At 42.7% G+C, this 139,888-nt stretch overlaps 1 protein-coding gene across 2 annotated transcripts; it reads right to left on the bottom strand.

Moving 5' to 3' along the window:
• Positions 1-6,596: 6,596 nt before the first annotated feature.
• MPPED1 (metallophosphoesterase domain containing 1) lies at positions 6,597-109,419 on the bottom strand. 2 transcript variants are annotated; one of them, XM_048501849.1, is made up of 8 exons: positions 109,227-109,419; positions 107,381-107,463; positions 82,529-82,811; positions 73,313-73,494; positions 58,927-59,152; positions 20,983-21,098; positions 15,202-15,315; positions 6,597-8,867 (listed from the first exon to the last, which is right to left on the bottom strand). In XM_048501849.1, the coding sequence occupies exons 3-8, from the start codon at positions 82,678-82,680 to the stop codon at positions 8,749-8,751; spliced, it is 909 nt and encodes a 302-aa protein (XP_048357806.1). In that variant the 5' UTR covers positions 82,681-82,811; positions 107,381-107,463; positions 109,227-109,419; the 3' UTR covers positions 6,597-8,748. The 2 variants fall into 2 exon arrangements, with proteins under 2 accessions (XP_048357806.1, XP_048357805.1); XM_048501848.1 differs by lacking the exon at positions 107,381-107,463.
• Between the last annotated feature and the right edge of the window lie 30,469 nt (positions 109,420-139,888).

Genomic DNA, 139,888 nt, shown 5'->3' on the forward strand with positions numbered 1-139,888 from the left:
GTATTTATAACAGGGTATAAAAACCTTATAACAGGGTATAAAAACAGGGTATAAAAACCTTTGACCATGCTGGCAGGGGCTGATGGGAATTGTAGTCCATAACATCTGGAGTGTCAAAGGTTCGCCACCACGGTCCTAAGATGACTGGCTAGCTTCATTTTGGTATTAAATAATGTCTCAATTTTAAAAATTATATTCAACCACCTTCCAATTTGGATTTTTTTTAGCATATGCTTAAAAATATTAATGTCACTTGTGAGGAAAAAATAACTTGCATTGGGAAGGTAGACTCACTGAATTTCCAGTAATAGCATTTTGGAATATCCTAGCTAAATCTACTATCTACAAACATGAATTGAATTGATTTCGTTAATGCAAAATTGTGCTTAGAACCTGTGCAAGCACACCTCAGAAATCACTATTTTCTAGCTAGTTAAATGGTAATATTTGCACAGGCTGCAATTGTTACTTGGCTAATTTTTTTCCTGTGCACCATCAGATCACCAAGTTTCGATTGAAAAACTGCTAGAACACTGGGCACGATCATTGCAGGTATTTTTGAGCTTTCAAAAGGTAGTAAAACTTTTTGAACTTGATTAGCATTACTTAGAAGTTTGCCTGATCTCAAATCTACATGTCCAGGTTTGTTTCCTTGAAACCTTCTTAAAAGTTGTGAAGCAAGTGGTTTATATCTCCACAAAGCTTCTCTGAGCTCATAGGCTGTCAAACACACTTTGTGTGCTTGCAGCACCAGTTGATAAGACGGCTTCATTCTCCAATTACACAATTGTGTAATTTATTTATTTATTTATTTATTGTATTTGTATACCGCCCTCCCCGATGGCTCAGGGCGGTTTCCAACAAAATAAAAAGTTAAAACATCATATATATAAATTAATTGGAGTCCTGTTTAAGACTGCTGCACCAAGCAGTAGCCTGTGAGACTAATGAGGACGGAAATTGCAGAATTTATTTTGGCCCCTTCCACACACGCAAAATAATGCGTTTTCAAAACACTTTCACAACTGTTTGCAAGTGGATTTTGCCATTCCGCACAGCTTCAAAGAGCATTGAAAGCAGTTTGAAAATGCATTATTCTGCATGTGCGGAATGAGCCCTTGTTTTCGGATAAACTAGATACCATTCTAATTAAATCCTTCAATTCTAAGTGCAAACAATCTGAGATCTCTGCAAATAAAGTTCACTGTTTCTGCTGTTAATGAAAAAAGGGTCTGTTGACAAGGTTAAGGGACAAGGTTAAAAAACACATTTTTAAAGCATGATGAACATTCTTTTAGACAAGCACTGGGAAAGTTTTTAGCCTGAATTCATAAGTAGAAACAAAAGTCTTGGCACCTCCAGCACTAACAAATGTACGGAAGTGCATGGGCTAAAGTCCACCCATCTAATGCCTATAATGAAGTGAAATCTAGCTTCAATGAATGTATTAGTCGTTAAGGTTTCTTGGGAATTTTTTGTTTTTATTTGCTCAGGACTAACACAGTTTCTCTGCAGGAAATTATAATTCATAACCAGAACATTTTGTGAACCACAAAGAAGTCTTCTTTCCAATTGCCCCCTGCAGAGAATGCTGTCACCCTCTGGGAAAACCAGCCACTATCTTGCCCTCCTTTTCCTTCTTGCTGACACCACCCCAGGTAAATTACAGGGGTTCCCCCTGTCATGGGATTGCCTGAGGCCAATGACACAGGGAAGTATCACTTTAGTATGCTGAGGAGGCAACTCAGGTGCTGCGCCAGTTCTGTGCTTGGGTTCACCTGCACAGAATTCCTCAACACAACCTCAGACCACCAACAACCATGTAGAAACTACTGTCACCATATGGGGAAGACCAGCCACTGTCTTGAGCTCTTTTTGCTTCTCATTACCACCATCCTGATAAATTTCAGCTCCTCTCTCTCTTGTGGGATTGCCTAAAGCTGATATCACAGGGGAACATCAGTTTAGCATGCAGCCTTGTCAAGGCAGGCGGGTAAGGAGACATGCAGACCCTTAATTAAACAATTTTATTTTTACAAGACACAAATTCAAGGCACCATGACAGTTTTAGGTGCACTAAGGCATTTTTCCCATGGCCAAAACATCCTGGGGGAAAACCGGGATCATAGATACCGGGATGTTTCCATGTCGGTTCCTCCCTCCATACGGCAGCCCATCAGCGCATTCAGGTGGGGAGAAGAACTCCAGGTGATTACGCATGGCCCCCGGTTTACTTTCATTTTCCTCGCCAATGATGCCACACATGCACGAACTGTCCCGTTTTCCACCATTCTGATTGGCTGCAGTCAGCGAGGCGGGAAAAATAAACTGGCCCGTCTCCCGTGGTGTTTGCATGGGAGTGAAAGCGGCACTTTTTAAAAAAGAACCACCAATTTTATTGTTTTTTGAAAGGCGCGGGATAAGGGAACTCTTGCACAGTGGGGATAAGTTAGACCCAGAAGCCATGCGGAAGTCATGGCCGAACCGGGATAGTTCACTTCCTTATCCCAGGATATATCAGCCATGGGGAAAACGCCCAAGAAAAACAAAAGTTACTAACTAGGTAGTTATAATACATGGCATACCTGGTCTCTGCTGATTGCATGATACACCTCTCCCCAGGTGCATCTCCAAGCATCTTTAGCATCACTCCTCTGTGTCATCCTTCACTGCAAATGCATGCTTGAAAGCCAGCCCAGCAGGACTGACAAACAGTTCCCCCAGTGAACCCTCAAGCAAAGAAACAGCTCCCCTCTTTGGACCCTCCCTACCCATGTGGAATCCTTTGGTCTTAACCAATCTGAATGCCAGATTCAGGTGCTCAAGTCCTACAGGTACAAACCCTCCACTCAAGATGTGTTAAAACATCATGTTTTCCGTGTCAGTTGTTAAGAATGCTCTCTATCTGGCAAAGGGCACCTTTCCCACATTCCCCCAGGCACAAAGATACCAGTGTGCCCTTGCATCGCTAAATGAGTCACCTTTGCCCTATTCTTGATAAAGGGGCATTAGTCAGGATTTGGTCAACAGCTGCAAATAAAAATTGGTATGAGAATGCCTTGTAATTCACGGTTCTGTACTTTGTTGGTAAATTTATATTGTAATTGTAACAATAACAAGGTTGTTAATACCTTGTTATTGACAATATAATTTTTCTTTTGATATTTACTTGGATAATAGTTTTTCAAGACATAGTCAACTGATATTTTGTGTCTTCAATATCATTAATGGCCATTTACTTCAGAGCACTGGATTTAATTCAGGTGGGATTTTAAAAAGAGTCATGTATTTCTGAAGAACAATCAAAATGGAATACCATCATGCAGCCTTGTATGTTGCTTTGGAATTTTGGTGTCTGAATGTTTGGGGATCTGTATTTTAATTTCTTTTCAGTTTTTATGTATTAATTTATGTATGTTTCTCTTATGCACCTTATACTATTTAATGCACTGTTAAAATAGTAATATTGACATTGTTGATTTCTATTGCATATATTATTTGAATATATTTATCATTTTCAATCAGTTCAAGTTGGTTTTACTATCTATCTTTTTCACCCATATGATATGCCCTTTTGTCTTTTCGTTTTGACAATTTATCGGTACTCACCTCTGAGGTAAATTGTGATGGAATTTCTCAGGCATTCCCTTCGTCTTTCCTTGGCCAAAACCCAGAGTTAACCTCCTTGTCCATACTAGATTTACTGTGGGGCAAAAAAAAGAGATTTTTACACCAATAAACGGGATTCTTTTTCTGGGAAGGGAAAGTAAACTGTGGATGTTTAAGGTCAACTTTATACTATCTTTGTGTAAGTTAAGCTTTATGCAAATTAACATTGACTGAAATATGGATATACTGTTTCTTTACAGATTATATATATAGTTTCAGAAACTTCAAAGTTACCACCTGCTTATCCAGCATCCCCAGATGATAGACCTGTTCCTTCAAGGGGAGTGCAACCCTATCCAGAGGCGTTCCTCCCATTGGGCAAAGTGGGCAGTTGCCCTGGGCGCAGCCTTGTGGGGGGGCATAGGTTCGTTTGTGGGATTTTTTTTGTATTTTCAGTGTTTTTTACATTTGTGGCCTGCAGGGGGCGCAGTTTTTAGGCTAGCAGCACCAAAATTTCAGGGATTCTTCAGAAGACTCTCCTGATGATATCACCCAGGTTTGGTGAGGTTTGGTCTAGGGAGTCCAAAGTTATGGACTCCCAAAGGGAGTGCCCCCCATCCTCCATTGTTTCCAATGGGAGCTAATAGGAGATGAGGGGCTACACTCTTTTGAGGGGTCCATAACGTTGGACCCCCTGAACCAAACTTCACCAAACCTGGGTGGTATCATCAGTAGGGTTTCACAAAGATACTCTGAAATTTTGGTGCTGCTATCTTAATAATTGCACCCCCCGACAGCAGTCACCCCTTTTCATTTCCCTCGGCATTCTCCTTTTAAAAAATCCACCCCCTTCCTGCGCAATGCTTGTTTTTTCTTTCTTTCTTTTTATTCTCTCAATGCCTAATAAAGGTTATTATTATTTATTATTAAAATCCCATCCCCTTGGCATAGATTTAAAGAGGGGAGAATCGTCAGGGTCCCCGGGTTAGAAACATTTTGAAAGTGATGCTGTTTCAGGGTGGGGGAGAATCCACCCCAAAAAGAGCATCACTTTCAATGTTGTGCCTTAACTGACTGATGGACCCAAGATTTCACTACGCTTTTAAGATTGGATTCAAAAGGAGGAAGTTCTTGGCTCCCTAGTTTAAACACCATTGAAAATAATGCTGTTTGGGGGTGGATTCCAGCATCACTTGTTTAAACTAGGGGGGAGCCCAGATTCTCCTTTTAAATCCACCTTAAAGGGAGAATCTGGGGTTTCCTGTTTAAATAACATTGAAAGTGATGCTGTTTTCCACAGTGGATTGGTTACAACACCATACAATGTTTTCATTGAAAGTAATAAAACATTTCGAAAGCATTTTGAAAATGTTTTCAAAAAATATTTCTGCTGTGTTCAGATTTGTGAGTTGGGGCATGTTCTATAATGTGATGGTGACTTTGAAACAACCTGGTGGAAAAAATCATTGTTTGGTTACCATGGGAGAGGTTGGCCACCTGTGGGGGGGGGGGGGCATCAAACTCAGGTTTTGCCCAGGGCTCCAGTTTGCCTAGGTACGCCCCTGACCCTATCCAAACTTTTTGATATTGTAAATCCTCATCACTAGCACTTCCATCTTGTCAGGATTTAGCTTCAGTTTATTAGCTTGCATGCACTCCAAAACTGCCTCCAGGTACTGTACGAGCCAAGCCCTCTATTCTGGTGTTCGTGCAGTCTTGCAAACCAGACAGCGAACAGCCCACAAGCTTCTCTAGAAGGCTTTCTCTCTCTGGGCCTTTCCCCACTTACCTTAAGCCCCATGCTACTCTCCTCAAGTAGCGCGGGATCCCCAGGCACTCCCCACGACAGGGGCGGCAACAGCGCAGCCGCCCCGACTCTGCCACTGTCGCACCCCCTCAGCGCACGGCATCCCTGGCGCTGGAGAAAACGGCGCCTTTTGATGACCCCGTGCAGAGCGTGGGGTCGTGGGGACGCCAGGGCGCGCGCCATGCTCTCAGCGCGCCAGGGATGCCCGGGCCGCATGCTGAGAGCATGGGGGGATCATGGAGAGTTGGGAAACACCCTCTCTCTCTCCTATCCCAAAGCAGCCTTCTCCGTGAAACACTTTCACTTTCAGGGAGGAGGAAGAAAGCAAAACAAATCCAACTGCTGGCAATGTCACAGTCTGACCATTTTTATTCACAGCAGTTAAAAACAGGAACAGTAAAAAACAATCTTGCTGGTAGTTGCACTACTGGTTAGAAACCATTTCAGTACTGACTAAAACAATGGCTATATGCCTTAACTACCACCCTTCTTGCACAAAGGACAAAAGAGCTGTCTGCCTTTTCCCTTCCTCCCCTGTGCTTATCTACCCTTTCCTGTATCAGCACCAGCTGTTCCCTTTTAGGGTGATAATGATTATGTCTTGCTGGCAGTAATCCAACTGGTGGTGCTGTTCTAACTTAAAATGCAACCCTTGCAAACAGGTACTTGTAGGAGTTTCTACAGCCTCCATGGGATCAGCTGGAAGTGTGAGTTAGAGCTCAGTGTCATCCACATATTGGTGACAACCCAGCCCATACTTCCAGATGACCTCACCCAGTGTTTTCATGTAGATGTTAAAGAGCATAGGAGGCAAGATGGAACTTCGAGGGATCCCTCAGTCCAAGTGTGCAGTCACAGTATGCTGCACTAAGTGGATTCAAAGATACAGATGACTGCACTGGAAAATAATTAATTAATTAAATTAATTAAAGAATGGGTCTCCAGAAACTCTCACTATTGGGTGGGAGGAGGAGCATTTGCAAGCATTCAGGATGCCTGGATGGGCAGAACTAGCACATAAATTGTTTTTCTAGTTCTTGAAAGTTCTGAATTACACCCCGGGCCTGCTTGAGTTCCAACCAGTGTGATGTACAGAGACTGTGAAAAAGAATTGCTCAGTCAGATATTTATAAAAAATATAATTCTGGCTTGTTTCCCATCAAAAATCACACAATAAAACAAGATTTTAAAATATTTTTATTTGTCTAACATGCTTGACAGAATTACAACATCCATTAGTGCCAAAATTATTCAACTTTCATAACCTCAGCTGCTTCTTAATTGTTGTTACCCTTTTAAAGGTAACAACTGCTTTCATACCATTGTCAGATAAAAGCACTGTATCTTGAAGAAGGTACCTCAGGGGGAAAAATATTTAGAGAATACTTCCTGAACAGCAGAGAAAATTTGTTGAGGCAAAGAAAAAGGCCTCTTGTGACAGAAAATTCTGAGGCAAAGAAAAAGGCCTCTTGTGACAGAAAATTCTGAGGCAAAGAAAAAGGCCTCTTGTGACAGAAAATGCTGTCTCCTTTTAAAAAATGTTTCTTAAGTGCTATGCTAACAACGTTTAGCCATTTGAAGTAGCAATTTTGGGGTGGGGGGGGGGAGTTCACTACAAAACCTAATCTCACCTGCCTTTTAAAATTAGCCACAATAAGACAGTTCACAATGTCAAATTTCTCCACCTGATTGCCTGACCACCTGCAGAAATGCCAGGGGGTATGTGAGGGAAGGTGGCAGCTGCCTCTAGTTGAGTATTTACACTTTCCCCTGCAGCTGTGATTAGCGGTTCATGCCACCTTCCAGCACAGACAGCCTGTTTCACACTAACCCTTCTGTATACAGTCATAAATATACATACCTGATTGTGCAAAGACATATGTGGACCACGAATGATATAGAGTTGTCATAAAAACGATAAGGCTGGTTTTATGTTCCTTGTTTCAGGGCTGGCAACAAATTATTGAATTGTGTGTGTTTATCCTGAGATTACCAGTTTAACAACATGGAACAAGTCTATAATTCTTTACACCTCTTAGATTTTACTCTGAGCCCCATACTTCTGAAGTTATGTGTGCAAAAACACAATAAAAACAGGCAGATACTATTGTCAAAATGCATATTTATGTTTCCAACAGAGTGCTCTTGTGGACTGCTCCTCACTTTGGAAATATGTATTTGCACATTGTGGATGCGTGCATAAAATTTGCTCTGGTAAATTCTGACTTGGCCTGGGAGCTCTTCCTTTTATGTGCAAAGACTGTTTTACTCAAAAAGAGATCTTGCTAGTCTAATATATTCTTCAGACAGTATCCTTTATTGAACAGAACAGCTGCTTAGAGTTCTTTCATACTCTGTTGGCACTTTAAAGTGAATATCAATGCATGATTTGACAAAGTGCTGTATCTGATGGGCTAGAAAGTGGATTTTTTTTCTATCAAGAGTAGTGCCAACATCATACTCCAGTACCTTTCAATTAGATCAGAGCAGTTGCGGATTTCACTTGATTCTAGTGTTCCTGTCCACAAACAATCAAAATGGAGCATTATCGTGGGCGACTGAGACCTATTTTACTGGAGCTTCTGAACATTGATACAAAGATTATCCTCAAACTGAAAGTGGATTTACAGCAATAAAATTACTTTGCTTGGTTTGTTTTGTTTTGTGGAGAAAGGAGCAAATTTTGAAGTCCTGAGTTTACCTCTAATTTTGAGCCACCTCTCTCCCTTTTTGAATTTTCTGATATTTACAACACTTGAACAATCTGCTCATACCACTTTAGATTTTGTGCCAGATAAAACAAGACAAAAGTTTTAAATGCCCTAATTTTAAGAGACTGGAAGATTGTACATTTGGAAAGAATGCAAAATAACCTTTTAAACACAAGAGTATACCATGTTATACCTGCTGTGATCATTTTAAAAAATGTAATACAATAACCCCCTGCCCCCCCAGCATGTTCATTCAAGACAGATTTGAAGAAATAAATGTCTGTATTTAACACATTAAAACTGTAAACATTCATAACAAATCCTTTCGTTGAGGAATCAATTTCCTTTTAGTAAGCTTAATTTGATATATAATACATACAAAAAGTACTGATGTCTCTCTGTATAATGAAGATTGTACTAAAAAAGTTCTTTTAAAATGTAAAATGCTGGATTCTTTAAAGCACTTCTAGAAGACCATCATCCCAAATTGCTTTTGCCCTCCATCCATTCGCACTTCTCCAGATTGTCCATAAAAAGGTATTTGTGTAATTTCTCATATGCTTTGCTAGTGGCACAAAGCTACAAATGTGCTGCAGACTCAAGATCTATGTCATGAAACAATCAAGTGTTCCTTGGAGTAGGCAAATCAATAACTATAGGAGGATTGAGTGGCTGATAATTCACTGTGCACACAGATGCGTTAACATACGTTGTAGTTCCATCGGCCATAACTCCGTATCCTAAACACACAAAAATTATAGCTGTTAATAATAATTTATTTCTAACGCTGCAAGACAGAAATTTGAGCATTCAAAAACAGTGAATAGCTAGGGATATTTTTTTAGACAAAAAAAGTACAGAAAATTTGAGGCCCTGTTCATGCAGTCATTTTGGCCTATTAGTTCAGCTGGAAAAGAGCTCCAGTGCCATTGGGCAATCTTTTCCTATTTATTTTTAATCCACCTTTCTCACTGACACTAAAGGCAAGTTACACAGTGCAAAGTCAATACAATCAGCATAGGATTATAGTAATCTGGAAAAAAGCATAAAGAGTAATCTGGAAAAAGGCATAAAGTATTAAACATGATACGATTAAACATGGCAGAAAATGGTATTAAAAAGAAACAGTGAGAGTATGAAAATACACTTAGCAACACGATGCACATACTACACATAATGGTATAATTCACAGTCCCCCTCCGGTTATAAAAAGAAGCTGAAACATTTTGTTATATTATAACTTTATTAGGGAAAGATAGTCCCCTATGCAAGCACCCCCAGGGTGACGTGACATCATGACGTTTACTAGGCAGACTATGTTTATGGAGTGGTTTGCCATTTACTTCCCCAGTTCTCTACCACAAGAGCCAGTTGATTTCAGTCATGAAAGCCTTTGACAATGAACTAAATTTATTATTACCATTGTGAAAAGGCCTGAATGAAATAAGCAAAAAGAAAATAGTGCCCTAAATTGCCAGAAGATTATGTAACACTGATACATAAAGAAAATAATGATCCAATATTACCACAATCTTACAGACTTATGTCATTATTGAATGTGGACTATAAACTTTTTAACCTTAACAATGTCAGAGAGACAAAGAAAGTGTACAATAAAACTAATTCATATAGATCAGACTGGCTTTGTAGAACATATGGAGACAGAATAAATTCTCAAGAAGATATCAAGTCTTGGCAAAAGATGAAGCATGAAGGCAAAAAGTACAATTACTACTACTACCAGTATATTTTCAATTAGTCTCAAGATTAAAAAAGAACATCTACACAGCAAGATGTATAATAAAGGAGTTGATTAAATTTCAAAGGATGATACCACAGCAAAAAGGCCATTTATTAGGATGAATTTATAAGCTGTTACTTCAGTTCGACACAGAAACAGAACAAGTTAAAACATGTATGCTTAGATGAATGCAAAATTTAAAGGAAGAAATCTCTCTCCGAAACCTTACGAACAAAAGATATAAAATTTACAGCCATGCAAACATTAAGAGAAAATTGTTGCAAAATGTTTTTGCTCCAAAGGATATTGAGAAGATGGCTAAGAACTATAAAGGGAAATGCTGGCAATGTAAGAAAGAGGACAGTACTTTTTATCATACATGGTGGACGTGCAAAAGGACAAAAGAATTTGGAAAGAAATATGTGCTGAAATTTGAGGTCTACACCATTTGGATGGGGAATTTTTTGAGTCTGGCTTTAAAAAACCCAGAAATGTTCAAAAGAGCTCAGTTGGAACCCCCGGCTGCTTTTTTGCAAATTTTCAGGCAAACCCTTTTAAAGGCAAACCCAAAAAACTTCCAGCTGCAAAACTGAATGCAGGGATCAGCTCAGCCAACCTCTACCCACAGCTCTGCTGGCTGTCCTGCCACCTCTGATGCCTGCTTGGGGTTTAAAGGCAGAGAGGAAGGGCTGCGTGTAGGGATCCGGTGACCTTATCCCCAGTGGTGGGATCCCAAAATTTTAATAACAGGTTCCGATGGTGGTGGGATTCAAACAGTGGCGCCGCCGCACACATACACCTCCAGTCCCTATTGGGCAGGGAGGTTGCTTTAGTTATCCCTTCTCGGCACTCAGAAAAAAATTAGTAACCACTTCTATAATGGTTTGAGGTTGTTTGTGTTCTGAAACCTGGCTAAGACGGTAGTGGGGATTCGACCGGGGAGGTCGTCCCTCAAACCTGGTTAGTTTGTGTTCTGAAACCTGGCTAAGATGGTAGTGGGAATTCGACCCTAGAGCAGTGGTGAGAACTGGTTGGATTCCACCTCTGCTTATCCCTTCACACAGCTCTACTGGCTGCTCTGCTGCCTCTAAAGACAGCTTCAGCTTAAGAGGCAGTGGATAGCCAGTTTTTTCTGCTGAGCTGAAAAAAACCCCTCTGGAAATACCAGAAGAGTGTTCACGCCAAGAGGATTGGGAAAACAAACTGGCTGAATATACAGTAATGCCAAAACTGACAAACTATTTGAACAAAAGACTTATTAAACCATTTCAAGATCAATGGAAAGCACACATTATTCCTAAAAATTGGGAGGAGAAAAGGACAGATATGAAAATTATTGTTCCACATGTTATATCATATTGAAAAGGTGCCAGAGGGGAGGGAAAACACTTAAATATACTTTGGAAAATAATAATGATGAGAATTTTATTTTCAAATTGGGAGGTATTTTCAGAAATTTAAAATAGTAAGCAACACCACAAGCCTTTTTAAAAATTAATTCTATGTCATTATGATTCATCTTATAATATTGTTTAACATCTTTATCAGGTTTATCAAATACTCAGTAGGGCATATTATGATTTGTGTAATGATTATTATGAGAATCACTCCTTAATGCTCATCATTACACTACTACTAACAACGATCATGTATATGCTTTTTTCTTTAACTTTTGATGCAATTGTAATTGTTTTTTCAATATGATTTTTAAATTTTTTTCCTTTCTATTCTGTTGATATCTATAAAAAAACTTTTAAAAAGTTATTCTATGGATTGTGTTAAATCCTAGTAGGTTTTTAAAATATTCAGAACTACAGACAATCTTTCTTGGCATTGTGGGAAAGTGCCTGATTCTTCTATCCATATATATGTTGAAGGTCCATATGTTGGAGGTCTATGTATGTTGGAGGTCTACAATTGGCCATGCTGGCAGGGGCTGATGGGATTTGTAGTCCATGGACATCTGGAGAGCCGCAGGTTGCAGACCCCTGATCTAGTCAAAATAGGTTATAAGGTTGCTAGTACCATCTGGTGCACCAAGCCAAACTTCAAGTGATTGTCCATCCTGTTGGGGTTCATGTACTTGAAAAAGCTCAGGGGAAACAAGGGGTCCTAGGGTTGCTGCTTCGTACGCTCAAATTTAGCGCAATGTTAAACAACTACAAATGCTTCTAAAATGGTGCCAGTTAACAGTATGTTACACTAAGTATAAACAGAGTAACCCACTTCCAACAATGTAACTGTAAGTTTACTCCAGTATTCTAATTACTTGACTACACAAAATGCTTCATGAGGAAAAATCATAGGCTTTTATTCATTAATATGGTTAAGGTAACCATAATTTTAGTTGCAATTTTTCAGTGGTGTAGTGGTGAAGAGCACGTGGATTCTAATCTGGAGAACCAGGTTTGATTCCCCACTCCTCCACCTGAGTGGCGGAGGCTTATCTGGTGAACCAGATGTGTTTCCGCACTGCTACATTCCTTCTGGGTGACCTTGGGCTAGCCATAGTTCTTCGGAACTCTCTCAGCCTCACCTACCTCACAAGGTGTCTGTTGTGGGGAGAGGAAAGGAAAGGAGCTTGTAAGATACCTTGAGGCTTCTCACAGGAGAGAAAGGTGGGGTATAAATCCAAACTCTCTCAGAAAGGAGATATTTTGGCTCCAACTCAGGCCTGTAATATTTTGGAATATTGCTATCCAAAGCAGAGTTAGCAATGGTCTTAGAAGGGTATAACTGTTTAGGATGGAACTGCATGTTGATGTATAAATTATAAACAGGTCTGGTAAGCAGTTAATCTAGAAGACGTTGGACTAGGACATCTGGTGCTCTCTCTTTCTACAGCACAAATGTCTTTGCTGACTCCCACATGAAACTCCCCTGTTAGCAAGGAAAGATGCATGAACATCAGCTGGTTCAGACCATGCCAGTGATGATCAAACAGCCAAGACTCGATCAGTTCAGCTGAGCACAACTAGTTGGCGACTGTTCGAGACATACTGTACTACTTCCCAACACAGCACAATTGACATTCATGCCTGTGCTTCGTCACACAGCTGAAGCAGTGTTTTTCCATCTCCTTAGAAACTGCTGCGTACCGTTCTTCTCGACAGCCAAAACACAGAGTTATATCAGTCATCAAGCATATAGCATGCTGGCAAATCAATGCTGGGTTGTTGCTGTTTTTAAATCTTACCATTAGCTGCCCCTTACCTGGATGGCCCAGGCTAGCCTGACCACATCAGATCTCAGAAGCTGTACAGAACTGGCCCTGGTTAGTACAGGGTCAATATGGTGAGGCAGAAAATGGCAAACCCTCTCTATTCATCTCTGTGCTTGAAAACATAATGAGGTTGCCATAACTTGGCTGCAACGAGATGGCATTGTCGCCACCACCATTTGCTGTTCCCTTTGGCATTTCTAAGCCATGGTAATAACTGCTGATCTGTTTGAATTGAGTGGGTTTTGATATGTTTGTGAGTATAGTTTCCCACCACAGCCCCTTTGTTTTTTATCCCAATCACATGCAAAACTCCCCTGTTAGGAACGCCTGGTCAAACACTCAGGAAATTCCTAGATCTCAAGTATACTAATCCTGTGCTATTCCACACTACTATGAGTTTTTATACACTCATTCCTATTTTAATCTAGATGACTGATTTTGACAGCAGGGCTAGTGGAAAATTTCAAACGCTCTATGATATGAACACTGTTACTCTGAGGTAGGAGAAATGCTGCACCATCTGTCAGGTATTCTCTTCCTTCTCAGTTGCTTCAGATTGCTTGTTGGTGGCCAAAAGCTCATGTTTTCCCTATTGCCTGGTTTCCTCTTGAGAGGATTCAAAACCCCTCACTCCTGTCTGTGCCTACCCCCACTCTATTTATCTGTCAAAAAAGGCTACTTTTCAGAATATTATGCCACCTGTATCTGAACACTTATGTATGAGGGGCCCTGGAGTTTCCTCTGTTAAGTGAAAGCAGTAGCAACTGGGTAATCATGCTTCCTTTCCTGTGTATCCACCTGTCAAAAAAAAAAAAGGTATGCATTTGTTAAGAGGGGAATTGAAGCCACCCTCTGTGCAAACTCCACAGGCTTTCTCTGGGCATCCCCCAGTATAGGGCACTTTCGCACATGCAGAATAATGCACTTTCAATCCACTTTCACTGTAGTTTGCAGCTGGACTTTACTGTGCAAAATAGCAAAACCCACTTGCAAACAATTGTGAAAGTGGACTGAAAGTGCATTATTCTGCATGTGCAAAAGTGCCCATCACACAGCAGAACAAAGGCTGTTTGGCCTTTGTTCTTTCCATTGTTCTTTGGGTGGACGGCAGGGCTGGATTAAGACCTTTAGACACTCTAAACACTGAAAAGATTGCTTGTTTTGTACATGGGTACCCAGTAACAGTGGCAACCATTACTGCATCAGGCCTAATCCAAATATACAAACATATAAATCCAATATATATATATATATATATATATATATATATATATATATATATATATATATATATATCGTATATATATATATATATATATATATATATATATATATATATATATATATATATATATATGAGAATAAATATCATTATTTGTATCAAAAAACCATCTATTATTCCATTACAATCTTCCCTTGAAGATACATACCATTTTAACTTGCACAAATCGAAGATGCAAAATAACATTTGCGGTAATGTATAATGTAATTTATACTACAAAAAGTTTTCTCCTGCATTTTTTAATGGCAAAGTCTTTGATCATATCCTCAAAACTAATCTGACATAACAAATCTGCTTCAATGCTTAGCAGAGATAAGGAGAAAGAAACCTCTGTGGGGCCCTCTTTACTTGAGACCCTAAACACGAGCTTGTTTTGCTTAACGGTTAATCTAGGGCTGGCGGATGAGCACAGGGGGATGCTAGAATCACAATCCTTTGGGTGGCTGCTTCTTCACCTGACTGACTTGGGGACATCATTGGCAGGATTCATCATGATTGGTGGGTGTGAACACTGTCACTATGAACCCCAGTGCAGCTACGGCACTCTCGGCTCCTTGATCTTCCACTCTCTGTAATACTACTAGGATCTGCTGTTTGCTGCCATGCCAGCGGGCGGGGGGGTGGGGGGGAGGGGATGGGGAAGGATTTTAGGATTACACTGCCTGAGTCAAGAAGGTGATTAAAAAAACTTAAATCAGTTGACAGCTGTAGTCTGCACTACAGAGTCACCATTCTAAGTGCCTGATTTTAACAGGGCACCCTTGAAAAACACTGGCCAAACTAATTATTGCCTAGCCTGGGATTTCGTACACAAATAAGATTTCTGACCTTCGTGGATGTGTCCAAAAACATGAAGACGGGGTTGTATTCGCCTCTGGACTGTATTCAGCAGCTCAACGCACCCCACTCTTTGCATTTTCTTGGGAACCCAATCTAGGAAACCTTCACAATAAAGAAAAAGAAAAGAAATTAACTGTAAAAATGTATACTTTGAATTTTATCCACATAGTGGAAAGCCTCTTAATTTTTAAGAGAATGCCTGCAGAATTATCTTTGAAAGGACATATATTCATTGGTTAATATGAAGAAAAGAATAATTGAATAAAAGAATAATAAACTATGCAAAGAAAAAGGATTAGAGTTAATCTTGTCACTAACAGCTGTTGAAGGAAAATCTCTCTCCCTCAGTAAATTGAGGTGCAAGGGATTCTAAATAAGCACTAATTAAGTAGTTTTTGCTAATGATTTTAAGGGTGTATCTCATTATCCCAGCTGTAGTTTAATAAGCCATCCTATATCCACCTCAGTCCTACTTAAGTTGATGGGATGACAGAGTAGCATTAGCCATCATGTTCAAAGCCTGGCGCCTTCACCAACTTCTCATGCACCCAATGAAGGAATAACTGATAAAAACAAATCATATCTATGTTGATGTATTATGTATGATGTTAATAAAGTTATTTCCATTTAAATCTCTATATTTTTACACTAATTAAAATAATTTACATACTGAGCAGAAAAAAAAGAATAAAATAGTCTCCACAAAAAATTATAGTTATTTTTTTTCTCCTCAGAATAAAAGCACTACGTAACGTATACAATCACTTAGGCTTATACTTTCAATTGAATGTTCAGAGCCCAAAGGGTTCATTTAGAACTCCGCATGACTGGTTGTGAGAGCTGCACAACATTATGAAGCCTGAGTACAGGGAGTTCTGGAAAAAAAAGAAAGTTCTTTTGTGAGAGCCAGAGTGAACGGTAGCTCTGAGGTAGCTCAGGAAGGGCAGAGTTCAGTAAAGGAATCTGTACCAGAGTTCCTGGAGTTAAACATAGAACATAGAATTGATTAATTACTAATGGCTGGGTTATTTTTTTGCCTGAGGAGAACCCCACTCAGGCCCCATCCACACAGCAAGTGTATAATGGGTTGCAGTCGGGATAAAGGAACCTGTTTTCCTGTTCTCGCATTCACATGCATGTGTGCAGGCAGCGATTGGAGCCCTCGGAAACAAGCTGGGTTTCTGTTCTACCTTTACATGGAGACACATCTATTTTTTAAATTTACTTCCCACCAATGTGTAGCAACACAGGCATGCACAAATGAACCCCCCACAGCTATGCTGATGTCTCACGATACGACCATCTGCACCTGCGTAGCTACGTAGATGTAAGCCACGAAATAAAAAAAGAAAAAGAAAAGGGAGATGAATAAAGCTCCTCTTGCCCGACCATTTGCTCATGACTGGCTGCAACCCAGAATTATTTAAATGACTTGCTACTTTAGCGATTTTTTAAAAACCCAGTTTGGGGGAAATAAGACCAGGCAGACTCATCTTGGGGGCGGGATCTGTGCAAAGTTCCCTCCCAATGGGTTTTTCAGCATCCTACAACTGTATTTATTGGCCCTTGTGGAATAGACCTCAGATATAAAGAAGTGACGCTTCTCAGAGAAGGGGAGTTATTTAGAGAGGATTGGAGCTTCCTGAAGCAGGGTGGCCATCCTTCTACAATAATAAGCATCGTAATGCGTTGAGAGGAAAGACATTCCTAAGAGAATTTTGGTCTTAGTGTGTCACGAGGGTGGTCCAAAAGAACTCGTGTGTTATTAGTGTAGTGCTTATTTGGGGGTAAAAAGTAAGATTTTTTTAAAAGAGCTAAATAGCCAACAGAACTCTGCACCAAACCATATTGAAGTAACAGATTTATTTTGTCTACTGTCAAAGTGACAGTATCATCTGGAAGGTACCCTAACCCTAACCCTGTTGGTAATTTGAATCAACTGAAAAAGTTACTAAACAAAATCTTGTACATAGTAGCCTCTCTAAAACCAGCTTCCTTTGTACATACATACATGTACATACATACATGTTCTTCCACGTGAATGTAAGAATACAACTGTCTGAGAACCTATATTCGTCTAACCTATATAGAAGGAGAACCTATATTCTTCTTAATCCTTTGCTAGTTTAGCTCTTTTAAAACTTTAGCTTTAACTCTTTTAACTTTAGCTAGTTTATCCCTTTTAAACTTGTTCTTGTAAATAAAATATTTCAATTTCTGGTTTCAACTTTACAAGCCTCTGGTGCCTTTTCTTCATTTACTTCGTAACAGAAAGACAACAGGTTATTTTAGCTGCCCTGTCTAACAGACAAGTGCACTGGAAAAGCAGCTTAAGACTATTTAGATGGCTTCTTAGAAAAAATATATGTAGGGAAACTGGAAGAGAAATGTGAACTCTCAAACATCCTCTCCATGTTATTAAATTTTTGTTCTTACAATAAAAAGTTGCTCGTCAAAGATGTTCTATCAGTTAGAGATTTTGAAAGGAAAAATTTCCCTTAGTTCACAGGCAGTTGGCCAATGCTTGCATGTGTGAGACATCCTCTCTCTCACTTGCTGATGACACTAGGGGGTGCCTCTACACTACAACGTACCTGTTAAAATTCCTTATTCATGGGGTAGCTTGCCACTGCCTTCTACAGTCCTTTACACTTTACACTTTACTCTCAGTCCTTTACACTTTACACTTTACTCTCAGCAAGTTGGTTACTCACTGATACTCAAGTTTGAAGGATGGAATGGCTGAGTCAACTCAAAATACCTGAAAATGGCTTCCAAAGGGATCGAACTCAGGTTGTGAGCAGTTCTGCAGCATATGACTCTGCCTCACAGGGTTCCCTGATTTGAATCTTAGTAGAATCATATTTGACATATTGTAGTCTGATATGACATGGATTTAATAAGTAACAGCAGGGAAAAAACCCTTCCTGCAGGGGCATAAAAATGTACAATGGTGGCTGGTACATGGTGCCCATCACACAATTGCAACCCTCTCAAACTTCACATGGAATTTGGGGCAGGAGCACAGTTCAATGCAGGTTAGTGATGCCCTACCCTCCAGCTCCAATTAGAGATGGGAGTGGGGTCGGCCACGGTCATCCTGCCTCCAAACTCCATGTGGAGTTTGGGAGCAGCATGGGCCATTTAATGTTGGCCCTCAGCTCACCAAGGTCTAGCTTTCAGCCTGCAGTTTAAAGCTTGATCCAAGGCTCACTGAAGTCAGTATCAAACTGAACAGCTGCGGCTGAGCAGCGTAAGCTTTATATTACTGACTCCGCCCCCCCAAACTCCACCTGACCAGATGCCAGCCTCAGCAAGTCTTGCGTTTACAGAAAAACTAAGGGGGTGGGGCGGCTGAGATCCTGGCACTAAATGCCCAGATGAGGAACTACCCAACCCCCACCCTATCTGCTTCTGAGTGTTTTCTCTGAAGTAAATCCTATACTTCAATGGATCTTACAAGGCACTCCTTTGTCCACTTACCTGAGGGCAAGCTCTATTAAATATAGAGACTTACTTCTGAGTAGATAAGCCTATGATTATTCATAACTTGCAATCAGACAGTTGTATTTTTACATTCATGTGGAAGAACTTGGACCAACTATAAGTACAATAACTATTTCTTAATAGGTGCAGTAAGTAAATTTTTACTTGGGTAACTGAAGTAATGGTTACAAAGTTGGCATTCTTGCAGTTAAAATGTATGAAAATGACGGCCATCAAAAACCTTGGTTCAAAATTCATCTGACAATAAATCAGTGGGGTCACCTTGCCAAATAAATTTGAACTTGTGCGTCTCTGTACAGAAAAGGTTTGGAACCAATGACGTACAAGAAACAGAGGGCTCTACTATCCCAGTGGTTGGAAAGAGTTAATTGCAAGTAAGTCCTGTACACAAAGACAAAAAGCATTTCCACTTCAAAAACTTTGCTAACTAAAATCCATGAAATTAACTTCTTCATTAAATTAAGCATTATTTATGTTGGACATGTTTTTGTTTGTATGCAATATCAGCCTTCTGAAGCTTTCCCATATGTTTGCAGCTTATTATGTACACCTGACTACACAAGCTAAGAATAATTGATTACAGCTAGCTAACAATTAGAGATTGCCTTAGATTTTTTTTTAAGTTTGCTTATTTGAATATGAATCTGCAACTGGCTGGAAGAATAAATCTTTGTTACCACCAATCAAGCGGACTGCTACTGATAAAGACTTAAAGAAAAAAATGAAGGTTTTCAAAAAAAAATCAGGACTAAAAGTTTTCTTTGGAAAAAACAAAGAATGCTGCATTAGATTTGTTTAGATTTTTTATACTCTGACTCTAAAGTCTTGGGATGGTTATCATTACAATTAGGGTTGACAGGTCCTTCCTGGTAACTGGTGGAAGCTTTTGTGAAGTAGTTAGATAGATAAACCTTTATTAGGCATAGATTGTGAAGTAGTTATAGGGGACGGTGATCAGCATCCCTGTGTGATAGAATCACTTCTGGAGGGAAACAGAAGCATTAGCATGGAACTGGAGTGCCACTCTAGCACTTGCCCCAAAACTCTATAGTTTCCATAGAGTGGAGAGAATGGTACAGCATCCCCCTGGTACACTTCCACAATGTACCAGAAGTGACATCATTGTATGAGGAGGCAGATTTCTCTCCCCCATTCTGACAGCCCAGTTTCACCTGCTCACCAAGTGAACATCAGTGGGCAGAGGCAGGAATCAACAGGTGACTGATCTGGTGCTCCACCTACAGCCAGTTCAGCTGGTGGAGCACTGGTTGGATGTGTGCCCACCATGGGGTCCCTCTCAGGACCCTCACTGATGCATTCTGGACCAACTGGAGTTTCCAGACCTTACCCAAGGATAGCCCAAGGGTTATATCACTTCCGAAACCTTTCAACAAACTTGTAATGATGGCCAGTCAAGCCATCATCTCCATATTGCAAATGGAAGTCTGAAAGTGAGGTGAAGTGGCTTCTGTGAAGGCATATAGAAAAATAAAGGAATAAAAAGGAATAAAAAGGACCTCCTTCCAAAATGACTGCTAACACAAGCAGTGAGCATGTTCATGGTCAGATCATCCATTACAAACTGTTGAGGGAGACTGAGCATCAGTGGCACAAAAATCTGAAGGTGGGAGAGAGATTGGCCTGATCAATTCTCTAACTGGTGAAACTACAGTGATCAGTTCACCTGAGCTCACTAACGAAGACAATAAATGTATTTATGCTGTATTTTAATTAATATAATGATTTGGTTTTCTTGTTTTTATTTTGTAAATTGTCTCAAGCAGGTACCTGAAAAGGCAGAACAAAAATTTTGCAGGATGTATTGTCTTAGGCATGCATCTGTATATAGTACCTTCCTTAATCCCCACCTGCCCTCATGTAGCTTTAAGTAGAGTGCGAAGATTAGGGTTACAGTAAATGCCCTTCCTCTACTCCTAAGAAATCTCATTATCCCAAGAAGGAAACTACACTTTGTACTGCTGTCCCTGGAATTTCTCATCACTCAGGAAAGTGGGGGCCAGAAAAGTATATTGGACCTGTTTTCATTCTTAGCATTACGTCAGTAATTAAAGGGTTAACTGATTGTATGACTATGCTATGACACAGCGTCAGAATATAATTTGATGTCATTCAGAATCACGTCATTTTTTAATCCTACAGACTGTTAAAAGAGCAGAGACTAGAAGACATTTTCTATCCACAGGACGCACAGATAAATTATGATGAACTGAAACAGGCAACTAGTTTTCAGCATTTTCTTACCAAGAGGTGGTCCATGAGTTATAAGAATATCGATTCCATCTGGAATGAGATTCCATTTCTCTAAGAGTGCTTGACCTCGTGGAAGATTGAAACCCCAGCCATAAAACCAAGGTTGCCTGCCAAAAGAAGAGGAAGATGGTCATCAGTGCTACACACACATCTTGGGTCGTTTTTGCATGGCAAAATTATATCTGCATACCACCGTTTTTTTAATCTGCATGGCTGCCCGTTTTTTTGAAGGAATCCAGTGAAGACCAGGAGCAAATACTCCAGCTTGTTTCGCATGAACCTGGGACTTCTGTATTTATTTTGGAAGCATATCTGAGCATGCCTGGTGTTCTGTGTTCTGATTGGCTGTTGTTTTTGAGTGGCAGCTTGAATGAACATCAGGCAGGGAGATCAGGCAGCTGGGTGGGAAAAATAAACTGGTCCTGCTCCCGATTGGTGTTCGCACGGTAGCAGACTCTCCCCAGGTTTTTTAAAAGAACCTCCAATATGGTGGTTTTTGAATACCCCGGGATGAGGGAAATATCATGGGGCAGACCCATTTTAAGACCGGGAACCGAGCAGAATTCTTGGCTGCACAGGAATATTTTCTTGCTCAACTCAGAATATTTTGACCATGCAGAAACGACCTTGGTGAGTTAACTATGATCAACCATTTGAGGATTTTTGTGTGTGTAAAACAGCACTGTGGAAACTTGTGTAAAACAATGCCACACAAAGAATACAATATAGCATATATAACAACAGCGTCACAATGTAGCACAGTATAAAAACCATCAGTGGTTATCAATTTCAATTCATTTTATAAAGCACAAATATTCTCCCTGGGACTGCTTATGGACGCATGAGCAGTACTTGGGAAATGAAGGCACAGGCACAGATCTAGATTTTCTGAAAAACACAGGAGCAATTGGTGCAATTACTGTATGGTTTGGAAGGTCTTCCTCCAATAATAGATTGAGGGTGCAATCTTAAAACCATCAGGAAAATGCTTAGGATGGTAACCAAGCCCTAAACTAGATTAGATGGATGGCCCATCATTTACAAGAGTCATTTCCATTATTTTAATGTGCTCCCTGCCCCATGCCTGAGCTTCCTGGCAGGGGTGCGGCAATATCTCCTACTCTGTCCACTTGTTGCTCCCCCACTAAGTCTCCTGACTCAACATACTTGGGTCTGTCCTATAGTTCTATCAAAGAGTGTAGGCTAAACTTTGTCCATTTTCTGATAGTTTACCTAACCCCACCCCACCCCAGTCAAAGTGATGAGCGTGAGGATGAGGGACAGTCACCGCAGTCACATGTTCCTCCCTGTAACCTGGAAAGTGTGCATGTAATTGGATCCAGCCAGTTTACTATATTTTGCAGGTGCTGCAGGCATTCACAAGGAGCAAAAGGTAGCAAAAACATGTGACACCTTCTCTGCAGGAGATTCAAACTAGCCATCTGCCAGTGAGAGGGTTGCTGACCACCTTCTCTGAGATAGCTGCTGAGCTGACATGGGACACTCACCATGGCAGCATCCCCTGATTAATGTGTCACTCTTGCCAAGCAAAAAGTGGTGTAGGAGGTTAAGAGCTCATGTATCTAATCTGGAGGAACTGGGTTTGATTCCCAGCTCTGCCACCTGAGCTGTGGAGGCTTATCTGGGGAATTCAGATTAGCCTGTACACTCCCACACATGCCAGCTGGGTGACCTCGGGCTAGTCACAGCTTCTCGGAGCTCTCTCAGCCCCACCCTCCTCACAGGGTGTTTGTTGTGAGGGGGGAAGGGCAAGGAGATCATAAGCCCCTTTGAGTCTCCTGCAGGAGAGAAAGGGGGGATATAAATCCAAAACTCTTCTTCTCTCTTCTTATTCATACCAACCTCTGAGTAATGTGTCCTTTCCATGAAGGGGTGTGCACTTTACTTACTGATGCCTTTGCTGGGTGAGCTGGGGGACCTGAGTGTTTGGGATGAGTACTTCCTTCCTTCCCTTGGGTAGCCGTCACAGGTGGAGGCTTCTGGGGTACAATGGCTAGCCTTATGCCACTCCTCAGTTGACTACAGCACTAGACACGCTATGCATGTATGTATAGCTCTCTCACTGTTTGCGAGTTCATCAAATTTGTGCTCATGCTGAGCTTGGGTCATATTGCATAGACATATCCAGTACACCACACTGTGGAAGAGCTGTTGTGGGTAAATTTGAGGACTCGCACACCTCTGCTCGCTGTACAGCAGTTGTGCCACCTGCGACCTTCTGCGTAAAGGGGCCAGGTGCTCTTCTCCCCCTTGCCTTCTGATGCTCCTTATATGAGCATTCAGCAGCCTCAATGACCCAACTCTGTCCTTGGTGGCATTGTTCTGGCCTCTGGAGCAATAGCTTTGCTGCCTGTACTTTTTATTTATAGGATTTATAATTTTATTTATTTATTTAAAATCACTTTCTGGCAACACTGCATGTAATACAGTCTGCAGTTGATTTTTTGGAATATTTTGCAATGCTGTATATTTTCTGGATTGGCTGATGACAGGGATATTTCCTGTATCTCCTACAGAAAGAACAGTGAATGGGTAGCTGTAACCTAATAATAGTTCATGATAATTGCAGCCTTAATACTTATAAATATAGGAACATCAACCATATTTCTTTCTCAGATGTTTCTTCAGGGAGAACTTTATATTACTCCCTCACAGTATCAACAAGAAATTGTTGGGATTCTTTAATGAAACCCTCTGAATTATTTTTTTGTATTTCTCTTTGAATCCTATATGGCAAAGACAAAAGGGAATGTTCATGAAGCTTTGATTCATCTTCTTCGGCAACGGATGCATTATGGTACATTCTGAAATTAATGTGTTGCTCACAATCTGCTACTCTTTCTTTTTTCCTTTTGAAACTCTATGAAGATATACATATATTCAGAATATCAAAAAGAAACCCCATGTTAATCAGACACTATTATGAATGCAAACTAGCTTGCACACAGAATAAATTTTGCATAAAACTTACTTTTCTGGAAGATACTTGTGGTATAAATGCCCTCTAATTTTTTAGATCTTTCTATTTCTGTAACTATACACAAAAATTAGAAGAGATCTACTGGATCAGCCCCGTCCAATGTTCTTTTCCCTACAGAGACCCACAGGAAGTGACACAGGGACTAAAATTTCATCCTGTTCTTGCTTTTCTAGCATCTGGTATTCATAGGTATACCAACTGTAAACATGAAGGTTACATTTAGTCATTATGACTAATAGCTGTTGAGAGAACTATATTCCAGCTAATACTTGTATCTAATACCTGATATTAGGAACCATCTCATCATCCTGTGACAGTAAATCCACAAGTTCATTCTAGGTTATGTTAAGAATTACTGCCTTATGCCACCCCTCATCAATTTCATTGGCATGATAAAAGAGAGACAAAAAGTTCACTTCCTCTACCTCATGTATAAATTTATACGCCTTTATCATGTTACCACTCATTCATCTTTTTTTCTAAACTGAAAAGTCCAAACTCTCTATCCTTTTCTCATAGGAAAAGTTATCCCAACCCATTATCAATTTGATGTCCTTTCTGCAGCTTTCCCAACATTATAGTATTCTTTTAGAGCAGCGGCGATAGAATTATACAAAGTATTCCAAAATATGTGACTGCATCAGAGATCTACATAAGTTCTATGAAAATGACTATTTTCAGTCCATTTCACAAAAGCCCCTCCTACAGAAGGGAAATAAATCTCAATTAGTATAAATTTTCATTCTCAGTGTTGCTGGGTGGGGCAGACTTTACTCATAGGAAATGCTTCCTTTTGGTAACAGATGGATCTTGAGTCACCAAGGGCAGGAAGCTTCCCATATGATTCTCCAGACCCAGCCTGGAGCCCAGAACAGTCCCCCTCCACTTAAAAACCTAATAAGAAACAAAACCATTGTCCCAACTTTGGTGAAAAGGCGAAAATTGCAACCACAGCAATTTGGTGAAAATTGCAACCACAATTGCAAAATTTGGTGAAAATTGCAACCACAGCAATTTTAAATTTAAAGAAAAGAAGAAGAGTTTGGATTTATACCCTCTTTCTCTCCTGTATGGAGACTCAAAGGAGCTTACAAACTCCTTTTCCCATCCTCTCCCCACAACGGACATCTTGTGAGGTAGGTGAGGCTGAGATAGTTCTGAAGAATTGTGACTAGCCCTAGGTCACCCAGCAGGAATGTAGGAGTGTGGAAACACATCTGGTTCAACAGATCAGAGGCTGTCGCTCTGGTGGAGGAGTTGGGAATCAAATCCGATTCTCTACTTCAGGCCTCTTCCGCACGGAGGCGGAAGGGGTTGGGTCGGCATAATCTACGCCGACCCGACGACGCTGGGACCGTCCGCATGGACGGTCCCAGAACCGGCTGGGACGTCAGCGCCACGGAGTGCCATCGCCCTGCCGACCCGCCTCTTCCCCGTCCCTCTCCCGTCACCTCCGTCGCCCTGCTGGCCTCCGTAGACCCGCCCACGCTGCCCTCCGACCTCCAGGGGTCGGAGGACAGCGAGGGAGGGCCTTCGGAGGCCAGCAGGGCGATGGAGGCGACGAGGTGAGTGGGACGGAGGAGGTTTTTGGAGGCGGCCTGAGGCCGCCCTGGGGGAGGGGGAAGGGAGCCAGGTCGGCGCTGCTGTGTTTTGGCAGCACCACCGGTGCGAACGGCTCCCTGGGGACGGTGTTTTTGCCGTCCCCAGGGCATCGTTATTGGCCCATGCGGAAAGGGCCTCTGAGTCTACCTGCTCTTAACCATTACACCACAGAGGAGATTCTCAATGGACTAAAATAAGGCTTGAGAGTACAACCACTCAGGTTGTTATCAAGGCCATTATGAAAACTCTAATGATGAGTTTACTCTAGCTTTAGTGGTGTTAACTTTCATATCCCTAAATATATCCCCATCAATACATTGCAGAGAATCAATAAGTCTTCCAGAAAATGGAAAACAGCAGTCCAGTAACCACAGGTGAGTCAGATGTCTACCAGCATTTCATGAACACTGAAAGGCCAAAGGAGAGATGAGTGTAAGTCTCTACATAAACACACTTCAGAATTTCCAATTGTAGGGCCTGATGGGAATGTCGAACAAAGCCTCAAACACATCAACAGATGATAGGTGGTACCCTTTCTGGATAGATTTATCTATTAAAAATATTTCTATGCCACCTCTCCATCCAGTTCTGGACCCTCAAAGTGGTGAACATTTTAAACATTGAAACATTCCAAACATTAAAAACATTTAAATACAAACATATTAAATATTTTAAATGATTAAATAAAACATAAACATACAAACAGGGAGGAGGGCTAATATAATGAGGGAATGTGAAACAAAGCAGGAAAAAAATTTCAGCTACTGAAGAAGAAAGTGATAACTCTGTTGAGTTTCAAAATTTTGGCACCATGATGGAAAAGCACCCTTTTCAAGTTGCCACCTATTTAGATTCAAAAGGTGGGGAGGACTCAAAGGAGGTCCTTTTAAAAATTACACTGGGAGCAGAAGTATGTCAGAGCCAAAAAAATCTTGTCCTGACATGCTTCCTCTTGCCTCACCTGTGCTTCTCACTTTCCCCGCGGAAAGCAAGAGCATTTCTGGCATGACTTTTGTGCCAGAGCAGGGCAAGGGCATGGCAGAGTTGGTCATGGGTAATTGGAGTACCTAAAATGTTACGTTGGAATTCTTAGGAGTTTAAAAGTATGAGAGCCTAAAAACCTATAAATCACTCTGGTTATTTGTTTTATGGAGGAGGTTTCTCTTTATATTCTCACCAATGAACAAATAGGTGTGTTCTTTTTTCGTCTCTTAATTTCAAATTTTCATATATCACTTTCCCCTTAATTATCTTTTCCTCTAGTTACAATACATTTTTCAGTTATTTCCAGAAATTATAATCTCTGGATTTCTAATAAATAATAATCTGTTGATTTCCTTTGTCACTTTTGAATATAATTGCATATCTGTTGATGATAACACCATTGTAGTCTTCCAGTTGGAATGTAACAGTAAGACAAAGGTTTGTGACCTTTTTGTCAAGATCAGATCATAGAGATTTGTACATGTTTGCAACCTTCTGCATACAATGTCAACACAAAGGATGTATACTCCATATGCACCCAAATGCTTGCTGGCTGGATTCACTTCTTATGCAAATAGAGACATGAACAAATAGGAACATCAGTGCTGTACTCTGCAGTTAGACAACATTTCATGCATACAAATGTGAAATAAATCATAATTCCTTTTAGAACCTCAACGTATCAAAAAAAGCGCTTCAACTCAATTGAACATGAATGGCATCTACTACATTGGTATATGTACAAACTAACCTATGTGAGATCAGGTAGCATTGCTTTAGCAACCTTCCCAAAATTCTCTTTCAGGTTTACTGAGATTAAATTACATACAACATAAATCCAGATCCATGACAGTTCATTCAAGTCAACCACAGCTTTAATGTCTTTATTCGAACATATACGCAAATCATTATTATAGTTCTGCATGGTTATTTAGCAATTACACTATTCTTTTTGTATATAAAATAAAACATTACTCCAAACAAGTGGACCAGATGACCTTGTTACTTATAACACAGAAAGGAAGCAATTTGGAAGTGGTCTGTTGGTAGCTTGACATCTCAGTCAAGGTTTTGTCTTCATCCTTTGGCACATACTAAAGGCTTGATATGTCTAGAACAGTGGTTCTCAACCTGTGGGTCAGGACCCCTTTGGGGGTCGAACGACCCTTTCACAGGGGTCGCCTAAGACTCTCTGCATCAGTGTTAGGGTTGGGGGTCACCACAACATGAGGAACTGTATTAAAGGGTCACGGCATTAGGAAGGTTGAGAACCACTGGTCTAGAAGCACCAGATGCAGGGATTTGGGCCTTGGACTTGCAGCCCATAACCTTCAGCGACTGTCCCAGTGGATCAAATAATAGTCCAGGACGTTGTTTAGTGTTTTTATTTCCCCTGTTTATTTAAATTGTATTCTGTTTATTTAAATCGAGTGGTATTTTTGTAAGCAGGCAAGAAATGCCATCATAACTAAAACCTATAGGTATCTTTAAATATAATGAAGGAATAAAAATAATCTCATTCGAAAACTGCAGTCTGTACATGCCACTGAAATAGAAAGATCAAAGGATCAACAAATGATGTTGCTATGTTCTCTTGGCTGCCACAAGCCACGAAGAAGGCTGGGAAACCAGTCCTATGAAATTGCAGATATACATAAAAATTCCCACTGTTACATTCATAACCCACATTTTTTTATCCTCTCGGAAAACTTCTTTTCCTTTGTGAATACAAATCATCAGCTTATTAGGGGAAGACACCCCCCTCATTTTTCCTCTCATACTTTGTAGCTGCATTATATACACTTTTAAGAGCTGCCAAGAAATGCCTGCTTCAACTGTTCTTTTATGCAAAGGCAACGTCATTACCCTGTCTTTCTTGTGACAACCCCAAGACTATCAGGAAACTAACTAAAATATGAAGTCCTGGAAAAGATTTGGTGAATAAACCTAGAGCTGATTTCACAGGGCCCAACCACAAAATTTAAGCCATTATTAGGAATATGGTATTCAAGTGCCTTCTTGTAAAGCCTTACTAACCAAACTTTTTAAAAAGTTATGCATGAAAAGGGAAAGGGGGCACCATCATTCACACATTATGAAATCTTTGAGACCAATCACCAGTCTAATATTCAGAGCAGTGATTCCCAAAGTGGGCAGTACTGCCCTTTAGGGGAGGTGGATTTACCTGGGGAGGGGTGCTAAGAGTCAAAACAGGTGGATATACCTGGGGAGGGGTGCTAAGAGTCAAAACAGGCACTGAAGGTGAGCTCCTTCAATCACATTGAACCACTGAAGGTGGGCCCCTTCAATAACATTGTTCATTTATTTATGATTTAAGATTCAACCATGATAATCACCTATTTACAATTGACTACAGCCTAGATGCTGGCAAATGACACTCCAAGGCCGTTTCCGCACGACCCAAATACGTCCCTAAGGCGCCGTTCGCACAGGCAGCACTGCTGAAATGTAGCAGTGCCGACCTGGCTTCCCTCCACCTCTCCCAGAGCGGCGTCAGGCCACCCCCAGAAACCTCCCTCCTGGAGGAAGGTTTTTTAAAAACAGTGTGGTCCCGCCAGCGCGGTGCGAACGGCACCACCGGGAACACGCTGTTTTCCCCATCCCCCCCCTCACCTCTTCGTCCTGTGTCGCTCTACCGGACTGCTGAGACCCTCCCTCGCTGTCCTCCGACCCCTGAAAGTTGGAGGGCAGCGTGGGCAGGTCTTAGTAGTCCAGCAGGGCGACGCAGGACGACGAGGTGAGTGTGGGGGGACGGGGAAGAGGCGGCTCTGCCACGCCAGCGTCTGTGGGGACCGCTCGCACGCTCCCGTGCGAATGGCCCCCACCCCTCCACCGGCAGGATTCCTGCCGGTGCAGGGGCACCCCTTCTGCAGTGCGGAAAGGGCCCAAGTTTCTGCCTCTGCATAAGTGCAACCCTGTAGGTTTGGCCCCCTATTGAAGTATTGGAGTTGTAGGAGAGTTCTGAGGGGAAAGAGCGGGTTCTGAGGAGAAAAAAAGGAGACAGAAGCCATCTGAGGGCAGAGAACAGAGAGACCTGAGAAGGAGTGATCTGCTACAACACAAGAAGCCTGAAGAGCAGCAGGACTACTGCATGAGACACAGGCTGATTATGCATGCAGCGCTTACCCCGGGGCTCTTTTCCTTGCAGTGGGTTTTTTTCCACAGTTGTCTGTTTAACTGGGGATTATCCTGCTGTGAGGTGTTCCCAGGTGAGTCAGTTGTTTCCTATGTTGCCTGCTGCCTTTTGGGGGGCGGGGCAGTGGTGGGATTCAAAAATTTTAGTAACAGGTTCCGATGGTGCTGGGATTCAAACAGTGGCATAGCGCCAATGGGGCTGGGCGGGGCACAATGGGGGCGTGGCCAGGCATTCTGGGGGCCGGGCATTCCTGGGTGGGGCTGTGGCAAGGATGCAGTGCACACGTGCCCCAGGTGCAGTTCCCCTTCGCCCCACCTCTAGATTCAAATAATGACTGTTTAAAGTATTAAAAAAGCAATATACTGAAAGGTAGTGTATTATTTCTTTTTTATATAATTATATTGATTGTCTATCTCTCTCAACCCCCCCAACTAAAACATCCTATATTGCCTCCCTTCTTCCCATATTTCCCTCCCTCCCTACTTTCTACTTCCCATTTAGATTCCTATAACTACTTTATCTATTCCACTTGAAAAAAAACTAACAGAGGGAGAGATCCAAAATCCTTACTCTAAGAGAATAGTTTAAACTCCTCTCTTTCCAATATAAATTTCAAGGGAAAAAAATAAAATGAAAAATCTTTACCTATAATACTTTCCCAATGTTTATACCAATGAACAAAAAAATAGAATTACTATATATTGTATTATTTCATACAGTTCATACACACGTGGGGGGTGCCATGGGGGGCAGGAGGCTGTAGGGGGCCCTGGGGGGCAATTTTGCATCCCCCACTTGATGAGATTTGTTGTACCCAGGGACAGAGATTACCCCTTTGTCTGTAGTGAATAGTTAAAAACCAGTTCTCCAAACTGAGAAAATTTTAGTAACCGGTTCTACCGAATAGGTGCGAATAGGCTGCATCCCACCTCTGGGTGGGGGGTTGTTTTTGGCCATACTTTTTTTTTAAGAAAGAAAGCCTTTGGACCACTCTGCTGGCCCAAAAAGTGATAGGAACTGCTATCAGCTAGGTGGGAGAAGGCAGGCAGGATTTTTGGTGAAAAGAAAATTTAGTCAAACTTTTAAAAAGAGTTGCAGTAATAAGATGAAAGAATACAATAACAACATTAAAATTGTTTTTATTCCTTCAAGGTCAGGCCATCATTTTTCTTAATTTTTTGGTTTTCCAGGAACTTTTACTTCCCCCAAAGTAATTTTATTGACCCTTGGAAAAATATCTTTGGTTTTATACATCCATGGTGTGTGCATGCACTTTTTCCCTTCTGCAAAATGTTCATAACTGCATATTACTTCATAAAAGTTCCATAAAGATCCATATTGCAATGTCAGTATATTTCTTTACCATGTTTTTGATTTTAATCCTACAAAGGTACCAAAACCTATCAATGTTTCATCTCTTTTAACAGCATCATTTATCTTCAGTATGCAATAAAGACATATTATTGCTATAAACTGAATTAAAGTCCGACATTGTATGGAATAATAATCAGGAGTATTGTAAAATATCTTATTTTCTGTCACATTGTCATGAAAATGATTTAGGAATTATTTAAAAATGTTTATCAGAGTCATTGCTTCTCATAAGTCATATTCTTTTAATTCCTGTTGAAGATTTCCAAATAATTATTAGATGACAGTGAAAAGGCACTATATCGCTCATGCCACTCAAAGTTTTAACCGAAGTAATTATTCTTTATAAATACAAAAACTTATCAAAATCTTCAAAATTCTCCCATTTAACTATCAGTTTATTACATAGCAATTCAAGCATTCATTTAATAGCTGAAAGCTGTATAAATTTTATGTCTTCATAAAAAAGCGATCTTCCAGATGTAATTATCTTGATTTTAGCGTGAATATTTATTTAACTTGTGGTTATAGTACTGATGCATGTGCACTTATTTTGACATTATTTCATTAATGTTTAATCAATACATTCTTTGTTTCAGAACTGGAATGGCAGAAGCAGAAAAATCAAAGAAGAAATGTAGACTATATAGTTTGGAATATCTGAAGTACAGATTTATACTAGTACCAACATACCATCAGCTTGCCTAATATGTAAAAAGGTATTTTCTAATGAAGCAATGAAGGCTTCTAGTATGACTGAAAATTTGAGGAAAGGACATCCTGAGAAGATAGATGAAAATTTAACTTTTATTTCCCAGCTACTTCATGACAAATGTGAAAAGTAGACAACACTATCAAGCATGTTTTGCAAACAAATATCAGCCATTGAATCACCGGTGGCAGCCATTGCGGCAGGGGTGAGCAGCCAAAAGGCAAAGAAAGGGAGCTTGCAGCTCAGAAGGCGGCAAATTGCAGGGAGCTGCAATGATTGGCCCAAGCTGGAAAGGCGGGAGGAGCAAAAGCATAAAAGCGCCACACCCCGAGCCTCGGCCTTCTTGCTTGCCGAGGCTCAAGAGAGGCGTGACCCACCCACCCTCCCTAATTTCAATGGTTACTAGTTGGCCTGTTATAATGTTATTGCATGACTGTACTTTGTCGCAGCCCGGTGGGTTGGCAACGGGAATCGCAACATCTGGGGGGAGAAGCTGAGCCGGGCGGCCGGTCTTCTCCATGGTTGTGCCCTTAGAAAAGGGCCGGGGGGGGGGTGGGGCGGGCCGGTAGGCAAGTCTGTAGGCTTAGCCGGTGCCCGCTACCCCCAGCAGGAAAGGTTGAAGCCCTGGGGCTCCCAGCTTCCTGCACAATGCCCCAATGGAGATTGGGGACAGCATGATGTTGCGACCCGTTTGTCTGCCCAGCTTCTTAAATATTTAATGTTGTTTACCAGTTAATAAATTGGGCTGCGGCCCAATCCATTTCCAAACTCTGGTTTGGTGTGTTTATTTGCCAAGGAAGGGTCTACACCATCTGCACGCAATGATAGTTTGAATGCATCATACAACATTTCATTGTTGACTGCTAAGTCTGGAAAGCCACACACAATTGGTGAAGATTACCAAAACCAGGTATTGTTTTGCATAAGTCACCACATGCTATAATTGAGATGATTCCTTTCAGCAACAATTCAGTGCAAGGACTCATAGATGAAATGGCTGAAAATATGGAAGACACATTGTTCAACATACTAAGAATTTGCATTACAGCTGGGGGAGGCTACTTTGCCACATAATGAATCTTCACTTCTTGCACATGTGCGCTTTGTAAAAGATGAAAGTTTGGCTATCATGTCTTCTTCATTAAACTAAACAGTGACTGCTGATCAGCATGTTTGAAGGCACTTTTTCAGCAACTGAAGAGCATCAAAGTAAAAACAAAACAGACAAAAGTACTCTTAGTTTCTGTACAGAGAAGGATGAAGATTTTGAATGTTTGCTGCTTCATACAGAAGTTTGTTGGCTGTCAAAAGTAAACTGTGAGATGCTTTCATGACTTTTTTTGACACTGTTGTGGGGGTTTTTGAAGTCACAAATGCTTTGTTCAATGATGAACTCAAAGGGATCAGGCAAGACATTGCTTATTTATCAGAACTATTTGTAAAATTCAATGAAATGAATTTGCAGTTGCAAAGAAATGAGGTCAGTTTTATTAAGGTCAAATCTGTCATAGCTACATTTATTTCAAAGTGAACTTTATTCAAACACAGTATAGGCCATCCTGAGTTATACCATTTTCTGACCCTGTCTGAACTAGAAAAGAAAGGTGGGATATAATATGATGATCTGCAAGTTTTTTGTGGCCATTTGGACATGCTGCATGAAGATATATTTGACTGTAGAATCTTCTTTTGGTGGAAATTCCAGATTGGGTGCAAAAAACCATTTTGGGTGCAAAAAACCATTTTCAAATATTGAGGAAGTTGGGGCAGTGGAAGAACTAACTGAGCTACAAAATGAAATTGAGCAAAAGCCACAGACATTTCCACACAAGTAGTTTTCCTTGGTTCATATCATCAAATAAATTGGGGGGGGGGGGTTGCACATGTTTTCTTCTACTTGGTTCTGCTTTATTTATTTTTTTCATTATTTTTTTTCTGACCACTTCTGCACAATTTTTTTCCAGCAGTTTCGGAGCTGGTTTTCACTGCACATATGAAACTGCAAAGTTTAAGAAATCATCCTAAGAGTTTTGGTTGCTGAAGAAAATTTCTGCTCGTCATCCAGCACTAGGGACAATGGTCAAGAAGTGTCTTGTGTTTCTAACATCATATTTGACAGAAAGTAGTTTTAGTGCAGTCATCCAACATCTTTCCAAGCAAAGCAGTCAATTCCAGATTACTGAACATGGTGATTTCAAAGTGGCTTTAAAGCAGACATTGAGAAAGTGTTATCTCCTCATCAGGACATCCATCACATTAAGAATTAACTGAGAACAGTGAAGTAGTTACTAAATGTGGCATCGAAGATTTTTGCTAGTTAACCATCAGACCTTCAGACGCTGGAATCACTCGATCAAGGGAATCAGCTTTGTTTAATAAACTACAAAGTTTTTAATTAAATTTTGAACAAATGTGCAATTAATTGTCACCATTTCGAATTGTATTGCTTTTTATCATCCTTAGTGGTTTGTGCAAATTGCTATTTTGAATAATGCTTTTTATAGAATAGGTCAGGGTAGAGGACACTTGGGATGAGTTTTTGGAACCAACACTGAGGTGTCCCCAAAACTTCTGGGCCCCCCGCAGTTTCAGATTTAATACTTGAAGCTGAGGTTCTAACCTTGATTTGTTGGATTTTTGTCCCCAGGAGAGACTTGACTTTTTGGTGACAACTAGTTTGTGTGTCTTTTTATTTTATTTTCACTCATTTATGAAAAATAATTAACATTTCAGCACATGTCAAAGAAATGAGCTCATCTCCCCGCATGAAATTTATATAGAATAGAATAGAATAGAATCTTTATTGGCAAAGTGTGATTGGACACACAAGGAATTTGTCTCCGGTGCATATGCTCTCAGTGTACATAAAAGAAAAACACATTTGTCAAGAATCATAAGGTACAGCACTTAATGATTGTCATATAGGTCTAGTAAGCAATCAGGAAACAATCAATAGTAATGAAAACATAAAATGTAAAATCTTAAAATAAAATAAAATGTCAGCACAGGCTATAGTCATACAGTCATAAGTGGGAGGAGATGGGTAATAGGAATGATGAAAAAAGTAGTGCAGTAATTATATAATAAATAGTTTGACATTATCGAGGGAATTATTTGTTTAACAGAGTGATGGCATTCGGGAAAAAACTGTTCTTATGTCTAGTTGTCTTGGTGTGCAGTGCTCTGTAGCGACGTTTAGAGGGTAAGAGTTGAAACAGTTTATGTCCAGGATGCGAGGGGTCAGTAAATATTTTCACAGCCCTTTTTTTGACCCGTGCAGTATACAGGTCCTCAATGGAAGTGCAGTATACAGGTCCTCAATGGAACCCGTGCAGTATACAGGTCCTCAATGGAATATCTCACCAATCTTAGAGCCCACCTATGTTCATGACAAATAACTGGTTTAATTTCCTTTCCAAAAGCAAAAAAAATTTTTTTTCTCACTGCACCATTTTGTATACAACAAATAAATAAATGATGTTGTTGCTACAACAGAAAAGGTGTGGCTATGTACAAGACTCTAGGAAAAAACTGGATGGCAAGAAAACGATGAGCAACTTTTACAGGTCAAAGACAAAAGGACTGTATTTCTACTAACTCTTGGATCCTGCTTTATGTACCAAATTTCTGCCTTTCTGTTGCAAAGTAACCATTGGAACAATTTTCTTACAGAATGGTAGTTACTATGACAACCATAGCAAATCTTCCTGTTCTGAAACAGATGTCTCATTTAGTTGAAAATTAGTATGTGAAAAACCCATGGGAAAAATTAATTCAAAATCTAATAGAACACTGGCTACAGTGTAATCTCTTATGGGTTAACCCCTTAACATCTCTTTATACTCTAATGTAACCTTCAAATGAATTCTAATTAAACCAATTTAACCTCCTATGAATGACCTCTTTAGCTATAATTAGTAGTCCCATTTTCTATGACGTGTTCATTTCTGTGATTCCCTCAAAAGTAGTTAGGCGTAATTCCGTGTTTAACTATTCACTTGAATACATTTATTTCAGTTCCACTTTTTAAAAAGAAGGAACACTGTAGTTCAAATGTTTGCCTTCTTTTATTTAAATGCAGATTTATCTTGCAATTTAGTTTACAGTGCAGTAGGGCATATGGAGATTTGACTTCAATTTAAACAAAAACTGAAGATTTATGCCTCTCAAACAGCTCAGCTATTGCTGAACTGATGGATGGAAATGTGTGACTGAATGGGACCTCTTATACCATCTGACTGGCAATAAGGTTTTCAGAAAAATACCAGAGGATATATATTTTGGTGCTAGAAGTTGGTGTAAGCATATACAGCTTTTTCTAGTTTTAATGTAGATTTGTAATGAAGGACCTATTTATGCATTCTTCATTTAATAAACCATAACAAGTAGTGTCTGTTGATCATGAATACACCTTTTCAGAAATTGGAGAACACCACAGTAAAAACAAAACAGATAAAAATACTCTTAGCTTCTTATTTCTATCCCCTGTAGAATTTCTAGAATTTTAGAGACCCATTTGAGCAAGTAGAACACACAGAATTTATAGAGTAGAAAAATTATGCAGCAACTGCCTGAAAATAAAGAAATCACCCATATAACACCAAGGTTAGTTGCCAAGATTTATAACTCATGTTCAGGAATTTGCTAGCTCTGTAATAATCAGCTGATTTTATCCAGATGTAATGGTTCTGCTCTACAGCTAAAGTATATTGGAAGAAGATAGCTGCTTTATTGAGTGGGTTTGGAAGAACGGTTGAAAATATTCCAGAATGGTTGTGGTGGGTTTTCCGAGCTGTGAGGCTGTGGTCTGGTAGATCTTGTTCCTAACATTTTGCCTGCATCTGTGGCTGGCATCTTCAGAGGTGTATCACAGAGAAAAGTCTGTTTCAGTGTGAAACTTTTCTCTGTGATACACCTCTGAAGATGCCAGCCACAGATACAGGCGAAACGTTAGGAACAAGATCTACCAGACCACGGCCACACAGGCCAGAAAACCCACCACAACCAGTTGAATCAGGCCGTGAAAGCCTTCGACAATACATACTCCAGAATGTTTGCTGTTAAGTTATGTTCCAGTAATGCCAAACAAACTAGGTGTAATTGTGTTGAATTTGATTACACATTTAACCTTTGCACACCATTAGAAATCAAAGTAGATGCCTGAAATACATGAACGGTTAGATAAAATAAAGGAGGTCTATCTTATGTTGAAACTAACTTCCTAACAAATAAATGAAAATGTTTTCTTCTTTATAGTCTGTGTGGGAAATAGTAGTTGATTGTATACAGATGAATTTAGATAATATTATGTGAATAATTTTGTATTTATTTCGTATAACGTGGTAACATTAATGTCCTACAGAGTTAAAAAAAAAACTGGCAGATTGACTGAATTTAAGAGGATTTAATAAGCTTTTTGAGGATACATTATAATCACTGAGTTTTGTTGTTGTTAGCATATTATAGTTTATTTCATTATATTTTGTCAAACATTATGCTACTCTAATGGCTTCTGACAGAACAGTGAGTTGCTTGTTAAATTAAGATTTTGGAGACAAGTTCTTTAAATCACCAATTCATCACAGTTCTGAAATTCATACTGCATCCTAAACCGAATTGTACCCTTCTATATCATCTGAAATCAACTGGATTACCAAAGTGTAACTCTGATTAGGATTCCACTCTGCGTCATTCTTCTCCTGAGCACTTTGTCTGTCCCTTATTCCCAAGGATCAAGTTCTAAAACCTAGTAATCACAACTCTCTAGAAGGTTTTCCTGCATAAGCCACTTAAAATGAATATGAGCTGTGCAAGTATCATTAGTTTTAATGGGAATTCTACAGAAGAACTTCCTGGAGGATTGTACACTATGCAACATCTTAAATGAAGAAATGGTACACAGCTAGGTCCAATCACTACAGAATAATGATGGAGTGCACAATACTATTATCTGTACTGTAACAGTCAGTGAGCAATATCTCAAGTAGCCAATAATTGCATCAAGAATCATTTAAGAATGTAGGGGAAAATCACATTCATGTATATAGTTATTCTTTCTGTTATGAAGATATGTGAATGAACTTTATTTTCTATTCAAGAAAGCACATGCTTGTGTGGAATGACAATTTCAAAGGAGAATGTGTGCATGCGCACATAAATATACTACAATTAATTCCTGTAAATTTGTTTGCATATACTTAAACTCTAAAGGAAAAGGAGCTATGAAGAATCTGTGTTCATGCAATGAATGTGATTTGTGAACACTCTCTTCAGATATCCATTCACAGATTAGTATACCAGTTTTATCTTGTATATTCACTGGTACCAATAGAACAGTCAGTGTAGATATTTATACATCTATTTCTCAAGTGTGGACAAATCTGCAGATAGTTAAATCTATGGATCCAGCCCACGCTGGGGAGGGGGGGGACTGATTTTCTCCAAAACTTGGGGAATCACTCAAGGTTCACAGAAAAATCTTAAAACTTCAAAAATTACAGGGGGAAGGGTTAAATCTCACCATTACAAAAATGCTGACTTACCAGACAATGCTGCCCCAGATGACCAAATCACCATTGCCAGGGTCCTGGGGGTCCTCTGACCAGTGCAACAGGTCCCAACAACAAGGCCACTTCCTGCCATCTAGCCGGTTAGAAGCCAGTGAGGAAAAGGACAGCTGAGCCAGTAACTACAGAGGTGGGTGAGGAGGTTCCTTTTCGCCCCCATCTCTCTGGCTGCCAGCTCAGCTGCCCTTTTAAAACTTTCCTGCCAGTTTCTAACTGACCAGACTACAGGAAAAACAGCAAGGGGGGGGGGACGGTTCCTCGGCTTCTGTATTGTTGTGCGAAAGTTCACTCTTGCTGAGTGGAACTGAGCTGCCAGTGAGAGCTCCCCCTGCACTGAGAGCCCAACCTGCACAGAACCAGTATAGTGCCTTCAAGGCTGCACAGTTTACAGGGAACACGGGCGGCTGGGGGGGGGGGCAATCTTTGTTCCCACTCACCAGTTAGAAGACAACAGAAAAGATTAAAGAAGGCAGCTGAGACAGTGATTATAATGCAGGGTGTGAGAAGGTTCTTCTAAGGCAGTGGTGGCGAACCTATGGCACGGGTGCCAGAGGTGGCACTCAGAGCCCTCTCTGTTGGCACGCACACACAGAGTTTGTCATGTGGGGGAGAAATTGCCCACACACACACACATCTAGGCTGGCCTGGGCCACTGGACTTGATGTGCATGCAGCTCAGTGAGCAGGGAGGACTTGGCTGACAGGCCTGATGCCTGTGCTCCAGGTGGCTGCTGCCCGGGGGGCGGGCAGAGGTGGCAGAGTTGCTAGAGAGGTGCAGAGCGGCGCATGTGGGACTTGCTGGTGGCTACAGCAGGCTGGCCCCTGCTCAAGGGGGTTATTCAGGTTAAATTGCTGCGTTGACACTTTGCAATAAATAAGTGGGTTTTGGGTTGCAATTTGGGCACTCGGTCTTGAAAAGGTTTGCCATCACTGTTCTAAGGCTTTTGAGACTGTAGTGAGAAGGGACCTCCCCTCCACACCTCCAAAGCCACAATATGTTGTTGCAGGTCTCCATTTGTAGCCAATATATTATTGCTATTGTGGTCTCGGGTGATCCTTATTGGCTCTGTGATCCAGACCTGTCTGCCAGCTGTGCAGGTCATGTATTACTTCTGGTGAGGGAAGTTCTGGGCAGTTTTTCCAGTGGAATGAAGGTGAGCAGTGAGGTCCCAAAAGGATTAGTGTTCTGGCCAGTGCTATTTAATGGCCCATAATGCATGGAATGCTTACCTTGGGACTCTTCTCTGCATGGTAAGCTTGCAAAGGGCTCTCCTAATTTTTCTCTGTTTACATGTGAGGAGTCACTCCCTCCTTTCCCTGGAGTTTTTCTGCAGAGAGTATTCCAGATCTGGTTCTTTTAACTCTGCCCATCAAGTGGCACAGATCTTATTACACCCAGTAGTCAGGGCTGCCAGGATAGTCCTTTAAGCTGTACTTATGTCAATATTACTGTTCAAAAGTAATCCCCCCCACACACACACACAATGAAAGAGGCAACGCAATTCCCTGGACTACAGACTGCTAAAGAAGAGGACTGTCCCAGAGCAGATACTCTTTTCCCTCCTGCTGCCAGAAGACAGAGGCTTGTTATTTCCAAACTCTCTTTATATCAAAATCTTGAAATATCAAGAAAATTAAAGGTTGATGCTGTGTGAATTAGCTTTTTTCTGTTACTTGAAGCAGCCAGCAACCAAGTGGTCTTGCTTGCCATGGTGAGAATGAAAAGTGAAAATGGGGCTTGAGGTCTGTACAAGAAACCTTGCAGTGATGGACATTTGCCCCCATCACACAGCAAGCACATTGTGCATAATGTGTTCATGAAAGATTTGGAATTGGGGGGGGGGGGGGGGGGGGGAGAGAGCAGTAGAGTAGCCAGATTTGCAGACAAATTATTCGGGTTCCAGAAAACCCAGGCAGATTGAAAAGAGCAATAGGAGGATCTCCCCAAATTGGGTGAGTGGGAAACAGCATAGTAAATGCAATTTAAGGTGATGCTTTTTGGAACAAAAAACCCTAATTTCTAAATGTATGCCAATGGGGTCTGAGCTGGCTGAGACAAGGGCTGAATGAGATGTTGGGTTGAAGTGGTAGGCTCAGTGAAATCTCAACCTAGCAGCAGCAATGCTAGTATTACTACCTTCACAATGACATTTTTACTACAGTAATCATTTTTATGCCCTTGCAATAACTCAAACAAAAAACTCTCTTTACATGAATATATGTATACACTATACAAAGGGCTAGCTAACCCCCAGGTTAGGTTATGCCTCGTGAACACCTTCTATGGCCCTATCTGAAAAAAATATAAGCATAAGATATCCTAACGAGAAATCACATTATCTGTTATAAAATAATAAATGACTATTGGACATATATTATTATACTCACAAACATTAAGACCTTGTAATAATATTTATTACAAGGTCTTAATGTTTGTGAGTACGATAATACATACTTATCTTATATTCATGTAAAGAGAGGTGTTTTTGTTTGAGTTATATCATTGCAAGGGCATAAAAATTATTGCTGTAGTAAAAATGTCATTGTGAAGGTAGTAATACCTATGTGTTTGTTAAGCATTATTTAAGGAAAATGTGTTTCACAGTACTTGAGTCTTAAAGATACAGAATATTCTTTTTGATAACTTACAGGTCAGGCAGAAGCAAAACCAAGACATTTAGGAAAAGCTACCAATACTGATATTTAGGGAAACAGATACAGGACAGTAACCACTGTTCAATTCAATATCTCACAAAGGTTTTCATTTCTTTCCCTTTCAAATTAAAAAAATGCAATGAGACCATATGGAGTAGCTGTCTGTCAACTTCTTTCCCATATTCAAAACTGGCAAGAATTAAAGTACCGTATATACTCATGTATAAGTCGACCTGCATATAAGTCGAGGCACCTAATTTTACCACAAAAAACTGGGAAAACTTATTGACTCGCGTATAAGTTGAGGGTGGGAAATGCAGCAGCTACTGGTAAATTTCAAAAATAAAAATAGATACCAATAAAATTACATTAATTGAGGCATCAGTAGGTTAAATGTTTTTGAATATTTATTTCAAAGAAAAACAGTAAACTAGCTCTGTAAGTGGAAAGGAGGGTCAACAAAAACAATATGATCTCAACAATAACTTTAAAAGTACAAAAACCTTACGCAGATTGAAAAGACTCTCAAAATGTAGCCCCATCTACTATTAGCTGTCATTGGAAACAATGGGGATGGGGCACCCCCTTTGGGGGTCCATAACTTTGGACCCCCTGAACCAAGCTTTACCAAACTTGGATGGTATCATCAGAAGAGTCTCTTGAAAAATCCCTGAAATTTTGGTGCCCCTAGCCTAAAAACTGCACTCCCTGGGGGCAGACAAAGTAAAAACCCTAAAATATTTTTAAAAATACACCTCACTCGTGTATAAGTCGAGGGGGGCTTTTTCAGCACAAAATGTGTTGAAAAAGTCGACTTATATGCAAATATATACGGTAGCAAAAACTAAACTGAAACAATTCAAATACATATATAAGTTTGTGTGTGTATGCACATAAAAGCACATACTCACATACTAATAACACATAATTTAGTAACAGCTGAAGTCATCTCTGACAACAAAGAGGACTTTTTTCTTTAGCTAAATTTGTTTCCATGTCTGCCTGAAGTTAACTGCAAACAATGGCCATTAATAATTCTCTTGTATGTTAATAGGAAAATCTCTGTCATGCATCAAGGCTACAGCTGTACAATTTATGATCAACGATGATGAATGCAGCTCTTCAGCCATGTTATGGATGAAGGTCTGTTAAAATTCAAGGAGTTGCTGTCTGGGACTTCAAGAACAAGATTGCCAGAAAGGCTCTGTCAGACCTTCAATGCTTGGGTGATGAGTTGATTTGGCTTCATGGGCTATGTGTTGTGGAGGCTTGCTAGAGGAGTCATAAATGTTGCCAGCATTTCTTCAGGAGCATCTGTAAAAGATATCCCTGCCTTGTTGGAGTTCACAGCCCAAAAAATGAATGTTAAAAAAAATCTTATTCAAGAATTTTGCTCCCTTTAAAAAATAAGAACAGACTTCTGATAGGCTAAGCTGATTCACTAAATACCACTCAAAGATTTTGGCACATTCTCTTACACAGCCTATACACAAAATATGTAATTTGGTGTACGAGATGGTAAAAAGCCATTAAATTATCACAAAGATTGCTTACAGCGTCTGGAAATGAATCTTCTTTCACCCAGAATGCTTGTGCTACTTTATGGTGTGTAAAGGTCTGCAAACATCATTGGTAAACAATCCTTCTTGCCGAAATTATGTCCCTTGGACTACTGTCCTTATAGCTTATAGCTTAGCTTTGGATAGATTGTGTCACTTATTATGTCCCTTTTATATTGTATAAAATACAATTTACTAGACTGTGTAATCCTATGCAGATTCCCCCCTTTTTATTTTTATGTATATATTTCATTGATTTCAGTGGGCTCAGACTACAGTTACTACATAGGATTACACTGTATATTATGTTAAATATAATCATGTTAAAAATGTTAATTAAAAACATTCACAGCATTCTCTGGTCAAGTGCTCAAGGATATAGTAAACCTGAGTCTGAAATGTAGTATATTAAGATTCAACACAGAACACCTTTTCATATTTAAAAAAAACTAAACAAACAATACTAGAACCACGGGGCATCCATTGAAAATGCTGGGGGGAAGAATTAGGACTAATAAAAGGAAACATTTCTTCACGCAGCACTTGATTAGTGTTTGGAATATGCAACCACAGGAGGTGGTGATGGCCACTAACCTGGATAGCTTTAAAAGGGGCTTGGACAGATTTATGGAGGAGAAGTCACTCTATGGCTACCAATCTGGATCCTCCTTGATCTGAGATTGCAAATGCCTTAGCAGACCAGGTGCTCAGGAGCAGCAGCAGCAGCAGCAGCAGGAGGCCATTGCTTTCACCTTCTGCATATGAGCTCCCAAAGGCAGAGTGCTGGACTAGATGAACTCTGGTCTGATTCAGCAGGATCTTTCTTATGGTCTTATGTAGGTACCCAAGTCCATGTTTTCTTACTTTGCTTTCAACTGCAAGCAGAATTCTACCACTTTCAAAGCTTGATTCCAGAGGCCTTTAAAGATACATTTGGAGAACCCCAAGACTTGCTGCAATATCAATATCACCTGGTGTTAGAGGCAAATGGACCGTTACAGCTGTTTAGGCCACAGCATTTTCCATGTGCATACCTATGCAAGTTACTTCAACCTAAGAGATTTGTTTCAGTGGGGGTAGACTAATGTAACTCTACTTAAGATTGAACTTCTCCAGTTATTCAATATAAGCAAATACTTATGTATACGAATGTAATATGAACCATCTAAAGTACAGGTGTCAAACTCGTGGCCCTCCAGATGTTATGGACTACAGTTCCCATCATCCCCTGCCAGCATGATGCTGTAGTTCATAACATCAGGCATGGGGCAGGGAACATCTGGAGGACTGCGAGTTTGACACCTATGATCTAAAACATTTCTGAAAGGAGAATCGTTCTGTTCACATTACATATGATTAAAGTAAACTGCACTGTTAAGTTTTGAAGACTTTGAAAGTAAAATGTTACTTCAAAAATGGAGAAGCATCTCTGATAATTACAAAACTTGCAATAACCAACTCAGGATTTCCAATAAGTGAAGAGTTTCTTCTATGCCAAAATAATGATTTTCTTTAAAAAAATCCTTGTTATTAAGCACCTGTCACATTTATCTTTCACTTACTGAACACCTGAGATGAAATATCTTCCCTAACGTCCAAAGAATACGGCAGCTTCAAACAATATGTCAGTATCAAAGCATAAACACATGTGATACACCTACATTTCAAATAAACAAGTGAACATATTATTCACATTCAGATTTCCATTTTTTCTCAAGAACCACACTAGTTTGCCTGAAGCACTTATTACAACTCTGAAACACACAATACAGGTTCAGCTCCTTTCCAAACAAGGATTTTCCACCAACAAAAGTTAAAAACATCAATTTTTTAAAAAACTAGCCTATAAAAATTTGATGCAGACAGATTCCAAGTATACAATGCCATATAAGTCTACCTGTTTACGAAACTAATTTAATATTCCCACATTTTGAGACACAATGGCGCAGAGGCGTAGCTACAAGGGGACCGGGGGTGCACATTGCACTGGGCGTGCGCCTGGGGAGGGCAGTAAAAATTTCAGGTTTGTTTTTTGTATTTTTTAGTGTTTTTCAGTTTTTGACCTGCAGGGGGCGCGGTTTTTAGGCTAGCACTGGGGTCTGCAACCTACTGCTCTCCAGATGTTCATGGACTGCAAATCCCATCAGCCCCTGCCAGCATGGCCAATTGGCCATGTTGGCAGGGGCTGATGGGAATTGAAGTCCATGAACATCTGGAGAGCCGCAGGTTGCAGACCCCTGGGCTAGCAGCACCAACATTTCAGGGAGTCTTCGGGGGACTCTCCTGATGATACCACCCAAGTTAGGTGAGGTTTGGTTCTGGGGGTCCAAAGTGCCCCCATCTCCCATTGTTTCCAATGGGAGCTAGTAGGAGATGGGGGCTACACGTTTGAGAGTCCATAACTTTTGACCCCCTGAACCAAACTTCACCAAACCTGGCTGGTATCATCAGGATAGTCTCCTAAAGACACCCTGAATGTTTGGTGCTGCTAGCCTAAAAACCGTGCCCCCTGCAGGATGAAAAAAAACTAAAAATACAAAAAGCATAAATGAACATGGGGGGGGGGAGCAAAACTCAGATTTTGCACTGGGCACTATTTTCCCTAGCTACGCTTCTGCAGTGGAGTTCTTCTTTGTTTAAACACAACCTATTCAAAATAATCCTATTGTGATAAATCCAGATGTTAAAGCAACATCTATCATGAGATTACAAATTGTTAACAGTCTTTATACTAGCATACATGAAACAGGAAACCCCAGCTATAAAGGTTACTAAGCAATTTGTTAATCTTAATGTACAAATCAGCATTACAATTGAGCCGAATACTTTCCAATGAATATTTTCCATATGAAAAAGTCCTTCAGATAACTCAGAAAGTTTGCAGAGAGAAATACAAAAACTTCCCCTATTTATATCTTTTTTCTGCTTTTGTACACCCTGTTCAGAAATCATTTGCTTTACTCTGAATTAGCTTAACTGGTCCCTAATAATGTCATCACATAGCCAAATCTAATTGGTTTCATGATGATATCACTGGAAGAAAGAACACCTGAGCAAAGTTTTTCCAGGTATTGTTTAAAAGCCAAGATTTATATGAGGCACAAGCCTTGTATAAGCCAGAGGGATCTTAGCCTGTGGCCCCTCTCTTCTGCTGCCCCAGATGAAGATGATTTTATTTGATTTATACCTCACCCCGTCCCAGCAGGACTGGGCTCAGGGCAGCTTACAACCCAGTCAAATAGTAAATACACAAATATAAAGTTTTAAAATATATTTTGGGTGCTGTGAGGGAGACTGTATGAAGCCGTGTGTTCTAGACGAAGCATTCTCTCCGGACCCCGTTTCGCCTGCATCTGTACTGGCATCTTCAGAAGATGCCAGCCACAGATGCAGGCGAAACGTCAGGAGAGAATGCTGCTAGAACACGGCCATACAGCCCGGAAACCACACAGCACCCAAGTGATTCCGGCCGTGAAAGCCTTCGACAATACTTTTAAAATATAATTTAAAAACCATAGTTCCTGATCTCATCACACATGATAGCATTTTAACCTGCGCATCTATTTATATAGGTAGAGCTGCCATTTCATTTAGAAGGTAAAGTTTGTCCAAAAGATGGTAATGGGACCAACAACCAACAGAGAAATCACTGGTCCAAGAAAAAGCAAAATACAAGGAAGGGAAGGCAGGGAAAGGAAAAGGAAACAGGAAGGGAAAAGGAAAGGGGAAGAGAAAAGAAAAGATTTACATTTACATTACTGACCTCAACCATATGTTTGACAAAATGTCTCTGTCTTACAGGTCCTGTGGAACTGAGTCAAAGAACAGGATCCAAAAACTGATTTAATGATAGGAAATATTGATTGTCACAGCTATAACCAATGCATCAAATTATCTTGAAGAAACAGAGGTTCTATATCAGTGGTTCTCAACCTTCCTAATGCCACGACCCTTTAATACAGTTCCTCATGTGACCCCAACCCTAACATTTATCCATTTTACAGATGGAGAACACTGATGCAAAGAGTCTTAGGCGACCCCTGTGAAAGGATCGTTCGACCCCCAAAGGGGGTGCGACCCACAGGTTGAGAACCACTGTCCTATTTACTTTGTACCTGAAGAGTTTGTTATTTGAGGGACTCTTTCATTGTTGGATACTTCTTTACTTAAAAAAAAACTTTTTATTGCATGAGGAAGAACAGTAGTTATAGAGAACCAGTGTGGTGTAGTGGTTAAAGTGCAGGGCCCAGGTTTAAATCCCTACTGTGCCTTGGAAGCTTTCTGGGTTACCCTGAACAGATCACACACTCTCACTCTAATCTACCTCACAGATAGGGATGCCAGCATCCAGACGGGACCTGAGGATCCCCTGGAATTACATCTCTAGACTAAAGAGATATTCTCCTAAGGAAAATGGATCCTGAGATCCCTCTCTTCCACAAGCCAGTTTGGCTCCCCTCATTTGGACTGGACCATTAAAGACAAATCTAGTTTATATAAGTCAGTGGTGGCGAACCTATGGCACTCCAGATGTTCATAGACTACAACTCCCATCAGCCTCTGCCAGCATGGCCAATTGACCATGAGGGCAGGGGCTGATGGGAATTGTAGTCCATGAACATCTGGAGTGCCATAGGTTCGCCACTACTGATATAAGTGGATATGAGGGATATGTTAATTGCAAGTACATTTATCCCTTCCACATCACTGGAGTTAGGAGTGTGGCACCCTCCATGAACTGGATTTTTTGGTCCTCCCTTCGTACTAGAGAAGAAGTCTGAATTTTTTCTTTTAACTTTAAAAAATAAATTGTGTATATTTACGGTAATACAAGATAAAATATGTGGATATTACACATATATTTAAGGCATTTCTGAGTTTTTAAACTTTTTTGTATCATCTGTGGCTTCTGAAAAACTCCCAAAATATCCTTATTTAATTTTTTATTCTAACCCATGATATATCAAAACTGCAGAGGGGAAAGTCACAATATGGAAGGGATAATCATATAAGGCATATTAAAAAAAAATAATAGAAGTAATGGCCCCTCAACAAAAAAAATGGATGAAAAAAAAAGATACAGCTCTAAATGTAAAATGGTTTGTTCTCTATTAGGGATCTATGGAAACATGACAATAATATGCATGTGGAATTTTACAGTAATATTATACATTTTGGATGCACTCTCCAAGGAATTCTCGACCTCGAAAATGGTTAATGCATTAAGAGGATATACATCTTTATTTACTAGGTTTATTGAAGAATATATACGCAGAAGTAATTTCGTAAGGTGTTCAACATCTATAATAAAATCAATTTGTTAGGAGTGGGAGCCAGATATACAGAAATTTATCAGCCACATGTTGGAGATGTGGCTGGAAGCATGCAGTTTTGATAACATGTTTTGGACATGTTGAAAACATTCGATTTTAGGGGAAAGTGATTCAGTTCATCAAAGATGCACTACTACACAGTAATACACCAGCTGACCTTAAGAGAATTCTACTAGGATCCTAAAAGGATTGATAGCTGTTTCAGATATTTAGTCTCTACTCTGTTGACAGTTGATTATTGTGACAAATGGGGGGGGGGGAACAGAACCCCCCTTTTACAAGAGATTCTACAAAAATCCAGCCCTGTGAACTAAATTAACATACTACCAAAGGATGCAAAGAAATAATTCACAACATACTGATAAGATTTGTGAACACTGGGCAATGTTTATTATGTACTGAAGTAGGAAACAGATAAGACATCCATTCACAAGCTCAGAACAATGGACCCCCTCCCACCAGAGCTGAATAGAGACATAGGATTCTTATCTCACTACAAATGCTAATTTGCATTTATTTATTTATTTATTTATTTATTGGTTCCACTTTTATACCGCCCTCCCCCAAAGGGCTCAGGGCGGTTTACATCACAATAAAAGCGGATAACAGGATAAAATACTAAAAATTCATAACAGTTAAAAGCAGCGTTCCTAATTCATACTCAGTTAAAACAGATGGCGTTCAGCCATTAACTCCTCAGCTCCCTTAAGAGGGGAACGGATCTTATTATTAATGGGCACTCTATCAGCAGTCGGGCCTCCCAAAAGCTCCATGAATAACTCAGTCTTACAGGCTCCCTATGAACTCATGGTCCCAGGGTCCGACAGTTTGAGGGAGAGCATTCCACCAGGCAGGCCAGGGTCAGAAATTTGGCCCTGGTGGGAGGCCAGCCAAGATCATAGAGGGGCAGGGATCTCCAGTAATTGGCCTCTGCCTACCAAGCATTTCTCCTCTGCTCTATTCAGCTGATCACAATATGCACTACACCTTCATATCCTTTGCAGACATTCTTTATAACACCCCTCCCATCTTCTGACTGGGATTAAAATACTCAGAGCTCCATTCCTACTCAAACTACTGTCTTGTGGTACTGTACTCAAATCTAACTGTTTTACTGCGCACCGCTACTCTCTGAAACATACCCTTTTGTTTTTTATGAATTGTAAACACCATCCTTCTCTTTTTTCTTTTCTTTGCACCAATTTATTACATAGTGTACTGTATGCAATAATTTCCATAAAAATTGAAAAAGAGAAAAGAATGTAAACCCAATGAAGCAACACCACTAAGACACGTTAGAGATGATTCTGATACAAAGTAATCTTTCAAAAATATATAAATATGACAGTTCTGAATCAAAAACTAGCTTCCTCACTAACGCAGCCCCCCGAATGGTGTATCTGCACAGTAAACAATATAACAAACCTCTAATAATCTCATATTTTCTCAATTGTCTAAATGCTAGTCTGTGTTGAAGGTATTATATAGATTTGTTAATAAAAATGGAAACAAATAGTCTTTAATAATAATATTGTTGTAACATCCTTGAGAAAGCTTATAATCACTAATCAGGTACCGTACATTTTCTCACAGAAGATTAATAAATCAGGCATTGGAAGTTAAAGAGAAGTCTATGGCTCCTTCCCTGCAAACCACTGTCTTCGTTACCTTGAGTATTATTTCTTTGTTCCATGTGGAATAAAATGCTGAATGTGGACGCAGGTATTTTGAAACCTTATCATGATAATTTCCAGAGTTGAAGAACTTTGTTAATCTATTATAAGTACTCAATGTAATTAAAAACTTATCTGAAGGGTGGTTTGACCATGAATAAGCCAGGAAATGAAAGGGAAAAAAAGGAAGCCAGGAAAAAGTTAACAAAATAGTTCCCTACCACGCATCATAATAGGATAGGAATGCTTGCTAATTGTTTGCTATATTTGTAGTAATCTTTTAAGGTGATTTTGAAAAAACACAAAGACCAAGGTTGCCAAATAACAAGAGCTGGGTTAGAGTTCACTGAACCTGATTTGCATTCCCTGTAACCACACAATAGCTACAGAGAAAAAAATTCTGCTCGGGATTGTGATATGAGGGAGGAGTGAACTTTCATGGCAGAGCAGGAATTCAAATTTCAGCCTACCAGATTCTAGCCTGGCACTTTAACCCCTACGCTATGCTAACTAGAGGGGCAAATTATTTTAAGTTCTAAATTTTCTCAGTAGTTCAAGCTTCATAACAGGGACCACAGCATAACATTCTATTTGATGAATGTAACATCCTCTAAACTCCCATTAGCTTTTATCAGCTATTTATTTTCAGACCATGACAACTGCCCTGCTGCTCAGTTGATACTGTGATCCAGCAACTGTAGAGAGAATCTTCTATGTCAGAGTCCTCAGTCTTTTTAAGCCTGTGGGCTCCTTTTAAATTGCAAGAAAAAGTGGTGGACACAATAACAAAATGGCTGTGTCACAGCAATCTACAAAAAGAGGCGGAGTATGCCACAAGAGGCAGAACAAACCACAAATTATTAGGGAATGAGTTTATGCATAAATTGAATAGTAACTTTTTGAAATGTCAGGCAAAAGCTCTACCGAACAAAACGCCATTTGAAATAAACATACTGTTTTGAAATACTCTTGCAAACATACAGCTTACCTTCAGTAATGCAATGAAGATCCCTGTGATACGGCAGTTGATATGAATATGCTAAGCTTATAATGTTTTAAGCCATTGTATTTAATCATATAAGTTATATGAGTGTAATTCATGGGGCACCAAGCACTTCAAAAACTTACTTTCTTTGGAAGAAACGAACCTCATAGAGCAGCCTGACACTGAGCTTTGATTTGGGAAAACAGGGCCCCCCAGTAGAGATAAGAAGATAGCAGTAGCTCACAAATACAGATAAAGATGAAGTAGAATCTTAGTTGGTATAGAAACCAGTAGTTGGTATAGAAACCTTTTACGTAAGGTGTTTTTGATTTAAGTTTCACTAAAAATGGGAGTGGGCAAAAGTGTGGTAAGAGGTGGGATGAAATGACCAGGTCTGTACGCCTTCTTGATTCAAACCAATGAGCAAAAGACAAGGAGGTATGTTTTTACAGCTATAAATTATGTTACACAGACGGCAGCACTCCTAACCTCCTCTCTGTCCTGCTTGACAAAGGAGTTCCCTCTTCTGCGCAGAATTGAAAGAAAACAATAAATTTCTGAACACTGAAGAAGCTTTGGGATGGTTATTCACAACCAGCTATTGCCTTGAAGGCAGGGCTTTGCCCTGTGCCTAACACAGTTGCCGCCGAAACACTGCTTTGTTTGATTCCACACTTCCGATCTGATCTCCAATGGCTGATCAGAAGCTCTGCTAAGTGAAAGTCCCATCTGACCCTGCTCAAGTTCTAAAAACACTTGGCCAGTGTCACAGTGCCTGTGGGTCCCACACTAGGGACCCCCCCCAGCTGCACTTTCCCCTCTATCACAGACTGTCACAAACTTCCTTCCATCATCACAATTCACATAAATTCAAACTATACTGTGGAAAAACCTCAGCCTATTTACCATCATACACAGGCACGCCATGCATACTCACTAGCCAGCCTATTACATTTTTTTTTCTTCCTTAGGTTTTGCTCAGGTATCTAGCTGCAAGACCAGCAAACAAAATCTTAGGTAGTTTTGGAACGAATCGTCATCAATATATGGATGATCTCAGCTTTATATCACCTTGTTTAAATAACCAAAAGCTGCCATCTTTGAGATACTGTTCAAGTATCTGAATACAAGATGAGAAAAAAATTAACTGACATTGAAACCAAATAAAATGGATATGATGTTGCTTGGAAGAATGCTGAACTGAATGTGATAGCTCTTTTCATCATTGGGAGTCCTATTTGACCCATTCTGCCATATCACCACATCTGTACACTCAGCCTATGTGCAAAACACATGCTCCTTGAACCACGGCACACCTCACCTCTGTCGCCACTGGCCCTCACAGCTCACAGCTATGGAAAAGGACTTGCCATCACTGACTTCCACCTCCTCCTGGCTCTGATCCTTGAGACTCGCTGTGGGGCTGCACCTCACCCAACACATTCCACAAGGAACAATCAGAAGGCCTGAATGGTTTCCAGTGTCACTCTAGGCCATGGGATAGCCCCCATGTCTTGTCAGGCACCTAATGTGCCAAGCCTGACACTCAGCTGGTCTCCAACAGGGGCAATGCAGGAACCAGTCACAGGTCGAGGGAGGGAGTGTAACATTGCCAGACTGTAGGATGTGCAGTATAGCCACAAGACCACATATGTGTTAGAGAGGACCTTGATGCCAGTGGTTAGGATCAGTGAATATAGTAGTCAAGAGCAGTAGACTCTAGTCTGGACAACCGGCTCTAGTCTGATTTCCCAATCCTCCACATGAGCACCAGGCTCTTATCTGGTGAACTGGATTTTTCCCCCCGCTACTCCACAAGAAGCCTGCTGGGTGACCTTGGGTCTATCACAGTTCTCTCCGGACTCTCTCAGCCCCACCTACTTCACAAGATGTCTGTTGTGGGGAGAGGAAACGGAAGGAGTTTGTAAGCCACTTTGAGGAGAGAAAGACAGGAGAGAAAGGCAGCGTATAAATCCAAACTTTTCTGTTCTTCTTCTTGATGCTGCTCTTGTACCACCACAATGGGTGGGATGAAAACCTGCAGCTCAGCCTGGGTGACAGACAGACCCTGCAACATTGCCTGGTCATATGTTACACCCCCATGCCATGAGTGCATGTACATGCTTCCAGGAGAGGCTGAAAGAATCATCTCACCGTGACATGCTTCTGGAGATGCCAGCTATGGTAAGGTGACCAGATTGTCACCTTTTTAAACCGGGACGGGGTGCGCACGTGCACGCATGCACATAGGCGCGCGGCCGCAGGAGCGCACTGTCTTTTGGGGCACTCCCCGGTTTCCCACCCTTTGATAGGGCAGGAAACTGGGGAGCGCTCCAAAAGGCAGTGCACTCCTGCGGCCGCGTGTGCGGGAGGCTGCCGCACTGCCTTCTGGGGCGCTCCCCTGTTTCCCGCCCTGTGACAGGGAAGGAACCGAGAGTGCCCCAGAAGGCAGTGCGGCAGCACGGAAGGCTGCCGCACTGCCTTCTGGGGTGCTTCCCTGTTTCCCGCCGAAAAGGGGAGCGCCCCAGAAGACAAAATCGGGACAGTTAAAAAACCCCGCGGAACGCGGGACAGGTTGATTTAAGGCGGGACTGTCCCGCCAAAAGCGGGACGTCTGGTCACCTTAAGCTATGGATGTGGGTGAAACATTAGGAACAAAAACTACCAGACCACGGTCGAATCGCTCAGAAAACTCACAATAGTCAATCATTTTGCACTAGAGTGGACACCTCTATCTGTGCAGTATGCCACACGGCAAAGACTTGCTGCTCCCATATGCCAGAAGGCACGTACGTTAAAGCAAACATTAAAAAAAACTACGTGAACAACAGCAACAATAAGGACTCTCACTAAGCATGAGCTTCTGAAATTGCCACAATAAACCAGTTTAAAAAGAGAAGAGACTGCTATTGTCTTGATCAGCAGACTGTTCCTCCTAATTCCACCAGCAGAATTCCACTACCTTACTAGTGGTAGTGTGAAGACCTGCTTCCTAGGAGTGTAAAGGGGAAGACTGAAAATGCTGGGGGGAAGATTGAAAATGCTGGGGGGAAGAATTAGGACTAATAAAAGGAAACATTTCTTCACGCAACGTGTGATTGGTGTTTGGAATATGCTGACACAGGAGGTGGTGATGGCCACTAACCTGGATAGCTTTAAAAGGGGCTTGGACAGATTTATGGCGGAGAAGTCGATTTATGGCTACCAATCTTGATCCTCTTTGATCTGAGATTGCAAATGCCTTAACAGACCAGGTGCTTGGGAGCAACAGCAGCAGGAGGCAATTGCTTTCACATCCTGCATGTGAGCTCCCAAAGGCACCTGGTGGGCCACTGCGAGTAGCAGAGAGCTGGATGGACTCTGGTCTGATCCAGCTGGCTTGTTCTTATGTTCTTAAGATGCTACCACCCAAACTGAAGCTTGCCACCTTTCTTGCTTTTTGTCTCTTGAAGTATCTTTTGTTACTACAGCACTTTCCCCCAGTGCTGAGACCTGTAATAGGAATATGAACAGCTAATTTTTTTATGTGTATTAGGATTTCAGTTATAACACTCTTTTTCTTAGATTACCTATGACTTTAATGTTCATAAATCGCTTCGAGTCCTATGTTCCATGAGAAAATTTGTTTTAACTGTATTTTATGTTGTACACCGCCCAGAGCCCCTCGGGGATGGGGCGGTATAAAAATCTAAATAATAAATAAATAAATAAATAAATAAAAAAAAAAGCAATATATACCTATGCAACATGAACATAAATAAAAGTGGTTGCTTCTTCCACTATCTAGCATTCAGAGTGAGAATTAGATACAGCCCCCCCCCACCCTTGTCTACGACAAAGTAGATGATCAGTTCTGAGATCAGTTTTTGAACAGGAAATTTGGAATAGGAAATGGAACCACATCTGCATATGTCTTTGGCCATTTCCGCACGGCCACAAAGGGGGTTGGGTCGGCGTACATGACACCGACCCAACCCCCCGGGACCGTTCGCATGAACGGTCCCGGTTGCGGTGGGGAAGACGGTGCCGTGGAACGCCATCGTCCAATCGACCTACCTGCTCTGCGACTGTCCGGTGCGTCACCGAGGCCAGGGGACACGCCCCCCGCCCTGCGTGACCACTTCGACATCGCAGGGCAAGGGGCGTGTCTCCAGGCCTCAGTGATGTGCCAGACAGTCGAAGCAGGTAGGTCGACCGGGCACAGGGGGGAGGGAAGGCGCCTTCCAGCCGCTGCCGTTCGCACGGCAGCGGCTGGAAACCGCCGTTTTCCATAAACCTTGCTCAGGAAGCGAGGTGGGAAAATGGCGGCTTCACGCCGCTCGGGAGGAGTGAGGGCCCCCCATGCAAACGGCTCCCTGGGGACGGCGTTTTTGCCGTCCCCAGGGCGCTGTATTAAGCCCATGCGGAAAAGGCCTTTGAGTGAGATCCATGCAAATACATTTGAACTGGTCCTTGGTTTATTTTGACCAATCCAAACTGGTGTGAAAAAGAGGGAAGCTGTACGGGCATAATTACACATCACACCTTTTCCTCATAAAGCAGCTTATTCAGCTAATCGCCTGAAAAGAATTTCAATCATGTGAATAATGAGTCAGAAAATAAGCCTTGGCTATTCAGGAAAGAGCAGTTACTGCCAGAGCAAGCATATTTTTGCTTCGCCCATATCCAGTTGAAAGTTTCTGCGGTGAATTATCATCCTACAGTTTTGGCAATGTAGAATATTCTGTTTTAAAAGGTAGCTTCCCATATCTAGTTGTTTATTATGGCAACTGTACTTTAGTTCCTTTCCATTTTTACATTAGATTTTCAAATTAGTCATAGGTGGTTATGTCACCAAAAACTATTATTGGGAATACGACAAATTCCCTTAATAGTTTGGAAACTAAACTTTGCATTAGTTAGACGTGTAACAGATACAAAATTAAATGGGCACTTGAAAATGAATCACAGCAGGTAGATATGCCGAATGTGCAGAGCAATTTTGAATATCTGAAAGAAATAGGTGTACTTCAGGTGCGATGCGGTTTTAAATTTAGATAAATGCACAATAACCAGCTGGTGGAGGGATTAGAAGGCAGCATAAGCACCATGGGTGAATGCCAATTTTATGTATAAGAACACTTTAATAGACTTTACGGTTTATTCATACTGTGAGAATTCACACAGAGGTACGTGCATTAGGTCTAACAAATTATTTCTTGCAACCCAGCCTGACTTGACGTATTAAAATAAAAGAACCATAAAAACTTCAGTTTTAAAAGTTTAATGCATTTTACACATAAACACACTGTTATCCAGCACTGTATTTTCTAATATAGTTATCAAAATTTGCAGAAAGTCATATTTTTGGAACTTGTGTAAATTATGCTGATTAAGCACATCAGCTATTTCATTTACTTCATACAGCTCTGAAGTCAAAACCAGAACGATTCAATACCAAAAATAACACAACACATTGTGCAAAGGTTTTCATTTCTCTAGAAGTCTTCATCAGGACAGGTGTTAAAAAGCAAGAAAGGTGGGGTGATATTTAGGTAATCTTCAGTTAAGTTTGTAAGTCAACCCCAGGCAGGTTGTTCAATCAGAAAGTCGTCCAGCTGTCCTCAAACAGGACTAGAGCCTTTTCGACTCTGCCCCAGCCTGGTGAAACACTCTGGTCAAATATGCACAAGGCATCTGCTGTGCAATAAGGGAAAATTTGCGCTGCCGCAAGATTTCCTCAAGCCCCACTTTCACTTTCTATTCTCCCTGTGGCAAGTGAGACCACTTCTAGCCTGAATTTAATTTTGCTTTACAGCCAGAGCGGCTAGATTTGCCAATGAGAACAACTTTACCTTGGACCTCTGCCCTCTGCCCACAGGCAACCCACCTAGTCTCATCCCCCCCATTCCCTCACGCTGCGTTGCATGCTTCCCCCTCGCCATCCTCCTTGTTGCCAACTCCTTCCTGCGACTCTAAATGCTTGTATTGATACATCAATATAAAACAGCACAAGCAGGGTCTCTTTCTGGCTCCACCCCACCTGTCCCACTCTGCTTCTGCCCTCCCCGATGATTGGAAGGGCATTTTTAAAACTTTATTTCAGACAAGATTCTATTTTAAAAACAAGCCTCTCTCTCTCTTGCAGCAGCAAGAGAGTGAGTGTGAGTGTGAGTGAGTGAGTGAGTGAATGAGAGTGTGTGTGTGTGTGTGTGTGTGTGTGTGTGTGTGTGTGTGTGTGTGTGTGTGTGTGTGTGTGTGTGTGTGTGTGTGTGTGTGTGGTTACAGCCAGAACTGGCATAGCATGACCAGGAAAGGATCTTGGGATTTTGGTATACAGCTTGATGAACACATTGACACAGGGTGGGGCAGCAGTGAAAAACATGAATTCTATGTCAGGAAAGGGACTGAAAACAATCGATGACTAAATGGAACTTACATATTTTGAGGTCTTAACCCTTCCTAACCCTCTAAATATTTGTATTTAAGGACATGTATTGAAAGTTATTAAAAGAGGGAGGCTTTAGCTGTTATGTCCTGCTTGTACGCCTTCTGGGGACACCCACTCGGCCAGACCTTGCTGCCATCCCCTCACTAGGAAAAAACTGCACCAGTCTGGAGGGGTGGTGAACTGCTACCACTGATTCATTCCCCATTTTTCATCAGCGACCACACCGCTGCTGAATTACATCTTGAAGCACACCGCTGCTGAATGACCTGAAGCACATTTCAGTGCAACCAACAAGCCAACAGTCTTACAGCAATCCCCCATCCTTGCTTACCCAGACTGGCCACTTTTCTAATCAAGACTGAAGAACTGCACTGGAAAGACTCAAAGCTGCTACATCCCAAGCACGTTTTACTGAGACCAGCATATCAGAACTATGCCAGATCAGAAAATGAATAGCTCCTTGCTAAGGGTGCTTTTGAGAGATGGCATCACTATCTTGAAGGGGCATGACACCCTATCACTGTCCATTCTGAGCATCAGGACCAAGAGTTAACAACAACAACAACAACAACAACAACAACAACAACAACAACAACAACAACCTTTATTAGGCATATAAAATAGGTTCTAGAGTGTGACCAACCAAGAGTTTCTCCAGACTGTGAGGAGACCTCATCAGAGGCATTACAGTGGCCTCTTGGTTTAACTTATTTTGATTTCTCTGTCATGAACGCATGAAGCTGCCTCATACCATTGGTCCACCAGGATCAGCATTGTCTACTCTGAATGGTAGTGACTCTCTGAGATCTCAGGCTGAGGTCTTTTGTATCACCAATCACCTGATCCTTTTAGAAGGAGATGCCAGAGACTGAACCCGGGATCTGCTGCATACAATGCAGATGCTCCTTCCCAACGCTAACGTCCTATGAACTCAGAGCTGTCATGCAAGTACACAACAAAAACCCGGAGGAGGCTCCCGACCTGCCTCAGAATGACACCAGCTTCTCCAGTTGCCTATCCAGCTGATTCTCATCACTAGTGCAAGTTTCAGGGGAAAAGAATTCAGGTTCCATGTACTTTTATTACCAAGGCTGTTAAGATTCATTTGGTGGATCCAAGCTACCACTCCATCTTCCATTCCATCTGCCTGCTCTGAAGAGGGAACCAGGGGAAGGGCCATCATTCTGACAGTTCTGGTGAAACTAAACCAATCAATAGTGCAGAAACAGAGCAGGGAGAAGGTGAGATGGAATGCCCAGAGGCTGTGGCTCTTGCTTCTTTAACTGCCTTTTTATGCCATGCTTTCATTGCCTTTGCCTGAGTTATCTGGCTCACCCTAACAAGTTCGACCTCACACTCAGAAACCTACTGAACAACCTGCTCTTCTTAGGCAAAGGGGTGCTTATTGCACCAGTTCAACAGTCCATACAAGTTTTGTTGTTGACAAGTCACAGCAGACTTATGGTGACCCCTGGTGGGATTTTCATGGAAAGAGACATTCAGAGGTGGTTTGGCACTGCCTTTCTCTGCATAGCAAACCTTGACTTCTCTGGTAGTATTCCCTCCAAATACTACCCAGGGTCCGGACTGAGAGTATGTGACTGGCCGAAGATCATCAGGCAAGCTTCCACCAGTGAGTGCGGATTTGAACCTGGGTTTCCTAGATCCTCGCCAGATACCTTCACCTCTATACCACGCTGGCTCTCTCACACAAGTATAAAGGGCTATACAACATTCTTGAACGACCCCTTTTGTTTTGTGGTTACTATAACTCTCCCTTCCTCCACTTGCTAGAATCACGTAGCATTTTAAAGTACATTGAAGCTAACGTTACACTCTTTTCATGTAATCATTGAGACACGAACAAGAAATTCATCTGTCAGGACTCTTAGGTCTTGAAATGCTTACCAAGGGGAGCCATATATCCTGAAGCCTCTCACTGTCACCTCTGAATCTTGCAGGTAAATGCAATTTGTTAAGAGGGCCTGTACATTTTCATAGTTCTCTGGCTTCAGCTTGGACACAGAGGGGAAATAGTAAAAGTCCTGCTTGATTAAGTCTGCCATGAACTCTTGGTCAAATGTCAATTCATGATTGCCTGCTATCACAATCTTGTATTCATATGGTAGGCTGCCTAAAACAGAAGGAGAAAAATACAGAGTAAAGCCATTTATTTTTATGACTGAAAAAAAACACACACCCTCAAATAAACTGTGCATGATTATTTAAATTACTCAGAAAATGCAGCTGGCTATTGTAAAGGAATTCTCAAGATGAAAATAAGAGCACATACAAGAGGTCTTGTCAAGGAGTTACAAAGATATTTAAAGAAATGTAACTGAATGACACCAATGGTGTCACAGCAATTCCCTTTACATTTATTTCAGAAGAATTATCACCAAATTGCCTCCATTAGCATCTAAGTAGCTCCGCTGAGCGGAGCAAAGTGGCAGTAAATGTGATACTGCATAAAATTCAGTGCATGCACGTCCAAAACTTGACAAATCAGATCAAATTCCTATGTATTTATCCATCTAGATCAGCTACTATTGTTTGTTAGACAATACTGCTTTGGAAGGGGATTCAATGCCTTTTGTGGCATCCTCATTACGCATCCTCCACCCATGTTATTAGTTATTTGAGTCTGGCTCTCTGAGCTATAAACAGCTCAGTGTCTTTGGGGGTTAAAACTAGTCAATGTATCTAACTCCAAAATGATTGGCATCCATGTGGACAGTGAAATCCGTGCAACAAGATAAGGCACAATTACCAATGAGATCTCTGCAAAACCTTGGGAAACTGTAGAAAAATCCAACTGTGGCTAATTCCCAACACACTTCAAAACTTAATAGTAACATCTACACATCCACAGATGCTTTGCGAAGGGGGGAAGAAACCCGCTGATGTTTAAGGACTACTTTGGTTGCTGTAGCAACCAAATAAGATACAGATGCTTGATCTGAAATTCTGTTCCAGCAGGAGAGGGAAGCAGCAGCAATCAGCAGGACATGGTAGCATCCAAAAATACACTACAATGGTGAGCCAAAAGAAAAGTGGAGATTATGACGGTGACACAAAGTGTGAGAAGCAACGCAGGTGTGACACACTTATCAAAACCAGAGGTCTCAGCCACAGACAAGGGAAGTGATAATTATCAGTATTATGTCACCCCCAGGTGAAAGGTCAAGTTTTCCCCCTTTCTGTGAGGTAACTCATTCAACATAATTAAATTGCTTGTGACATAAATCACTTCTCTGCACTCCCCCCATTTCTTCTTCCACTAGTCGAAAGCAGCTCCTCTCTCCTTCCTCACTGACTACTCCTCACCTTCCCTGATTACCATGGGACTTTTCCCCCAGTGCTTTATGGGTTGGCCTAACATGGTGAAAATTTCAGAAAGGGAGCTATGCAGTGGCATAGCTACCATGGGGTGGGGACAAATGCCCCAGGCGGGGCCCCGTTTGATCATGTGGGGGCAGAAAATCACCCCCACACCCCTCCCCCTTTCCCTCTCAGCTGGCCCCAGCCCTGCCAGGCTGCAGGGTGCTCCTCGGCCCGGAATCATCAGGCCCGGTGGAGGCCGCAGCCAGAAACTCATCTGTCCCACCAGGTTGCCTGGAACCGCCACCGGCTCAAGTAAGTGGGACGCAGGGGCATAGCTACCATGGGGCACAGGGGGCGTGGGGGCTGCCATTTTGCCCCACTACGCCTCTGAAGCTATGTAAGTCTATAGCAACAAAATTAAACAGGAATCCAGTGGCACCTCAACAAAATTTATTTCAACATAAACTTCCTTGATTTAAAGTTCCTTTCACAACATACGCAATGTGTACAAATAACTAATCACATCAAACTGAACTCTCTAAAAAGTCCTTGGTTCAGACTTCTACAAAATCAGAGGGGACATGGGGCTACTACATTGCTGCTAAAATCCTGTTTAAAGGCACAGGAATCCTATCCTTCCACTGTACCTGGCTATCCTAGACGGGAATGTTAATTATTTATAGGTTTAGCAGATTGTATATGCCAAGCACTGACCTTGCAAATCCTATGAGCTTATAGGTACCTTTGAAACAAACTGACTGGAACAAGATAGCAAATAAGAGCATTCTCTCTCTCTCTCCTTTCCTTTTGCATATAGGAAGAAAATGAGTGCGATTCCTCCTGGCCTTGCCATAACTGTGAAGAGGATCCTTCAACATAGCAGCAGCTTCTTTGTGCAATGGGGGAAGCTCAGCCCTCGTCTCCCCTTTATCACTTTATTTATTTTATTTATTACTTAAACTTTTAAACCATCCCATCCCCGAAGGGCTCCGGGCGGTGTACAACACAAAAATATAAATACAGTTAAATAAATTACTAAAACCATTAAAACAGCGATAGCAGTAAAAGAGGCGTCCGCCAACCCCAATTTTAAGATTCTCCCCGGGAAAAGAGGGGGGGAGGGGGCGAGCCATGTTAGATGGTAGGCCCAGGTGTAAAGCCAGCTAGGGGCCAAACTGGGGGGGCACCATTCAGCGGCTGGACCCTCCGAAGGCCCGGCGGAACAACTCTGTTTTACAGGCCCTGCGGAACTCGTTAAGGTCCCGCAGGGCCCGAACAGCCGGCCCGAACTTGTGCTGCAAACAGGAGTTTAAGCTGAATGTCTGAACAGTTCAAGCTTGGACAGAGCTGCAAAATGTTTAGAATTGGGATATAAGGGGAAAAAACAGGCTTTTATGCCCAGGTGAGCACCAAAGGATATACTTCATATGCGATCCGATGTCTGCTCAATGCCCATGAGCTGGTATAAGACCTACTTCAGGGTGCATTATTTGTGGCAGTCAGAGGCGTCTGGGGGGGAATGGTGCCCAGAGACAACTCCTTCTCCATGGTCATGCCCCCGAGCCATGCCCCCACCTCCGTACAGGAAAGCTGGCTTTTGAAAGCTGGCTTTCCTGCACAGAGGCCAGGGGGCTCAGGGGGCAGGACCATGCCCCCAAACCATACCACCAGGCTTAGGTAGGCGGGGGCCACACTCCAAGCCCCACTTCCCGGCCTCCATGCAGGCCAGCTTTCAAAAGCTTTCGAAAACCGTCACGGAGGCTGTGGGCTCAGTAGGTGGGGCCGTGCCCCCTGAACCAAGCCCCCAGGTGTGGGGGAAGATGGGGACATACCCCCAAGCCCTGCCCCCTGCCTCTGTGCAGGAAAGCTGACTTTTGAAAGCTTTTGAAAGCTGACCTGCGCAGAGGTGGAGGGGGGGCGGGGTTCGGTAGTGGCGGGCAGCCCAGGTGGGCACCAGAGCTGCCCACCGCCAAGCCCTGCCCTCCACCTTTTTGCAAACCTCCTAGGGGTGGGGCTTGGCAGCATGTGGCTGGGGCACAAGCTGTTTGGTCACATGGGGGTGTCCAACGCCCCCACGTGATTGAAAAGCATGCACCCAGGGACATGGGTATCCCCATGTCCCTAGGGTGGCACACCTCTGGTGACAGTTGATCGCCAACACACCAGGAGATCTGCTTTGACAATTCCTCCCTGTATCATATGAAGATTGGATAAACCATGAATTTGAATTTGTGGCATTGTTAATATCCAGACTACTATGGACTCGTGTTCACACAGTTTGAGTCTGGATCACCACTGGTTTGTTTATATAAGGTGCACTTGGTGGACCTCTCTGAACCGCACTCAGTTTTACCCAGTTCGGGTTTGGGATGCAGTGATCCTGTTACTATTATTACTATATTGCTACTTTGTTTCTTGTTTCTACTGCACTTTCACTTTCTTATTATATTAAAGTACTATGCATGTAGTTGATTCTTCATAGTGCTATTTCAGACTATTTCCACTGTACTCCCCGCCTTTCCCCCCTCTTTTCCCTGCTGTGGTTTTCTTACCAGCTTTTGTGAGGGGCAGGAATTTACATAAGTAGTCAACAAATTTGTTTTGTAATGAGCACAGAAATAACATCTCTTGTTTTTGTTAATCCTTTAAAAATACTTGACCATTATTGTTATTATTTGATATTATTTAAAAATTGGTCCACTGACCAATCTGGTGAAATACTAAACACTACTTGGACTGTTCCTTTGGATCTGACTCTTGCCTGGCATTGAACTTGGAGTATTGTTTCTTCCTTGAAGCTAAATACTTGTGCCCCAACAACCTTTCCTAGCTTCTATGGGGGCTTACAGTGCAATCCTTCTACGCCAATTGAACTCACTGAGTGCTGCCTAGAATTACACTGTTTGTCCCTGTGGCTGAAGTTAAATCTTACATGACCCACTAGCTTTAGAATGAGGCCTATCGGTTGACTTTATTTGTCTAAATATCTTTTTGTACTTTTCTTTAGTTCACTGAACTCAAAAAATACTAGAAAACATGCTAACTTTAGTGAGAATTATATAAACTCCTGACAGCAACTGAGCTTTTCTTTTTTAGATATCTCATTCTATAGATTTTAGTATTCAGTAATAGCAGTGGCAATCATGTAAGTGCCCACTTAACCATTTTTCTTTCACATTCCATCCTTTTAGAATATTACACTGAGTGATATAGTAAAGATAGGATAACTATCTCAGATTACATTTTTAGCATCTCATTGACAGTTTAGTGTTCAAATGCTTGGCGGATGTCTTGAAAATTTACAGTAATGTTGAAAATGAATACAACTTCTTCAGTAATCTATAAAGTGTCATATCTAAGCACCATACAAATGTAAAAGCTAGCAATTAAGAAAAACATTAAAATATCAAATAAATACTCTACACATCAGTACCAACATTAACAGAATGTAAAAAAGGAAGCAACTCACATTCCCTTTACTCAAAAATATGCTTCCATTCTAGAACTAAATCAATTTACCTGAAAGATGTTCCCACTTTTTTGAAATGGTTTGTTTGGGATAACAGCTTTGCAGACATGAAATTACTTTTATAGTAGTTAGATTAGCACTTTGCAGTGAAAGCTGAATGCAGTCTTCCAAGAACATGAAAATGGACACATTCTACTTCATTTCATCAACATGATGGTGACCTATTCTGAAAAATAGCCTGAGAGAACAAATCAAAACCTCTGCACCATGGGGCCATGTTCAGAAAAGGGGGATTTTTCCTACTAACTTGAGATAGATGCAAGCACTAACTCGGGTTTGTACTAAAATCCAAAAATGAAAAAGGTAAGGAAAAATTAAATTAAAAACTTTAACTTAAAAGGAGGAGGAATATTTAGACCTTACAACACTATGCCATAAGATCTTGGCCACCATTAGGAGGGTTCCTTAACACCCCTGGTGAAGGCAGCAGCAATGATAGGGAGAAACTGCTGGAAAGGAACCAGGAACAGTCCCCATGGCACCACTGATGATGAATGAAGCAAGGATGGAAGACAAGCACACACAGCCAATTGCTACAGGGATGAACAGTAGTTCCCCATAAACATTTTCTGAAAATAGACAGCCAAGTAACAGTGGAACCAGTGAAAACAGAACCCGCTATTCCCATCCTTTGCAGAAGAGTCATCAGCAGCTGTGCTGCAAATTTGGTGCCTCTACTTTGAAAAACAGCCACTGGAGAAAAACATTTTCCCAGCCCCACCCCCCAAAATCAATAATGGGAATTTCCCCCATAGATGCTAGGACAGTGGTGGCGAACCTATGGCACAGGTGCCAGAGGTGGCACTCAGAGCCCTTTCTGTGTGCATGCACAGAGTTGCCCCTCCCCCACACACATCTAGGCTGGCCTGGGCCACTGGGCTCGATTATTAGCATTAAACCTAAGACCTAGTTTTGGAGAAGCAGTGTAAGTAACCCTGTTAAGTGCTGTTAAACCCCACTGATTTTCATGCGAAGAACTAAAGCACGATCCTTTACCTGGGAGTAAGCTCGGTTGCTGGCAATGGGGCTTGCTTCTGAGTAAACCCTCCTAGGGTCGTGACTCACCCATTGGAAGAGTTGCACGGTTGCTTCAAAGAAAAGCCACCAACTACCACCAAGCTTACTCCCAAGTAACGCACGCCTCGGAGCCAACCATTTTTGCTAAACTAAAACATCAGTATTCAGGTTAAATTGCCGTATTGGCACTGCAATAAATAAGTGGGTTTTGGGTTGCAATTTGGACACTCGCTCTCAAAAAGGTTCGCCATCACTGTGCTAGGATATTCCATTGGCCCACTGAAGTCTTCAGAAAAGTTTTGTGAGGCTATGAGGGTTATTTTTCAAGGTAGGGGTACCAAATTAGCAGCTGCAGGTGACTCTCCTTAGAAAAACCCACAAATTTAGTGAAGTTTGGGTCAGGGGATCCAATTTTATGCAACCTCACAGTGGGTACTCCCATCTTCAATCGGAAATAATTGGAAACTCCATTGGATAGAGGGCAATCCCTTTGGGAGCCCATAAAATTGGACTTTGTGATCCAAACTTCACCAAACTTGTACATTCTTCGAAAGACAGTCATCTGCAGCTGTGCACAAATTTGGTGCCTCTAATTTAAAAAAAAAATAGCCCCCTTAGAGTTGCCCCCCAAATTTCCCATAGACTTTAATGGAGCCAAACATTTTCAAGTATCAAAAAAAACCCAAAAAAAGCTCTGAAAAAACCCTGTACCAATCTGGCTATTTGCCTTTTCTGTCAATTTTCAGGTACAATAAACCTGAATCCAAAAAATATTGAAAAAAGTGATGCACGACCCTATGCTCTGATGCTCTGAGACACCACACTGGGGATCATTACAGTAATTAAAGCCTATTAATCAGTACTGATGAAAAAGCACTCTATATCATATACACCAATAAGTCAATAACAGTTTATGGTATCATAATATGGACAACTCAGTTTTCTCATTCAGTCAAGGTGATCTTGCAAAAGCTATTTAATTGTACTTAGCAAAGTACTTTTCCCTACAGTAGAACATCAATTCTGAGCTGTATAAATTTCTGCCTTGAATTTCAGCAAGGAAGGTGGGTGATAATAAATAAATAAATAATTTAAGGCAAGCTTTTAGTAACTCAGTAAGCAGAGAAATTATCAAAAGCTGTAGAATCTTACATACGGATCTTCATAGCATTCTGTTGACATACACATTTTGCAAATATATTTATTGTTTAAATGTGACTAATTTTGTCCATAACTATTTTTCTGTTTTGCATAAAGTAATTCACAACTATTTTTCTGTTTTGCATAAAGTAATTCACTACTACTACTACTATTATTATTATTATTATTATTATTATTATTATTATTATTATTATTATTATTATTATTATTAATTTATTTATTTAGTTATTTATTTATTTATTTATTTATTTAATTTGGTATACCGCCCAATCCCCAGAGGGCTCTGGGCGGTGTACAACATAAAAACACATAAAAACATCAAAGGCATCCATAAATTATAATAAAACCAGCAGTTATATCTAGATGGCGTCCCTCCTAAACCTGATCCCTTTAGCAAGAGGGGGAGAGGTCCCGATGGTATGAGGAGCCCATAGATCTTAATAATGGATCCCATTAATATTGGGATTCCAGCCTGGGGGGGGGGGGCATACCTCAGGGCTGGAGTTCTCTCCAAAGCCCGGGTGGAAATGTAATCTCCGGTCTTACAGGCCCCATGGAAATCCCCAAGGTCCCGCAGGGCCCGGACAGTTGGAGGAAGAGTGTTCCACCAGGCAGGGGCCAGAGCCGTAAAGGCCCTGGCCCGAGTGGAGGCCAGCCGCATCATTGAATAGTTTGGTGTTATCACTGTTATAAAATTGATACACAGGTCATACATATTGTGATTATATACCAATATTCCTGTCAAAATAACATTTTCTTTCTGCTTACTGTTTCAATTTATTTTTTTACCTCTCAGAACTAAAGTACACATGCTGTACCTGTCTTTCTGTAGTAGTGGAACACTAGGGGAATGATTTTATATTTACATAGTTTTTACATATGCCGAAAACTATTTTTTTATTTAACTAAACTATAAACTGATCTTAACAGTCCTTGGCTGCTTGGGGGACAATGTTCATGCTCAGTCCTTGTTGGAGTGTGTTATTGAGGAGGGACATCTTTATCATTTAAAAAACGAGTATTTTTTCTGCATACCTATGAAATTACTAAGGGTACTTTCACACATGCAGAATAATGCACTTTCAATCCACTTTCACAATTGTTTGCAAGTGGATTTTGTCATTTTGCACAGTAAAATCCAGCTGCAAAGTGCACTGGAAGTGGAGTGAAAGTGCATTATTCTGCATGTGTGAAAGTGCCCTAAGTTATGCAGAAGCCTGCCTATTGCCTGTGGGCAGCCACATTTCATTACCCTACTAAAAGGCACTGGACTATCATGCTTAGTGATATAATAATGTTTTCAAGTGAAACATTTAAGTTCATATAAAATACATGGAGAACAATTCTATTCATCAAACTGTTTCAGCTCCAGTCCATTTTTCAGTGAATTGTTTTCATGTTTGTGCCTCTTTACAGTAAGGACCACAACAGACATATCCAGTGGTGGGATCCAAAAATTTTAGTAACAGGTTCCCATGGTGGTGGGATTCAAACTGTGGCGTAGTGCCAATGGGGCTGGACTGAGAATGACGGGGGTGTGGCTGGGCATTCTGGGGGCGGGGCATTCCTGGGCGGGGCTGTGGCAAGGACGCAGCCGCTGTGCCAGTCCTTGGGCGGGAAACAAATGTATGCAGGCTACAGGGCTGCCTCACTGATCGCCTTGGTGCACCTCCTGCTAGGACTGTTTGGGCCAAGTTCTGCAATGCTACTGCTGAGAGGAGGGCTTTGAACTAAGGCAAAAAATCATCGGGCCCAGAGGTGAGATCAGCAGCAGGTTCTCAAGCAGGTTCCCCAAAAGAGTAGGTTCACGACATTATTTGTGTGTGCCGAGAGGGGGTTACTAATTGGTGATTTTGCCACGTGATTTTTGCCTTAGTTACGCCCCTCCTCTCAGCAGTAGCGGGCAGAACTTGAAGCAGTCTAGCAGGAGGTGCACCGGTGTGCATGGCAGCCTGCGCCTGCGTGCATTCGTTTCCCGCCCAAGGACCAGTGCTGTGGCTGCGTCCTTGCCACAGCCCTGCCCAGGAATGCCCCACCCCTGGAATGTCTGGCCACACCCCCGTTGTGCCCCGTCCAGCCCCATTGGCGCTATGCCACAGTTTGGATCCCACCACTGCTCACAGGGTGTTTGTTGTGAGGGGGGAAAGGGAAGGAGTTTGTAAGCCCCTTTCAGTCTCCTATGGGAGAGAAAGGGGGGATATAAATCCAACTCTTCTTCTTCTTTCCCCCTTTCGGTGTGTTCGCATGCCTCCATGCAGGCAGCAAACGGAGCCCACGGAAGCAATGCGGATTGCTGTCACCTCCGCTGCGGGTTGCTATGCACCTCTGCTGCATAGCTACACTGGCAAGCAGGCATGGATCCCCACAACCATGCTGACATCCCTGTGACTATGCAGCTGCGAGGTGGGGACTTTTAAAAAATGGAAACACAGTCAAGTAAAGCGCTTCCTGGGCAGCTGTTTGCTCACAAGCATCTGCAACCTGCATTAAAACAAGATAATCGCGGATAGCGCAATTCTCAAGAAACCCGTTTTGGGGGAATTAACATGGGGCAGCGTCATCTTAGGGGCGGGAATTGTGTGAAGCTCCCCCCCCCCCCCAAAATGGGTTTCTCCCCATCCCCATCCCAGGTTTATTGGCCCATGTGGAAGGGGCCTGAATGCTGCATTTCTCACACAGGGCAAATCTGGCTGCTCCCATCTTATAGATTTCCAGGTGCTGCTTTCAGGCTCTTGTCGTGTACCTTCTCTTCAAACTTAAAAAAGGCACTATGCTTATCTATTCATCCTCCAACCCTTTCTTCCTCCAACCCTTTCTTTGGTCTAAGGAGGAAAAAACTGCTTCAGCAAAGGGGGAATGTAGGTTTGTGGCATCACAATTCTAGCCCATCAATGATATACAATCAGCTTATGTTTCAGGTATGCAGATCAATTCCCCTGGCCAAGATGGCATCTTTGAACAAAAAGCACTTTGGCTCTGCAGCTCAAATTATATACATTTGTGCACATCCAGACAAAAGCAGCTGACAGGATTTTGGTATATATATATCTGTGTAACATGCAGTTAGCATTAGACCAGAGTGCATTTCACAAATTGCCTTTAAATCTCTTGTATGAGTGACATGTGATTGCTGTTCAGGAGAAAGAGAGAACAGAGGCAGGATATCTGCAATAGGTGCTAATATTTTAGAGAACGTAACTTTTATGTTCTCAATACGAAGTGACAGAAGCAATAGCTGCTTGAAGCCACGTATAAGAAAACATCATCTATGTCTTAGATATTAGGTTCACAGAGTCAAATATCTAATTCATAGAGTCAAAAGAGGCGGTCCAAAATTCTACATAGTAAAATTTTATTTATTTATTATATTATATTCATACCCCACCCAATTCCCAACTGAAGGGTGGCTTACAAGTATAGATTAAAATAATACAGCTATAAAAATCACAGGTAAAATACCACAATAAATACAAATCTAACAATTATATATTACTGCTTAAAACCAATATAGATGGCACCAATTAACATTCCCAAGCCTACTAGTACTCTCTATCCACTTTCCATTATTAATTTACCAAGGAGGGGGGAAAGGAAACTGATGGGGAGGCAGATGCTAATGGTATGGGGCCAGTGGTAGGATTCCAATAATTTAACAACTGGTTCCAGTGGGATTCAAATAATTTAACAACCAGTTCCAGTGGCGTACCACCCATTGGGCAAACTGGGCAGCTGCCCAAGGCACAGGAATTGAAAGTCACGTGGGAGCGGCCTGATTTCTAGCCCTGCCCATTATCTACGGTGGCCCACAAGCAAGCCGGGACAAGCAAGGAGTTTCCCACTATCGTGGAGGATGATCCGCCCCACCCTAGAGCCCAGAGCAACCCAATCCTCAAAAGGCAGAGCAACTCCCAGCCAGGCAGGCAGGCTACCGCCGCCCATTGGCGGGGCGCATCTTACCCAGGTTTTGCCCAGGGAGCCAGTTTCCCTAGGTACGCCACTGACCAGTTCTGCTGAAGTGGTGCGAACCTGCTGAATCCCACCACTGTATGGGGCTGATGATAATGAGCTAGCACCAGATTTAAGTATAGGTATGGCAGGCCAGCTACTACAGATGGCATACTCAATTCACGACATGGCCTCAACCAAGGCCCAGTGGAACATCTCTTGTCTTATAGGCCTTGTGGAATTAATTAAGGTCCCACAGGGCCCTTGTGTCAACTGACAGAAAGTTCCACCAGACTGGAGCCAGGACTGAGAAAAGCTGTGCTCTGGATGAGGCCAAAAAGATTTCCTTCAGGCTGGGGACCACTAGCAAATTGCACCCTTGTGAGTGATACAGGGAGATGCAGTATTGAAGATATGAGGGTCCCAAACTACTCAAGGCCTTAAAGGTTAAAAACAACACTTTAAATATGATCTGGAACTCGGCTGGCAGCTAGTGCAGCTGACACAAGACTGGTGTAATATGCTACTTCACCAGTGTCCCAGCAAGGAATCTCCTACAGGAGAAAAACAAGCATCAACCGGTATTTAATCCTGTGTATCCACGCACAAGCTTCCAGAGATTAAATCTGCTTCTAGATGCAAAACTGTGTTAGGAACACCATGAGGGACAGCAACTATGGCCCTCAAAACTTTGGTCTGCACAATTTCAAGAGAATTTTAATTAACATACATGCATGCCTGGGAACCATACAACTGTGAGATAACCTTGGCCAGAAAGACATGTACAGCTGAACGAACATGTCCTCCTGTAGTATAAAATATTTTTTTTTCAGAGCAGAGACACTTCTCTGGATATTCCTAACCATGTTCTTGCTTTGAGTGTAAAAAACTATGCCTAAACATTTAAAGCATATCACCTGCTCAATAACATCCCCATTAATTGACTATCTGTGTTTAGATCTTCTATTAAAAACAGCTATTTTGGATTTATCGTAGTTAACTGTCGGAGGTTCGTTATCACAATAAGAACTCACACAATTATCACAGCAAGAACTCTCAACATACACCTTCTTAAACCTATACAAGAACGAGACAGAAAGACTGCCAAGGCAATAAAAAATGGCCAGTTCCAGCAACTTCCTCCATATCTCAATGACTGGACAGGAAGATTCTAGCCCTTCCGCAATCACGGAAAGGACGCGACCCTATCTAACATCCAAATCTCCTCAAGGAAATACATTAGAGTAGACACTCTCCATGTAAAAGCAAAACACTCCCCTCTACAGTGTAAAGAAAGGGTTTCTTTCCAGGCTAGTACATCCTTGAAAGACTGCATTTTTAATTGCCCTCACATTCAATCACCTACACCCTTCCCCTCCTTATGCCAGGCAAAAGAGTGTAGAAATTTATCCCTCAGCAGCAACTTTTGTAGCCAGTTTTGGACCTATCCTGTTACCCCAGCCTTGTGGTTGGCTCCTCTTCTCTTCTCTTCTCTTCTCTTCTCTTCTCTTCTCTTCTCTTCTCTTCTCTTCTCTTCTCTTCTCTTCTCTACGATCTCTATTCTCTATTCCATGAATCTGCCACTGTGCTTCCTTTCCCTGCCTGTTTAATTTCAGTCCCCACAACAGCTTCTTTGCCACCAAAGACAACACTCCCTCTTCCCCGGTTTCTCTTCAGAACTGACTCATATGTCTCCTTTTCTTTTATAGGTTTATCTTCTTTCAGGCAGGCGGTTTTCTATGGGAAGTATTGTCGAAGGCTTTCACAGCCGGATTCAACTGGCTGTTGTGGGTTTTCCGGGCTTTGTGGCCGTGGTATGGTAGATCTTGTTCCTAAGTTAGTTGCAACTTGACACTACATATATTCATGACCATCACTGCATTCACTAGCAGTGAATTCTACAATTTACTCAATTGTTGACTGAAGAAATACATTCTGTTGTCTATCCTGAATCGATTGCTCATCAAATTCAAATTGTGCCCCGGTCATATCTTTTCTCAGTTAAAATACCCAGTCTTTAGCCTTTCATTATAGGAAAGGTTCTTGAATCCCTCAATAGTCCTACTTGTACTTTTCTGCACCTTTTCCAGCTCAGTGATACCTTTTGAGATGCAATGACCAGAACTGTATACTATATTCCATCAGAAGCACACCATAGATCTATCCAGGAGCATTGTAATATTGGCTGGTTTGTTTTCAATCCCTTTCCTAATAATGCCTAGTATACGGTTTGCCTTTTTCTCTGTTGCTGTACATTAACTTGCTATTTTCATCAAGCTGTCCACTACAACTTGAAGGCCTCTTCCTCAGTCATTTGAGAGTTGATCAGCATACATTTAAAATCAGGATTTTTTTTGCTTCCAATTTGCATTGCTGTATGCGGCTTCATTGAACTTTATTTGCCATGTTGTTGTCCTTTCTCTCAGTTGAGAAAGGTTCTACTGGAGCTCTTTGCTGTCCCTCTTATTTTCATTAAATAATTGGTAAAAGAGATTGAAAACAAACCAGCCAATATTACCATGTTCCTGGATAGATCTATGGTGTGCTTCTGATGGAATACAGTATACAGTTCTGGTCACTGAATCTCAAAAGGTATCACTGAGCTGGAAAAGGTGCAGAAAAGTACAATGGGACTATTAAGGGATTCAAGAACCTTTCCTATAATGAAAGGCTAAAGACTGGGTATTTTAACTGAGAAAAGATATGACAGGGGCACAATTTGAATTTGATGACCAATTGTTTCAGGATAGACAACAGAAAATGTTTTTTCAGTCAACAACTGAGTAAATTGTAGAATTCACTGCTAGTGAATGCAGTGATGGTCATGAATATATGGAGTGTCAAGTCGCAACTAACTTATGGCAACTTCAACAAAGGGCTTTCAAGACAAGTGAGAAGTAGAGGTAGTTTGTCATTGCCTTCTTTTACAGAGTCTTTCTTAGTGATTCACATACAAGTACTGATCCTGATTAGCTTCTGAGATCTGATGAGATCTAGCTATATTCCACATCCTGAATCATGACCATTAGCTTTAACAGAGATTTAGAAGGATTCATGGAAATTGTTATTAGCCACAGGCAAATTCCGCATGTAGAGACAGCAAATCTCTGAGTACCAGCATTAGGAGCCAACACCAGAAGGACTACGTTGTTAGTTCCTCCAGAGCTTAGGAAACATTAACATTGTCGGTTCATTCAGCAGAATGGTAGCTTTATACATTCACTAAGCAAAATTGATTTCCATATTTATTTGTAATATGATACTCACCAAACCACTCATTGTAATATGATACTCACATATTTGTAATATGATACTCACCTAACCACTCATTGAATTTTTTAACTTCACTAGGAAGTCCCAGTTCAGTGAAATCACCAGCATGTATTAAGACATCTCCATATGGCATTTGGATTGGATCTGTTCTAGAATGTGTATCAGATATACAGACAAATCGTGTGTATCCTGGAGGCTTGGGAGCATCGTGTGGTACTGGATCCACTCTACATGAAAAGATCAGAAAGCCATGATTACAAAACAAAAATCAAATGTGTCATATTATGTACATTTTTGTTTGCAATTCTAATATACGGTATTGTTCACTATGTATGATATAGAAATGTAGAAATCTAAAGAAGATGACAAGCGATAGCTTCGAATTTCCATGTTTCTCAATAGGCATTGCACAGAATGTCCGTTCAAAAGGCATTTATCTCCCTCCAATTACCTAGTGCTTTATTTATTTAAAGCACTTCCAGCCCATCTTTCTCTCAAGGGACACAAGTGGGTTATGATATTCCAAGTGGGACTTTATCTTTGCTGTTGCAGTTCAGTGAATGTGTCATTTACGGTACTTAACAGCGTGCATTCTTTAAAAAAAAAAATTCAAATTGGATCATTTAGCCTTGAGACTTACCGTATATACCGGCGTATAAGACGACTGGGAGTATAAGACGACCCCCCCACTTTTCCAGTTAAAATATAGAGTTTGGGATATACTCGCCATATAAGAGTACCCGGCATATAAGACGACCCCACACTTTACAGATGATTTCCCAGGGTTCAAAAGTAGTCTTATACGCCAGTATATACAGTACACACTAAGATAAATTCAGAGTGAGAAAAGTTTACCGTATTTCCCAACCCTCCCGTTTCAGCCAAGATACTCCTGCTACTTTTAATTGTACATATTTTAAAGCAGCAGCTTTTTTCTATTCTTCCATGCTCTATATTTGCCAAAATATTCTTCCCAAACAGTATCCATTATTCTGAATTTTAGAGGCATGTTAATCAAGAGGATCCCTATAAGAATGCAGGGAGGTCCGAGTCTGCGGTTCTTCCACGATACGTCAAAATTTTCCAAGATGGAGGCTGCTGAAAGGGGAGGGAAAGTTGTAAACAGGAGGGAAAATAATGATAGGTTAGCTGTTGAGTGGGAAGGAGAGAAGAAAGCAGAAAAAGGGGAGAGACTGTGAGGGCATTCAGGGGACAAAAGAGGAAATAGCAGGGGAAGGGTTCCCACTTATTATTTTTAATGGTTATTTCTGCTTCAGAATTCTGTGTCATGGATATACTAACTAATGCTGGGCAAGTACCTAACTGTAGTGCTTCAGTGTTTCTTGGGACCCATAAAATGGGTCCAATGTCCTTTAGACAGTATGTATGCTATATAGCAACTCTGTGCATGCTGGATGTATTTAGCATATATACCCTGAACCCAGCTTATGTTGGGGAGGTCAAGATATGGAATCAAATCAAATCAAAATAAATAAAATAAAGCATGCTGAGTTTCTTCTGTCATCTGGAGCCATCTACTTGCATGCAGTTTCGGTTGTGTTGGCCCCACCATACCATGCTACCAGGCTGCACTCACAGCCACCCAGTTCAATGTAAGTCCAACAGAAGCTGGGATGATTCGCTTGTGCAAGACTCCTACCATCGATGTGTGCTGATCTACTAAAAAAACACCACCAGCAATGACCAGAAGGCTGCTGTGTAGCTGGGGCCAGTTCCATCAGTGCCATGCAAAGATACACCTGATGACTAGGAAAGCTCAAAGAGTAAACTTGCTTGGCTTTTGCCAGTAGTGATCAGACAGCCAATTACCGGAATCAATGGGCTTTTCTGCTGTTTGCAACCTGTTCATGTTCATTTGCAGGAATACTTGCAACCACCAGAAGCTGAAACTCAGCTGAAAGGGATCAGTTGGGACTCAGCTTCTGATTTCTTGCTGGGGGAAATTTTGATGTGGACTCAGCAATTTGGGGGGGGGGGGGATCAGTAGCTGATTCACTGCTAATCAACTGAAAGTCCAGTTCTTCTGCTCCCCCATTCTAGAATCATTGCTGCCTGACTGAGATGAAGTAAAACTAGGGGTGAGGCTGGTAGGGGTCAGAAGACCAGCTGATTCCCCATCCCTACTCACCATCCTAAGCTTTCTTTCCTATACGTTCTGCAATGCAGAAGAAAGGTGGGGGAGCTTTTTTCTTGTCCCTTTTGCAACTTCACAACATTGTTATTTTGTTGAGAGTGTGACGTCAGAACCACATTAGTGTTATACAGGCTAAGTCTTAGTGCTGAACAGGTTGGCTGAGAAATTTGTGGCAAAGCTACTGATGACTAATAGATCCCACTAATCTAATCGGCCAGTAGACATATTGGGAGTTGCGAAACAGCCAGCTGCTGTATACTTGCTTGGTGCATCTTTGCTGTCTCTACAGAATGGAGCTAGTTGGAAGCGACTCACAACAATAACAGGACAAAATAGAACCAGAAAACCATTATAGCAAATAAACCAACTAAATTACAGTAAAATCATAAAACCACCAAAAACAGCAGCAACAACACAAAACAACCTAGACGAGCGTAAAAACAGGACGAAACAATTCAGCAACCATCTTTTTTTTAAAAAAAAGACATAACCAAAATCAACAGAGACCATAATATCAGTCAAATGAACAATCCTAAAACAGTAACAGACATAAAACAGATGGTAAACAATAAAGTAAAAGGAGCCCAGTGGCACAGAGTGGCAAGACTCAGTACTGCAGTCAAAGCTCTGCTCACAACCTAGTTTGATCCCAATGGAAGCTGATTTCAGGTAGCAGGTCAAGGTTTACTCAGCCTCCAGCCTTCCAAGGTCACTAAAATGAGTACCCAGTTTGCTGGGGGAAGACTGGGGAAAACAATGGAAAACCACCCCATAAACAAAGTCTGCCTAGTAAATGTTGTGATATGACATCACCCCATGGGCCAGTAATTACCTGGTGCTTGCATAGGGGACTATCTTTATCTTTTTACAACTGTAAAATGGTCAAACAAGAAGGAATTAAAGGGAGATCTATAAGAATCATTCAAGTTAAAGCTTTGGGCAATAAAAAGATCCACAGCCTATAACTCAAAAGAGAAGTAGGAGTGCCCCCCCCCCCAATTAACCCACAGTAGCAAGTCCTGTCAGCAAATCAATACACTTCTTAGCACTGGTGCCTGATATGCACAGGTTGCAAACAAGCCTCTTCCCCAACCCTCCCTCCTAGAAGGCTCTGAAGACTTTGACAATTGCCTATCTTTCCTGCTTTCCCCCTCTTCCTAGTACTCATTCCCAGCCCCAGGTAAGTTGATTCCTAGGGTTATGGGACCTGTGTGCAGTAATAGGCTGCAGCAAGAAGGGTGAAGGGGCAGGATTCCTCAACTTACAAAAAAGACAGGAGGAAGTGATTTTGCCCCTTTCCCCTCCTTCTTGCTGCCCACCCAGCTGCATGGTTATTATGCCACACAGGTCCCATGACCCCAGGAATCAACTTTCTCAGGGCTGGAAATGGCTGTCGGAGGGAGGAGACACAGGAGAAATCTGCAATCATTGCATGAGTAGATATCTGGACTCTGCCACAGCTCACAACTTTTAGAGACTGTTATTGTGGTCAGCCCAATCCGCCACTGGAGGCAGCACAGGCTTAGGCCGGCAGATTTGCCTTCTCTGGGGCCCATGGGGCCGATGGAGGGGCAAATTCATCAGTGCCAGGCCACTGCGGAGCCCTGGGACACCTGGCTGTGCCACCCAGCTCTGCACTGATGCTTCCATGTTGCAATCAGCTGCATCAATGTGGTGGGGGCATTCAGGGGGCATTCCAGGAGTGGGGCCAACCTTAGTCAGCTTCCAGAGCCCACTTGACCCCCATGCGCTGGTAGAATAACTGGCAGAGATACGCCATGATTTTCATGGCCTATCTCTAAGCTGTCCTAAGCTGGGTTCAGATGTGAGTTTTGTTTTTTGCTTTTTGGGGCTTTCTGTGATGCGGGAAAGTCCTGTGGAACATCCCCACCCACCTGACAGTTCTGTATTGAGCTGTAACGCTCACTGACCAGAATAGCTGTTGTAGCTTGGTTATGTTATTAGTTCAACACTGTCAACTGAAAGATGTACTTCTTTATTATATTATTGGTGGAATTCGCTACTGGCAGACATTAGAGCTCTGCGGAATATCAACCAATTCTGCAGAGCCTGTAAAACTGAGTTGTTTTGCCAAGAGCACAACTACAGACGCTATAGTTTATATTGTGTTATGCTGGTCCCTAAGACTGTACCCGCTCCTCTCCTGCCCACATAGAATTTCATAAACTTGGGGCGAGAATGGGGTTTAATATTTGGAACAATGTGTGAAATCAAAATCACCATCTGGGATACTAAATTTTAGAATGCTGTAATCATGAAATTATTGATTTGTGGTATTATGGCTGTGATTGGAACAATGTGTTTTGGTTTTAAGACTGTGATCATAATCGTGTGTGATCATAATCATGTGTTAGACGTCTTAAGCCCAGACTTGGTTGGGGAAGGGGGGTATTAAACGAACAAATAGACAATATCTTCCTTCCTGAAGAGCTTTAAAAATCAAACACCGTACGTACCACCAGATTTCAGTCTAACTGTAGCTGACTTAAAACAGGTTTAACCCTTCTTTGACTGGCCTACGAGGGGGACTTTGACCTGATCGCATATGATTGATACATTGCTTATACATGTCACATTTTCTATCCCCCCTCCAAAATAAAGTTCTGTTTCAGAGACCAGGAGTAGACATAGTAAAATAGGGTTTAGGAAGCAGGAGTAGGATTTGGGATTGCCTATACATATCTTCTCTTTTCCACATTCAGTTTCACTTTGGAACTACTGCTATGGGCAATTCACACACTACAAAGTCCTTGTGCAACCATGAGGCATTCCTACGTTTGTATGTGGCATGATTTGTAACTGTAGCTCATGAGGACAATGGGCTTCAGCTGTCTACACCCTACATGCCATTTTCCCAACCTAAAGCATCCCTGGGGAGCTACTATGTGGTCCATTAGGAAACTGATATGTAGCCATAAGTTTCCTAGCAGAGCAAATAGCAGCTCCCCTCAGCTGTTTCAGGTTAGGAAGAACAGGGCAAAAAGAAAGCCTCTGCCCATTCTCAATGTGTATCACAGTCCTGGTCAAAATCCAGCCACCGTGCACCTAGAAAATATGGAACTTAGAACTGAAATACTAGGGTCCACTTCATCAGGGGTAGGGAACCTGGCCTTGAGTTCTCCAGATGTTGGAACTACAATTCCCATGAGGCTGGCGGTGGGAATGCTGACGAGTTCCTAGAACATCTGGAGAGCCGCAGGTTCCCTACCCCTGTTCTAGGGCATATCTGATCTGAAGTCCTTGTGGAAACCACAATGACTTTGTATTGTGGGAATCAGCCATAAGTTTAAAAGTTCCCAAGATATGCTCTAAAACCCACTTGGATAACCAGGTTTTAAATCAGTTTTGTATGTTACCCTGTAGTGATAGAACAAAGTTCAAGTCTAGTTGCACTTTAAAGACAATAGTTTTCATGAGTCAAACTGACTTCATCTGGGTATCTGACAAAGTAAGATTATTGCCAGAGGACCCATTTTTCCTACAATTAGGACCCCTCCCCCATCCCATGGCAAATTGCACTTGGATTTCCTCCTTGCACCTGCGAGAAATGCTGGCCATTTTTCTCGCTCTCTCCTTGGACCTCTTCACTCCTGGAACAGTAAATATCACCCTCCCAATACCCTTTTCTATTCCTGGTATCAAGCATCTCTTTATCTCCTAGATTCCTTAAAAGTTTGTGTGTGTTTGTGAGGTTGTGAGTGTATTTTTATTATTTTAAACCCTTAATAAAATTGTAATCCTCTCTGGTTCAATTCTGATTTTGAGTGGATTTCTTGAGAAATGAACCTCTGTATAAACAGGTAAAGAGCCCCTACGAACCCCTCACACCAGTGGCATTCCTGCCTAGGGACAGGGGGTACCCTATGTCCCCAGGCGCCCCCATTTGGTCACGTGGGGGGTGCCAACATTTCAGGGTCGTTTGTGGTTTTTTAAAATTTTTAAGTGTTTTTTCATGTTCCGGCCTGCAGGGGGCACATTTTTAAGGCTAACGGCACCGAAATTTCAGGGTACCATCCAGAGACCGTCCTGATGATACGCAAATTTGGTGATGTTTGGTTCAGGGGCAGCAAAGTTATAGACCCCCAAAGGTGCCCCTATCCCCATTGGGAGTTAACCTGAGATGGGGGCCACCCATTTAAGGGACCATAACTTTGGTCCCCCTGAACATAACTTCACCAAACTTGGGTGGAATCATAAGAATAGTTACCAGATGATACCCTGAAATTTTGGTTAGCTTTAAAAATACACCTCTTCCAGGCACCCCAAGAAATGTGCCCAAGATTCTTTGTTTTGCATTTGTAGCCAATGGGGAATTTCTGAGTGTGTAGGCAGGCTGCACATTTTTGAAGATAGAGGCACCAGACTTTCAGGGTGGCTCCAGGAGGGCCTCCTGGTAATAGCATCCAGGTTTGGACACCTTTGCTTCTGGGGGTTCAATTTTATGGGCCCCCAAAAGGCTTATTTTGTTTCCCCGCTCCTGAACATGAAAGCCTGTGGGCTGAGTTCTCTCAGAACTCTCTCAACTCTCCCCCCCCCCCCATTCCAGAAGCAAAGCTCACCAAGCTAGGATGCTATTACCAGGAGACTCTCTTGGAGCCACCTTGAAAGTCTGGTGCCTCTATCTTCAAAAATGTGAAGCCTGCCTCAGAAATTCCTCATTAGCTACAATGGAGCAAAGTCACTGCAAAACAAAGAATCTTGGCCAAATTTCTTGGGGTGCCTGGAAGGGGTGTATTTTTAAAGCTAGTGACACCAAAATTTCAGGGTATCATCTGTTAACTATTCTTATGATGCTACCCAGGTTTGGTGAAGTTATGTTCAGGGGGACCAAAGTTATGGTCTCTCAAATGGGTAGCCCCCATCTCAGGTTAGCTCCCATTGAAAACAATGGGGATGGGGGCATTCCATTTCGGCGTCCATAACTTTGCTGCCCCTGAACCAAACATCGCCAAATTCAAGTGGTATCATCAGAGCAGTCTCTGGATGATGCCCTGAAATCATGGTGCCGCTAGCTTTAAAAAAAAATGTGCTCCCCTGCAGTATTTAGAAAAAACACTACAAAAAATACCCCCCCCCCAAAACCCAAATACCTTGCATTCTGCAGATTTTGTTCATATTTGGGCCAGGACATAATCAGACAATGTTTGTCCCATCGTGGCCTTAAATTTTGGTGCCCAGATTCCAGCCGAATCTGCTATTTGTTTCATCTGAATCTCCAATCCTCAAAAGTGATGCTGTTTCAGGGTGGGGGAGAATCTACCCCCAAACAGCATCACTTTCAATTTTGTTTTAACCGGGGACCCCAGATTCTCCCTTTAAGCTAGGTTTAAAAGAAGAATCTGAGCTCCCTAGTTTAAACACCATTGAAAGTGATGCTGTTTGGGGGTGGATTCCACTGGAGGTGTTTTGTGAGAGATGATGCTGACTTTTGTTTGATAAATGTTTTGCTGGGGGTGATTTGTGAGAGATTTACATGCTTAATACCCACTTGCACTGGCTTGGAGTTGTTTCTCAGGCTAACAACCTACCTCATAGGGTTGTTGTGATTAGGAAATTATGAAAAGAGTTGGTGGGGAGAGAGCCATGTATGTTTTGCTGGGAGTGGGAGGTGTTTTGTGAGCTGGTACAAAACATCATTGTTTGGTCATGGTGGGGGAGGGTGGCAGCCCATACTCCGGGCGGGGAGGGGGGCGCCAAACTCAGGTTTTGTCCCCGGGCGCCAGTTTGCCTAGGTACGCCCCTGCCGCACACTGAAAGTTTGTTTCCAGCTAATTCCTCTAACTATTACAGGAACAGAACAGACCAATTTGGGTAACAAAGTCAAATTATGGTTTTAGATCAGGTTTCTCAAAATAAGTACAAAAGTATCTGCAGACTCCTTTTAAAGAATGTTGGTGCCAAACACACGAAAGACCAAAATCCAAATACAGAATACTCTTTCAGATATTTGAGAGACAGAGGAGCAGAAGACAACAAGATGTGCACACTGATAATCTTTAAATCACAATTAATTATACATCTTCACTAGTCAATATGTATGTATGTATGTATGTATGTATGTATGTATGTATGTATGTATGTATGTATGTATGTATGTATGTATGTATGTACATATGAATGAATGAATGAATGAATGAATGAATGAATGAATGAATGAATGAATGAATGAATGAATGAATGAATGAATGAATGAATGAATGAATGAATGAATGAATGAATGAATGAATGAATGAGCCTTTATTGACATAAAGACTGGTCAATGTGTATAGCTGGCCTGCAAACTACCACTCAAATGACATCTGATGTATTTGGGTTTGGTCATTTTAATGTTCTCTAATATCAGAAAGAAGGAGTAAATGCCAACACATTAAACATACCTTGGTTTTATTACCCAAGTACTTTACAGTAGATCTTCACTGCAATCCTATGCAGAGTTACTCCAGTCTAAGCCCACTGAAGTGAATGTGATTCGATTGGAGTAACTCTCCTTACAATCACACTGTAAAATACTTAAGATGGCTTACTTTTTTCCTTTCTGCTTCTAAACTTTATTAGCACGTTTTATTTTGCAGTAATGATCTCCATCTTTACACTAAAAGTAAATCACCCTTCAGAGCAATTAACTTTACAGATGTTTTCATTAGGCACGAAAAGTAAAAAACCAAACACATTAATTTAATTACTGTCAAAGAACCCTGGGCCTTTCACACACTGTCAGTACTGAAGCAGCATTTGTCGGGTGGCTACCCACTCCATTTCATTTGTTGCTGCTGTTCTCTTGTCAGTTAGAAGCTCTTGGATTTCTGGCCAAATAGTGAAAATATTTTGGTTCTAAATCCAAGCTTCATATTAACAGCGATGCTATGTGATTGCTCATTAGTGATATAATTAATCAGTGAAAAACAAGAACTTCTGCAATTACTTCTTGCTCTTTTACAAATGCCATGAACAATCCCCTTGCATCCATTAACAAAGACACCTACCTCCCCTAAACTCTTGTTTTTTTGACTGGCGCAGCAAGCACTACACTGACACAGCCATAACCATTTAGCAGTCTGCGCTACAGCGATAACAGTAATACTCACATTTGCACATGTGGGGGCTGGAAACGTCCCTGATTAATGTTGTAGAACGTGAACGCCTGTGTTGGATTTGTGCTGTACTCATCCACTTCGATTATGAGTCTACTGTGCTGATGCCTTCGAGCCATCATGATGTGCGACTGGGCAAACGCCATGCTTGCTCTGTGGGGTAACAACTAATTTTTCAGGGAATCGTCTCCACTATCAGTCCACGGTAGATGAAAACGTCCACATGCTTCTGGAACGTCATTATGCATATGTACCCATTCTGCGAACCTATAACATGCTGAAAAAGTATAAAGGTTCACAACTAATTTACTTGTGTCACACTTCATTATCAAATACGTTTGGAAGAGGAAGATGAACGCTAACAGCTCCAGCATCTTATTATGAATCTCCCCAACTCAACAATTTGATAAAATGTGGGTATGTTGGTTAGCATGATGAAAGAAGAAAAACAACGTTTTAAGAGAACATGTTCTAATTGTTAGGAATTTTACAGAGGAATTAAACAGAGTTATTCCCTTAATCACAGATTCATTAAACAATGCTTTACTGTGTAGAAATTATAGGTTACATGTTAAAGTTTTGCAAAAACAATTACTTGGCTCCAGCTCTCCCCCTAAATTTAACCTGAATGTTTATATTGTTGCTTCAATAGAGTTCATGACTGTGCATGTACAGATGTATGTTTCAAAGAAATTAGTACATCTTCTCCTAGGTCTCAAAGTCATTCCTAAAATTAAGGATTACCCAGGCAAATGTTCTAACATTTGCAACAATAAATGCATTGTTGAATTCAGAAAAAGCTGTCACAAACGTGCATTCTTTTCATGATTTTTCCACAATATTTTTTTAAAATAAAGCAACTACATTATTCAACCTGGGTCTACCACATGTAAATTATGACAGTTGTCCAAAAATAATGTGCACTTTTCCCGCATGCTTTCATATTCAAACTCTTTTTCCACAAATATAAAAAAGTCAGTTCTTGCTTGTACAACTGCCCTTCCTCCCTGGAATGTTCAATTAATCCTACGTTTGTAACCAAGAGGGAACATTCCACACCACACCTTAGTAGTGGAAATTTTTGCATACCGGTACATCAAAAGACTCAACAAGATAATTCACAGTCCATGTACAAATTGCATCTCTTAGATAATTCAACCTCTTAAACACTTTGTATCCACTCAAGTTATCAGCACATTCAATAACTTTCAAATACCCCCATAATGTCTACATTACAAACGATGCACCCATCATGTCTTACAAGAATGACAGCAATAGAGAAAATAATGACTTTCAGGTTTGTGCAAGTAAATTTATTGCATTCTGTTTTTAAATATCCCCAGTTGGCTACCAAAATAATCAATTTCACACTTTTTAAACTGATCATCCACTTTTCTCATATAGTCTGAGATTTAGCAGGTGGGGAGGGAGCAGGCATGCAATCTGAGGTCATGTCTAAGTTTCTTCCACCAAAATTATAAATGCTACCTCTTTCCAGCTGTCCAGAGATTTGATTCAGGGGGAAATGGTGTTTTTGTACACTCACTCTTTTTTCCTTTGAAAAAAATCAAAAACCCCAAATTGCTCTTTAAACTGAGTAGAACTGAAAGAGAAATCCAGATGCCCTGAAAAGAAGCACCTTTTGACAGCTCACCTTACGAGAAATTATACATGAGTGTATGAAATTCATTTCCCTATGAATTCTTTCTTGTAATCCTGACATTTTCCCTGATATTCAACTGACTTTTCAACTGGGTTTTCTCAACTGACTTCCACATTTCCTGTCATAGTTTTATATTAAGCCTTAGCACTGCCAAGCCTAGCAATTAAAAGCAGTGAAGAACTTCATAAGTAGCACTTAATGGATTCTCAGTTGTTCAGTTCTATTTTCTGTAAAAGAATGAAGAATGAAAACTCAGTTTGCAAACCACCAAGGGTATCATGAGTGTATGCTCACATCATGAAATCTGTATCATTTGAAAGACAAACGTGCACAGAATTTATATAACCTGATTATAATTATTGTACGTAAAATAACACTGATCTAGTACAGGGAAATATTAACCGACACATACATTTGAAAGAAAAAATACAGCAAACCAAGCGTCCTAGGGTGTTTCATTATTTTTTTGTACTCTACTGTAAATGAACTGGAAATGGATAGATTGCCAGCAACCCTGGAAATACCATAATTTGGAAAGCAACACTATTTTTCCTACAAGGCTAAATTTTCCATCTTCATGACCTAAAGCGGCAGACAGCTGTTTCTCAAGGGGGGGGGGGGACGACAACAGCGACCTATATTTTTACAGCCCCAAGCTGGGAAATTCAGACCCATCAGGAAATCGCCACATAGCTGCCAACTAACTTTTCAATAATCCAGTAAAAGTTTAGCCCTCTAAAGGCTGTTTCATTTCAGTACAACAGATATATATGTAAATGTCTGACTGAAAACAACACAAGCTAAAATTAAGCAATTTCAGCTTGTGAGATATGAAAACCAACCCTGCATTTCAGAACCATTTCCCTCCTATATTGAAGACATTTTGTAGACTACAGTTATGTCTTCGATTGTCCAGAGTGCAACCATCTTTAAAAAACATCCAAGTCAATCTGTATTTTGGAGAAACAAGAGATTGCTTGTCTCTCTCAGAAATGAGTGTATTTTGTTGTCAGCAAGAGACATCCAGTGGACTAGCTAATTACCCCTGAAGATCAGTTGTTTTCTACAAAGAAGGAGACCACCAAAGGTCTGCCCTGAGAACACATACAGTTACTAAGTCCAGATAAGACCCTAAAAGGATCTGTCCTGTCCTATCCACTAGAAACACCTGCAATATGTTCAGGACATGCAGGACATGCAGTTCAGGACATGCAGGACATGCAGGCTCCGTGTGACCAGGGGGATGTAATGCAGGCAACAAAGGACTGTTTGTTTGAACACCCTGTAAAAAGGAGGTCTTTAGGGCAGGAGTCGACCCTCATCTGGTGAAAGGAGCAGCTGCCAGACTATCATCAGAATGAAGAGAACAGTAGCATGTCAGCAAGACAAGTGTACCTTACCTCTGTGTGAGTGACAGTCTGTAATTGACACTCTCCTGTCTCAGGAGGTGGAAGGGAGCCAAACTCTGGGAAAGTGTCAGTCTCTCGCCTCAGAGAAAGACAGTTGTCAAGACCGCGTGGGGTGTAGACAAATTTACCAGTGGATACGTTACACAGGAGTAGATCCACACAGCAGTATGCAAACCAGGAACAGCACACAGACACACATTCAATTTCCAAGAGGTTCCTTTATTGTTGTGATACTAAATAACAAAGTGATCCACCAGGCAGCAGCTGTCCCAAGGCACACTCTGCTTTCTTTACTACATAGATACATTTACCTATCAGGTGCAGGTGTCTTATCAGTTGCACACGGCACAATCAGTTGCACACAGCACATTCAGTTGCACACGGCACTGTCCAAGGTCGGACATAACTGTCATGTAGATTTTGCGCATCTAGACTGACACTTTGACAGCATCTGACAACAGTCCCCTGTCTTTCTATCACTGAATAAACTGTGCTTAACTGATCTTGCTTTTGTAATTCACTGGATGTAAGGGAATAGTGGGAATCTCCTAACTGCATGATCTTGCTACTCTCTGCAAGGGATCTCAACAGCCTGTTTGTGAGATTGTTTCTCCTCAATACAAAGGCCGTTTCCGCACGGCCCCCCAGGAGCCTCCACGCCGGCAAGAATTCTGCTGGCGTGGAGGCGGAGGCCGTTCGCATCCTGTGGGCCTCCTAAGGCCCATCTTGTGGGCCTCCTAAGCCCCGCCCACGCTGCCCTCCGACCTCCAGGGGTCGGAGGACAGCGAGGGAGGGACTTAGGAGGCCAGCAGGACGGCGACACGAGAGGTAAATGGGAAAGGGAAGGGGAAACAGCGTGTTCCCGGCGGTGCTGTTCGCACCGCGCCGCCGGGAACATGCTGTTGAGGGAAAAACAACCCTTTAAAGGGTTGTTTTTCAGGGCGGCCTGACGCCGCCCTGGGGGAGAGGGAGCGGAGTCAGATCGGCACTGCTGCGTTGCAGCAGCGCCGCCTGTGCGAATGGCTCCCTGGGGGCGGCGTATTTCCCGTCCCCAGGGCGCCATTAAAGGGCCGTGCAGAAACGGCCAGAGATATATTTATAACTTGAATTTTCTCCCTAATAGGGACCACAGTTTGCGAAACACTTTATAATAAGGAGTGTTTCCAGCAACAGCTGAGGAAGACAAGATACTCAACTCCATCTTCCTTTGTGGCTGAGGTAACAGATGAACCTTTTCCTAGGGAAAGGACGGTGACCTACTAGCAAACTGATAACACGATTTTATTGTCGTTTGTATTGGGTTGTGCTACTGTTGGCTGAGGGTTTTTAAATTTTATCTTCTTTAGTAAGCTGCCTTGGGTTCTGCTTAGCGAGAGGACAGCAAATAAATTTTATTTTAAAGCAAATAAATACAGCTTGTTTAGCACACTTCTGGTATGTATTTTTAGCTCAATGCCATTTCCTGAAAAGCTCTAAATTGGGTCATACAAGATTCTATATTGTTAGAAATATAAGTAAGGCTTTGCATAGAGATTATGATGATATACAAAAAGCCTCTGTCCACCACACATCTTTTAAAATATTTTTCATTATATACATGGCCGGTTGCCAAATGTGGTTAACATTTTTAAAGTCATACTTCAAGCATTTTAACTGTGCCAAGTTCACATGGGAATTTAGTTACACAGTGAAGATTATCACACTTTCCTATTAAGTTTTCAGGTGTCATCACTATCGAAATTTGTAAGCCCCTTTGAGTCTCCTGCAGGAGAGAAAGGGGGGATATAAATCCAAACTCTTCTTCTTCTTCTTTATGTTGGAATATTAACTTAAAATGCTGGTGGGCAGGACATATCATTCTTCAAGACTGCTATCCAACTAAATAAGAAGATTGTCTCTCGTTGTTTAATGAAGTGGACATAGTTAGCTGAGAATGAAGAAGTAAGATAATGACAGTTTCCTTTCATTTTACTAGCATGTGGGTGACATTCTAAATGTCAAATTAAATCATTGTTCAAGTGCGACTCTAAAAAAAAATTAAGGATATGGTTGTTTACAGCATTTAATTACACACTCACAAATGCCACTGTTCACAAGCTTGTTGTATATTATTCTAGCACATTCCCAAATCATAAATCAAAAGGCCATCAATGCACATTCAGACAATCTTTAGTATTATATGATAAATGGACACTTTATTTATGGTCAGTGACCAGTCATAACAAATAATAGTGACAATTGGCCTAAATAGGATAAAATACAAATAATCATACCTGTCATTATAAAATTAATAAAAATGAATGAAAAAACTGATTAAAATCTTAAAATCACAAAATTTACAAAGAATTTTCTCAGCAATCTTACTACCTTGAATCAATTCTGCTTGATGCTGCACAATTTGTACGCTATTTCAAAAAACTTGGCCATCAGATTTGTGGTTTGTGGAAATTCATCAGGAAAGAGAATATTAATCCTAGTTGACTCAAACTCTTGTTCAATAAGAGTTCCAAAATCTTGGTTCAAGCATCGCCATAAAAACTGCACCCCGAAAAGGACATGTTCTATAGTTTCCATTTCTCCACCCCACATGGAGATGAGAAATCTTCCCAAATTCCACTGCTAAAAGGGAAGAAGGCAAAGGTGAACAAGGTGTTAAACTAAAGGCCCTTCAGTAAATATTTATTTCCCAAGTCATGAAATACAAAGATGGACAAAGGATGTATTTCATAATAATTGCAATAGTTGTGTGATGAAGCAACAGTGCAATAAAAATAGAAAAAGAAGGAATTTTCAAGGATTTAATGAATTGAAAATGTAACAGGTTACCACATGAGATAAAATATCTGTATTGAAAAGCTACAAGGAAATTTACTTTGTGTCATACCATCGTCATGTTTGCAAATAATTTCTAAATAGAGATCATATTTTGAATTAAGCAAATTGAAGGTCAAGCAACACAAGCTCTGTATCCTGCTCCTCAGAGTAAGTGACCAAGTTTCTTGCTTGGTATCTCACCCGCTTGCTAAGGCAAACAATCCCACAGCGGAGGTCTACACTGAAGTAAAGCAGTCAGCTTTTAGATCAGCAACCTGAAGTAAGGCACACGAATGCCGAGATTCTCTTCCAAAGAAGGGCTTTTGTTTCACTGTTCAGACTGACAAAATGCTATGCAGAAGACAAGTGTCCCTAGCACATAGTTCCAATTGCACTTTGTCTATCTATATACATATTTACAACCAATCAGCTCATAGTTTCTTATCAGTTCAGGTGCACACCATGATGGGATGAGAAATGCTGTCTCAGCAGTTCAACTGTCAGATAGATTTTGTTCATCTGGAGTTGACTACTCCTGACACTGCTTACTAACAAATGGGAATGTGTGATATAATACTTAAGATGTCTGACTAGATTCTTGGAAAACCAGGTTCAAAGCTCCACTCTGCCATAAAAACTTGGTAGGTAACCTTGGGCCAGTCACACGCTGTCAGCCTCAACCCTAGTAAGTCTATGCATGGGAGATCTCCAAGAAATACCAGGGTTGTGACATGAAGGCAGGCAATGGCAAACCACCTCTGAATGGCCTCTTACCTTGAAAACCTACGAAGTCACCATGACAGCTGTGACTTAGGCGGATTCCGCATGGGCCAAAAACAGCGGTGTGAAAACGGTGTAAAATGGTTTACAATGGTAATGGTAAAAGGGTTTACACTGTTTTCACATTATTGTTTTTGGCCAATGCGGAATCTGACTAAATGGCACTTTCCACCATCAGCAAGCTGGAAGACATGGGGAGGGGATCCTTTTGTTGATTAAGAAAGTTTAAACGACCATCATACTAGCAATGATGCACATGAGGGAAACAAACCTTCAGAGGCTATAACAAAGGCCAGTCAAGCCAACCAAAAGAAGAGGGAGAGTTTGGATTTATCCTCCACCTTTCTCTCCTGTAAATAATAATTGCTTTATGCGAAGTTTCCCCACCAGGTTTCGCGTGCCTCCACCAGTCACGAACACGGGGCCGGGGGGGGCGGTGTGGCAATGTTCATCCGAGATTCCATCCCCTTTAGGGCCATCCCGGTCCCGGAGATCACCGGTATGGAGTGTGTCGGCCTAGAGTGGTTGGCGACGGAGAGGTTGGCTGTCCTCCTGGTGTACCGGTCGCCTAGCGCACCGGGGGACGGTCTGCTGCGGCTGCTGGAGGTGGTGTCTGACTGGGCATTGAGGTTTCCCAGACTTATTGTCTTGGGGGATTTCAATGTCCATGTCGACGCCACCTCATGTGCAGTAGCTGCGGACCTGGTGTCATCCATGGCGACGCTGGGCCTCTCCTTGGTAAATTCTGGCCCCACTCATGAGGCGGGTCACACGTTGGATTTGGTCTTCGGGTCGGGAATCAATATGGTCGTATCCTCTATTGATAGAGTGCCATGGTCCGACCATTATGCCCTGAAGGTTCGGATGGACTTGCCATGCCTCCCCCGTCTAGGCGACGGACTGATTTATGTCCGCCCGCGGAGACTTATGGATCCACTTGGTTTCCTGAATGCTCTGCGGGATCCTGAACCTGCCGGCACACTCGATGAGCAGGTGGAAGATTGGAATGCCCGGCTTTCCGATGCCATTGAGGTTGTTGCCCCCCGGCGTCCTCTGCGTCCCCGTTCACGGCTGGCTCCGTGGTATACCGAGGAGCTACGCCATATGAAACGGGAACTCAGACGACTAGAGCGAGTGTGGAGGAAATTTCGTGACGAAGCTACGCGAACATCCTATAGGACGTTTATGAAGGCCTATGAGATGGCGACGAAAGAGGCGAAGAGAGCCTTCCTCTCCTCTTCTCTCGCATCTGCTAGCTCCCGCCCGGCACAACTGTTTCGTTTAATTCGGACTTTGACCTCATTACCTGCAGGTTCTACAAATTCTCAATTGGCTATTAGCTGTGAGGCATTTATGAGCTTCTTTGCAGACAAAGTCGCGTCGCTCCGCCAGGACCTTCCTTCTGTGTTGAATACAATTAGTGAACTAGAGGCTCCCTTGCCATCTTCCGGCCCTTGTTTGGCCCAGTTTTCCCTGCTCTCTGAAGCCAGTGTCGACAGGGTTCTGGCTGCTATTAGACCTACTACTTGTCCTCTGGATCCGTGCCCCTCCTGGCTTATTAAAGCTTGCCAGGGGGAGCTACGACCCCACCTGTTGAAGATCATCAATGGCTCCCTTGAGCAAGGAGTCTTTCCGGGTGGGTTGAAGGAGGCAGTGGTCCGCCCACTCTTAAAAAGACCATCGTTAGATCCAGGAGATCTGGCCAATTACCGCCCCGTCTCGAATCTTTCGTTTCTGGGGAAGGTAATTGAAAGAGTGGTGTTGGAGCAGCTTCAGGGCTTCCTGGAGGACGCACAGGCTTTTGATCCCTTCCAGTCCGGCTTCCGTGCTGGGCATGGGACGGAGACTGTTCTCGTCGCCATCACGGACACGCTCCGCATACAACTTGACCAAGGCGGATCGGCGCTGCTGGTATTATTAGACCTTACCGCAGCGTTTGATATGGTCGACCACGACCTTTTGGCCCACCGCCTGGCCGCTTCCGGGGTGCGGGGCACTGTCCTTCAGTGGATTGTCTCGTTCCTCCGGGGGCGGAGTCAGCAAGTGTGGTGTGGGGACCAAGCCTCCCAGAGGTGCCCACTTCAGTGTGGTGTGCCTCAGGGGGCATTGCTCTCCCCGCTATTGTTTAACATCTATATGCGACCACTTGCTCAGTTGGTGCGGAGCTTTGGGCTGATCTGTCACCAGTATGCTGATGACACTCAGCTCATTCTGTTGATGGAGGGGGGGACATTTGCTGCCCCTGCAGCTCTACAGCATTGTTTGGAGGCGGTTGCTGGATGGTTACAACAGAGCAGGTTAAAACTGAATCCATCGAAGACGGAGATCCTTTGGCTGGGCCGCCGAGGGGAGGCGGGGGATTTCCAGCTGCGGGAGTGGGAAGGGGCTACATTGGCACCAGCCTCCTCCGTCCGCAGCCTGGGGGTCCACCTGGATTCGTCTCTTTCAATGGAGACCCAGGTGGCCCATATAACCCGGGTTGCATTTTTTCATCTTCGACAGGCCGGCGGTTGGCCCCCTTCCTCTCCCAGGCAGACCTCGCCACTGTGATCCATGCAACAGTCACCTCTAGGTTAGACTATTGTAACTCGCTCTACGCGGGCCTTCCCTTACGTCTGATCCGGAAGTTGAAACTGGTACAACATGCAGTGGCGCATGTGCTCACAGGTGGTGCCTTTAGAGAACATATTCAACCTGTATTGCGTCGCTTGCATTGGCTTCCGGTTGAGTTCCGAATCATTCATAAGGTGTGGGTACTCACCTTTAAGGCCTTACGCGGTCTGGGACCTTCGTACCTTCGGGACCGTCTTACCCCATATGTCCCTCTGCGGCCTCTGCGTTCGACAGAGGCCTACTTGCTGGTTGTCCCTAGCCCCTTGATGATGCGGTTGGCCTCTACCCGGGCCAGGGCCTTTACAGCCCTGGCCCCTGCCTGGTGGAACACTTTACCACCAGCTATCCGGGCCCTGCGGGATCTTGGAGAGTTCCGCAGGGCCTGTAAGACCGAATTGTTCCACCGGGCGTTTGGAGGGGCTGACCGCTGAAGTGCGCCCTCCCCCTCCTCCCCTCCTTTTTATGCTCTGGGCCCTTAATTTTATGGGGCCCTCAGCTTTTTGGGTCTGTTTCCAGGGTGGGTGTATTACGTTTTATGAAGTTTTGTTGGATGCCGCTGTAATTTTATTTAATTCGCTGTTTTAACTGGGATTTTAATGTTATTGTTGTTATGATTGTGTTGTTTACCGCCCAGAGCCCTTCGGGGGAGGGGCGGTATATAAATTTGATTATAAATAAATAAATAAATAAATAAATAGACTCAAGGTGGCTGACAAACTCCTTTACCTTCCTCTCTCTACAACAGACACCCTGTAAGGTAGGTGGGGCTGAAAGAGTTCTGAACAAACTTTGACTAACCCAAGGTCACCCAGCAGGAATGTAGGAGTGAGGATAAGATAAGAGTTTGCTGCTCATCTGGAGGACCTGGTTCTCCAGATTAGAGTCCACCTGCTCTTAACCACTACACCATGCTGGCTCTCAAACAGAAAGCAAGCCTGGAGAAATTATAAACAACATGATACAGCTGACAATACTACATTTAGTGATTTAAAGAGCATATTCTTTAAACATACAGGACAGGTAAAACCTAAAATGTATGGAGTAGAGGGGAATAGAGTAGAGCCCTGTCTGTACCTGCACCTCAGCTCCTGCAAAAGGGAGGGAGGAGGGACAATAAGGATCAGCTTCAACCCCCCAGCTGGCCACTGCTGGCACTGAACATCAACAGAAGAAGGTGGAATCAAGCTTAAATGCCCTTTTTCAAATACCAGAGAAGGCAGAAGATCCATCCAGGCTTCCCTCCACCACACTCTGACACCATTCTACCTGATCTCCCACTCCCATGGGTGAAACTAAATATCTTACTAGTCTCTACCCCACCCCTCACTTCCACCCTGCCCTCAGGGTGACCAGAGGAAAGATTGAAAAGGGGAGGAAAGTTTGGACAGGGTATGAGTGCATTGCTTCCCCCTTAAAGCTATCTCATTGGGCAGCAGCGGATGGAGAGATCATGCTTACTGAAAAGGCAAAGCGCCACAGTCCTTGTTACCCTTGTCAATCCGATGTAGTGGTTAAGAGTAGGTGGACTCTAAACTGGAGAATCACGTTTGATTCCCCACTCCTCCACATGAATGGCAGAGGCTTATCTGGTGAACCAGATGTGTTTCCGCATTCCTACATTCCTGCTGGGTGACCCTGGGCTAGTCCATTCAGAACTCTCTCAGCACCACCGCACTCACAAGGTATCTGTTGCGGGGAGAAGAAGGGAAGGGAGCTTGTAAGTCCATTTTGAGTCTCCTTACAGGAGAGAAAAAGAGGTATAAATCCAAACTCTTCTTCATTTTCATCAAGGTTACGCTATGAAATGACAAACACCTTGCACAACGTCTCTTCTGCCCTGCTTCCTCTTCACTCAGCCCAATAAAGCCCAGTAAAGCATTGAGGTCTGGGCTGCTAACCTGGGAGGTGGTCACACCTTTCAGCTGAAAGGGACAGTCAGCCCCTGCCCTGTTTCCCAGTTAGACATGGGCAGCAGCCCCTCACCCAGCCAGGGGCTGCTGCAGCTGGGTTCAGGTACGGGGTACCAGATCAGCTTAACATAACACCACCAATTAAAATACCTCCAATTAATAGCATGCCTCTGCGAATGAGATCTGAGGCAAATGCTGAATGGACCTTCTGTCATCATCTCTAGTGGGCTACAACTATAGTGTCACGTGCTGAACTGCAACAAGAGTTTTAATGAGGTAAAAAATAGGGAAGCCTCCGCAAAGAAGTGACGAGAAATAATAAATGGGTTTCCAGGCTGACTCTTTAACTAGCGCTTTGGTGCATGCCTATTAAGGAGTGCACCGGTTGCAAGCCTCCTAACACAATCTGCATTAATCTTTGCATTAAGCAGGAGTCTTACAGCAGGAATTCAATAAGTTCTTTGCTCCAACTTCTGCTGTCCCTGCGGGTGCCCTTTCAGCTCTCACAGCGTCTGGCTACATTTCTCTCTTGACTCGTTTTCCTCCCCTTTTCATGATGTCTTTATTAATATAATTTCCGAGCCTCTGTCCGTTATTTTTTGAGTATTGTTGGAGAACAGGGGACGTGCCAGAAGATTAGAAGTGGCAAATGTTGTTCCCATCTTCAACGAGAAAAAGGAGGATACTGACCCATCAGCTTGGCGTCTATACCTAGAAAAGTTTTAGAACAAATCATCAGCCAGTCCTTGAGCATTCAGAAAAGATGGCTATGATTACTAAAAGCTAGTACAGGTTTCTCAAGAACAAGTCATGTCAGACAAAGGCCCCTTCCGCACATGCAGAATAATGCACTTTCAATCCACTTTCACAATTGTTTGCTATTCCGCACAGTAAAATTCGGCTGCAAAGTGCATTGAAAGTGGATAAAAAGTGCATTATTCTGCATGTGCGGAAGGGGCCTAACCTTATCTCTTTCTTCGAGAGAGTTACTACTTTGTTGGATCAAGGGAATGCTGTGGACATAGCTATCTTGATTTCAGCAAGACTTTTAACAAGTTTCCATGTGATATTCTTGTTGACAAGATGGTAACATGTAGTTTAGACCCTTTTAGGTGCGTTTGTGACTGTTGACAGATTGCATCCAAAGAGTGATAGTTAATGATTCCTTTTTCTCTTGGAGAAGAGCGACAATGCCTCAGGGATATGGCCTGTGCCCTGCATTGTTCAACACCTTTATAAATTATTTTGATGAAGGAATAAAGGGAATATGTATTAATTTGCAAACGATACTAAATTGGGAGGGGTAGCAAATATGGTAGAAGACAGAGTCGGTATACAGAATGATCCTGATAGGCTGAAAAACTGGGCTAAAACTAATAAAATGAATTTCAACAAAGGTAAATGTAAAGTCCTGAGTTTAGGTAGGCAAAATCAAAAGCGCAATTATATGATGTGGGAGACTCGTCTTGGCAGCAGCAAGTGTGAAAAATATCTAGTAGTCTTAGTAGACAATACACTGAACATATGTCAGCAGTGTGCTGCAGTAGCTACAAGACAAATATGATTTTGGGCTGTATCAACAGGAGTATAGAGTTCAGATCATGCATAGAGACAACAGCAGTGTGGCTGAGTATTAGGGGACATTTTAAGCTGCACTCTATGGTTTTGGAGGATTGCTCCATTCTGTTCCCACTTAGATAAGATCCTCAAAGTCCTCTTACAAGCCATCATTCGAAAGCTACAAATCTGACACCTTTCTAGTGGTAAATGTGTTTGAAATGTTTTCATACCAGCAAGAGTGTACATGCCATTCTGAGCTCCTTGGAGGAAAAGTAGAATAGAAATGTACCAGACAGGAACTGGATGCATCTCTCCAGTTAAGAGTCCTTGAGAAATTTCTGATATACAGGACAGATTGATACCTGCCAGTAGGCTTTAGCCAAGTGCTACAAAATCACCAGGTTTAAGAGCCTTCACCACACATTTTACAGGTTCCATCCTGAATTTCCATCACAAAAATAAAGACATACTTCAGGTCCAGTATTTTTTTTTAATATAAAGATTTCATTTTATTGAATAGCTGCAGCAGGAAGCCTTTGTTGGCATAGACAACAGTACAACAATAGTAAAAAACTGATTAAAAAACATATGCAATACAGGAAATAAATGTTAAGTGGAAGGAAAACTACTGGCATTTAATAATTTCCAGGACAAAGTCTGCCACTATCATACAAAGAGACGGATCAGGATTGTCCAATAAGTAGTGTAATCTAAATAAATCGGGGAGATCGGGTAAATGTAAAGGAGTAAGATTCACATACTTGGATCTGATTTCCTTGAATCTGAAACAGCGTAGTAATTGGTGGGCCAGAGATTCAACTGAGCCATCATTACACGGGCACAATCTTTTAGCCTTTTCGTGCTTGTTAAATCTGCCATGTAACAAGGCAGAAGGCATAACATTAAACCTGGCGAGCATTATGGCTCTCCTTTGAGCAGGGTTTATTAAGCAATACAGGTAGTGTGCCAAATGGCCCTGTTCAAATGGGAGAGAAAAGTAGAGGGGGGAACACGTTTTTTTGGCTGCAGTGATTAGGGTAGAGAACTCTCTATCCAATAGTTGACCTTTTAAGGTCCAGTATTGCTCTCTAGATCCTATTCTTCTTGAGAACTGTAAAGAACTTGGAGAACATGGTGGATAATCTTTCCTGCAATAGTATTGGTTCGATTGCCTAGATGGCAAACAAATGAAAACTGTCCAACTGTGTGTTGTGTTGTGTAGGGGATACAAGGAACCTGTTTTAATGAAGTTAGATTAATTCTATTGTGTATCTTTTAGTTACTATTTCCATCACCCAACAGTCTGCTGGTGCATCTAGCCAGCCCAACTGAACTCACCTTTCTCACCACCACACGCCCCTTTCTCACCACACACACATCTAGAAAAACTTATTATTGTTGTTGTTGTTGTAGATTTCACAGCTGCCAGATCTTTAGCTGGTTGTTGGCCTTCATTACAATTCGAGCCTCACCCAGAGGCCTAGGAAGTTGTAATGTATCGGCGTAGTATTCGTGCGGATCCCAGCAGGGCTGTCTTCTGAATTTGACAGATGTTAATTTTGTGCTGCCCTAGTGTTTTTGGGATGGCGCCCAGCATGCCGATTACCATGGGACGACCTCAGCTGGTTTGTGCCATAGACGCTGAAGCTCGATTTTCAAATCACGGTTTCTAGTGACCTTCTCGTGATCTTTTTCAATGACCCTGCTGTCACCGGGGACTGCTATGTTGATGATGCTCACTTTCTTGTCCTCGATCACAGTGATGTCTGATGTGTTTCAACACTTTGTCCATTTGGATTCGCAAGTCCCACAGAATCTTGACCTTCTCATTTTCCATTATTTTCTCTGGACAATGTTCCCACCAGTTCTTAGCAGTTCTTATGTTGTAATTCTTGCATAAATTCCAGTGGATCATCTTGGCCACTGAGTTGTGTCTCTGTTTGTACTCAGTCGGGCAATCTTTTTGCAGCAGCTGAGGACATGATCTACAGTTTTATCAGCTTCTTTGCACAATCTGCATTTTGCATTATCTGAGGATTTTTCGATTTTGGTCTTGATCGAATTTGTTCTAATGGCTTGCTCTTGGGCGGCTTAAATCAGGGATTCAGTTTCCTTTTTCAGAGTTCCAGTTGTTAACCACAGCCAGGTCTTTTCGTTATCCACCTTGTCTTTGATTTTCTCCAGAAATTGGCCATGCAGTGCTTTGTTGTGCCAGCTTTCAGTCCTCATTTTAATCACAGTTTTTCTGTATTGTTTGGTTTTCTGGGTTTGCAGCAAATGTCTGTTCTTCACTTCAGTTGTAGTTGTTGTTGTTGTTGTTGTAGATTTCACAGCTGCCAGATCTTTAGCTGGTTGTTGGCCTTCATTACAATTCAAATCTCACCCAGAAGCCTAGGAAGTTGTAATGTATCAGCATAGTATTCGTGCGGATCCCAGAAGGATGCCTTCTGAATTTGACAGATGTTAATTTTGTCAATTCGACATGATGATGATGATGATGATGATGATGATGATGATGATGATGATGATGATGATGATGATTTCTATTTATTCCTCACCCTTTACAATAGTCTTCTATTGTGGTTGATTGCTTCGTCTTAAGTCATTCTGAAACTTGGGAAATGCCTTGTGGGAAAGAAAGTTTGGGGGTGGGTTCAGTGGTGGGATTAAAATAATTTAACAACTGGTTCCGGTGGTGGGATTAAAATAATTTAACTGGTTGTTTACAAGCACCATTTTAACAACCAGTTCTGCCGATGTGGTGCGAACAGGCTGAATCCCAACACTGGGTGGGTTGTCAACAATATGCAGATGACACCAGCTCTACCTGTTGGTAGATGAACAACAGGGATCAGCAGCAAAGGACTTGACTGGGTGTTTGGAGGTTGTGGTGAGATGATTGAGTTTGAGCTGGATGGAAGTTAATCCATCTAATCCATCATGTGGCTGAGTTGGACTGAATTTGGGGAAAGGACTATAACTCCCAGTCCTTGATGGAATGCAATTACATCTTTTGTTTTTATCAGGAATTTGGGTGTTGCTCTAGAAAGCTTCAGTAACAATGGAAAAGCTGGTCTTGACTGTTGCTAAGACAGCATTTTACCACCTTCGCAATGCCCAACAACTAGTTCCATAACTGTCTCATTCCAACTTACCGCAGTGACTCATGCAACAACTACCCCAACTTTATTAGTGTAACTCATGCTATGCAGGGTTGCTATTGAGATTGCTCTAGAAGGTTCAATTAATACAGAATGCAGCTGCACAGGCCATAACTAGGTCCCCTTGGAGAGCTTCTATTCAACCTGCACTGGCTACTGATTGACTTCCAGATTAGGTTCAAGGGGCTGCTTTTAACCTTTAAAGCCCTGGACAGTATGGGAGCCTGTCCTCTACCTCTCAAAATCTACTGGAGGTCCCTAGCTGAAGAGCAGTCCATTTGCCTTGACCAGAGCCCAAGCCTGGGATTTCAGAGGAATAGAATCTCCAACCTGTGGCTCTCAGGATAGCCCATGGAGTTCATAAATCCCATCAACCCTGCCAGCATGGCCAATTGGCAGGGGCTGATGGGAATTGTAGTCCATGAACATCTGGAGAGCCGCAGGTTGCAGACCCCTGCCTGAGAGGAAACAAGTTGGAGTAGGAAGGTACTTCCCAGAATGCATCCATGAAGTTAGAAATTAGTGCTTGTTACCTAACTCCAAGGGAAGGAACAACCCATTCAAAACAGGCACTGCCACAAACTGAAATCATTGTTAGTGAACTCCCCATGTTTAAAGTCCCTACTTTTCTGCTAGCCTTGGGAAATAATTTCATCATAGTAGCTGTACCTTCACTATCTTTATCTCAGCTCCCATTCCTGAACTCTAATGGTGCACTTATGTAGTTCTGTTTTTTCACTTTACCTCTCACTCGTTTTCCTGACTTGGTTTAGCTTTCCATCTTCAGCTCTCAGAAATATCCATTTTAACTCAAACATACATGAACAGATGTGCCTGAACATAACATTTTCTTACCCACCCACAGTGAAATCCCTTTCTAAGATTCCCACAGAGCTTTTAGGGTGGGAATCTGTCTTCTTTTGTAGCTGGGGAGGAAAGGCAGCATTGTATAGCCCAGGGGTAGGGAACCTGCGGCTCTCCAGATGTTCAGGAACTACAATTCCCATCAGCCCCTACCAGCATGGCCAACTGCTGGCCAATTGGCCATGCTGACAGAGGCTGATGGGAATTGTAGTTCCTGAACATCTGGAGAGCCGCAGGTTCCCTACCCCTGGTATAGCCTGATCTCATCAGATCTCGTCACCTAAGCAGGTCAATACTTGGATGGAAGACCAGCAAGAAAGACTCTGAAGATGAAAGCAGTGACAAACCACCTCTGCTTCTTACATGCCTTTAAAGCCTCTTGCTGGCATTGCCATAAGTCAGTTGCAACTCAACAGCACATAAGTAGGTAAAAAGAGGGGGATTCCAAATCTAATTAAGTCAATAAATAAATTATTTTAGGCAGATATGCAGATAATTGAGAAATCATTATAGATCATAGGCTAATTCCATTAACACGTAATGAGAAAATAAAGAACCTGTTCATTTACAGAGAAGTTAGCACTGGCAGTGTTCTCTACCAAAATGATTCTTGTGTTATTTTGAACAAATGTATAATATAGCAAAAATAGTCCTTCTCCGGTACAGCCAAATGCAATTCACTTGATAGACCTAATACTGAAGCTGATTTTGAAAATCAGACCTTTCTGCTTGCTATTACTTTACAATTACCTGACATTACTCACGCTCACACAAAAAATATTGTTCCAATAATTTTATATTATGAAGTTATTCATAAAAAAGAATTATGAACATAAAGAAACTTTTGTTGCTCTTAAAACCATGCCCCTAGCTAATGTACCTGAAATTGAAACAAACACAGCAGCATACCAATAACAAAAAAAAAATCCTGATGGTTTGCAGGCACAAATGCCAGAGGGGTAGCTTTTTAGTGTAGAGGTAGTATTAACAGAATTCATGCCACATCCAACAACATGGATTCTGCCAGAAAATCACAACAAAAGCCATCAAAGAACATGAAAACAAGAAAAGAGGTGAACGTTATGAACAACCAGCAATAAAAATGTTCCTTTAAAAACCTGAAAGCATGGTAACATGATAAAACAGAAATCACAGCTCTTAAGCAAAGTTATGATTCCAACTGGAAATCTTTTATCAAGTTCCAGTTTGAATCATAACTTTGCTTAAGAGCTGTGATTTCTGCTTCATCGCTTTACCATGCTTTAAGGTTTTTAAAGGGTTGAAAGTTCCAACCCTATTCCCAAATCAAATGAAAGGTACTCCTTTAATTTCAAAATAATATTATATGTCTCTTTCAGCTCCATCCAAAATGGGGACAAATTCATTGCTAGAGTTGCACCAGTGGGTTTGCCGTGGTGGAGTTGCACCAAAATGGGGACAAATTCATTGCTGGAGTTGCACCACTGGGTTTGCCCTGGTGGAGTTGCACCAGTGGGCACTTGCCCTGGTGGAGGAGCAGATTTACCGGCAGGTGGCTGCCACAGCTCTCCTGACGTAGTGGGGGTGGTCCATAGGTGTAGCCAGGGGAGGAGCCAATGCTAGACAACTTCCACCTGGCCATTGCCTCAACAACAGTGGTGCCCGGAGCTTTGGAATTACGCCCCCTTTTTGGTGATGTAAGTCCATTAAGCCAGTGGGTAGCCCAGTGGGGAGGCTTTTTTGTGTTTTTTGCCTCCCCACACCATCAAAAAGCCCTCCTGGGAATGGTGGGTAGCGTGGCCATGGTGCCCAGCCCTTTGCATTGGGGCTGTTAGTTTCCTCTCTTCACTAGGAATATCCTGCATTTCATGGTATGCAGTGACTATTCAGTATATACAAGTAAAAATACTGAATAATTTTTTTCATAAGTAACACTGAGAAAAGTGAATAATTTTGAGGCATGATAATTGTTTCAGCCCTGTAATGAGGTTTTCCCCAATTATCTGTAGTTATACCTGATGTGATCTAGTTTCTTGCAGCATAATTAGTTCCTTCTTGAAGAACATATTTATTTATTTGTTTGTTTGTTTGTTTGTTAGAATTTATACTTCTCCCTATATGGAGACCTCAAGGCGGTCCACAAAATTTTTAGCTGGGGGGGGGGTGACAAACCTATATAATTATCTGTGATTAGTAAAGTTAATAGATAATTGACCTGATTAGTGACTAGATGGGAGAACACTCAGCCCCATGGAAACCCCTGAGCTCTAAAAAAAAAGAAAAGGAAATTTAACAGAAGGCAAGCAATCTCAAGCAAATTCTGAATAGCACAGGGTATGTGGGGAAAGTGCTGAATAAGCCCCTTAATTTTTAAAATGGAAATCCTTGAATTCATAGTTAATGTATTGGTCTGCAGTATTCAAGTTCAGTAACACTTAAAGAGACAGACAAGACTTTTGATTTTGAATTCATAGAACACCAGCTTGATACAGTGAGGAAGACCAAAAACAGGTATCTATTTATAATCTATCCTCTGACAATTGTGTGCATCGAGGAATGCTGCTGTAAATTTCGTTGTGCGTGCACAATGACAATAAAATGCTTATGCTTATGCTTATGTCATCTAAGTTTGAGTGTCGACCCACATTCCTTCCATAATTAATGTTGCAAAAACTAAAAGCACGAACCTTCTGTTAGAAAGTGAATTCCTCATGCATTGTAACTACAACAGATGAGGGTTCCCATTTAAAGCTTTGATTTTCCTTCCAAAAACTATTTTAAAGCCTCTTGGACAGGAATTATGACATTTATCTTTTATGTACACTCTCTAGTTTAATGAATTCTGTTATGATTGACCGTAGACAAATTCTAGAATACAGTAGCTTTATTGTTCATCGGGTGACTTTTAACATTTAAAATATTAAGCCAAAAATTACCTATGAGTGAATTTCCAATAAAGTCAGTTGCTCACACAATAGAAGAACTCTTGTTTTCAGCCAAAACAAGGATCCAAACACTGTGTAAACTAGTCCCTAATTTCAAAATGTGTCTCTTTTAGTATGTTTTTCTCACCCCCTTTGTAAATCTTTTGTGTTGCTCCAACACTGCCACTCATGGGTTCCAACCCAACATCCTCACACAAAAACAACAAATCCCAGAGCTGTGCTCTATATGTTTGCAGGTACTAGGACCTCACCCTAGTACCTGCAAAGAAAGAAATCTTATCTTTCTTGCTAGTTTCACAATTCCTGATCCTATGCAACCGTATCATCTCCTTATACTGAGTTAGTTTCACTGACTCTACCATTTGATGCCCAAAACAGAAACAAAGAAACAAAATCAGAGGATCAAAACTTTCTTTAATCCAAGAACCCGCCATTCTGGAAAACACACCTGAAACATCACTGATACGTACCTACCCCATCCTTTCAAGGTGTTATGTATACCACCTATACACAACGTATGCAATAAACAATAAAACAATAAAATAAATAAAATTACTGAACCATTCCTTCAGTTAAAAAGTTATTTTCAACATTTACTCTAAATCTGTTTCCCTTTATCCTAAAACCATTAGCCTATCCTCTGTCAGCATTGCTGTCAAGCATGCCAACACAACCCTTCCTCTTTGTCACATTCCCAGTGTGACAGATATGTGGCTGCATAGAAATGCTTCTCCCCTGTATCTTTCACATATCTTCTGCCAAGCGCTTGAACATCGCTGGTCTATTCATCTCACGGGTAGTGAACAATCCTGTCTTCCAGCTCATCGCTATATTCACATATTCTGACCAAATCAGGATTGCTTCCTCTATTATGGAGGCTGCCAGAGAGAAGACAACTGAATGAGATATTCCTATGCCCATGCTAGTCAGTACATAAGGTACTTGATATACGTGGTTCAACTGGTTCTGTTAACGAGTACAATACGGCTACAGCATTAGACCCTTCTATTCAGAAATATATTGGAGGGGCCTTATGGGAAGGCTTTATATATCAAGTTATCCTAGAGTACATAATTTGCAAACGTTTGTTTTGGTTTATGGGATTTGTATACCACCCTCCCCAGAAGGGCTCAGGGTGGTGAACAACAGCTGCCATAACAATACAATAATCATAATGATGGGCAACAAACATCAAAGAAGGCACTATCAACATGTAAACATCAAAGAATATACTATTAACATGACACAAACTGAGAAATATACAGCTGCTATTAGTAAGAGGACCCCTGAAAAGTTAACCTTTTAATCCACTGCAACAGGTGGCATCTATGGATATAAAATAGGCTTTGTTTTCAGTGTCCAAATGCCTGGCATATACAGAGGTGAGGGTGGCAAAGCAGTAATTCCTGTTCTTCCTTGCCCACTAATGGCAGGGCCTCTCGTTGCTTCTTGGCAGTTGGCTGGTGCAGCAGCTGCTCCTATACCTCCTCATCCTGTCTGGCTCACGTATTGGCAGTTCCTGCTCCCTCTGGCTCCCCCTTTGGCCACCCAGTGGCAGCTTGGGTTCCCTCCTCTGCCCACTACCAGCCTACTGGAATGCTCTTCTCTTTCCAAGGATTGACCCTCCTCCTTTTTTAGATCTCATTTCTACTTGTGAGACTCGTGTCCTCTTGCTCTTTTGCCTCCCCACTGCTGGGATACTCTCTTGCAGGCCAGTCAGCTTAACAGCCTGCCAACCTACCACCTCCAACAGCTGCCTAGCTCATGCTGTGGGGAAGGGGGAGTAGCTCCTGCTCCTCCCCTCCTTCCACCACAGCACCATTACTTCTACCTGCCTGGCACATGCAGTGACAGCTTAGAGCAGCATATGCAGCAGTGGCTTTACTTCCCACCTCCCGCATGGCTTATGTGGCAACAGCTCCTGCTGTCTACTCCATGACGATTCTTTGGGAAGAATTTAACACTCCCGCCACCTGGGAAACTTTTTTCACTTTTTTGAAATCTTGGGGTCTTCAGATGAGTATTCCTTTTCTGAACCTGACCCCATTCTCTAGATCTATCAGTTCACACTGGGGCAGGTTCAGCATCAGATACAAGATGTACTTTCAGCTCAGTGAAAAAGACAGACCATAACGGAGGCAAATAAACCAGCTCTAGATTTTCATTTCAGATTCATAGCATGTTTAAAAGCAACATGCTGGTCAGTCCCTGCCATGCACTGTAATTATAGTGTTGCCATTCAAACTATTAAATTTCTGCTATGTTAGCACACTAGTTTGCCAGTGCAGCCATTCCACCACCTGTCTTAATTAACTGATAAGCATCTATAAATTAGGGGTTTATAATCAGTTATATCCTTTTTACTCAATTTTTTTCTCACCCCTATTTACTATAACAATAAAAAAAGATATAGGAACCAAAATTATCTGTGGCCTTTTCCACATGCACAGTTTACCATAGATTTATCCAGTGGTCAAACCTTGTGTCTTGGAAATGTTTTTGGTGAAATTATTCCACACACCTCCGTTCCCCTCCCCCATTCATTTCTCCCTTGTATTTTCAGTTACATTTACTCCACATGCCACAACTGAAAATGTATTATTTCTAATGGTGGTGGTGACACAGAAGAACAACCCTTCCCTTCAGGCATTTTCTCCTCCCACTTGGCCTCCATTTTTGAAAGGAATTTTTAAAACTTCTCTATGGTATTAGTCATGTAACATAAGGGCACAGGCACAAGTAGGGTGGATAGTGCTTTACTTTCAGGTCTGTAAAGCACATAGGAAGGGGGAAACAATCCTTGAGACCATTTCCTTGCCTGCCTCTGAGAAAACTAGTGGGAAGGTCAAAACACGCCAACTGACTCTGTAATTGATTTTATAAAATCACCACCTGCTCTCCCTCTCCAACATCCTGGGGTTGTGAATTTATACACCATGAAACTATTTCCCAGCCCCCCAGCTGAGTTTTCTTTTGGGAGATGGGGGGGGGGTCAGTTTGTGCAGGGAAAACATTGAGGGCTGGAGGTAGAGAACCAAATCAAGAATGAAAGACAGGTTGCTCTGCAAAGAAGTGAGTTGTTGATCCCCTGAAATGGAGTCCTGGAGATACAAACTACTGGGGAAAGAGAGGGGTTTTTAGGAGGGTGGATGGGAGAAAAAGTGAATAAGAAAGATTAAAAGGGGCAAAATGAGAGAGAGAAAAGAGGAGAGAGAAAAGGGGAGGGGTCAAAAGAAATATCAAAGGAAAGGAAGAAAGGTGTGAGAGAAGGGGAGAAAGAAAAGGTGCACAATTGGACAAAGGGGAGAAGGGGAGAGAACTGCTGTCTACTCCCACTTGCTCTCTGATCCTTTTCCTTCTTCTTGGCCAGGTTCATCAAATCACCCTTCCCTGGTGGACATCAGGGTCTTCGGAGCATCCAGCTGCTTTGCCAAGGACAACAAAACCAAGGGAGTTGAACACCACAGGCTGGCAGCAAGAGTCTGCACTCCCTGATCATTCTGGGCAAGGGAAATGATGCAGCATTTCTCTGGGACACACATCTTTCCCCTGCCTCTCTTTTGGGATTATTTACTTGTTTATTTGTTTTCCACTTGAAGTGGGGAGGGCATACTCGGAACCAAGCAGAAAGTTATTTTCCGTGGCTAGCAAGCAGTTTGTATTGGAGGGTGAAGACCTTAGACCAGAGAAATGGGGGTATCCCAGCATATTTATCCTCCATTGGCCTGGTTTCTGTCTGTGCCTTTATGTTACATCACTAATGTGATAAAATAAAAAAAGAATTCCTTCTGAAGAAGAGGTGGAGGAGAAAATGGCTGAAGGGGAGGTTGCGCAACTACATTCGGGTGTAGATAAGGGCCACATGTTTGGTGGGGTGGAGAAAAAAAAGACGAAATCAATATGATCACATGCTCATGGATCAGGAAAAAAATCACAGTAAACATGTTCAGGAAAAGAACAGAGGCAAAGTAAAGTAGGAATGTTTCTGTGACCAAATGGAGGAGAAAAATGCAGCATTCAAAGAAAAAAACTGTAGCACTTAACAGTAGGAAACATTTTAAACCAATAGCATGGAAAAGACCTCTATTAAGTTAACCCCTTCCATGTACACTATCTGTACATTATGATTCGTCTAAATGAAAGGGGATCTCATTTAATCTGACAGTCATTTCTGTCAAAATGTGACCTGCAATAATTGCTTTTGGCACCCCTGATTTTATATACTGTGTTTTCATTAGACGGAACAATTTCTGCATATGTTATTAATTAGATTACATAAAGTAAAATTCATGCCTCTGTCCAAGCATCCTACAGTGTAAACAAGGTGAGTCCTTGTTAAATGTATTCTGCATCACCAACTTTCTCCTTTGTACAGCAACCCCATTAAATACCTGTTGATAACTCTTCTACTAGACACAGTTAAGTGGGTTATTATGACTAAAGCACCATTAAACAAACAATAATGTGCAACCTTTGAACTGGATAGTGTCTGGAACAAACAAATGCCCACAACAAACATAATGACTACAAATGTATTGCAATCCCAACTGTTTGCTCCAAACCCATGATGTTAAAAACTATACTTTTAACAAGGGAGAAAGCCTGACGCATTTTAAAATGATATCACTGACCCTATTCACAGGGAGGCTGATGACTGTTTTATTGAATGTTCAAAGATAAAAGTCAATTCTGTAATTTATATCTGAAAATTGAATTCCTGGTCATGAAAGGCTGCTAACAGAATCAGTACCAACTCTTTTGAGCCAATGTTGTAAAAAGTATATCTTGCTGGCAAATTCTTCAGCAGGAATGCATTTGTTAAACCTTGGGAGGCGAAGAAAGTGTATGCGTATGTAACCTCTACAAACATGCAGTACTATTACATATAGACATAAAAAAGCCATTCTCTGCAGGTAGCAATTTCAAACAGAACTGTGTGTAATAACATAATAAACCAACTGAAGGAGAACAGCTTAAAACTGTCAATAGCTAAATTAAAATTTTGCATATGCTATCTTCTTACCCTATTTAACAGCACATACAGCACCATACTAAATAAAATAGGCGGAAGGGGGGAGATTTATTGAAACAAAGCCAGTTCTCAGCAACATTATCTATTATATGGCGAGAATAAAAACTACAACAAACTTCTTTGTTGTTCACCACATTCTTCTGTGTGTTGCAGGTTATCAGGTTTCTGTAGACCTCCTCAGGTAGCTGTCTCCAAACATCTGTCACACACACACACACACAAAGCCTTTATTGGCATCATACAGTAAAACAATTTGTACCAAACATCTGTCAATTTCCTGCTAGTTCACCTCCTTCAATTTTCATATTATTGAAAGAAGCATTTTTTAAAAAAGAAGACCCCATTTTCAAACAATTCTTTGTGCTCTTGAGGAGAAGACGCTAACTGGACTGTTCCCAGAACTGCAAGAATTACATGCTCCTGTGCCACAGGTTCACTGCTATAATTAATCTCTCCTGAAATAGTTCTGCACCAAAAGTGTATCTAAGGAGTAAAGCAATAAAACAACTGCCGATGCCAGATACAGACCACAGGGCTTGCAGTTATATACAGTGGTGAGCCGCACACACACACCTCCAATCCCTATTGGGCAGGGAAGTTGCTTTAGTAACCCCTTCTCAGCACTCAGAAAAAAATTAGTAACCACTTCTAGAGAAGTGGTGAGAACTGGTTGGATCCCACTTCTGCTTATATACCAGTTTTGTTTCCTGCAGGCTTGACTTCATATTTTTGTTTTATTACTGTGAATGCAGTAAAATGCAGCGCAGAGGCCTGAAAAACCTCCTGCACAAATTCATCAAGGCCACAAGCGAACAGTCACATTTTTCACATCCAAGTCTGCAATCCAGGTCAGTCAGTTATGAATCCAGTCCAGCCTCACCAAAAAGTGAGGAGTCTCCAGTGGATTTGCAACTTGGTCCATTGGTTTCAAAGAATTCATGGATGGGGCTCCAAAACACTGCAGCAGAAGTCGTCGCTGTTTTAACAGTCTATTTTTGTTGCAGCTCCTTCCACTTCCACGTAGGATATTGAGTAAATCTGGTTTATTCAGACCGATACTCGTTCCCAATCAACTATTTAAACAAACCTAATTAAATTACAAGGAAGCAAAAAAGAGGCACGTATTGTGCCGCTAGAATGAATAACACTGCAGGTCTTTTCAAAAAGAAAAAGAGCCTTTGGAGGAATGGTGAAATCTTCCCATCTCAGCAAAGATTCTGGCTTTGGTTTGGCCAAAAAGCAAAGGTCACCCTAGCCTAGAACATGATCTGGTTGCCTCCTTGGCCGGCATTACACTGTGACACAAAGTCACGCTCTTAACATTAAAACGAAGAACTCATGCAGGGGGAGATCCGAGAAATGGGGGGAAAAGCATCAAACCCAGTAGCCCATTTGCAAGCGAATCCAGCGGGCTCTGACTCCAGCAGTGGGCATGCAATGCCTCTTTTGCCCTGAGGAGCCTCCACTAGAACTCTGCAAACAAAAGTAACTTCCAAAGGGGTTGCATGAGGACAGGACACGCTTTGCAAGCCCGTAGGCAAAAGATCGACCCCCTCCACCCCATCCCCGCCCCCACCCCCGTTTCCTTTTCGCAATAAGAAAAATCTAGAAAGAAGCAACAAGGAGGAAAACCGCAGGCGGGGTGGGAGGGGGAAATCACACACGCCCTAGGAAGCTACCCAAGGAAAAGGTGACAGCCGAGCCAGGTTTCTGACCGTCCAAACATCCCTGCAAACAAAAAGGCCGGTACCCGCAAGGGGGCGGGGGAGAGGGGGCCGAAAGAAGCTTTCTAAAAAACCCTGCAGGAGGCAAACAGGCAGGGAAGTGGCGCCTGGATTCCTCTCCCTCTTGCTACTGCAGCCCAGCATGCACACACGCTCGCACATAGAGAGATGCATGGAGAGAAAACTGCATTTAAACCCTCGGCCCGTTCTTCTTCTTTCTTTCTTTTTTTTTTTTTACCTCCGACTCTCTTGCCTTTTTTCTCACACCCGGCCGGCCTTGAACCCGGCTGCTCCTTTCGCCACCGCTTCCCGCATCAAGGGACAGGAGCCGCCGCCGCCAATCTTCATCCCCCGCTCTTTTCCCCTGACAGAAAAGAGGCAGCTCTAAATAAAGGAAACCTTCCTCCTCCCCTTCTCCCCCTTCACTCTCAGCGCAGGGCTTGCTGCGAAAGGCGGGCATAATAGATAACGCAGCGCTCTCCCTCCCGCTTTTTTCCCCCCTTCACAAGCAAGCAAGCCAGCACCTCTGGCAGCCCTTTCCCCTCCTCAGGCTTCGCCCTCCGCTCCTGGGGGAGGGGGGCACTGAAGCCACCCCCATTGCAATCCCTGAGCTGCAAGGGAGAGGGGAGAGGGAGGTCTCAGGGTCCCCCTCTCCTCCTGGTTCTTGGACCCCAGTCAGTGGAAGGGGCCACTGGGATTCCCCAAGGAAAGGTCACAAGGTTTATCAGTGCTTGGAACCCCAGAAGACAAGATCCCACCCTTGCCTTCCAGGTCAGCAGATGGGATCAGGAGCAGCAGTGGCGTAGTGGTTAAGAGCAGGTGTATTCTAATCTGGAGGAACCGGTTTGATCCCCTGCTCTGCCGCCTGAGCTGTGGAGGCTTTATCTGGGGAATTCAGATTAGCCTGTACACTCCCACACACGCCAGCTGGGTGACCTTGAGCTGGTCACAGTTCTTCTGAGCTCTCTCAGCCCCACCTACCTCACAGGGTGTTTGTTGTGAGGGGAGGAAGGGAAACAAGATTGCAAGCCCCTTTGAATCTCCTATAGCAGAGAAAGGGGGCATATAAATTCAATTCACCCTCTCTTTGTAATGTGCACTCAGAAAAGCCTTTGACAGGAGGTTGCGCTCAGGGAATTTGCACCACCATTTTATGAGCCCAGTTAGCCACTGTGCCGCTCGAGGTTCCAACTGCTAAAGTAAGTGTGTGGTGTGGTATCTTAGTTACAGTGTCAAATTAGGAGCTGAGGGACTCGGGTTTGAGTCCTTGCTCAGCCGTGGAAGCTTAATGGGTGACCTTGGGCCACTCGTATACTGTTAAGCCTAGACTACCTCACAGGGTTGTTGCAATGATAAAAAGGCAGAGTGGAGGATAATGTAAGCTGTGTTGAGCCTCCAATGGGGAAGAAAAGTGGGATATAAGTGAAGAAAAACAAACAAACAGATCTCAGATGGGCTTGTCAGGCTGTGGCAGTAACACAAATTAGGAATCCAGTGGCTCTATCGAGACCACCACACAAGTGTTTGTGAGGTCACTTCATCAGATATGAACAGTACATCCACCAGGCTGATACATTTATACTAAAACAAACTACACGAAGGCAATATTGGGAGAATGTATAGAAGAAAGGCAAGTTTACAAGGTCCAATCTAGCCAAACAGGTAATCGGTTCATTCAGCATATTTCGCCATCCCTTGTAGGGAGTTACATTGGAATGGTGTTTGTACTTTCTTCTAGGGCTGCCCTATAGGCCTCTGATCCTTCAAGGAAAGAGTCAATGCAGGAGTTGGCCTGCAGCAACACAGATGAGAGTGGCCAGTGGTTACAATGGACTACAGTTGAATGTCCTTTGTTCCTGATTTGCCTGGACATTGGCAAACAGCATGGTAAGGTAGTGCCAGCATCTCTGTGACCCTTCCTCTTCAGCATTACGCTTATGGCCAAACTACACAACACAGCCAGCACAGATCCAACAGATTTTTTTAGAGGAAAACTGGCAGTTTGAAAATTGACCCAAGGGCTTGGTCCTAATTCGGCCTGTGGCAAAGCAGCAACAAGCGACCCTGGTTTCCCCAGGGTGTTTGTTGTGAGGGGGGGGAAGGGAAAGGAGTCTCCTGCAGGAGAGAAAGGGAGGATATAAATCCAAACTCCTCCTCCTCCTCCTCCTCCTCCTCCTCCTCCTCCTCCTCCTCTTCTTCTTCTTCTTCTTCTTCTTCGTGTCTTTTAAAGTCCCATACCAGTTCCCCCTTGATTGGTTCAGCTTTTGAAAAAGCCCTGGGAAGGGGACAAGATCATCTGGTGTTGCTATACCATCAGAATCAGGCCCTTGTTGCAATTTCCCTCTAAAATGGCATCAGTGCCCGTTTCCATGTGTAGTTTGCCATTCAGTTACAGTTCTATGGTATAGCAGCAGATATGAGGCTGGATTGTTGAAGTCTTACACACAACAGCCACAAGAGGCAGCATTGTCCCACTTTTGAGGCAGGGATGCCTCTCTTGCTTACCTGTGTGGAGTGCACTGTCACTGCATCCTCAGGTGGATGAGCTGAGTATCCCCTTTGGTGTCCAGGTCCTCAGGTGGAGTACCTATAAGGGTTATGAGCAGAGCAGCATTAGATGTATACTACCATGTTTGTTCTTTGTCTGTTTGGTTGTTTGAACTTACAGTCCCCATGTTGTGCTAAGTGACCCTGTTGTGTGTGGGGAACACCTAAGTCTGCTCCCCCCTTCTCAAGAAGAAGGCAGGGTCATAGGTAAGTCTCTCCTGTTAAAGTGGCAAGTTTTATACTTTTTATTTCTAACCACACATAAACCAGGTAGTGGGACAAGTCTACAGAAAAGGATGGGGAAGAATAATACAGAAAATATAAAACATGGTTCATAGCTGACTAAGCACTTACAATCTGAAAGCATCTGTATGCCTGAGAAATGGATCACTTCTGCCTTCCAGAATCATCTCTCTGGGTTTAGCAAAAACAAAACAAAAGCTTGTGCATTTTGGACCCTTTATTTTAGTTTTTTCTTTCTTTCAAGATTGGTGAGTTCTGTTTTTGGACTAATCAGAAAGTGAGATGCCAGTTTAAAATACGTATCAAAAAAATTTTTTAACCACTAAAAACAATAATTTACTGCATGGTCATTGTGAGTTTCTGTGCTCAGCCCTAAAATAGCACTGAGTACAAATGAGACCAACTGGCATCCGGCATGCGGAGAAGGAGAACTGTCAGGTGGGAAATACTTCCTGTGACTCCCTCATTGAGTTGATAGGAAACTATGCGATCGATGGCCAAAGTGCTGTATCTCTGTGCTGAATTCTATTTCTCCTCTCCCACCTGAAAGGCTGTGCGCCATTTCCATCTTAGAGCAATGGAGTTTGGTGCTTCATTGCAAACTCCAAACAAAGTTAGACTGCAGCATTATGAAACACGTGAATGATTTCATAACAGAGGGGACTTCCTGGAGTAACTTTTTCACAAGCTTTAGGGCACTTTCGCACATGCAGAATGATGCCTTTTCAATCCACTTTCAAGCTGGATTTTGCTGTGTGAAATAGTAAAATCCACTTGCAAACAATTGTGAAAGTGGATTGAAAGTGCATTATTCTGCATATGCGAAAGTGCCCTTAGACACTCATTTGGTGGGTTTGCCAGGCATGGGCTGGTAAGCAGCAGGGGGGAAGACATGGGGTGGGTGGGTTTTAGCACAAGTGTGATGTCACTTCTAGGAAAACCTGGGGTGGTCTGTTTTTAAACAACCTTTTAGATTTCATACCAGTTTGTGTCAAAAGTAAACTACCAAGCATATATTTTCTGAAGTTTGAGGAGAACATGGCATAAGAGATCGATTTATTTACAGTCATTGACCAGCAAGGTACAAAAGGATTAAAATCACAAAAAGCATAAGAGAAACACACAGGTGAGGTTAAAGACACTGAACAGGTTCATCACTTTGAACTAGATCATAGGCCCTGACTTCCAAATTTCATTCACTCTATGGGTTAATAAGACTGCTGTCCTTCCTTAATTGCTTGCATATTAGGGTAACACAAAGCTCTAGATTTTCTTCTGCAGTATGTGTAGTTTAATTACATCTGGGAAAGACAAAAAGGAGCATGGGAGTGTGCCAACATTCATCCTGTCTGTCAGTCACCGACTATTGATGACAAGCTGTTGAAAGCTTGGCAGCTATTCATAAACAGCAACCTGGCCAATGAGGACTGGAGAAAATTGTCTGAATTGTATAGAAAAAGAAAAACATAATCATTTTTCAAGGGAAAACTAAAGGGAGTGAGGGAATCTCAAACAAGGACCTTGTCAAAAATGGAGAACAGTTAACTATAATAGTTGTATTATTCAATAAAACAATTTTCATCCAGAATACTAACGGAGAAGCACAAAATCCCCCTCCCCCCATTTTAAGTACGTATTATTGTAATGCAGATATCTGGGAAAATATATTATTTAATTTAAAATTCCATTTAATTGACATGAAGTGCAATTCTAGTATGCTGTAGTGTATCAGCTTGGTGCAGATATACTGTGATAGAGACAGTGTTGACTTCAGAATGGATCCAAAGCTGGGTTCAGATCTTCATTTATGAATCTCACTAGAAACCCTTTGCCAACCACTCTCTCAGAGCATCTTGATGCAGGAAGAACCATGAATCTTCTCTTTACACAATATAGAAAGGGCATACTTCAAAGGCAATGAACAGACTTGGTATTAATGGAGATTCTTCCATTTTCTGTTACAAGGGGGGGTGGGGAGATATAAATTTTGTAGCTTCTGAACAATATACTCCTGTGCTTCATTATGGAAGGGTGTTTTATTTCTACGTTTTCTTTAACTTGTGATTTCTGTTGCTGTCTTTTGCAATTTGGGAAAAGGATACTAAATTTTTATTGCTACTAAACTGCACAACCCACTGCATTTGAATTTACATTAGATTAATAGCTATATTTTTTAGTGTGATCAATACTTGGACATAAATATTTGCAGTTGTAACACTGGAGCAACTTGGAAACGGAACTGGTATCAGCATGATTACAGTATCTTTCAGTGTGCTCCATTCAAGCTGCTGTTAAGGATAAGCAACTGATGGTATTGAGGCTCCATTTGGCACTCCGGAACTTCCCATCTTATCCCTGCCATGATACCCAAATTAGCTCTCTCACTCTCTCACCCATTCCCACTCCTGAGTACCAGATCCATGTAAGAAGTGCTACATAAGCTGCTTAATCACGAGGAGTCACCATCAGAGAAGATGAAGTTCTGGGTTGCTGGAAGTGACCAATTGCCAAGTAGATCATGCGCTCGAAATATTCTGGCATATCACTGGCAGCATGACCTGGACCACCCTTATGTCAGCACAACACCAGAGGACTGCACTGTCAAGTATAGTACCAGAGGACTGCACTGCCAGGGAAGCCCTACAGGGAAGTTCAAGGTTTATATAGGACAGGGGTAGGGAACCTGCGGCTCTCCAGATGTTCAGGAACTACAATTCCCATCAGCCTCTGTCAGCATGGCCAATTGGCCATGCTGGTAGGGGCTGATGGGAATTGTAGTTCCTGAACATCTGGAGAGCCGCAGGTTCCCTACCCCTGATATAGGAAGTTCTAGCTAATGAAGCTAGGTCCTCCTCAGCTGTTGATGTCTCCATTTCGTTCTGCTGGCTTGTTACTTGGCTCTTCTGATTCCTGATGGCTCTCCCAGCTGCACAGCATCAGGCTCTGCCTGGGAAGGGCTTGGAGCTGGTTCTGCTGTTTGTATTTCCTCTCAAGGAGCCAGCTCTGACTCCACAGCATCTTCAGGCTCTGCATCTGTCCTCAGTGTCCAGGAACTGGCTCATGACAGTGTCTTTCTGGCTTGTATGTTGGTAGGGGAGCAGCTCAGTGCAGATCTACATGTGATGCTGGGAGTCAGTGATAGGGGAATGGAGGGTTTGAGAGTAAACCTTCTCCTTCCCCTTCCTCCGAGGTATCCTAGGGTAGCATATTTAAGACTTTATTTCAGTGGTTGTTGACTCAGAGGTTCACCATTGTGAGGTGAGTTTGATTGTTTTTTAAAAGACATGGAGACTTTTTCAGGCAGGATTGTACAAAAACAGCTGTCACAATACATTTTCATCATAGAACAGGTTGAAATGCTTAAAGAAACACAGGCCCAGGTTATCAAACGAGGTAATATTAAAGCCTTGCCTGAGTTTTCTTTTTAAATGAGTTTCAGTGTAAGAAAATCTATTTTTATACCATTTAACTCAACTGCTCACCAAGAACTTAAGTATCATTGTACCACTGAATGATGTTTTTCTGGTTCAAAGTCACTCAGTGGAGTTCACCTCAAGACAACTGGTCCGTGTCAAATTCCCAGGCTCCTGACAAACCGTTTATAAACATCTCCTTCTTTATGAAAAATGCAGTTAAGCCACAGTAGACCCCACGTTATGCAGGGGTTCTTCTATTCAACAGCCTGAATAACCTGGACTAGCTTGAACTCTTCAGACTTGTTGGCACAAGCTGAAGGGCTAATCACCACCGCCAGTTAGTCTGGGATATCAAGGGGCACCAAAGAACCACGACTACACAGCAAAGAACTGCGAGTACACAGCAGGTCTCTTTTCAAACAGGAAGGCTTTATCTTCACAAGCAGGAACAAAGACAATAGTGCTGTACAAGTTTCTCCCTTCTCCAGAACAATATTTACACAATCAGTAACTTATACCAACTCACCCACGAACTCTCTCACACTGGCATTGTGCTACTGTCCACTGTTATAGTTCTCTCATCCAATCACCTTCAGGATGATCTCACCAGCACCTGGACAGTGACGTAGGCTGACCTTTTGTGCCATCTGCTGACATGCACATTCCTAGATCAGAATATGTCAAACTGTGCAGCTAGCGTTTCCCAACACCCCTTCACATATTCTGTTGTAATGTCATGTCATTCCAGTGCTACACATACACATATATTTACATTTGCAATTTCACATTACAATCTTATTTACAGTGTTTCCCAGGTTTGCAGTGTACAGTATCTGTTACATGTTTACTTAACCGTTTCTGTTTGTATCTCCACATCTGCCAAATCTAATCCAAATAGTAAATCATTGTGCTTCTGTATGGGCAATGGTTTAGTCAGGATATCTGCTACATTTTATTCAGATTCAACATATTCCAGCTTAATCAGTCCTGACATTTTGTATTTCACTGCCACATACTTGGTTCTATTTTTGAGGTTTTCATTCTCTGACATTACTATGCATGTCTGCGAGTCCTCAACTGCAACAACGGGTCTTCCCCTAGATCTTTCAGTATTTGTATTACCCATTATACTTCATTATAGACTTCTGATAGTGCGGCAAATTCAGCCTTTGCTGTAGATATGGATACTGTAGTATTGTTTACGAGACCTCCAGCAAACGGGACTGTTCCCATACTGTATATAGCATCTATTTACTGAATTCCTATCTTGCTCCTCTGCGAAAGAGCTGTCAGCACATACAACCAGTTCTTTGCTGTTGCTTTTGGACATATGCAGGCTGTAATCGCCAGTCCCCTTTAAATATCCTTTTGTAATGTTTTTTTGCAGCTCAACATACAGCTCTTGAATTTGTTCATTTGATTTAGCCACAACGCATAAATCATCCACATAAATCATTAGAATGATACAATCTGCCCCTTCACCTTTAGTATACGCACAGACGTCTGCTATGCATTGTTTGTACTGCATGTCGCAGAATGCTTTATGAATACATTTGTTCCAACACCTAGCAGATTGCTTTAAGCCATATAGTGCCTTTTTGAGTTTGTACACTTTGTTTTCATTACCATTATCATACCCAGCTGCTTGTTGCTTGTAAATGGTTTCCTGCAGATCAGCATTCAGATAGGCTGTCTCAAAGTCAAAATGCCTCATCTGATAGTTTCTCTGTTCTGCTATGGCCAGTATTAACCTCACTGATTCAGCTTTGCCTGTGGGTGCATAGGTTAACTCACAGGAATCAAACTGCTTTTGAGCATATCCCTGTGCAACTAACCTTGCTTTGTATTTACATGTACTTTCAGGGAGTTGCTTCTTTCTGTACAGGCACCTAGCACCTATGACAGGTTTATCCTTTGGTTTATCAACAACATCAAACACTTTCAGGTTCACAAGGAACACAAATTCACAATCTATGGTTGTAGTCCAGTTCTCCTGCTCTTCAGGTGAACACTTTTAATATATCATGAAATCCATGTGGTTCAGTACCCACTTGACAAACCCTGGCTTCTTGCTCCACAAATCTTTTGGATGATACAGCTTTATTTGTTCTGTTAGACCTGCCAAGTTAGACCTGGGTGGTACTGTATCTTTAATTTCATCCTCGCTTTAGCTCTCATCCAGGTGACTCTTGCAATCATGCTCCCTCTTAAGACTTGGGCAGCCAGGTGTGTGTCCTTGGACATGTTGCAGAGGCTGAGCACTGGTTTTGGTTGCTGAGTCATTACTCAATGGTGGCAGGAATATCTCTGTGTTTTGGTGTATATTTTCCCAGCCAGCATGCTTTTCAAAATTAGCACTCCTGGATATTACTACTCTGCCATGACCTGGAGCAAATCTATAGCCTTTTGTTGCCTGAGCATATCCCACAATCTGAGTCTTTGCCACTTTGGCTGTCCTTTCCTCCTTTGTTGCCTGGGGATTAGGACATTGGCAAAGCTATCAAAGATCCTGAGATGTTTCAGGGACGGTCTTTTAACAAACATCTTAAAGTGTGGTGTCTCATTGATGCTTGAACTCCACAGTCTGTTATTGACATGTTGTTACCGCAGACCGCGCTGCAACCGCAAAAAGCCACAAATATAAAATTATTTATAAAGAAACAATTTTATTCTGAAATTGGCATAGGCTCATTTAGCAGAGGGGCAAAGAACCAACAAGCAAAAAAAGGGTTTCAAACAGTTATATCAAATCAAAAATTATTTATAATAATAATAATCCATTCCCAGCCTAACTGTGCTGGCTGGGTAGGGTCAGTGGCAGCACAGGCACTGAGGAGGCTCAGAGGCCTGGGGAAGCAGCAGTTGAGACCCAAGCCAGGGAGCCACCCCATGGCAGTCAACATTAGTTAACAAAAGAATTCAAACAGAGGTGGGTAAGGCCAGTGGGAGAGTCCAGGAAGCAGGGTCAAGCAAACCAGATAGTAAAATGCCTAAGAACGTATTTAGCCAAAGGGGAGTAGCCGAAATCAAAGTTGTTATAATCTGATCTGAGGTCAGTTAGGAGTCTGGGAACAGAGTAGTGGAGTGCAGGCAGCATCAGGAAAGCATGATCAGGAAAGCTTTGGTCTTTACAACTCTTCATTAAATCCATCTGAGCTGCCTGCATGAGAAGGCTCCTGTAAAGACTTGGCATGATCTTCTGCACAGCATCAACTTTGCCAACGCCCTGGCCATCTTCTCTCCTGCAGAGCAGCCCTATGTTTCTGCCTACAGTGCTGTGCTGTGTCTGGGCAGTCAGAGGAACTGTCAACATCCTGCCCAGTACTTCAGATAAGCTCCAAGCCAGATGCCTGTGACTGTAAATCTTCCACCTTTGTTGACACAGCTGGCTCACTCCTCTGAGGCTCAAGCATGTCTTCATCTGATGAGCTGTCAGGCTCAGATGTGGGAGGGCAGGCATGACACTAACCTTGGTAGACCCTCCCTGTGGGTCTAGTGTTTCAGGGCCTCCACAATGGGACACTGAATTAGCACTGGTGCCATCCCCCGAACCAGCAGGGCTCAAGCCAGGAATTTCCAGCATGGACCTGCCCATTGCTAGACCCACCACAGTCTGCAAAGGAGCCAAGAAGGTGGTGGTTGAGGGATGAGCCTTGGACCAGATATAGAAGCATGTGCTTAGAGGTCCAGAGGCTCCCCTCTTTTGACGGAATATAAGGAGAAACTAATACTTCATTGCAGGTTCTGGGCCCCACTACTCCTCATGAGTGAAAAACCTGAGGGCCCACCATCACCAGAAGCAGAAACTCTATGTATAAGGCTGTAGTGAAGCTAGAGCCATTGTGGGATCAACTTGTCTTGCTGACCAACCTACTAATTGCCTGACCTGCTTGATAGTGACTCTTGGAATCTTGTTACAAGGACCACTTTTGACCCTGAACTGAGATCTTGGACTGCCTTCTGACTTTCCTTTTGGATTGTGTTATCCAATCCCAGAATTGGCTTTGGACTGTGACTGGAGAACCCCTGCTGTGAAACCCTGTGGTCCTGCCACCTGGGCAACTGAGGGCATCCCCTTCAAGTTGCCCGCAGGGCACATGGCCCAGCTTCCCCACCCTAGATATGCCTTTGCTGGGACATGCCTTTTACCTGGTGGCCAAAACTTTCCCTTCACTTTTCATTCTGTGTTATAGCATGGACAGTGAGTGGGCAGTGGCTCTCTCCAGCCCTTGTCCTTGTGATGGCAGCTACTATTCTGCTTCTTTCAAACTTTCTCTTACTGCCTGAAAATTACAGTGATGGATTACTGCTTTCCCTGCTGCTGTTAAAGGAACAGGAGCCCTGCTAGAGAACAATAATCACCAACTCTCTCTGCCTGTTTGAATCGTTTGTTCATGACATATATAGTTGAATAATAAATACGCTGTTAGACAGATCTAGGAAAGGGTGATTTTCACAATGGTTGTTCATGGGTGAGTGAGGTGCAGATTCCCTCAAACAAATATAGCATGTGGTTTTGTCAAATATGAAATTGGGGTCTTGACTCGCTATGGAACACAAATCTGCATTATGTTGTTCCAGTAACACTGGGAATGGGTAAGCTATACAAACAATATATTACAATGAAAAATGTTCCTTGTGACCTTAAAAAAACACTGAAGGCAGCTGTATGGTACATAATACAACCATGTAGCTATGAAGCAGTCTCTATATATTTTTTCATTATTGGGAAGATAAACAATACATGCATCTGGGACAAATCTGCACAATTATTGTGGCTGTATATGACAGATCACAAACAGAACAGTTTGCTGACCCAAAACTGAAATTTTAGAGAAACCCAAGGAAGGTGATGCCAGCAACTCTTATCAACTATTGTTTGCCAGTCAGCTCAGTGGCACCAAATTCCTTGCAGAAGATAAGAATGCCCTGTCCCCCAGGTTCTCCTCCTACCTAGAGGGGGTGGCAGAGATGGCAAGCCCATGAGGAGGCAGCTCAGTGGCTACAAAGCATCAGATTAGCAGCCCTCCATGCCCACACTACTGCTGCCAAACACTGAGGGGATCAGAGGACCGTGGTGGCGAACCTTGAGCACCTAGATAAGCAGGATCACTTCATCAGCCCCTGCCAGCATGGCCAACTGGCCATGCTGGCATGGGCTGATGGGAATTGTAGTCCATAACATCTGGAGTGCCAAAGGTTCACACCACTGGACTAGGAGAGACTGTTCAAAAATTATAACTGAGTCTCCAGACTACAGTTGAATAATAGAGAAGTGGCTGTTTTGAGGGTAGACTCTGGGATTATATCCCAATGAAGCCCTGCCCCACAATTCTGTCCCTACCAGGCTCCACCCCTAAATCCCCAGGGAATTTTCCAACCTGAAACTGGCCCACACCAATTGCCAGCAAGATCATTTGCTCAATCAGTTTTGCATAGCCAAAATAGACATTGGTTACAGGCAGTGACGTAGGGTATAGATTCTTTTTATGGGGTGGGTTCGGAGTTGGGGCTTTTATAAGTCTCAGTGCTTATAAAATCAGCTCTTTGAGGACCAGGGATGGCAGACTCCCCCCTGCCCCCCCTCACCAGCTGGACTCCCAGCCAGGCCGGGGACAGTCCCCCCTGGGCAGAGAGCTTAGCTAGGGGAAAAATGGAGCTCCGGTGCAAAATCTGAGTTTTGTGCACTGCCCCCCCCGGCCATGGGCAGTCAGCTGTGATGCTGGAGATCCACCCAAAACAGCATCACTTTCAATGGTATGTTTAAACTAGAGAGTCCAAGATTCTCCTTTTTTAGAAATCCAATCTTTTAAGGGGGAGAATCTGGGGTCCCTCAGATTAAAACAACATTGAAAGTGATGTTGTTTCTTGGGGTGGATTATCCCCAAAACAGCATCACTTTCAATGTTTTAGAAACTTCAGGGGACCCTGTGATTCTCCCTTTAAATCAATACATAATCTAGGAGCTTTCAAATGTGGCTTCCGCGAACGGGATGCTTGTAATAGAGTTCGCTTTAAAATGCATTTTCATATATCCCACCCTCTGGATTTTAGCCTACCAGGAATTTTTTAGCCTAAGCCTGTGAGTTTAAGATAACTCCAGAGAGACTTTTTACCCACCGAATGTGCTTTCGTGGGGAGAGCAGCAACAATAACACTATCCGGACCGGAGAAGCCTGGAGGAGGCCCTCGAGGAGCCGGGATTACCGGAGTTATGTAACCGGCGGTGCCGGAATGCAAGAGCAACGAGGGGCTGAGGCGAGCGCGGCGGAGCTGGAGGCTGAAGCCAGTGAAATAACTTTACAGCAGCATAACGAAGTACTGGTATGTGAGACCCGCTGAGCCATCGCAACCCTGAACTTTATTACTTTCACTTTCTCCCTCACTTGTATTTTCGGCTGCCTTTATCTCTCGACGGCAGCCTGGAGCCCTATGTTGGCTTGGGGCTCCATTGCCGCCATTGGTTTCTCTGAGTTGCCTTTGGCAGGCCGGCAACCCGCTAATACAGCAAGGGACGGAGCGAATTGGTGGGGAGCAGAGACGGCAACAGAGCAGCTCGGAAGACCTTGGTGAGAGCCGGGGATTGGGGTTGGTGGTGAGAACCCCATTTCCCCACCCAGCGGATCCAATCAGTCCTGGGGAGTGTTCCAGTGGAAACTTGAGGTTAGGGACCAGTGGCAGAGGTCCCCCCCCACCCCCATATAATGAAGCCGGAGACCTGGCTGCACCTCTGGGGGGGGATGAGTCAGCAGCCTCCAGTAAACAAACGCCCGAAGTTCCCTACCATCTGGGAGAAGAGGCGAGGAGAAGCCGGGACATTCCAACAGGGCAGGGGTTGAGGGTGCGGTGGCAGACGCACACCCCCCCCCACTCCCTGGTTTCTGCCCGAATCCAGCTGAATCTACAGTGGAAATTGGAGCCGGAGTTTTGCAATGAGGAGACGGCAGTGAGAGAACCAGACAGACTATGCTTGGGGACATTTATTTTTAATCAATGAGCATCTGGAGTTCAGACCTGCCAGGGATGTTCTATTGGCAGGAACATTCATCACCAGCTATCTCCACACTGAGCTACAGATCTGGGAACTGGTGGCAGCAGCCCCATTTTGGGCTATGATTCTGATCTAGTGCCTCTCCTGCCCCCCCCTCCCTGGTGAATGATGACGTGGACGATGACGTCAGCTCTGAGACAATTAACCCTCCTACCTGTGCCACTCGGTGGTGTGGCGCTATATCGGATACCAGCTAGCCCAGCCCACTGGTGAAGCTCATGGGCAACTATATAGCGGCAGCACAGACATTCTATTGGCTCTGTTGTTCGTATTGTCACACTGCACTTGCCTACCTGTAATCCCATCGCATACATATCTTTACTATTAGTATTTGTAACTGTAGTAGATTAGCTTAGGAACAAGAGGGTGTTAATGTTAGTATTTTGTAAAAGCTTAGGATGATTTTTTTTAGTTTTTAGTCAGTTTATATTGTAATATTACAGCCAGTATTAATGGCTTGGTAGTAAGACTAAGAATCCACTTTGTAGTGGAGGAGCTCTATTAGGCTTTGATGGACAATGGAGGAGGATGGGGAGCAAGGGGCACCAGGGTTTAGGCTGAGGATCCCAGTTTTAATGGGATCGGGATGCAAATACAAGCGTAGGGCGGGCGGCTATAGCGATAGGACAGCCCAGGCGAAATGGATATGCTCGCTTGCTTTCCTGACCCTCCCGAGCCTATCCCTAGGAATCCAGGGATGAGACAGGTTCAGGGATACTCTGCTTCGGTCCCTGGTGCAAGATCAATGCCAGGTCCATAAACACAAGACCGGGCAGTTCTCCAGGATTTTCTCGAGGAGATCTCTGCAAGTGGACCCTGGTTAGGCCAATGTTCGAAAACCGGTGGAAGGCGTGAGTGAAGACCGCTGTTCTGGAACGAGGTCACACCACCATGCCGCTCTCAGCGTACCTCCACCAGTCTCGAACCCAGGGCCGGGGCGGGCGCGGCAATGTTCATCCGCACTTCCATCCCTTCAGGGCAGTCCCCGCCCGGAGATCACTGGTACGGGAGTGTGTCGCCTAGAGTGGTTGGCCTGGCGGAGAGCGCTGGCTTTATCCTTTCTGGTGCGCCCGGCCGCCCTAGCGCGCACCCGAGGTGCGACGGCCTTCATGCGCGGTTGCTGGAGGTGGTGGCCGCATCACGCTGCGGCTCTGTGACTGCTTGTCTTGGGTGATCTCAAGCGCCCATGTGTCGACACCGGGCCTTGTAGCGGACCTTCCGGCCACCTTAACTACAATGAAGCTTAACTGGAGGCTCCTTGCCGCCTTCAGGTTCCAAGGTTTGCCTATAGTTTTCACCCTGCGCTCTGAAGCCGCTTCGTTGACAGGGCCCCACGCTGTTAGACCTACCCTACCTGTCCTCTGGATCCGTGTGCCCTTCCTGGTTGATTAAATGGTGCGCCGAGGAGCTACACGCACTCCATCTGTTGAAGATCATCAATGACTCCCCTTTGGAGCAAGGAGTCTTCCAGATGGGTTGAAGGGGAGGCGTGGTCCCACCCGGGCCTTGAAAAGACCATCCCAGAACCCTGGAGATTCGGCCAGTGCACCTTTTCCGGCCTCGAATCTTTCGCTTCTGGGGAAGGTAATTGAGAGAGTGGTGTTGAGCAGCTTCAGGGTTTCTGGATGACACATCGGCCAAATCCCTTCCGAGTCCCGCTTCCTCGCGGTTGGCACAGACGGAGACGGCTCTCCCTCGCTGTCACAGATACGCCTGCGGTATGCAGCTAGACCGAGTGGATCGGGCGCCGGTTGGTGTTGTTAGATCTCACCGCGAAGCGCTTGATATGGTCGATCCACGACCTTTGACCCACCGCCTGGCGGCTTCGAGGGTTCGAGGGCACCGTCCTTCCAGTGGATTGCCTCGCGTCCTCCAGGGGCTTAGTCAGTAAGTGCGGTGTGGGGACAAAGCTTCCCGAGGTGCCCTCGCTTCATTGCGGAGGTGTGCCTCTAGGGGCATTGCTGTCCCCACTGTTATTTAACATCTATATGCCACCACTTGCTCAGCTGGTACCGAGCTTTGGGCCGATTTTGCCATCAGCACGCCTGATGACACTCCAGCCCGGTCTCTGTTGATGGAGGGGAGCTGCCGCTGCCCCTGCAGCTCTACAGCAATGTTTGAGGTCGGTGCAGCTGGTTGGTTACAACAGAGCAGGTTAAAACTTTAATCCATCGAAGACGGAGATCCTTTGAAGCTTGGCCGTGGGGGGTGCCCGGATTGAGGGATTTGTGCCGCCCGGCGTGGGAGGGGAGGCCATATTGGCACCGACCCCTCCGCTCGCAGTTTCGGGGTCCACCTGGATTAGATCTCTTTCAATGGAGGACCCAGGTGGCCCATATAACCCGGCCATGCTTTTTTCCATCTTCGACAGGCCCGCCGGTTGGCCCCCTTTTCTCTCCGCTAAACACCACCTAGCCACCGTGATCCATGCAACGGGTCAAATTTCCAGACTGGACTATTGTAACTTCGCTTCACGCTGGCAGTCTTTCCCGCTAGCGTTTCGATCCGGAAACCAAAATTGGTCCAACATATCGGCGGTCCGGGTTGCTCACAGAAGTGCCTCTTCGTGAACTACATCTCCCCTGTGTTCGCCCGCCTGCATTGGTTACCCATCGCACCTCGTAATCATGTTCAAGGTGTGGGTGTTGACCTTTAAGGTCTTACGCCGCCCGGGACCCTCGTATCTTCGGACCGTGATACTCCCATATGTCCCCGCTCGTCCTCTCATGCGATCAGCAGAGGCTTAATCTACCAGAATCCTGGCCCCTTGATGACCGGCTGGTTGCCTCACGGGCCAGGGCCTCTACAGCACCTGGTAACCGGGCCTGCAGGAACACATACCACTCACAGTTATTAGGGCACCTACTTGCGGACCTTGGAGAGTTCTCGCAGGGCCTGTAAACCAATTATGTCCACCCGGGCCTTTGGAGAGTCCAGCGCCGATAATGCCCCGCCTCTGCTAGTAGGGTCCCCTAACATCATTGGGACCCTCTCATTTTTGAAGCAGGGTGGTATATGGGTCTCATGCGGGCCCCATTGGTAGGAATAAAAAATCTGTTTTTAAGATTTTTATGTTTTTTTTGTATGATTTTATGTTGTTCACACTTTCGAAGCCCTCGGGGATAGGGCAGTATAGCAAGTTTTAATAAATAATACACACAATAATAATAATAGGAAATCCATGTCAAGGGTAGATTTAAAAGGAGAATCTGGGGAAATTTGGGGGTGTGCTGCCTGCTGTCAGGGGGGGTGCATTAGTTAAGCTGGTAGCACTAAAATTCAAGGGTAGCTTTAAGGAGATTCTCCTTGATGATACCCACCCAGGTTTGGTGAAGTTTGATTCAGGGAACCAAAGTTATGGGACCCTCAAAGTGTAGCCCCATCTTGTATTAGTCTCTATTACTTGGAAACAATGGGGGGTGGAGCACCCCCTTTGGAAGTCCATCACTTTGGACTGCCTGAACCAAACCTCACCAAACGTGGGTGGTATCATCAGAAGAGTCTCCCAAAAACTCCCTGAAATTTAGGTGCTGCCAGCTAGCCTAAAAGCTGCTCCCCCTACAGGCGAAAAACTGAAAAACACAAAAAATACCAAAAAAAACCACAAATGGGGAGCTTTTGGAGTATAATACGGGGGGGGGGGTTGAACCCGGGAACCCCCCCCCCTTACCTACATCCTTGGCTGTCATCCTGAACTTTGCTGTCCCCTGACCTCAGAACTCTTTGGATGACAAGATCCTGGTTATACTTACTCTTGCTTATAAGAAGTCTAAAGACAGCTTCAAACCCCTGTAGCCAGAGACAAAATAGGAACTTCCACAGATGCCTACATCTGGCGAGGGGCCTACCCTCCAGCCCTTGCTGTCTGGTCTTGTGGGACAAAGGTCCAGAGATAGAAATGATGTCACACAGTGTGTGATATCACATCCAGTTCTAAACACGGATGTGATATAACATTGAGTGATGCTCTGGCTATGATGTAAGCACATTCAATGATGCTCTGGCTGTCCCTGAAAACTGATGGCCTGAGCATTGGGTGATGCAGTTATGTCACATCTGGGTTTCTGGCTAGATGCAAGTCATGCATATGTAACCTCAGCTTGTGGGTTCTATGGGGCAGAACTTGAAATGAGTTTGCAGTAACAAAATTTTAAAACAAAATGGTTTACTTTCTTAACATATAACATTAAACATCAACATTTAAATATCACACTTCCAAGCTCCTGTTCTAGCTGCATTTTCTAAGTCCCTCTAGTTACAGTCTTCTGATATTGCCAAGTCCACCTTCTTTGCAGAGTTGGGTTGGCTCACTGAAGACTCCCAAGGACTTGGGTGGTGAACAGGGATTCAACATGATGAAGGTTTCCAGGAGAACTCTCACCCATTACACCCTACAAAAAAGAACCCTGAAACAATAAACTCCAACACATTTACATAACATAGCAAAAATAAACTACCACCTCTCCCAGTAGTTCCCAACAACAATGCAGTTACCTTTAACAAGGTGTTAAGGGCTTATAGGTTCGGCAACCCAAGGTCGGTCTGGTAGCCTTGTCTCCTTCACGAGCTCTGCAGCCTTCTGCTGCTTTTGAGTCTCCACCCCTTATTAGGTCAACCCACTCTGAGCATGGGGGTTACACATACATCACACACATTGGCCCCTTCGCGCCGCACTAAAATACTGCACATTTTCAAACCACTTTCACAACTGTTTGTAAGTGGATTTTGCCATTCCGCAGGCTTCAGCAAGAGCACTGAAAGCAGTTTGAAAGTGCATTATTCTGCATGTGCTGAATGAGCCTTCATTTCCCACCCCCCCAGAGCTGCCCCCTAAAAGTTCCTGGGCATGTTGGCCAGCAGCCCTGGCATCCTGTGTACAACCCCTGAGCGGCAGCTCTGAAAATAGCTTGTAGAGCTGTATCTTAACTTCAGTTCAGACTTGCTCTGTTCATTGAATTACCTTTAGACTGCCGAAATTCAGTCTACATGTTGTCGGTCCTATTGAGGCAACAAGTAATTTTTCCTGTTGATTTCCCATTTTATTGTGCAGCTCTTATCTTCAAAAGTTAATCTGCAACCTATTATGAATTAAAGCTGAAACATTTGTAGAGACAGCTCTCACATGCTGCCTATGTGTTTTACTGATTATGGTTTGGATTACAACCCGCCTTGAATAACAATTCTGATGGGAAGGTAAGATACATTTTTTTAAAATAATAAGCATGTTCGTGAATGTAGGTTAAATGTTGCAGGTAACAAAGGATGTAATTATAACATCTTCTTGGGAAAACTTTCCCTCCCACTTTCCATCATATTTGTTGAAGACTTACAAAGAAATGAAACATTTTAATGGCTTTGTTCTCAGGAAGTACAAGTGAAGCTGCCTTGAATCTCAACAAGAAAGGCAGATTATAAATGAAGTAAACAAATAAATGGTAACTTTATTGCTTCTCTTCTCTGTAGCATTATTGATTCCCCCCATTGGAGTCCCCCCCCCGTTAGAGTTGTCAAGTCTGGTATGGCACCCATTGGGAGACCAGGGAGGTGCGGACATCGGTGGTGGTATGATCTCCTTTCCTGGTAAAACCCTAACGTTTCTGGCAATTCCTAGAAGGGGCTAATGCCATTAATTTCCCAGGGAGGACCCTCTTATTATTCTACTAGGGCACGAGCCTAAGTCAAACTTTTAAAAGCAAAAATTGAAAAGCCAAAGAATGGCTTGAAGGCCAGTTTCTTGTCTAAATATGAATTATTATTATTATTTACTTTTATAAATTTATTTATTTATACCCCCACCTTTCTGCTCAATGGGAACCCAAAGTGGCTCACATCGTTCTCCTCTTCTCCATTTTATCCTCACAACAATTCTGTGAGGTAGGTTAGGCTGCGAGTGTGTGACTGGACCAAGGTCACCCCGCAAGCTTCCATGGTGGAATTAAGATTTGAACCTGGGCTTCCTAGATCCTAGTCTGACACTCTAACCACTACACCACACTGGCTGCATTACTGTCAAACCACACACCAATCTAAGACATGGAAAGCTAAGTGAGGCAGGTGGAAAATGTTCTATTGAAAGTTGCACAGCTGTTTCCTAGGACTTCATTTTTCTTCCCATTCCTTATTATCCCCTATATTGCTTAAGTCAGCCTTCCCCTGAGGGCTGACACTCAAAGATGATGATGATTTGAATAATAGGTGTGGGTGCCTCAGTTGCACACTTGGCTTTTGGGTAGACGAAGAGAAAATTAGGACTAAAGTGCGCACAAATACAAGACAGAAGCTCCTTTTCAGAAAATGCCAGACATCATCACTACCCAGCAAAATGACTAGCCAGATCATGTGGCACAATGCCAAAATGGTACCACAAACATAACATGGTGAGATAATCTGTCTCGCTAAGAGGTCATCAAATTTTGAGAAGGCTCATTCCATCACTTTCCATTGCACTGTGAGACCTGCAAGGCACCCAGTCAGAGAGGTCGTGTAAGGGAAGAATCACTGCAGGACAGGAGGGTATGCAAGAAGCTTACATATGTAGACTTCTCTATGTTTGTAGACCTAACAAGTCCCAGCCTCAGCATTCAACCCTGTCCCCTTGTAAACCTCAGTGGAAGGAACAAATGCCACTTTTTGCAGCCTACCCACAGCATATTGGCTTATCTTGGATGACTATTCCTTTGTCTTTTTAATTCCAAGCAAGAGGGACAGGAGCCCTCTCCCACCATTCACTGGTGAAAGATAGAAGAGCCAGTCAGCCATCTATAAAGAAGAAGGTTCTGAGAAGACATAGCCACTCAGCAGCCAAGATGATGGGATGTCTCAAGCTAACTTTTCAGTCCAACTATAAGAAACTTTTATTTTTATTAAGAACATAAGAACATAAGAACTAGCCTGCTGGATCAGACCAGAGTCCATCTAGTCCAGCATTCTGCTACTCTCAGTGGCCCACCAGGTGCCTTTGGGAGCTCACATGCAGGATGTGAAAGCAAGGGCCTTCTGCTGCTGCTGCTCCTGTGCACCTGGTCTGCTTAGGCATTTGCAATCTGAGATCAAGGAGGATCAAGATTGGTAGCCATAGATTGACTTCTCCTCCATAAATATGTCCAAGCCCTTTTTAAAGCTATCCAGGTTAGTGGCCATCACCACCTCCTGGGCAGCATATTCCAAACACCAATCACAAGTTGCGTGAAGAAATGTTTCCTTTTATTAGTCCTAATTCTTCCCCCCAGCATTTTCAATGAATGCCCCCTGGTTCTAGTATTGTGAGAAAGAGAGAAAAATGTTTCTCTGTCAACATTTTCTACCCCATGCATAATTTTATAGACTTCAATCATATCCCCCCTCAGACGTCTCCTCTCCAAACTAAAGAGTCCCAAACGCTGCAGCCTCTCCTCATAAGGAAGGTGCTCCAATCCTTCAATCATCCCGCTATTCTCTTCAAGCGCTTTTCTATCTCTCTCTATATCCTTTTTGAGATGTGGCGACCAGAACTGAACACAGTACTCCAAGTGCAGTCGCACCACTGCTTTATATAAGGGCATGACAATCTTTGCAGTTTTATTATCAACTCCTTTTCTAATTATCCCCAGCATAGAGTTTGCCTTTTCACAGCTTTGCCATGCATTGAGTTGACATTTCCCATGGAACTATCAACCAAGACACCTAAATCCTTTTCCTGGTTCAGACTGATACGGTAGGTACTGACCCTGTGGCGTGTATGTGAAGTTTGGATTTTTTTGCCCCTATGTGCATCACTTTTACATTTTGCTACATTGAACTGCATTTGCCATTTCTTAGCCCACTCACCTAATTTATCAAGGTCCGCTTGGAGCTCTTCGCAATCCTTTGTGGTTCTCACCACCCTACATAATTTGGTATCATCTGCAAACTTGGCCACCACACTACCCACCCCTACTTCCAGGTCATTTATGAATAAGTTAAAGAGCACTGGTCCCAATACGGATCCTATTCATTCATTTGATGTTACAGGAGAACAAAGTTTTTTTAAAAAAAAAACATTTTTATTAATGTATTTGTTTCCCGCCCAAGGACCAGTGCAGTGGCTGCGTCCCTGCCACAGCCACGCCCAGGAATGCCCCGCCCCAGAGCCTCGCCTAGCCACTGCCATGCCCCCCGTCTAGCCCCATTGGCGGCGCCATTAACTACGCAGTTTTCCTTCTGAATCCCACCACCATGGAAACCTGTTACTAAAATTTTTGGATCCCACCACTGGAAATAACCCACTCGAAACGAGGCCGACAAGGGAAAGCACAAAATGTCAGTCCCTCCCTTTGCTGCTGCCAGCCTCAAAAAGAGGCTGGTCCCTGCCCATGCAGCCTCTTATAGGCTGCCTGGCCCCTGTCACGTGCCAGTACCCGGCCACGTGACTGCCTCGGCCGACCGCAGGCGAGAGGCTTTCAACTCCTTCTCCCTCACAGCTGCAGCTTCATGGCCGCAGGCTGAAGCCTGGGGCATGATTTATCAGCACCTTAAAGGGGGGAGTCAAATTGTTTTATTCCCCTCACAGCTGCTACTAAAAGCACAAGAAGTCCAGTTTTGATGAGCAAAACTAAGCAGAAAGTGAAGGGTTAAATCCCCTCCTCTCTTCTCATATGCTTGTGAACCAAACTGAAGATGCAGCCATGCAAAATTTACTTTCAACAGACTGGTGGAGATAAGGTGTGTGGTTTCATTTTTGCACTCCAAATGAGTACTTTCAAAAGGATAAAAGTCATATAAGAGTATAAAATCTCCAGAATATGATGCAACAAAGAGAACCCTTCTAAACAGCCAATATAAAATGCCAAATCAGGCATTAATCAGAGTCTTATATTCTTACATTTCAAAAACGAAACCATGTGGCAACAAGCAAGAGCTTTATTTGGTTCTTTTAACAGAAATAATCATTGTATTTTGTTCTTAATGCAGCTCTATTCTCTTTTTCCTCTCCCTGCCACCCAAGTCGGTGACTGTTTGTTGCTGACAGAGAGAAAAAGCATATTCCATTAGCTCAGTTAAATATCAAAACAACTTTACATGTAATGCTTCATCCATCTGTTTTGCATCAATCTATCTGCTCAGTCCATTAAACCAAGCCATCCTAAGCAGGTCTATTTGGAAGTAAATTCCATTGTATTCAATCGGGCTTATCCCCTGTAATGTTTAGTTGAGATTACAGTCTTACAGCCTAATCTTGATGGGGAGGGGCAGTTGGGCTGTGGATGCAGTGCTGGGCTGTTCCACTGTCTTTGCCGCCTCCACTGGCACAGGGGTACCCTCACCAGTGGAGAAGGCACAGGCACCAGCAGCCTGGAAGCCCTCAACTCCATGGCTGTGGAACATGGAAGTGGGTGCCGCCACAGAGGAACACTAGCATCCCGAGTAGGATGGGGCTGAGGGGCTTAAATGGGTTCTCTCAGGGGTGGGAGCTGGGACTTTAGTTGGCTTTCCACCCAGATTCCTCCTTAGGGCCGGTGGCCCCAGTGGCCAGAGGCTTCAGGCTTATCGTAACTCCATGAAGCCCTGCTGTGGAGGCCTTTACAGGAAGCTGGAGGGTTTTTTTTCTCTTCCAGCAACTCTCCTGTGCCCACCTGCAAAGTCCCTCTCTGGAGGCGCATAAGGATGGCACAGCGGGACAGTACTCATCCCTGGTCAGCCTCTTGATCTGGATTGCACTATCAGTGAAGTTGCTGAACTAGAGAAGAGAGTTTGGGTTATACCCCTGCTAATTTCAACCATCAGAAGTCTCAAAGCAGCTTGCCAGCTCCTTCCCTTCCTCTACCCTCAACAGACACCTGATAAGGTAAGTAGGGCTGAATGAGTTCAGAGAGAAACATGATTAGGCCAAAGTCACCTAACAAACTTCATGTGCAGGCGCAAGGAAACAAACCTGGTTCACCAGATTAGAGTTCACCGCTCATATGGAGGAGAATCCAACCTAGTTCTCTAGATTCAAGTCCACTGCTCTTAACCACTACACTACATTGGCTCTAAGGACCTTTAAAGTATTAACAAGTAATGGTCATGTAGGTCATGGATTTGCAGAAACCTATTTTCAAGCTGAGGCCAATAAGTTGGCAGGAGAGAAGTGGTGAAGTGTTTTTTTTCCCCCTCCTCAAAATTGCGGCAGCTGCATCTCATCCAATTCAATTGCTTAAAAAAGTTCAGGACTTGATGGCCAATTATGCACAAAGCATTTGCTGCATGGTGGAAGCAAAGGTCCACTGCAGCAAGATTTCTTGTACGGACATATTTCTTCCAGCTCCATTTTCACTTTCCACTCTTGCTGCAACAAGCAAATCCACCTATAGCACAATTTTAATTTTGCTTCACTGCCAGAGCAGGACAGATTTGCCAGTGGGTACAGCTTTGCCCTGGACCACCCACAGCCAGCCTGCCTAGTCGTACCTTACCCCACTCCCTCATGCTGCTTTGCATGCCTTCCTCTTGCCCTCCTTGCAGCAGTGGCGTAGGAGGTTAAGAGCTCGTGTATCTAATCTGGAGGAACTGGGTTTGATTCCCAGCTCTGCCGCCTGAGCTGTGGAGGCTTATCTGGGGAATTCAGCTTAGCCTGTACACTCCCACACATGCCAGCTGGGTGACCTTGGGCTAGTCACAGCGTCTCGGAGCTCTCTCAGCCCCATCTACCTCGCAGGGTGTTTGTTGTGAGTGGGGAAGGGCATGGAGATTGTAAGCCCCTTTGAGTCTCATGTAGGAGAGAAAGGGGGGATATAAATCCAATCTCTTCTTCTTCTTCCTCCCTGTTGCCAACTACTTCCTGCTTCTTGTCGTGCTGTATCATTTCTATTGCCTGTGGTCTCCCCGCTCCTGCATATCTTTAGATCTTTAGATTTAAAAAAATTAAATAACTATATTGATAGATTGATAAATCAATACTAATACTAAAAATATTAAAATAATAAGACAAGTCTAAATACCCAATTTGCCCCTGTATTTGATCAACAAACTGGGATGTCTCCAGACCACACTGGGAAAAGTCCGTCGGTCTTGACACTTGGGTTTAGAGCACATCGAGAGATGGTAGATCCTGAACCTGGGGAGCTTAGCAAATGGCAGTTCACATTTGTCCTTTTGTGGTTTCGCAGTTTGCATGGCATCATTACTCCCCCTTGCTACCCTCTATAAAAGACAACCAGTGTTAAGGCAAAGTGTACAGATGCAGTATTTAAGACTTTTCTTTAATAGTTAATAGATTTTTATGTCGATATAGATCTACCAATAGATTGATAAGATTAAAAATTGATAAAATTAAATATAAATCTTATCTGTCGATAAGATTAAAGATAAAAAATAAAGAGTATACTAAAAATTAAAGCATGCTTGCGCAATAGAGAACTCATGAAACATCATCCATCCCCCCCCCCCCCGACATGAGAAAAAAGCCTGCTGATGGGTAATACCTGTCCTGTTGCAACTAGGGCAGTGGGTAATAATGCAAAACATGCCCCCAAACAAAGATTCCCCAGGCAATTCTCTTTGAAGTTGCAGGAACTGCGCCATGCGTAATCAGTCCATAGTATCTAAATTCAGTCAAGTTCAAGATGTTAATTTAGCCTCTAGCTCAGGGGTAGGGAACCTGCGGCTCTCCAGATGTTCAGGAACTACAATTCCCATCAGCCTCTGTCAGCATGGCCAATTGGCCATGCTGGTAGGGGCTGATGGGAATTGTAGTTCCTGAACATCTGGAGAGCCGCAGGTTCCCTACCCCTGCTCTAGCTGGTACAGTTTTGTGAAGTTCTTTGCTAATAGAATCTCATCCATTCTGACTTGGAGGCCAAGTTGAGAATGGATCCAGTACCTGAGATTTCAGGCATCTGGAGGGGCTGCTACCTGTTGCGAGGGACATAGGTGACAGACTGTGGCACATGTGTTGGTGTTGTTGCATGATGCCGCACCAGGGTCTACCCTGGCAGCCCCCTTCTTCTCCACCTCTAGTAGGTGGTGGCTTGGGGATGCCCTTGGTAGCATGACCAGGCTACCCAGAGGTGCCCTTACTGGTGAGTGGCAGACACCTCTGGTTGGGAGCATTCTTTTTGCCATCTCCCTGTGCCCTTTTCTTGGTACTTGCACCCCTTGGACTGCATGGACCATGGACCTGTTTGAGGTTGCTATTGGTGGGGGATTGCTGGGTTCCCTTGCCAACTATGGCAGCTCTCCTGTTTTGCTACTGCTTGCTTCTGAAACCATAGTTTACACATATTTATATGTGGAGCTGCCACACGTTTTGAGATCTGAGGTAGAATCTGCCAGGCCTACTTCTGTCTCACACTCCATGAAAAACACAGCCTGACTCACTTAAGAAATGGCCCACATATAGTCCAGTCCCTTTACACCGAGTATTCTGGGATGACACAGATTCATATAAACAACAAATCTGAATTTTATTTTGAGAAAACAGAGTAAGAGGAGGATGCAGTTGCTTTCAGGGAAGAGATACAGAAACAGGGAAGGATTTCATACACCTGGGAACATGCAAAACAGCTAAAACAACACAGAAACCTACTAGTTGCCTAGATTACTGGCTTACAGATCCTGAGTCATCTTAGCCTGATATGGGACTTTCTACCAAGGGATTTCATCCTTCCTTGATTTCTCCTTGGAAGGCAACAATAAATCTTCCTTCATGGTTTTATCATTTTTATCATCATGTAATCACATCATCTTGCTGATAAGTCTTCCTTTCCTGCTCTAGATGGTGTTTCCTTTTGGGAAACCTTATTCTTCCCTCTCGGTGGGGTTTTGTTATTTGGTTCTCTAACCAGAGAGGTTGCCCAAAGAGATTGCCTGATTTTGGAGCTTGATTAAAACAGGGAGTCAATGGGAACCAATCCAAGGGATGAAGAAGGCTGTGATATGGATATATTGGGTTACTAATAGGGATGAAGAAGGCTGTGATATGGATATATTGGGTTACTAAGGATGCTAAATAAATACATTTCAATCATACTAAAACATCTGTGAAAGATCTAGCATGCTGTTAGTGCAGTGAATTAATGACAACTTTAGTAGCAAAACTGAACTACATAACTTCTAATGAGTATATTGGATCTAATACTACGGATTTTTCTTTGCACAAGAGTAAAACTGAATATGAAATAATCAGATATCAAAAACAAAGTGGCCATTTCCCGTTAAATACTGAAATTAAATATTGTTAAGAATTGGGATGAGAATTACTCAATAGTGTGTACCTATTCAGAATTCTGTTCTTGGGCTTCTTGAGCTAATAAGTGCATTCTACACACAAAATGGTATTAAAACTTTCAGTTAAAAGGATGAATTCCTTTTGGTTGTAAGAGAACCATGCCGATGTTTTATTATAGAGAATTTGCACCATCTAGTGACAATGACATAGAAAATACAGGCTTATTTTAAGAAGCACCCCAGGAGGTATGATATGTGAAAACTGCACACATGGGACAAGAAGGTACCCCAGCACTAGTTAATGCTTACATTGGTTCTGACATTTTCAACATTTTTGCATAATGAAATAATCGTTGCCAGGGGAATGAAGAAAGAGCTAAGACAAACCAAAGTTGCTGTTTCAGTATGGGTGGAGGAGCAATTATACTGCAAGTTTCCAAATGTTTATTTGATTTATTGTAACACACAATGTTCCGTAACTGTGTAGTCCACAGGGCTGAAACTCAAGGACACTGGTGAAAACTTTGCTTCCAAAATGATTTGGGAGCCAGTTTGGAGTTGTGGAGGCCCAGACAGCTGCTTCTTTTGCTGCCAAGATTAATTTGGCCCTGCAACTACCTTATTTTGCTTTAACTAAGGTCTAATACAGACTTTGTGTCTGCCCTGCAGTGAATTTACCTTCCTGCTGGGGCAGACGTTTCCCTGTGAACACTTTTTCCCACCCCCGCACTCACCTTGAAGCACATCAGAGAAGACCAAGGTCTTCAAAGAGAAGGAAAAGTCTGATCCTTTCCCTGCCTGCGAAGGGAGAGCGAAGTAGCCCAATCTCAATAGGGCTTGCTTCACATCTGCCTGCATTCCTCCACCCCCACACTTCCAGGGGATTGATGGAATGATGTAATTAAAAATAGGGGGGGGGATGTTCTCCCGATAGAACAAGAATGCCAGTTACTCTTCCAAAACTCCTAATTTTGTGGGATCTAAATCTGTTTGTCCACTTTCTTTGCAATTATCAACGCCGTCCCTGTTACTTTTGGAGAATTTTTCAGCTGTTCAGTGCATTTTTACTGCACTTAGATGATTCTCTAGCGTTGTGAGTTTGTCAACCCAAAAGACAGGTTGTAGAGGTCAGCCCCATCCCAAGTGATAATGGGAGGCTAGAATTCTTTCCAGAGCTACCTTGAGAAATTCAAGCATAAGAACGAGGCCATGCTACATTGGTGGCCTTTTGCGCACTTACTTGTTGTGGCGGGGTTGTTTGCTTTGCAGTATCATTTCCCCACAGTCTCCTGCCATGAAGTGTCTCCAGCCATGCTGATCCACTCTGCCATTTTACCCTCCTGTCACTTGCTTTTTGTTTCTGTGCAACCTCCCTCTGGAAAAGTTGTCTGCTGCCTGTGTGTATCTCTGTGTGTGGTGCCAGCTTGGGTCTATCAATAATACAACAGATCATGTCAATTTCACAGGTTGATAAACCTGCAGAGCAGAAAAAAGCACTGTTTCGATCCTGGGTAGAAGAGCTGTTGTGTGGGCAGGGGAAGCCGGGGAGGAGCTGGAAAACCCAAAGGAAGCATGACGCATCCTAATTCCCTTTGCCATCCCTGCAAAGGGTGGGGGAAATGCACTTTGGCTAGTTTTGGGAACTGTGGAGCTTCTCTGATAAGAGAGCATGGTGACTTCCAAAGAGCCCCAAATATATTCATAACTGAGAATCCAACCCAAAGGAAATGTGTTCTTAATGCGAGGCAGACCACAAATGCATAAAAGGTCTGTGTCTTCTTCTGTGGTCTTGCTTAACCTGATATGTATGGCTAGCCGTGGAATTCCTAATGTTATACTGGATCACACTTCTCTTTTCATCTCTGTAATAACATGGTTAATGACATACATTCTGATGCTATTGTAGAAATTTACTCACAGATAACTAAAGTGTGGCAAGATCTGTTTAGCAGCAATAAGTCCATCAAGGAACCTCTGAGGGTAAGAAATTCTTCACAGCCATGGTTTGATCATGATTGCAGATTAGCTAAAAACAACTAATTGCTAGGTTCAACCTATATAAACTGCAGAACCTAGGCACAATCCCTTTTGAATTGCACACAGTAAAAAAAACAATATAAAAATTAATGAAAAAGAGAAAGACATTAACACCTAACTGGTCCTAATTCACCCAGCCTGTGAAACTTGAAGATACCTCTCTCTTCTGCAAGATTGTCTCCACTAGATTCCAATCAACTGGCCCTACTTCCATTTGTGAGATTTCCCCAATAATCTGGGGAACTCACTTTTCCACACTCCATGCTGCAGAATTAGCTCATGAGTCTATCCCACCAACTAATTTGATAGTATTTCAAGAATCAGATTATAGCAAAAACTTGAAGCTTCTATAATAGACCATAGACTACTTGTCATCAAACGCTCACTATATAATAGCAACTCCCTATCTGTGAGATGCACTCCACAAGGCCATTTGTCTCAAACAATGCCAGTTAGGAGAGGTAGAAAACCAAGGCTGTATCCTAGCACTCTTATTATTTAATTTTTTAACATAAATTCTATGGTACAGCACCTTTCCAACCCCGACTTCCACACCCTGAACATTGCAAAAAGATCAACCCCTGTATTATTATATGCTGACAACATGGCTATCCTCACACACACTGAAGTACGACTCAGAATTGCTCTCGGGGCACTCATAAACTACTACAAAGAAAAGCATCTATCAAGCAACATCTCAAAGGCTAAAATACTTGTCTACTCTAAAAGGCTAAAGAAACATAGGTGGCAGATTGACAGTCATGAAATTGACCAAGTCAGAGTATTAGATACTTGGATGTAGTGTTCCAGTTATCTAGATCATGGTTCAGCTCTTCTGTGTAACGGACTCAGCCCTAAGAATTGTAGCAGCTACCTTAAGATTTTTTTTCCACAAAAGAGGGAGGGTCCCATATATCGCACATATTGAAAGTATTCCAAGGTAAAGTGATCTCACAACTTAAGTATGGTGCACCAGTGTGTCTGTATAATGACTACCAAAAAGTAGAAGCAATTCTGTCTAAATTTCTCAGAGCTGTCTTTGGAGTACCTCGTTGTAAATCCAATGCTGAGCTTGGGTTAGAAGCAGGGCTGGTCCTGCTAGAAGATCACATGTGGCTTCAAGCCATATATATCTGGTTCAAACTAAAACTTTTCCTCTCTGGCTTAACTCCATTAACTTTTGCAGATAATTTCCATTCAAGATGGTCAAGAATAATAGAAGGAAAACTGCTCCCTCCTTACATGTTCAGTATGGCTCTGTTGCATCTGGGTATCAAAAGGCCAGAGTATTAATCAAACAAATATTATGGGACATTTTCCTCCAAACTGACAGAACACAGACCCACTCCTACCTCACAGGGTGTTTGTTGTGAGGGGGGGAAGGGCAAGGAGATGGTAAGCCCCTTTGAGTCTCCTGCAGGAGAGAAAGGGGGGATATAAATCCAAACTCCTCCTCCTCCTCTTCTTCTTCTTCTTCTTCTTCTTCTTCTTCTTCTTCTTCTTCTTCTTCTTCTTCTTCTTCTTCTTCTTCTTCTTCTTCTTCTTCTTCTTCTTCTTCTTCTTCTTCTTCTTCTTCTGCTGCTGCTGCTGCTGCTGCTGCTGCTGCTGCTGCTGCTAGTAGGGAACAGAAAGAAAGTTAGTTAAATTTATTACAGTCAGTAGACTCATATGCACAAAACTAACCTTATACAAATAAATGCCAAAATAAGACAGTCTTACCATCTAAAATGGTTATTGCTCCTTGAGTTTACATACAGTTTTCATTTTAAAATATATATTTTAGGGGTCTCTGTTTTTTAAATCTAAAATCTTCTGCCAAACTTTTTGCCACTTCCAGTGTTACATGAGGATTTTTATCTCCCAGCAAATACTGAATACAAAACTAATCTGATCTATCCCTCAGTTTTAACAGAAGTGGAAAAATCCTTTGTTGCCGCCCACGCTGATAATATTGACATGACAAGAGGATATGCTGCAGTTTCAATATCCTGAGCATTACAAGAGCACACTCTAAAAGAATAAGGAGTACCACTTAACCTACCATTAAGATTATCAGAAGGAAATACATTCAACTTTGCCTTCGTGAATATCCTTCTATAATGCAGTAACATCAATGTACTCAGATAATCAGCAGATAAAAAAGGGATCTCATAATTTAAATGAAATATACTCGGAGAACAAACTGAATGAGAGCGAGACCAAAGCTCTGCAAATGCAATGTCCTGTACTCTTTGGTCAATTGACTTAAGAGCAACATCATTATCCATGAGAGCAAGGAGAGAGGAAGAGAGGACAATGGAAGTTGCTTTCTGGGCAATCTTCATCCATTTACTGGAGTAATTGTCCTGAGCTAGATAAGATAAAAGGCCTGAGCCCCTAGAAAAGATAATTACCTTAAGCCAGAGGCTCAATGTTACAAGCCATGCTCTGTTAGTGATGGGA

Source organism: Sphaerodactylus townsendi, linkage group LG06 (genome assembly GCF_021028975.2).
Source record: "Sphaerodactylus townsendi isolate TG3544 linkage group LG06, MPM_Stown_v2.3, whole genome shotgun sequence".
Classification (NCBI taxonomy): domain Eukaryota; kingdom Metazoa; phylum Chordata; class Lepidosauria; order Squamata; family Sphaerodactylidae; genus Sphaerodactylus; species Sphaerodactylus townsendi.

Bases quoted from the DNA above. Each gene is read 5' to 3' on its own strand.
- MPPED1 (XM_048501848.1), bottom strand. From the start codon at position 82,680: ATGGCGTTTGCCCAGTCGCACATCATGATGGCTCGAAGGCATCAGCAC. The intron at 15,316-20,982 runs GTAAGAAAATGC...TTTATTGTGAAG, and splicing joins AACTCATGGACCACCTCTTG to GTTTCCTAGATTGGGTTCCC. The intron at 8,868-15,201 runs GTCAGAAATCTT...TTGTGTGTTTAG, and splicing joins TTTTGGACACATCCACGAAG to GATACGGAGTTATGGCCGAT.